The sequence below is a fragment of the Nelumbo lutea genome, chromosome 4 (genome assembly GCF_056320005.1).
Source record: "Nelumbo lutea isolate HS-2025 chromosome 4, American lotus-T2T, whole genome shotgun sequence".
NCBI lineage: Eukaryota > Viridiplantae > Streptophyta > Magnoliopsida > Proteales > Nelumbonaceae > Nelumbo > Nelumbo lutea.
This window is the reverse complement of record NC_142687.1, coordinates 12,384,089-12,490,914: the sequence shown is the minus strand read 5'-3', so window position 1 is coordinate 12,490,914 and position 106,826 is coordinate 12,384,089. Positions and strand designations below refer to the sequence as shown.

Here is a 106,826-nt window from a genome sequence, read left to right as displayed (position 1 = left end):
GCGATAAAATCTGCCAAAGCTTGGGCCTTAATAGCAGTTCTTGGTTTGTACTGGAGGTCGTACTCGCTGAGTTTGATGGCCCATTCCGTCAGTCGACCGGAAACCTCGGGTTTCAGTAAAACTTGTCTCAGAGGTTTGTTAGTCAGGACGATGACGGTGTGAGCCTGGAAGTATGGGCGGAGTTTCCGAGCTGCTGTCACTAGGGCGTATGCTAGTTTTTCTATCTGCAGGTACCTTGCCTCTGCTCCCTGCAAAATTTTTACTAACATAATAGATGGGTCGCTGGACCCGGTCTGTTTCTTTTATTAGTACCGAACTGACCACCTCGTCGCCTGCCGAGAGGTACAGTTCTAAGACCTCGCCCACCTCGGGCCGGGCTAAGGTTGGCACACTAGCGAGGTAACCTTTTAGCTCGTCGAACGCGAGCTGGCAGTCCTGGGTCCACTCGAACCCTTTGCCTTTGACTGCCTTGAAGAAGGGTAGGCAGTGGTCTGCTGATTTGGACATGAAGCGGCTTAGAGCGGCTATGCGGCCGTTTAGCCTCTGAACCTCTTTTACTTTCCGAAGTGGTCTCATATCTAGAATGGCTTTTATTTTGTCTAGGTTGGCCTCAATACCGCGCTGATTGACAATGTACCCTAGGAACTTGCCCGAGGTGAAAACTGAGTCTTGACGACCATGTCGTCTACATAGCATTCTATCTTCGTGCCCATCAGGGGCCGAAATAGCCTATTTACAAGTCTTTGGAAAGTCGCCCTGGCATTTTTTAGTTCGAAGGGCATGACCTTGTAGCAATACAGGCCGAACTCGGTTATGAAGCTGGTTTTTTCCTCATTGGATGGGTCCATCCTGACTTGGTTGTAGCCCGAGTAGGCGTCCAGGAAGCTTAGCAACTCGTTTCCTGAGGTCACGTCTACTAGGCGATCAATTCTGGGGAGGGGGAAGCAATCTTTCGGGCAAGCTCGGTTCAGGTCGGTGTAGTCGACGCACATGCGCCACTTGCCGTTTGCCTTTTTTACCAACACCGGGTTGGCCACCCAGCTCGGGTAATGGATTTCCCTTATGAAGTTTGTTGCGAGGAGTTTCTCAACCTCCTCGTCGAACGCCCTCCAGCGTTCCGGGGCTAAGTTGCGTTTCTTCTGTCTAACGGGTCTGACTACAGGGTCAGTATTAAGTTTGTGAGTTATCAGGCCGGGGCTAATGCCGGACATGTCGGCCGCGGACCAGGCAAAAATATCTAAATTTTGAAGTAGAAAACTCACCAGTTCGGTTCGTAGGGGATCCTCAATGGAAGCTCCGATCTGAAGTGTGCGAGTTGGGTCAGTAGCCGAAGTGGGGATTGCGACCGGTTCCTCCGTGGGCGAATCTCGTTCCTCACCTTGCTCCGTAGGCCGTTCCAGGTCGAGGTTGTCGGTCGCCTTGGTTTTTCCCTTCAAGGTGGCAACATAACACTTGCGGGACTCGAGCTGGTCGCCCCGCGCTACCCCTACACCGAAGTCCGTAGGGAACTTCATGGCCAAATAGTAGGTGGAGACCGCTGCCCGTAGGATATGCGTGATCGGCTGCCCTATTATGGCATTGTATGGGGAGGGGGTCGCGACTACCAGGAAATCATGGTTGAGTCTGACTGCACAAGGCCATGTGCCGACTTCCACAGGGACGGTTATTTTTCCGAGGGACCTGACTTCCTCTCCGCTGAAATCCACCAGGGGAGTGTTCACGGGCTTCTGCTCGCTCCTCTGTAACTGTAGATGGTCAAATGTTGATTTAAAGAGGATGTCCGCTGAGCTGCCCGAATCTACGAGTACGCTTCTGACCTTGAAGTCACCGATCCTTAGCTTAATGACAAGCGCGTCATCATGGGGGTAGTGGACCCCTCGCGCGTCGTCCTCCGTGAAGAAGATTGGTTCTTCGGTCTTTGGTCTCTTTTAGGGGTTCCGTTCTTCGAGAGCCGCTTCGCGAACTGAAGTACGGGCTGCTGCTGAGGTACACCCCGCTACCACCGAACCTCCCACGATTACATGGATGGTTCCCCGAACTGGCCTCTCTTCCGGAGGCTGCCGCTGCAACGGTTCGGCAGGTCTGTTGCTAGACTCGGGGGCATCCTTTTCGTGCTCCCCTTGCCGACCTGCCTTATTGTTATTATTGTTGTGCTGTACAAAGTTTCTCAAGTATCTGCGACGGATGAGCCCCTCTATCTCATCCCGGAGATTATGACACTACTCGGTACTATGACCATGGTCTCTATGGAAACTACAATACAAATTCTTATTTCTCTCGTTCGGATTTCCCTTTAGGCGAGGTGGCCACTTCACGTACGGGGCATCTTTGATCGTCATTAAGATCTCGGTCCGCCTCATGTTTAACGGTGTGTAGTCCGTCCGAACTGCTAGGGGAGCCCGGAACCATTGGTTCGGCTTCGGCTCCCGGGTCGGGTTTTTTCTGTCGACCGGGTTCGAGAGCTCGCCTTCTCTCTTTCTTTTCTCGTTCCCACCTTCGGTTTGTTGGTTGATTTCTTCCTCTGTCCTCATGAACTTATCCGCGAGTTTGAGGAATTCGGCCACGGTTGCGGGCTGGTTAGCCACCATGTGCCATTTGAATTCTTTGTGCGTCACCCCTCTTTTGGCCGCCGCGAGCTGCACTGTGGGGTCCAACCGCGGTATCTGCAAGCATGCTTCGTTGAATCGCTTGATGTAGCCCCAGATGGATTCTCCTTCTCTTTGGACTACTCCGAAGATGCTTTCCTCTGTTCTGGGGCACCGTTGGCTGGTGACAAAGTGTGCGGTGAAGACCTGCACAAACTGGGCCCAACACTTTATCGACCCGGGGGCCAGGTTCCTGTACCAAGTGCGGGCTACCCCCCTGAGGGTGGTGGTAAAGGCCACGCACATGCACGATTCGCTGGCCCTAGCGAGGTGCATTTGCGACTGAAAGGCGTCGACGTGGTCGTTGGGGTCGAAGGACCCGTCGTACTTGTCCAGAGGTGGGAGCTTGAAATCTCTGGGTAAGGGGACTGCCAGGAGTTCTGATGCGAGGGGGGAAGGAACCGAGAGAATCGGGGCAGCTCCTACCTCGTCCGAGCCCGTCTCTTTGCACTTGAGTTCTGACAAGGCACGAGTGGCGGTTCGACGTCTTCGCTGCTGAGCGGGCCTTGTACTGGCGCTGCTGGCCTCCGTGTTACCGAGCTCGATGGGCCCGGAATGGTGGTAGTCTGCCGCCAGGGTGCCGAATAGATTTTCGGTGAGTGGGAACTCGGGCTTGGAGCGCCGGGGTGCCGACCTCGCAGGCGAGGTTCCCGACCCGCCTGCGGGTTGCGAGGCGGGGATGACATTTTTCTCTCTTCGGCCTGGGGACGAGGCCTGGCTGTTAGGGAGGTTCTGGGGTCGGGAGGCCTTCGCTTGGTGGGGGCGTCCATCCTGCGGGGAGGCCTTAACCGGCCTCGGAGCAGGGTGGCGAGGTGGAAGTAGTGGTTGGTTCAGTGGCAGTTGGGGTAACTGCTGTTGATAGTGATACTGGGAGATGTTGTGTAGTACTTGGTGCTGGTGAAGCTGGTGCTACTGGAACTGTTGCATTTGGGCTTGCATTGCCCGCATGCACTGCACCAGGTCGTCCAAGCGGTTTTGGCTGGATGCCAGGGGGACGGCAGTCGGTTCAGTGAAGGTTGTCTCAATGGGGAGAGGAAAGGGGATGCTTGTGGTAGGAGGGTTTACGGGCGCCACTGCTTGTGGCGCGTTCAAGCTGGGGATCCCATCCACCGAAAGGGGGATGGTGAACTGTCCGCACACCACGGGGACTTGAAGTTGTTCCCCAGTGGCGTTTATCTCCGTGCCACGTCCGGTGTTGCTGGAGGAGGCCATGAGTGTTGGGTTTTTTGAAGAAAAGGGGTTATGGAAGTTTGGAGGGAGGCCTTTTGAAGCGTTTCCCACAGACGGCGCCAATTGATGGAGCGCGATCCGACCGGTCTTAGCTGTCCGCGGCCTTGCTTCTGAACGGAGTAGCAGGGAACCTGAAACGGAGGAGATGGGGAAGCTCCGGGGGGAACCCGGTGTAGAGGCTCCGAAGCTCAAGTTAGAATCCTTCAAAAGCAAGGTAATACCAGATAGCACAAAGTTTGCATACCTCGTTTATCGGGGGGCAGGGGGCTCTTATAATCACTTCGTGCACTCGCCCCGAGGCCCTTGTCAGGTCGGGCATGATTACCCTTGTGCTTGTCAATTCGACCATCGTCCTTTCTGCTGGGACAGAACCGTCACTGCCTAACCGTCTTTCTAACTGGAGATGGCGGTGGCAGGTGGCCGTTTAGGGTGCAGCCGCCAAACGTCAGATCCCAAGTTAGTCAGGCGCGGCGCCCTCGGGCACGGACTTCCTTAGTGTCAGGCATGGTACGACTTGTTTGGTTTTGGTGCTCAGAAGGTGATGCGAAGTGCTGAGCGAGGCGAAGTCTTGAGCTCGGAGGTATCTATAGGGCAGGTCAGTTCGGCGAGGTGTATCCTGAACTATTACAAGGTGGCCAGTTCGGCGAGGTATATCCCGAGCTATTACAGGGTGGGTCCGTCCGGTGAAGTGTATCCCGAACTGTTACAAGGTGGCCAGTTCGGCGAGGTATATCCCGAGCTGTTACAGGGTGGGTTAGTCCGGCGAAGTGTATCCCGAGCTGTTACAAAGTTGGCTAGTTCAGCGAGGTGTATTCCGAGCTGTTACAAAGTTGGCCAGTTCGGCGAAGTATATCCCGAGCTATTACAAAGGGTGAGTTCGGGCCCCCGTAGGGAGTTCGGTCCGCTAGTGTCCCCTTGTTCCCGCCTAGGCTTGGCCCCTTTTGCCGAGCTGTTTGTTTCTGCCACATGTCACGTAATAGTGAGGTCGGGCCAAATCTTCCTTCATCAGAACTCATCAAGCCAAACTATTTAATCTTGCATTTTGATAGGAGTATAAATTCTGAATTGAAATGCATGCATTTGATAAGAATATGATTTGAACTTTGTTTTACTAGTATATTTGCATTCAAAAATGGAAGCAAAATTTGTTTGTACAAAATGAAAATAAACTTTGCCCTCAAAAGTGGACAATGTATAAAAAAAAGTTAATTTTAATCTTAGAATTGATGTTTATACACGTGACAACCAGATACATTTCATGAATTCATAAAGAATACAGAATTTATCAAAATAAAATAGAAAAAATTTTATAATTTCATGAACCATATATATTTGCATGTGCAATAACACAATTACACAAACCACATTTTCATATCATAACCAATTTGCTTGGAGTCCGAATCTCCTATCCACGTTTATCGCAGTCATATATGGAGAACATCTCATCTTCTACATATTATTATGCAGGAGGAGATATTCCCAATTCACGGGGGTAGTGTATTGTGGGTAGGCTTGGGCAGAGTTTTGATGGGCGGGAGATCCAGAGTCATTTGTTAGAATACAGAACACCTCTTTCCAATTTCCCTTTCCGTTAGGCTATAAATGGTATTTGATTGTCCAAATTCAAGTTCAATCTATTTATAATTATAAATCTACCCCAATCCAATTACTCAATTTAAATACATGTACTCATATACTTAAAATTTATATTGTATCATCATAGGTTCAAGTTTCATGCAATTAAATTTTTTTTTCCTTCGCCCGTAGTACACACAATTTTCAATACATTTTTTTTTCTTGAAATACAATATCAAAGTCATGTTTTGTTCATTTTATTAATAATATATAATATTTTCACCATTTTTGTTTAATGAATTATATCATTCATTATCAGACTACAGTCCAAATTAAGATCTAATTCAAATTCTACTTATATCCAAATCGATTCAATCCGATTAGAGCCCTACTCCCCATTTGAATCCAAGATGAAAGCCAACTTATTTGTTATTGAATGAAGATAAAAAAAAATAAAAACATATAAAAAACTTATTTTTATTCAAACAAAAATATATATTATACTTGCACGGATATTGCTTATAATCGACATAACCTCTCTCTCGTATTCTACGTTCTACCCCAAGGACCCCAAAATCTAAAACCCCTTATTCTATTCTAGAGTAAGAAGTTGAGATTTCTAGTTATAATTGTTCATTAGATTTGTAAGGTCATGTGGATTTACAACAAAGGAAGATTTGAGCATTGGAATTTTCCTAAAGCAGGAAAAGATCCATTAAAATCGAATAGGAAAAGAAGTCCAAGAATTCAGTAAAACTTTTTTTTTTCTTTCGAGTTTTGATAAATTAGAATTTATTAAAACATTGGAGTTTCAACTTTCAAACAGATGGGAGACCTTAAAGAAAACCCTAATTCGCCTTGACTCGGAGTTTCATCAGTTTTAAAAGATTACTAGCAACCAGACGCTTCGTCCTATTTCTATAAATCAAATTGCATTTCTCAGCAATCGATGAACTGCTTTCGAAATCTAGCATAGAACATTTCATTGATCTGCTGGACTGCTCGATTAGTGATAGCACCTCATTGATCGGTTGGACGCATGACCAACATAGTGTAGAAGCAATGAATCAGCTTCCCCAAAACCAATATTTTGATGATGGAGAAGACAGCCCTTCAAAAACACAAAACCCATAACAAGGAACGAACAAAATTTTAATACTGAACTTTCCTAGCATTTAAACTAAACATAAACATTTCTTTCTTACAAAAGAAAAGTATAAACATTTCTAGTGGCTACAAGATCTCTAATACAGAAAAATTATTGTTTAAACATTTCACCAAGGAGTAACACAGGAACAGGCTAGGATAGACACACGGTAACAGTAAATATCTGATGGACGGAAGAACAGAAACTTATTTGTGTTGGAGGTTAGAGAGCAACATCTCCAAGAACATGGTGCTCCTCTGCATGAAAATCGCCAGCATCGTGAACATCCCAGAACACACTACCCGCGGCATCAGCTTTACCCATGTCCAGGGCAATCGCACCAAAGATGGCTCGGTAAGCACCACAAAGGACGGATGGCAGGGTAGAGTCTGTCTTCCTTGAAACCCTCACCACTTTGTCCAACCCTAACCGCAACGCGTCGGCAGCGCACGAAGATTGCATTTCTGAGACATCCGTTACCCGACGATTCAACTCTTTGGCCGACATCTCTATATCCCGTTGGAGGTAGCGGAGAGACGCTGAAGTTTGGATGACGTTCATACCCAAAATCGCTAAAGCTCTGTAGTTCTCTCCGGAGTAGGAGGGGTGGGTCACTGCCCGACGAAGAGGTTCTATGTTCTTGAACTTGTATCTGCAGCGGATAGAGAAAAGCAAAACAATTTAGAAGAGCCTCAACAAGAAAAAAAATAATAAAATAAAAGAGATGGAGCTATACAGAGTGGTGAAAGCATCAAAACTTACCCAATTTGCTTCTGCAGGGCTTCTAATGCATTGGAGAACCGAGACAAGTCTTCCAAGTTCTCAGCGCTTCCCTGCTCACACACAAAAGAAAAGAAAAAACAAAAAACAAAAGACATGAAAAACATATTTAAGGAGTTTGGTGTAGGGCTTCGATGATCGGGAGAAATTGGTTACGGATGAAGGAGGTTGCCAAACCTGAGGAAGGGTACAGGACGAGAAGGCGAAGACGATGAAGATGAAGATCATGGTGACCCGGGAATTCATCTTTTTCGGTGTTTACTTCGCTGCAAAGAAATAAGAGAGACTATTAAAAACTCAAAGGCTCTCTCCCTCCCTCTCTCTCTCGATCTCTTTCTCCAACTCCAACCTCCGAAGCTCTGTAGTTTTCGCTCCACTTTAGCCAACCATCGAGACTCTCAACCACGTTATTTAAAGTAAAGAGGGCACCTTTTTTATACCCTAAAATGCCCCTTAATCATTTATTATCTAGCCATAAAATAACGGAAAGAAATGCGGATTTATTTCTAATTTCGCATACTGCGTATATGTACATACGGCAAGCATTTATAAGGGAACAGTAGAAGCCTAGCTTGGCCAACAATTATTTAAGTTCCGCTTAAAAAAAATAATTATTTAAGTACAATATTTACGGAATTTCGTAGTGAATAATACAATTCAGAATTAACGCCAACTTCTTTTTCTTTTTTTCGCTTCATGGGGTTAGACAACGGGGGTAGCCCATCCCCTTTCCCTTAGCCCTTTGTGGCAGAGGGATTTGATCCCAGCTCTCTACTCCTGATGGTGAATCTAAATTAAAGTCAATTCCAAGCTGACACCTATCCCAACAGTGCTTTGGCTCTACAAATTCTAACTCAGGATTGAACCCTTATCCTCCCATTTATGTATATTAGAGAGAGAGATCCAAATTGCTGATGTAGAAAGTGCCTTGTGACACCATTATCGGGGTAATAGTATATAAGGACAACTTTTGGGGTTTAATATCTATAAAAATAATATATTTAAAAAATTTTTTAAATAGGTTAACTTTTTAAAAATAATATCAATAAAGGGCAAAACACTGTTCATCTCTCTTGTCATTTGTTCACCATCACCTCCACCCACCTCTGCCTCCACCTCCAGCAATGTCACCGCCGCCACCTTTGCCTCCAGTAACGTTGCCGGAGGTAGAGGCAACGGCAGGCGGCAACAGACAGTGGTGGCAATTGGTGGCGAGCAGTGGCAAACGGCGACTCTGGTGAACAAATGGCAAGAAGAAGAAAATGAACAGTATTTTTACTCTTTATTGATATTGTTTTTAAAAAATTAACCTATTTTTGATTTTTTTTAAATATATTACCTTTATTGATATTAAACCCCAAAAGTTAGTTAGAAACCCTAATCTTAATACCACACGATCCACACTCCACACCCCCACCCCCAAAAAAAAGAACGATTTGCGTATTTTCGATACATTATTTTTACATTACTAAAATGTAATTTTCTTTTGACACCTAGAAGGCAAAGAAGCTTGCATTCATCCCTGGTTCAAACTACAATCAGACAATAAAACATTACGAATAAAGTATGGTGGAGCAGACTTGGTTACGAATAAGTGTAATAATAATAAGAAAAAATAACGAATAAGCCACTTGATTACCCGAACCGCCAACGAACTGAACTGAGCAATGGGAGATTTGCTGAAGTAGATCCCAGAAATCTGCAATGACTGAGTGAATCCGCCAAAGGGACTGGGGAGGAAGGCCCCAACGTAGAGCATTTGAAATTTTGAAGGAGATGCTCTACTAAAATGTTATTGGGCATACTATTAATTAATTACTTTGATGAGGCATCGTTTTTATCTTTGAACACAAAATATACTAAGACTATAGGAGTTGTCGAGTTGGGATGAGATTCTTTGCTCCCAAAAATACCTCCTTACGAGGTTGTGATGAGATTTTTCTTTTTAGATTGAAAAAGAAAAAAAAATAAAGATGAAATGAAGAAAACGACCATCAATAATTATTTTCCTTTTTTTTTTTTCTTTATCAATTTCTGTTCGAGGTACAAGAATCACACTCTAGGTCCGATCATCTAATTGAGCCGCAAAGTTCAAACATCTGAACAGAACATGTAAAAACAGAACCTCATGTTCACAACATGACTGGCAAATGATGCTTCCTCTCACCCGGAAGAAGAATTAAGTTCTACAACTTTCTCTTACAAGAGCATGACATCATAATGTACATAAGCCACAAAAAAAAAATGCTCATAAGGCTATTGACGAAGACCAAAGCCAACCTCCATAGATGTGAGGCAGGTGCTAAAATTTACACACTGAAGAATTCAAATGGAAACCAGCATTGCACCCTCAGGCTTTGAACAGAGAAAACAGGTTCTCCAGCAGACATGAAAACAATCTTAAACTCTAACACCAGACTAACCTTAACGTTACAAACCAGCTGGAAAATTGTTGACTTGCCCTTGTTCCAGAACATCCTGGCCGTTCACTTTATAAGCTATCCTTATGCGCATGGCGAGAGGTTTCTGAGAAAAACAATACCTTTAAGAATTCACTGATTGAAAGTTTTAAACTAAGGACTATGATCTATGATTCAGCCAAATGAAATACCACTCTGCATGTTCCTAAGGGATATATGCATTTTTTTTTCAATCAATAATACCAAGACATATATACATTCAAGCATGCAGGTAAGAGGGATTTCAGCTATGTTACAGACAGCAAAGGCCTCAAATACAAATGCAATGGCATTTTTTATGTAAATAATATAACCAGCTTTCACCAACTGATATGGGGTGTTCTCCAGCATGGATTTTTCTTTTGTTTTAAGTTTCAAAAATAGAGGCCCCACACCAGGTTTGAAAAAACATTGATTCTTCAAACAGAACATTGAAAAGAAAAGTTATTGGTTGTGTATTGGATGTTTTGATTCCAAAACGGAAACCAGAAACCTATTCTTGAATTTCTGGTTTCAAAAGCATGTTTTCATTTGGTGATTTGATCTTTAGTCTTTGGTATATAATAACAATACTTGGTTTGGCTTCGCACTCAGACCACCATGCAATAAATCTAATCCATTCATTTAAATGGGAGATTTCTTGTGTACAACACACAAAATAGTAGCCTGTATCAGCCTTGTGCATGAATGTTCTATTTTCGTAAGGAGTTTCTTTTCTTTTTCAGAAACAAGGTTATTTTTTTTAATGAACCTGAAAATGTTTCATTTTATTTTGATAAAAACAGATTCAAGAATGTGTTTTTTTCTTTTTTGCTGAAGGCATGTTTAGAAAGAAGAAAAACAAAAACATTCATGCTGGACAACATCCCCAAAGATGATATTTAGACATTACAGCACCAAGCTTCATATTCTACAGAACATAAAATTTATTATCTTGTTTACAAGGATATTTCAAGACTAGCCATCAAGCTGCCTATACTTGAAACAATATGATACCTGTCAAAACTTATAAGCACTCAAGATATGGATTTGATCAAGTTGTGAGTCATTTAAAAAATTACAACATCAATATGATACCTGTCAAAACTTATAAGCACTCAAGACTAGCCATCAATAAATCAAGTTATAAGCACTCAAGATATGGATTGCCTTTTTTGGACAATCTAGGCTGGTTTGTAGTCAGATTGTGTCCAGATTGCAGTGTGTGCATGTGAGCTTCATCCTTGGTGTTTCTAGGACTGTTTGTTTGGTGATAGGAGGGATCATAAAGTGTGTGTAAGGTCTGAAAGGTGTTTGAATCATGTCCTCTGAGAATTCTGCAACTTTAGGAATTTCAGGAGATCAAAATGGAATGAGTAGGGGGATGGATATGACTTTCCCCATTGCTGTAATCCCCTTTGATGGACAGAACTATCTTGAATGGTTATTACTGCTAGAAGAAAAATTGGGTATATTAATGGTAAAATCAAGGAACCAAAGATTGGTAGTGCTAAACATGATAGATGAGACCAAGAAAATAGCATGATGATGTCATGGCTCTTGGTTTCCATGCTGCCACAAGTAAGGAAGACCTTTATGTGAGCTGAAACAGCTTGTGAAATATGGGAACAAGCAAAATCTACCTATTCAGAACAGAGACACTATGCAAAGATATATCAATTACAAACAGAATCCTCCACTTGCAAGCAAGTGGAGAAGAGTCTCTCGGTGTACTATTCAGACTTGACATCAATTTAGAAGGAACTAGATCATTATCAAAATGTGAATTGGAAGTGTGATGATGATGCAAAGGCCTACAAATCACTTGTTTCCCAACAACGGGTATTTGCCTTTCTTTTGGGGCTGAATCCTACATATGAATCCATGAGGGTACAAATCTTAGGAAGTAAGAACCTACCTTCAGTCCAAGAAGTTTATGCCCTAGTTCAGTCTGAAGAGAGCAAAAGAAGTGTGATGAATTGTACAGAAGGGGAACCGATTGCACTTGTTCAATGGGGTACAAGTTCAAATGTTGGAGGTTCTTTTAAAAAGGGAGATTGACAGAAGAGAGTGGATGACAATGACAATTTGGTGCACTCACTGTCAAAAGTCCAGGCACACTAGAGACACATGTTGGGATCTCCATGGCAAGCCAAATGGGCTTAGGAATTTAGTAAGAAGTCTGATCCGAGTAAGAAACCAACCCTACAAAGTCGGAAGAAATATAACTCAACAAATGTGGCATCTCAAGACACTAGTCCCATGGTACCCCAAGAGCGACACTCTGGTTCTGACCCCAAGAGATCATCAACTCCTTTCGTGACCACTTGTAATTATATGGTAGGACACTTCGCCAGATGGATTCTGGCCCTACTCCTTCTAACTCCTTTGCGTGTGCATCAGGTAACACTACCACTGCCTTCTATGTGTCATCTCATACATCTGATTCCCCTTGGATAATTGACTCTGGAACCTCAAACCACATGACTGGTAAGTCAAATTTATTTCAAGCATATAACCTCCTCTCTAGGAGAGATAAGGTGAGACTGACTAATGGGCTTATTCCACCATAGTCGGTCAAGGAACCATCTCCCTTCCTCTTGATCTTACCCTCTCTAATGTGTTGCATGTTCCTAAATTACCTATCAATTTACTTTCCATTAGCAGTACTACTCATTCCTTGAATTGTTTAGTGACCTTCTTTCCTTCTTCGTGTGTATTTCAGGATTTGACCTCGGGGAAGACGATTGGTAGAGGTAGCATGGTGGATGGCCTCTACGTGTTGGAGAATAAAGCTGGTCTTGTGGCTACAGAGTCTTTAAGTTCTTCTAGTGAGAGTCATGCCTACTTGTGGCATAATCGTCTTGGTCACCTTTCGTTCGAGTCGTTAAAACTTATGTTTCCTGAGTTGTTTAAGTCTTTGTTAGTTAGTAAATTGTAGTGTCATACATGCCAATTGAGCAAACATTGTAGAAATTCCTTTCCTTTAAGAAATAAAAGATCTGAATTTCGTTGTCATATCGTCTATTCTGATGTTTGGGGCCCTATTTCTCTACCTATTGAGACTAGATATAAATATTTCATTACTTTGATCGGTGACTACTCTAGATATACTTGGGTGTATCTTATGCGGTCTAGAGATGAAGTGCCAAAGATTGTGAAAAACTCTCAACGAATGGTTTTCACTCAATTTCAAACTGAAATTCACATTTTCCAGTTGAACAATGCAAAAGAGTACTTCCATAGTGATCTCACAGAGTTCTTTGCTTCGTATGGATCTCTTCATCGAAGCTCTTGTGCCAGGACACCTCAACAAAACGGTGTTCTATATATATATATATTAATATAAGTTGGCGCTGCCAAAACTATAGTTGCACTGTAGCAGACTCCAAATCTCTCTCTTCTCTTCTCTCCTCTCTTCCTCTTCTCTTCTCGTACCTCTCTTCTCCTCTGTTCGGTTATTAATAATTATCATTTTATCCAATACAACATTAGGTCCTAGTTAGGCAAGGGGGTATGCAGTTCTTGCAAAAAGAAATTCTATAAGCAATTCTTGATATGGACAGAGACAAAGCTCTAGGGCCAGATGGATTTACGATGAACTTTATAAAAGATGTTGGTCTTTTACAAAAAATGACATCCTGAAAGGATTTGAGGAGTTTTACAACAATGGGGCCGAGATGTGTAGTCACAACTCCACTTTTATTTCCTTAACTCCTAAGGGGGGCAATGGAGCTGAAAGACTTTTGGCTTGTAAGTCTTATTGGAAGTGTATAAGATTCTGTCAAAAAGTACTAGAAAAGAGGATGAAGAGGGGAGGGTGGAGTATACCATTTGTGATTCTCAGAGTGCATTTGTAGGAAATATACAAATCTTAGATGGGGTGCTAGTGGTCATGGACTCCAAAGTGAGAAGTGGTTCAAGGGGTATTATTTGCAAAGTGGAGATAGAAAAGGCCTAATGACAACATCATTTGGAGGTTCTTGAATTACATGGTGAGCAGGATAAATTCCGGCTCCAAATGGCATAGTTGGACTAAAATCTACATCACATCCCCTTTATTTTCTATGTTTATGAGGGTCTTATGGTTTTTCTTCAGCTCAAGAGACTTGAGGCAAAGGGATCAATCCCTTGTTCCCCTTTTTGTTTATTTGCATAACTTTAGTTCTGTCTCTAATGATGAATAGAGCTAATGGAAGCCATTCTATTGCGTGGCTTTTCAATTGAGGGAGTGCATAGGGAGGTGAATTTATTGCACTTTACCAATGATACTTTGTTTCTTTGTAATGATTCTAAAAAGCATGTTTGAAATGGTGTCAAGGATGAAGGTGAACTTGCAGGAATTGGCTGATACTCTTGGGTGCAAGTATGGTTCCTTACCTTCCAAATAGCTTTCAACTTCCCTTGGGTGCTAGGTGCATTTCTAGCTCTTTATGGGATCCCATTGTGGAGAGGATTGCTAGAAGATTAGCTTCTTGGAAAGCTAAATACTTCTCTCAAGAGGGCAAGGTTACTCTAATCAAGAGTGTGCTTCTTTTTTTTCTTTTTGACAATAACTGAAAATCATTAATGCATTATTAATTCATAAACAGAAGATACAAATAAGGAGGAGATAAACTCTCTTAGCTCCCTCAGAAAGAGGCAAGAAAATGGATTACAAAAGAAGGCCCATAACTAAGACACATAACTTTTAAATACTACTTAAAAGAAATAAAGAACACTAAGGCACTTTCGGCCCATTCGCACTACATCCAGAATTTAGTGTTTCTTCCCACCACTTGTTTAGTTAAAGCATCAGCCATGGAATTGGCATCCCTTTTCACCCAATTCAGCTTGATATTCATTCCTTGAGTCGAACGTCTAAATTTCCTGTTTTTTCATTGATGTAACCCCACCATCTCTACTCCTCTTTTTGAAGCCAACAAATAACCAACTCAGAGTTCCCTTCAACCAGTGTGCTTTCTTCATTGCCAACTTGCTTTTTGTCCCTGTTTCCAACCCCATCAAAGGTAGCTAGTATTGTCAAAAAAAAAAAAAGGGATGAGGGATTTTCTCTGGAGTGGATGGAGGGATGATTCTAAAATATATAGAGTAAGCTGGAAGAAGGTTTGTTCTTCTAGAAGTTCTGGTGGGGTAGAGTGAAAAAATGAAAGACGTGAACTTATCTTTGCTTGGTGGCTGTGGAAATTTGGCAGCCAGGAAGGGGGGACATGGAAGGAGGCAATTGGGGCTGAATATGGAAGAACAGAATTAGGTTGGGATACTAGAGAGGTGACTTCTTACAGTTGTGCTATGTGGAAAGGAATTGGTAAAGCTAAATCCGAATTTAATAAAGGAATTGAGTATAGCATTGTAGTGGACAGGTTGAAGGGCAAATAAGGCTACGGGTAGACCAAAATAGACATGGGTAGAAAGAGTAAGAAATTATTTAAGCACTAATAATTTAACAGTGGATATGGCATTAAACAAAACAGATGGGAAAAACAGGATTCATGTATCTGACCCCATATAGTTGGGGATAAGGCATGATGATGATTGGAGTGGACAACAGGATCAGATTTTGGTTATTTTCCCACTTTAGTGTGGTATTTTGTGCTCCCTCTAAGATATCAATCCTGATTTGAACAGACACTCTTGATAGGTGTCTGACTAAGGAAAACTTGATAAGGAGGGGACAGGGGGTTGCCAAGCAGTACTTGCAGCCTATGCAATAATGCTCCAGAATCTGCCAATCACTTGTTTATCCATTGCAAGGTTGCAGATGCTTTGTGGATTTGGGTAAAGAGAGTTTTTGAGTTGATAGGGTGCAATTTAGAATTGTTTATTGAACTTCTTTTGAGTTGGAAGCTTAAGGAATTAAGCAAAGAGAGGTTCATAATTTGGAGGACTTCTGTACATGTCGATGTGGTGATGTAGACTATATGGACTGAGAGGAATCTAAGAATTTGTTAAAAAAATTTGAATCTCAAGATGGGATGACGTCTATTTTGAAGGGCAGAACTTTGTTTTGGGTTAGTGTTCACAGGTTGTTTCAAAGTAAACCATACAACACATTTTTGATAGAGATACTTTTTTTGTAAATCAGGAAGCTTAAATTGTACATTCCAAGTGTACAGTTCCTTGGTGTACACGGAGCTTGTAATCTTTTTCTTTCATTAGTTTAACATCATACTTCACCCTTTCAAAAAAATGAAAAAGTTTAAACTGCAATCAATTCTTTTGAAGAATGGGCAAGGTCCCTAGTAAACTTGATTGTAGCAATTGGTCCAATTACTTCTTTTAGAGGATTTTTGGTTGTCAATTTTTTACGGAGAAGGTTATCAGATGCTGCAGAAGTTCAGCAACATACCTTGTAGATTTACTGTTAACATAATCATGTCTACAAAGAAATGGTATAAATCTACCCAAAAGGAGAAGTAATACCAGAGGTGCCTTATCAAAACAGAAGCTATCTAATTAAACTGAATTTTGATGGACTCCTCCAGATCACAAGCAAGGTGGACTCCTCTTCCAGAAGGAGTAATTAAACTGAATTTTGATGGCAGCAGTCAAGGTAACCCAGGGCCTTCAGGAATTGGTGGAATTTCGAGGGATAATAACAGCAACATTGTATCCTTGTTCTCGGGCCCAGTAGGAGTGGGTGACTCAACAAGAGCTGAATTATTAGCAGCTGTACAAGGCTTGCAGATAGCAAGCCAACTTGAAGTGGAAAATCTGGTAGTTGAACGAGATTCCAAGGTAATAGTTAGCTGGCTGCAGAATTCGGACACTGTCACTTGGGGCTACAGAGATCTTCTGAGAAAAGTAAAATGGATTACAAGAAGCATGACAGTAAATTTCCAATGGTCAGCAGATCAGCTAATGCTTTGTCAGGCTTTTTGGCTAAGCAAGGGTTTTCTCAGGCATCTTTGTAATGGGCTAATTTGTAATCTTATAGTGCTTGGGTCTGTACTCATTCCTTTGGGGAGGTAGCATCTTGTGCCTCCTCAAAGGCTGCTTGTACGTCCCTTTTTTATCTCCTTAATAAAATAGCCTAAACATTCATCAAAAAAAAAAAAAAAAAAAGAAGCCATCTAATGAATATTCCATTCACTTGAATATGTGCAACATATGGAGAGAAAAAGAAAATATACCAGAGAAAATGTAATTTCAATACCTGTCCATGTTGACTGTTGGTCACATGCAAGCTTTGTGTAACTGACCCACTACCACTTGCAGGTAGAGTATTACCACTAGCTGGATCTAAGTGCAGTTGGACAAACTGTGGATTGAACAAAGAGAAAGGATCACAATGGTATTTGCAGTGAACATGAAAGAATACTACCACTTGTAATTAGACATGCAATGGAATTAGATATTAAGCAACACATTTAGCTAAATGTGTGACTGTCCAAAATCACCACTCCATTCACCAAAGCACATTGCTTGGAGATATGCTCTAAGAGGAGGATAACAGGATTAGATCTAAATTTTCAAATTGCGAAGCACAAAAAGATAGTGATGTTAGAAGCAACTTACGTGGCAAGTTACTGTATCGATAACCAGTTAAAAGCATCATATCCTATTATAAAAGTTAAATTATTAAGCATATATTTCTGAGGACACAGAAATTGGGGGGGGGGGGGGGGTGTCAACTAATATACTTTTTTTTCGCGCACTCAACTGATATACTTTAGGGAAGTTATCCCATATGCCAAAGCAACTTGGGCAATCATTTTTCACATAACTCTTTCTTTTTCTTTTGATGGTAACCATGGTAACCATAACAGACATATAATTCCTTATTTTCTGGTTATTAACAAACACAAACCTCAACAAATTTTCCCCATAAAACCTACTTTACCTCTTAACTCCCTTCATTGACTTCATAGGATTGACACATCTATATCCATATCATATAGAAGAAAAAGGGAGGCCAAGAACAAGGTTTAAAATTTTGCAATGTATCAGGTTGTATTGGCCAATACACATTGTTCGAGTAGGGGATAATATGTGGAACACATAGAAACCCAATGTTGTGTTCCTCTTTCATATGTATCAGGCCAATACGTGCCTGTATCAGGCCATTTTGGGTGTGTATCAGCCAAAAAAATACGATTTGAACTCTGGTCAATGGTTTGTAATGACCATAAGTCCACCATTACGCCATACTCTATTTACTTGTCAAAATCACATGCATTAAAGTTTATATACTAATAAATATCAAGACAAATTATATTGATTTTCGGAAAATTAAGGTATTTACATACACATTTTAGTTCTTCCAACATTTAAGTAAACTTCTACTTGTCGTTATGAATATATTTTTTAAGGATTTATTTGAGTTTCCTAGTGTATCCATGTTTATCTGGATTTTTCATCCATATCCATGTGTATCCAATGTTTTAAAAGTGCAAGGCGCAAAAAAGGCGCAGGGGTCAATTTGTGCCTAAGGCACAAGGCAAGGCATACACCTTTTTGAAGCAAGGCGCAAAAATACAAAAACAAAAGGCTAAAAAATTAAAAAAAAAGTCAGAAATTTCAAAAAATGCCAAAATTTAAAAAAAATCAAAAAATATTAAGCATAATATTAATAAAAATATAAACTTAAATTTTAAAATAAATGTTTTAAAAAACCTATTATCTAAAATTAAAATACATAAACATAAGATGTAAAGCATATTCAAATGAGAATTTAAAAATAAAACCAAACATATAAAACACTTTCAAGCATGTAAAACCTCTAATCTATTTTTTCACTCAATTGCATTACTTCAAGTAGCTAATGTAATGTAAAACATATTACATTCATGATTCTACAAGCCGCCTTTGTGCCTCACCTGTGCGCCTAGGCGCACCTTTTAAATCACTATGCGTATCCTATACATCTCTTAAAGTTGCCTTTCCAATACACCTTGTATCTCCAATACTTTGAACCCTGGTCAAGAGTCCTTTCACCTCAATGCTTGCACTTTCCTCCTCCCCTTTCTCACACATGTGGCTTATTTATTTTTAAATTTAAAAAAATATAAAAATCATATAACCATCTCAAATCTTAATTATCTCAAATAAAATCCTTCTTAACTCTCCCTCTCCCTCCACTCTCTAATAAAACAGGGGTATAAATTGGATGGGTTACTAAAGGATCAAATCAAGTCCATCCTTAGACACATGGTTCAAAGTACCAGTACACTAGATATGCCCAAACATGCGTATCAAGCATTTCAAGTTACCAAGGGTCCAAAACTCTTATTTTTTCAGATTTTCAGCTTCATATTTTGATAGGGGTTATCTCACATCAATCTTTAATGTTTAAAACCATTTAAATCTTTCAACTCTTAAAATTTAGCATTCTGATGACCCTTTGGAACGATATGATATGTGCAATATGGGGTGTATTGTATCGATACTAAGAACCTTGCTTAGACATGGACATTGTGCCTAGCCATAGACCAAGGCCAAAGCCCAATTTTGCAATTCAAACCACACCTAAGCTAAACCCAAAACAACTTAGGATGGCTCAGGTGGGTACTGTATCGATACTAAGAACATTGCTTAGACATGTACATTGTGCCCAGCCATAGACCAAGGCCAAAGCCCAATTTTGCAATTCAAACCACACCTAAGCTAAACCCAAAACAACTTAGGATGACTCAGGTGGGTTCCACTAGGCTTGGACAGGTTGTTCAAATTTGAAAGTCTTCTCACTAGACGTGATAATTACTGGACAGGACGGCCTACATGTCATAATATAAAATGTTATACATTTTTAATATAATATATTTAAAGTTATAGGCCTGGAAGCCTAACCCAGTCTCATGTAGGATCAGCCTGGGCTTATATTTCCAACTCAAGTTGCAGACTAGAATTCTCAAACACTTCTTCATTAATTGGTATGCACAAAAATATTTATATAAAGACTATCAAATTTCTAATCAACCTCATGCATTGCATGGGTTTACTACAAGTTTCCATCAAAACTTTGAACCCCATAATTCATTAAAAAGCTTCAAATCTAACCTTTTAAACTTTCCTTGATTATCAAATCCTTATTCTTTATACCTAGTGTAAGAGCATGTGTTATGCATGCGTGCCAGTGTTTTAAAAGCGCAAGGGCCATTTTGCGCCTAAGGTGCGAAGTGCAAGGCGAGGCTCACACCTTTTTGAAGCAAGGCGAAAAATGGTAAAAAAAACTCAAAAAATAACCCAAAAATTCAAAAAATTTCAAAAAAAAATGCAAAACATTAAAAAATATTATACACAATATTAATTAAAATATGAACTTAAATTTTAAAATAAATGTTTTAAAAAACCTATTATCTCAAATTAAAATACATAAACATAACATGTAAAACATATTTAAAATGAAAATTTAAAAATAGAGTCAAGCATAACATATAAAACATATTCGAGCATGTATACTCTTTTTTTTATTAATAATCTCTTTATTTTTTTTCCACTTGTGTTACTTCAAATAGCTAATGTGATGTTAAACATTATGCATTCCTGATATACGGCTGCCTTTGTATCAAGCCCCTCAAGGCAAGCCCAAGCAAGTCCATATTAGGGTCTTAAATTCTTAATCCCTATAAAAAGGTTTTATAACTTTAAGTGTCTTTTTAAAAAAAATCTTTTATTAGGATGAATGAATGAGCAATACTAGCAAATATGGGGTTCTCTCCGCTCCAGTCATAAAATACAAAAAAAATGCACATTTTCAAAAGTCGTGCCTGGGCTGAAGCGCAAGGCACACCAAGCATGTGCCTTTTGAAAGTGCTAGCCATTTAGCCAAAACATCTAGAGTCCCCTAACCAACTCAAATCCCATAAACCCATTCCTAGCCAGAACACCTGCCCAGAGATTTGCAGATCTAGGAACCAAGCTGAACGAGCTGTTCAACTTAGATAACAAGGTATTTTATACTGTGAGATGATGACAAAGCGACTATGGGCCCTCACAGTTTCCAGAAGTTCTGCCCAATAACCACCCAGCAATCTCCTTCTACTAACAAATCCTGCCAGCCTGGTGAAGCTTACAGCATAGAAAGAAGCTCAGCTCTTAGAGAATTATCATCGTCAGCCAGTGTGCTCCCTTGATGGGCCTTCGTTCCCAAGGGAGCAGACATCAAAAAATTCACTTTTATCTTTCCAAAATCAGACACTTGCCCAGCCTAAAACAAATGTTATCTTTGTGGAGCAAAGCAATCAACCACATTCAAGTCCCTCAAAATAGAGTACTTAGCTATTTGTTTCAACTGTTCCTAGTTCAAAGGTATTCCTTTGTACAACAACTAAATAAGAAATGATAGGGACTTGAGCTCCTTGTTGTTGAAAATGGCAACAAGATTAAAGGGTCTAATATTAAAGGCCTATTACTTTCGCTGCACAATAGCATACTAAACAAAATTGTAGTTCATGTCATCCCATGAGAAGTGAACAAATAAGGCACAAAAGTTCGGTGAGTTAACCATGAAATAAGGCTCTTACAAATTTTGATTAAAAACATTTTACATGCATGGTTCTTCAAAATCCAAATGTATGATGCTTACAAACTTTGATTAACCATGAAATTTTCTTTCATGGAGAAAATAAAAAGAGGTAACCTATTATCAAATAAAAAATTTATTCTAAGGTAGTGATTTTTCTAAAGAAATTAACCTTTTCAGTTATAAATTGGCAAGGTAGAAAAGAAAATTCAAAACAAAGCCATAATATAGGTATGGAAGTCCAGTAGATCAGTGAAGAAGTGTTACCTTTGGAACTGCTGCCTGAAAAATAAAATCTGTATAGGCATTAGAAGACATATTTGTAAAAGTAGCCTGGATAGATGTTGTTTGTGGGTTTCCAGGCTGCTTTGAGAAGTTGAACATTATCTTCAAGGAGCTACTCTGAAATGCAACTACAGAGGGATAAACTGGACCATCGTCTCCTGTTTAAACAAAGAAAAAAGGTATCACTATTTTGAACATAAAATTTCAGAGATTAACAGAAGTTGTTTTTTATTTAAGATTCTCTCAGAAAGAGATCAAGTCCTTGGAGTTTTGTTACCTGGGGTTGACAAATTAGGGGTCAATCCATCCAATAAATCCATTACTGGGGAAGCTCCTGCAGAAGAAACTTGCGTGGGAAGTGGAGAAGAAAGTGATGATAGTCTCTCCAATGGCACAGCTGGTTTTTTGGTATCGGTACCAGAAGATAATATGTCAGCCGTTGATACGTTGTTCTGTACAGGAGGTGTTCCTATTGATAGAAGATCTAGCAGCATATCTGCGCCACTTGATGGAGCCTGGCTTGTGCCTTTACACAAAATGCTAAACAATGTCAAAATCAATGTATATATGCCTGGAAACTGACCTCATTGTAGGGAAAATTTGAAAAGAGAACTATGGAAATCTAGATAAAGCATAGAGAAATTGCCACTAATACTGCAAAAGGAATAAACTCAACCAACAATAACCAGTCCTTTCTGTAACAGATGAATACTCTGGAATTTATAGGTATCTGGGTATCATATCCAACACCAGTATGCTAGGCATTTATAGGTATCTGGGTATCATTGTTGAAAACCTGTTAAAAGAGCACAAACTTCCACTTTGTCAAGTCTGCAAATCCAATGGAATCATTAAATGCACAAAACACCACTTTTTACCAGCTTTTTATTTGCCTTCATTTGTTTGCATTAGGTTTAGATGAAACACAACTGGGAAATGGGCCCAAATCAATAACTGACCATTTCTCTGAAAATAAGTAAACTTTTCGTCCACATGAATTATTTTTAGTAAAATAGTGGTTCCGGGAGTAACATGTTACTGCCTAATCTAAATAAAATGGTGTTCAACTAATAACTGGAAAGCCAAACTGAATTTAAAAATTTACTTGACTCCCATTTTACACAAACTGAGCCACAAGAAAAATATGGCATTTTGATAGTCCAAAACCATTTAACCAAATACAATGCATTGGAAGGATAACAATTGGTGAGTTGTGGACATAATTTCTAAGTGATGCATCAAATATAAAACATCCAGAATGGAGTTTAACTAAAAGGAAAAGAAAATACAGAACTTATAACCATGTCTATTTCCTTTATTGGTAGTCTGTGCAGGGAAGCAATACGAGAAATGTTGTTTCCACTATTCTTACAGAAAATGGCATAAAATAATGTAGAAAATTACCTGATAATGATGGAAGTGCCAAATCTACACCAAGCAGGTCTTGAAGAAAATCACCACCAGAAGAGCTAGGTGCAGGGGTATCATCTGAACTTAGGTCAAGTAAATCGACAAGAGGAGCTGCAGCAGGTTTGGCAACTCCATTTGGAAGGTTAAGTGAAGCTCCCTTGGAGGTTGAAACAGTTGTCGGCAATGAACCAGCTCTCCTTCCACTATAAGTTGCTTCATCCAGAACCGGCATTCGTTCAACCAAAGAAGACCTGCACATATTCATTCAGCAGCTTCACTAGGCATTGAATTACAGCATCTCTCTTCTCAAGAAAAACAGAATTCATCAAATACTTGCCTGATATTCTGATGCTTCTCAATAATAGAATTAAATTCAATAGATCTTTGCTGCAATTCTAGTACAAGGTTTCCTTTATGCTGATTGATTATTTCCTTAATCCTCCTGCATACATTAAAGATTCATCATATGTGCAATGTAATTAAGGTGTATGGTAAAGACTGTACCAAGAGGAGGACATGGAAGGAATAATGATCAGTCGACTGATATTACAGCTGATAACACCCAATAATAAAGAGAACAAAGATCACATCTGGGAAAGAAAATAAAGATACAGACCCCACCAACACTAAAGAAATGCATAAGATAAGAGTATGAAAATGCAAATTGTTTGGATGAACAATTTTAAACGTATACAGTGTAGGCAACTAATCTGGACACATATCACCTCATTCAGAGTATATTTTCAGTTCCCAGGCTTAAGGTTTGAAGGGACCAGGTTGTTTATGATTGCCTTGTTGACTTAAACCTTTTGTGTAGCTGAACATACCCCCTTATAACCAGTTAGCGTAAATTTTGTACAGTTTTCAGCTCATTTCTCTTAATATCAATACAACCAAGCTTTAGTGGACAGAGGCTCTTATTGGAGCCTAAATGGAAACTTCATGACAGGATACTCGCAATATGGCATAGATGCATATACATGAATATAATACATCTTTTTGCTTAAATGTTGTACATGTACAAGCATGTAACACCTGGAGTAGATTTACTCTGTCAACAAACAGCCATTATTTTACTTTCAGATATACTATAAACAAGTTATTTCATAGTACAGGTATACGAGGTGGTGGAAGAGGAATACAGTTTCAAAGAGTTCCACTTGCAATTATTCACAAAATAAAAAATGCTGGAAAGAAAACACATCCCTTTTCTGATGAATAAGAAGGAATACAAATATTATTTATCCTAATTCTGAAAGTCATACAATGATTTCTCAAGAAAATTTAAATTACTAGTTTGAACAAAGACTTTATAAGGGCATGTTCAGAACTATTGACTGCAGTATCTGGGTACTGATAGACTGATCATCTAGGGTAACTCGAGAACTGTTGTGAACTGGCTGAAGAAGGGAGAGAAGGGGTGACATGGCATCTGAGGAACGAATTCAGGCGATTTAAATGGCTCTCAAAGACACGACAATCTGGGTTAAATGGTTGAGGAGAACTGCAAACAGCCTGGCAGATGGTCTAGCTAAGCAAGGGGTACTTTGGTAGACGAGTGAATAGATGCCAGTTACAATGGGTGGTTATTTTCCAGGAGAGTTGAATGCTACATGTAATCTGGTAGTAAGACTAGCCTATGGGGGGTGTGGCACAAATTTATTTCATTGTCTATAATTCCTTCTACACATGTAAGATAATTTATATTTGCATGGGAATGACTGGTAACTAATAGATGCAGTGTGCAACTGGGCATTGAGTGCGAAGAAAAACATGAAGGTCAGCGGGGGAAGCCTGGAAAGAGGGAGGGAAGGTCAGTTCCTGTGAGCAAAAAGATGGAAGAAAGTGTTGAAGGTGGAAGCGAAGACTTTCATCTTGGAAGAAATCTGGACTAGAAATGGACTCTCTCTAAAGATTGTAGAATTGAGGAAAGCTTCTTTGCTTCTCGAAGGAAGGGCGGTACCATGGTTCCAAGGAGTTCTCGATAGAGCTAAAATAACAGAAAAATCAAGGGAGTGGAGGTGCTGTCTATTGGAACAGAACAGGAGGTACGTGGCTGAAAGAAAAGAGAACAAGTACGGGAGGTTTTTGGGAGTGCAGGAACAGTTTGGTGCGGGGCTGAAGCAGTTTACCTGTTTCCCTGAAGGAAGGGAGGCCTCGGGATGGGACCAGTTAGCAGAAACAATTCAGGAGTTTATGGCGGTAACTAATGAAAGGGAAAGTGCCCTAAAAGATGGTCAAAAAATTAAGGAACAATCTGAAGGGCAGTCAGGGAAAGTTTTCAGGGAGATCCCAGGAGAGGAAGAGATGGGGACGGAAAGTAAATTGCAGATTGATGCTGGACTAGGTTTGGTGAAATTGTAGGTGAACAAACCTAAAGAGGATTGGCAGCTTAAACTTGTCCTCTCAGTAAACAAGAAGGTAAAAGATTGGGAGAGACTAGGTGAAGAAGTCCGACAGATATTGAAGACTACAGAGGTGTTGCAGATTTCTCCCTTTGACGACCACAAGGCTGTAGTGTATTTTCAGGGGATTCCTCTGGATTTTGCTACTGTTTCGGCTGTAACAGAGCAAGGTGTGGTGGTGTTGGAGAAATGTACAGTTGGTAGAACCCAAGGTCTTTGGAAGATGGAGGTATTCAGGAAAGTTGCGAAGCTATGTGGAGGCGAGATGGCTTCCTTTGATGCTTCCAACCTGAGTGCCGTGCAGATTAATGTAGCTGGAGCAAAGCCAGAGATTATCCCAAGGTCTTTGGATTTAACTTCAGATAATGTAGAACTCAGGGTTTGGATTGCAACTTCTACAGAAGCTAGATGGTGGAGATTGGGGAGGAGTGGGGAAGACGAAGATGACGTGGCCTCCAAGGTTCGAGTTCACACAGGGAAGGAAACTGTAAAAGCAAGGGATGGAAAAGCAGTACCCCAGTCTTCCACTTTAACTGGCAAATCAGAGGAACGGACTGGGACTTTTGCTCAGGTAGTAACGTCCAAAGGTGGAGAAAGTCTGTCAGAAGACTTTTTGAATTTGAACAAGTGTCCAAAGGTGGAGGACAGGTGGAGGTAGATTGGAACAGAAACCAGGTGGATTGTCATTTGATATGGCCCAGGCCTGCAGTCAGGGAACCAATACTAAACTTTTAAAAAGACTGGGTTAGGTTCAAAATTATTAGGATGGGCCAACGGTAGAAGTGAGGGGTACTGGTGGGCCCAGTCTTAAACTTAAAGTGGATGGGCCTGGAAATAAGACTCCAACAGCAAGTAAGCCCATAGATAAATCAGGTGACCACTTAAATAGGCACGTGAGGTGGAACAAGGTTCAAATTCGCTGTGGTATATCTTCGTCCTCTTCAGATTGGTCTGCAACTGGCTCGAAAGAAAAACGTTTGTCTGGTCCGACTTTAGCGTGGCAGCCAAGACTGGTCTCTTACTCCACTAGCCTAGATAAACCTAATCTGAGATATAATCGCACGAGGTTAGAAGAGGAGGATTCTGCTTCAGACTGGGTAAGTGTAGATGATGAGTCTCTGAAAGAGGAGTTGCATGTTGAAGAGTCCAGCTATGGTAGTATACAGAGTAAATGTCGTTCAAGGTTTGGGGAGGAAGATGACCCAGGATTAAAGTTACTGTTCGATGAAGAGGCTTGTACACTTCCAGGAGAGTTGGTTCGGCCTAGAAAGGAATTGGAAAGAAAGAAAACAGGCTCGGATGAGGAGAAAACCGAAACAGGGAGAAAAGGGGATTCAATCCTTTGTAAAGACCAGGGAATGAGTGCTTGTACGGTGTGTTGGCAATCTGGTTCCTCCAAGCAGAGCTATAAGCTGCCCGCTTCCCACTGCAATCAATCCAGATCTTGATTTCGAGGGTCCTATTCCCAGCGAAAGTCAAACAAAAGGGGTTCAGGCTATTCCAGCAACTGATATTGCGCCTTCTTCCTCACAAGGTTTGGATTGTTTTCAGGTTCAGTTTTTGGTTACTAACTCTGTTTCCCCAAGTCCTGTGTGTGTCTGGCCTACAGGTGATTCCAGCCCAGCTTTAAAGTCTGCCAATTCGTTTGAGTCGGGACAAGTGACAGAGGTAGTGGGGGAGATAAATTCAGAAGCAGAAGAAGAAGAAGGGGTCAGGTAAGAAACTAGAAAGAATTGAGAAGGTGGAAGAGTCTAGTAAGAAGGTAGGAGAGCTTTCTAAGAAGAGGAAGAAAAAGCTGGGTGAGGTGGAGAGGTTGAAGAGTGGGGTGGTTTATGATAAAGCGAGTGGGGTAAGGAAGGATTGAAAAAAGGAGTAAAGAGGGTGGTTTGGTTGGGGCTACCTGAATTGTTTGTCCATGAAGTTAATAAGCTGGAATGTAAGGCGAGTGATCAAAGACTTCTTGAGAAGAGAAAAGCCAGATGTGGTCTTAATACAAGAATCAAAATTGTCTGAGGTGGACGAGAAATGGGTGAGGAGCATTTGGTCAACAAGAAATTTGAGTTGGGCCTTTGCACAATCGTGGGGAGCTTCAGGGGAAATTATTACTTTATGGAGAAATGAAGACAGGGAGTGTGAAGAAGAATTAATTGGGAACTTCTCGGTGTCAATAAAATTGAAGAGAAAGGAAGATGGGTGGGCTTGGGTGCTAACTAATGTCTATGGTCCCACATCTTACTTGGTGTTTGGGTGGGGATTTCAACGTAATAAGATTCTTAAACGAATCCAATAACCCCAGTCATAGGATTACGTCTAGCATGAGGAAGTTTAATCTCTTTGTGGAGAATTTTGCATTGCGGGACCTCCCTCTTCAGCAAGCAAATTTTACCTGGTCAAACTTCCAAGAAAACCCTACCTGTTGTCGATTGGATAGGTTCCTCTTTACAGTGGATTAGGAAGCTGAATGGGGGATTTTAGGTGTTACAGCATTGCCGAGACCTATTTCAGATCATTGCCCAATCAGGTTGTCTCAAGAAAGACTAGATGGAGGCCCGTGCCCTTTTAGGTTTGAAAATATGTGGTTACTTCATCCAGAGTTTCTAGCTAAGGTAAAAGAATGGTGGAAAGTGGACCAAGTGGAATTTCGATGGAAGGGGTATAGGTTTTACAAGAAACTACAACTCCTGAAAGCTAGACTCAAGATTTGGAATAAAGAGGTTTTTGGTAGATTAGAGCAAAGGAAAGTGGAAATCGGTCAGAGAGTGTAGGAGCTAGATGGACTAGAAGCTGAAAGAAGGTTGGGGGAAGAGGGTAGGGTGGAAAGATGGAATTTGAAACAGGAACTGAAAGATCTTCTTAGGAAGGAGGAGATAAGTTGGAGGCAAGAATCCAGGTGCAAATGGCTAAAGGAAGGGGACATCAATACAAGGTTTTTTCATTCGTTGGCAAATGGGAGGAGAATGAAGAATTCTGTTTCAAAATTGGAGTGGGATGGGCAATTGCTGACAAGGGAAGATGATATAGCTCAAGCTTTGGTTAATCACTTCAAATTAGTGTATGACAACCCAGGGAGACCGAGTGAGAGCTTAGAGGACTTGGAGTGGAGGGTGGAAGATAGTGTCTTATTGGAATCTTTGGAAAGAAGATTTGGGGCCCAAGAAGTGAGAAATGCGATCTTCTCCATGGGTCGAGCTAAAGCTCCTGAGCCTGATGGTTTTTCGATGGCCTTCTATCAAGATTGTTGGGAGATAATTAGAGAGGATTTGTTGGAGGTTTTTGAAGAGTTCTATGAGAGAGGCAAATTTAACTCGGGAGCAAATGCAACTTTTATTGCCTTGGTTCCTAAGAAGGACGCTCTCCAACCAAAGGATTTCAGACCTATAAGCCTGGTGGGAAGCATGTATAAGATCATCTCTAAGGTCCTAGCGCTAAGATTAAAAAAGATCCTCCCGTCTCTAATCTCACCATATCAAGGGGCCTTTGTAGAAGGAAGACAAACTGTGGATCAAATACTTATTGCCAATGAATGTGTTGAGGTGAAGAGGAGGAGAAAGGAAAAGGGGTTGGTTTGCAAATTGGATCTTGAAAAGGCATATGACGTGGTGGACTGGGACTTTTTACTAGAGAGACTACAAGGGAGTCTTTTTTGGGCAATGCTGTAATGTTTGATGTTTATTGGATCAACCTTTTCTAATAAGGGTTGAATTCTGTATTTCAGGTTAATTTATCTCTAATGAAAGTTATCGTTTCTGATAAAAAAAAAAAAGTATAACATCAGGAATAAAGAAGTAAAGAACAACAAAGGAATGGAGAAAGGCAACTAAAAATTGCATGCACATCAAATCAAAGGAGCAACATCAACTAGAAACATTTATAGAAAGAATAGCATATTTCTGTATCTCTAAACGAAGCACATAGATTCACACAAAAGGTTTTGAAGTTCTGTAAATATGTAATACTTCAAAAGGAAAACAGATAAAAAAGATGAAAGAGAAAGAAAAGCTCATTATATATATTCATTTAACAAAACTTACGCTGAGCAAGATGGAAAACGAGATGAGAGTTTTAAAAGAGCAACCAGACACATGGCACGAGTGGTGATATCTGATGTATGGCGCTTTATGGCAATCTCTACAACATCCACCGCATCAGATTCTGTTACCTGATATGGAAAACTCAAGTTGGTCCTACTCATTTTCAGAGAAATGCATACATTAAGGGACAAGTAGAAAAAGGACATAAAAATAGCCCACTGGAACAACATGCTCATGCAAGAAACTAGCACTCCTATGTTGCAAATGATTGGATAAATTTTGCGATTCACAAATTAAACATTAAATAAATTCTAATATGATCAACCACATCAATTACAAGATGCACTCTACCATATGCTGTGCATAAAGGTGACAGGTTGAAAAATAGAAACCCAAATTATTACATGTGTATATGTCATATTCACATGAACTTGAAACCAGTTGCTTAAACCATCATCCAATCTCTATTTTTGAGAGATTTTTACAAACAGAAATAATCTCATGATTTAAATTATAATTCACAATTTGATTAACCTTCTCTGTGATTTAAAATATGACTGCAATCAGAATATTTTCTCTACCTAACTTTGGTGAATTGATTGGTAATCTGGGCCAAGAAACGATGACATCATTGCCTTGGATAAATGCTACATGTGGAGTTTTTCTCATTTTTAGCTTGACACCATTGATGTAAAGGATTTTTAAGTGTCAAACAGTAAAGGACATGTGGAGCTTTCTTTGTCTTCATTTTGAAAATGAGTTGTCAACTTCTAGGGTTCCAACTCATTGCAATTCAAGAACGGCCAAATGTAGGCAGTGAGGAGAAGGTCACTACACTGGAGAACCATTGATGTTTTGTTTCTTTAGGGGAATAAGGGAAAAAAGTAAAATATGAGTTTTTTAGGGGGAAACAGTAAAGTCTCCAAGCATATTCAGAGGCATTTGCAATACAATTATAGGGTGGGCTTTGATTTAGAAAGAGTTTAAGGACATAAAGAGAATTGATATCAAGAATCAGTGGAATAAGATTGTGAAGCATCGACAATATACTTGACTGTATTTGTTGTAGATTCTTTGCTCCTAGGAAGTCATCTTGCTTGTATGAAGGATCTGTTTTCCAGTCTATTTAAAGATCTTTACTCATGCATATTAGTAAAGTTGCCTTTCTTTCCAATCAATAACAGAACTTTATTAGCAAATTAAAAAGAAACATATACAAGAAGAAATGGGAGAGGAAAACTCTCTTAACCCTCCCTCGAAAGAAACAAACAACCTTCTTCATTAGCAACTTTCAATAATCCATTCTCCTCCTTTTACAACCAGCTTTGAGTCACCTTCAACCATCAGCTTTCTTATATTAAGTTCCTTAGCCCTTTTTATACCTTCCATTACTGTCATCACCTCAGCTCTAAGTGAATCACCTTCACCAATAGAGCCTGAGAAAAAAAGCAATAACTTTCCCTTCCTCAATCCTGAAAACTCCAATGCCTGACGGACCTGGGTTGCCTTCATTGCTTCCATTGAAATTCAGCTTAATGTAAACCACAAACTAGTAGAGACCAAAAGTGGTTAAGAACAGTTTAGAGGGGGGCTGAATTCGGCACCATTAAAATGGCATCTGGGTTTCTACCTTCATAGGAAATGAGAAACACCAGTCCTACCAAGTTATTTCTTGAAGGCCCAAGTTTGCCCTAGGAGGGAGGGGGTTGGTCCACTACAAAGCTCATAAACAATAAAATTAGGGAGAAGTATGCACTTACAGTAATTGGATCCTCTTTGTCAAGCATCCCAATACCATTGACCAGCATTTCCCCATATTCCCCAATGCACCAAACCGCCACTCGAACAAGAATTTCCTGAGAAGAGAATTAAAATAAACCTCTCAAAGCAAATGTAAACGGAAAGAACGCCCTCTTGATCAGTAAAATGCTAAAATATCAATGAGAACATTATTGCTCATAAAAAAAAAAAAAAAGATAGATAGACCAAACTCTTAGAGTCTGAGAGCCCGTTTGGCGCATCTTTTTGAGAAGATCTTGTAGCTCTGACAGTCAAAAGACGCATTGAGCTTTTGACATAAGATCTGGGCAGCCCGAAGACAGTTTGGCAGATATACATCTTTCCGTACGTCTGCCCGCGTCTTTCCGCGCAAGATTAAAACGCGAAAGACGCGGGAAGCTTCATTTGAAGCTTCCCAAAATCAGCCTGAAATGGGCTTCTCGCGTCTTTTGGCAGCTAGATCTTCCGCGAGCCAAACGGGAATAGACCGAAAATCGGTCTTCCCGGATTGTAAACAGCCAAAAGACAGCGCGAAAAGACGCGCCAAACAGGCCCTTAGTATATAAGCATTGCATGCATTTTAAATTTAAGTACCTGTTCACTTGATATTTGGAATGCCCTGTAAAGGGACCTTGCAGTATATCCATGGAGGTCAGATGCATTGCTTATCACAACTATAAGGCCATGCCATACTTCATCCTTCACAAAGTTTCCAGCCTAGAATCACAACAAGAATGAGTACAATTGCAACTGAATAACATACATCAGAATTAAAAGGAAAATAACTAAAAGAGAAAACATTGGAGGCCGCTTGAAACAGTTATCAGATAAAGATAAATAAAATGATTATAGTGGTTGCTTCTTCAGGAAACGGTATCTTTCTTTTGAAATTAAAAATAGAAGCAGTGATTGTAAAACTAATCTTATTATTATAGACAAAAACAATAATACAAACACACTACTATTATAAAGCATGACTTTGTACAGAAACCATATTTTCTGGTACATTAACTCAAGAGTAAAACAAAACAATAACTGAACTGAAAGTGTAACTGAAAATAATAAGAAGTCAAAAGGCTTATCCATAACCAAATGAAATGGTGTCTCACCAATCAACTGCAATGACTCAAGCTAATTGTCCATGTTTTGGCATTAATTTACATGATATAAAAATACAATAATGACACAAGTAACTTAAATGATACAATGATACCAGTAACTTAATATAAAGAAACAGTAAGGACAGTAAAAGATTTTTGGGTTAGTATTTATCTTATGCCAGCAATTTTTTAGATAAAATCAAGACATTGTGCATAAGCTTTAACAAGCATATGAGATAAAAACAGATCTGCAGTTTCTTCTTTAGCATAGGGAGAAGTAAAAAATGGCCAATATTCTGTAGCAGCAAAGTGAAGTTGTGGCCAATATGTACGTGTTCATCATAAAAGGTCAACGGGGCAGCTCAAGATGACAAGATTTTTGTAACCCATGTTTAGGAAACCAAGCAAGATTGTCCAGTAGGACCAGATTAAAATAGAACCAGAAGTAAAACTGGTAAACCAGGGCTTGGCCCCTTTCTGCTTCAATGCCCAATCTGGTTTCCAAAACGTTGGTTGTAGCAATTCAGTAGTTATTTTATTGGAAGAGAAAACTATCAAATAATGGAAAACGGAATTGAATAGGCATGGACCAACTTTGTAACCTTATTGATGTGTATTAATTATTAAAGAATAGAAGTAATGTACATGAGAAATGTGCCAAACACCCCCATAAACATTAGGCTAGCTCATGCTACCTAACCCCATAATATATTCAAAATGTTACAATCATTTAACCATGATCCCCAAAACCAGTTGCCCCCTAGTATAGTTGATTTCTGATTGCTCCCTACTTCACCGAGGCATCTGCCCAGGTATATAGACCAATAAATACATTAGAGTAGGTCACCCCTTCAGATGAGTTTGAAGACCCCCTAACCCACCCAACAAAAGAAATACAAATTTAGACCGAAAGCATGTCTGCAGAAGCATTTGGTAATTTGATTGATGCTAGGACTGTCCTAAGGCATCTATTTGGCCAGTCACTAGCTTCTAAACCATCTAAGAGGACCAATGCATGCCTTAAGCTTATTGCACCAGAAAATACAAATTGGTAAACACTTCTTAATGGCTTAGATGTTAGGGACCAGCTAAAAAGAAGGGTTGTGAAGGCAGGGTTAGCATATCCCAGAGAGAAAAAACAAAGCCATATATACAAGTATTCTTTATACATATTCCACTCACAACAAAATAAACACAATAGCCTGTCTGACACAGGAATATAAAGCTACCTAACAAGCTTCCAACATGCAGCCGAATTCACCTGATATAGTTCATTGCTTACCTCAATAAGGACCTTGAGCATCTGATCAATGTACCATACTTTCTCTGGGGAAAACCTGTGAAAACAAGGAAGAATTTCAAATAAGACCATATTATATTAAAAAAAAAAAACTATAAAAAACATTAACAGGAAAACATTGATATCATCACATGCAATGGCAACATAATTCCTTAGGTCACTGGACCTCCATGAACAGATCAAGCCGTATCCACTGTGCTAAGGAAATCTAGTACTTCTGACTTGTGAATATAGTAAGAAATGCTATGCTAGACCAATTACATTATTTTGTACACTGAACATACATAAATTCTTAGAAATTATGACAACCACATATTCAAGAATAATAAAGCCAACAATCTATCAGCATCCATATTGTTTCCAGAATAAATATTGGTTGCCTCACATCCATACTAGTAGCTAAACTGGATATCTAATTCAAATGGACACCCAAGTCAATACTTAGTGGTAGATAACCTGGAAAATAGAAGAGGAAATATCTTCACAGTGATATAATTTGTTTTTGTATCAGTTCTATGTGGCGGGCACCTCTTTCTAGTTTAATGCTTTCATCTTTTCTAGTGAACACATTGTCTCATTATTGACCGCGGAAAAAAGATAGTGCCCTTAGCATGTCCAACTATTTGAATACCATGGATTACTAGCTATATTGGTTCTCGTTAATTTTAAGGTCTAGAGGAGAAGTGGTGACAACCAGGGCCAGGTTCCATTCTTGTTAGAATGGTCTAGTCATGATAAATAAATAACTCATATAAATTATAAAGCATTATTATTACAACAAGAACAAAACTAACAAGCCATCTTAAGTTTTCCAAGTCAATAGCAAAACTGAAACATATAGAACTACAAATATCTTCAACTTACTTTTCAACAATGGAGCAAATTTTGGCAGTAAGGTCGCCCTTGAATTCCTGATCACTTACTTCCAGATAATCAATGAGTTCTTTTGTCAAGGGCTTCACATTGCTGTCATTCACTAAAAGAAAAACTAGCTCAAGAGCCCTCTTCTTAATGGAAGCATCTGAATCCTGTACAACCAAATAAACAAAGCCATAAGACTTTCTAGTTGTATATTGAATGTTTCAGTTTAAATAAACTCTGATGAAACATGGAATATCAGATTGGCATGGAACCATGGCAAATTCATATTCCTTTTGCAACATAAATCAATGATACAATGGTATGCAAGATAAATTATTTCCTTGTTTTAGATGCATAATGATTTAGGAAAACATTAGAACATGAGATAGACATAAAAGATAAAGCCATATTTACAATACTTGCAACCAAGTATTGAATTTCTGAGGCAGTGTCTCTTTATGAATTAGGGTTTGGAAGATCATAAGTTGTACAATATGTTTTGGGTGCTAATCTAGGTAATTATTTTTTGATAAACATGTAATATCCTCTGTGAAAAACAAAAGAAAAAAAGAAAAAAAGACTTTGATACCACCAATTGAAGGTTTTGTTAAACTGAATTTTGATGGGAATAGCCAAGGTAATCCAAGCCCTTCTGGAATTGGAGGGGTGGTGAGAGATGGAGAAGGTAAACTCATAGCACCTTTTCTGGCCCTGCAGGTATGGAGGACTCTCTCAAAGCCGAACTGCTTGCTGCAATTCAAGGGGTGCAGATAGTTAGTTAGCTAAACTTCACAAATGTGGTGATTGAAGGGTACTTGAAAGTGGTGGTAGAATGGCTAAGGAATCCTGAGTCTATAATTTGGTGCTACAGGAGTGGAATGAAAAAATTTACTTGGCTAACCAGGAATATGAATTTAAGAATGCAATGAGATGGCAGATGCTTTGGCTAAACAAGGGGTAAACAGGTCTATTTCATTCAGGGAACAGTTGTAATGTGTTTTTCTTTTGTGTGAGAGGTAGCAGCCTGTGCCTCTCTAAGGGATGATTGTAAAGATTTTACAAAAAGTTCTTTAATAAAACTCAATTTATTCATCAAAAAAAAGAAAAAGAAAAAAGACTTGTCATAATATTAAAGGAAGTGAACATACTAGAGTACTTCTTATAAAGTTGTCGGGTCTGGATTGTTATTTCGGTGGATTTACCCTTTCATTGTATTAACCAGCTTCGTAATTTAATATATTTCTGAATTTCTTGCTGATAAAAAAAAATACTACAGTACTTCTCTTCTTTTTTAGATAAGAATATTTTTGGCTATTAATTAGGAGTGCCTTTCCGGTCATTAGGTGACGGATCCAAATCACCACATATAGAATTTTATGATAACCAAACAGTTCATAGCTGGAATAACATATATTTTCCATTTACAATTCGCTCCCATGCCCAGCCACTCCCCAAACAAGACTCTGCATCTCTGCCTCATCACCCCAGTTTTTGCGAGACTGTTAGCCATGCCATTAGAAATCCTACGGATCCACCTGAACGAGCAGTTCAGGCTACTGCCTATTGCCTTTGCTTTTCTAACAGGAAACTGGTTCAAGGAGTCTCTCCTCTTCTGTACACAGCTAATAGATTTTTGCAGTATATTGATGGTGTGTTCATCAAGGATTTGGGAAGATTTTTTGGTCCCTCTTTAACATGTCTTCCATTTTGAATGAGTTTAGAGATAGCGATCATGATCTTTTAGTAAGGAATTACAGGTGCAGCAATGGAGTCATATGTACTTTGACGTTAAAACCAGAGGGATTGAAGCAACGTCGACACACAAGGCCACTATACAACTTCAAACAACGCTGAAAGAGTTCCAATGTTACCCATTTGAGTATGATGTTTATAACATATATACCGACGGTTCTTTCATGAGTAACCAAACTGCTACGACAGATTTCATTATTGTATCTTCTACTAATAAATTTGTGTCAGCAATTGGACAAAAGATGTTTGGCTAGACAGGCAGCTCATGCAGAACGATAGGTGATTATTTTTGCTCTGGAACATGCTCAAGTTTCTTAGGAGTAAATTTGTTGTATGCAAGGTTCAAAGTTCCGATACGTATCGGCTGATACGTGTCGTATCGGGGGCTTCCCAATACGCCCCTACAGTGGGTGTTTTGGGTCAGACCATGGTTCAGGGGGTAGACAGGCCTTAAAGCAACCCCTCTGAACCAGATTGAAAAAAAAAAACTAAAAAATAGGAGAAATGAGCCTCGACAAAGACCAATATGCCCCTACCGGTGTATCGGTCGTATCAATATTTTGAATCTTGGTTGCATGTACACTTTTGTATATACCAAGGAACATAAATAGTATAACCCATAAGATAGCTAGCAGATCTAGAAATATAGATGATCATAAGCTCGAGTTCACTAGTGACCCTCTGCATTGGTTAAGAAATCTACTTTGTACTTTTCCAGATGAGATTTGTAATGCTTCTCTGAGTTGTTAGGTCTTTTGCCATTAAAAAAAAATGAACTTTTAGTAAGGAGTGATGCTTCTGCTGTGGGGATGTGGATAAAATTGTAGGTTGTAATTTTACTGCAATGTGCTCTTCCAATTCCATGTAAGCTTTTCCATGACATTAGCACAGTCATCTTTTTCATTTCTCAACCATAATGAAAAAGAAAACAAGTCAGATAAAACCTCAGAGAATAAATTCTAGCCATACAACACTGCTACAGTTTTGAGTAATGATTTAGTAAGGAACAAAGCATTAAGATATGCAGTACCTTTACACACTCCAAAATCGTTGCCCGATGCCTCTGAACTGCTTGAGCATCTACTAGAACAGCTTTCATCAGCATGTTCAATGCAACATACCTGACAATGGATATTTGCACAATACATAATTGATTAATTTGAGACCAATTTTTTAAGAGATCTATACAACATTTAGAGAATATAACTGGCAAATTAGGCCATAGGCTTATTAACAGAGTTCTACAACAAAAGAAGGTAACCCATGATTACACCAGCAACAAGGGGGAAAACTTAAAATACAATAAATAGAAAGTACCACCTAAATCCTCTGGCGACTATCCAATTAATTCAGAAACAAAATAAGTGCATAATTTAATGCTCAATTTCAATAGAAAAGAATGGTGAGTTCAACAAAGTGAAACAAGAAATGTTGTTTTTTTTATCAGCAAAGTAGTTAAGCGAACAAGCTATAGAAATACAGAATTACATAAAGCATCAAGAGAGAGTCATTGCCCTACAGAATATTACAATAAAGCCCAAAATAACTGCTGCCTGTAGACCCCCTGTTTGGCTAATCAGTCAGCCATCCCATTTGCAGTCCTCCCAAACCATGTAAAGGAAGCATTGAGCTCCCTTGCTAGGCTTTCAATCTCCCTTATGGCATGCCTGTAAATCCAAGGAAGAAGGAACATTATCCCTGCTGGTACTCCAAGAAATCGCCAGTCTAGAATCCCCTTCAATCTCCATGTTTTTTAAATCAGCTTGCTTAGCAAGTTTTAGCCCCTGTAGTAGTGCTAACAGCTCAGCCTTTAGAGAATCACCCACCCCTGATGGTCCTTGTGAAACAAGAAATGTTGTTCTCAACACAAACTACCTTATTTTGGTCACATGGAAGATGCAGTTCCCACCACAAGCCTCTTGGGATCCATGTCCCAACAAATGTTTATGGTTTCAACTGTTGCATTGTGAAATGCTTAACAAGAGACAAGCTGTTGAGAAAAGGTGATGTAGGATAGGGCAGGGGGCCTACAAAGTACAAATCTAGTGGTGAGCTTTGTGGGATGAAGGGACTTTGGTGACAGTAATGATAAAGAACGGGGATGGAGAAGTGAGTAGACAGCTTGTTGTCCACCAAAGAATCAGATAGCAAGAGATTAGAAACAAGGATAACTCTTGCTGTTCGAGTAAACAACAAAGAGACAGATCAATTAGAAGAACCAAAAATCACCAAACCAAACTTTATTTCATTAAAGCAACCCTTCTAAATTGCAATGAAAACGGCTCTATTTATAGGCTCATCATAAGAACTCAGATGCCCCTTCACAGACTCCAATTTGGACTAGGAAACTGATTCAAAAGTCAAAACAACTTCCACCACTTCAAAGCTAAGACAACCCCATAGGTAGCCCATGGAAGCACTTAAATAAGGAGTCTAATATTAAACTTTTTTTTTATCATCAAAGGAGACTTTTATTTGAAATTGGATTTAAAAGTTTTACAACTTTGCGTATGGGACTAGAAGTCCCACACTATAACATATTTCTGTCCCTTTTACAATGCAGCCCAAAACAATTGTTGCCTCAAAGCCCCTTGTTTAGCAAGATAATCAGCTAGCCCATTTGCACTCCTTCTAACCCATTTGACTCTAATATTAAACTTTACTAATCTCATTAAAACTATCTTAATGTAAAGAAACCAGAAATCACTAAAAGTAGTAAGTTGTGATTTTACTATAAATAGTAGGTATAAAAGTTGCCATGAATAGTAATTTTGAGATAACAGATTAACAGTAAATTGCTAGAAAAATTAAAACCCTATTCTTAAGACACCTACAACTAGAAAATAAATTCATAAGTCAAAAAAAAAATGTTAATATACCTATCACCCAAAAATTCTGAAATACCAATCAAGAAAATTGAAATTTATGCAGGAATTAGAGAAGTGATTTATTTCTCCAAGGATTCTTTCCTTGCTCTCGTACCTGCATCAAGAGGGATGGAGATTCAACCCTCTAGCTTTGTATTTTGGTTGTCTACAAGTAAAAACCATGGAGAACATTTGTCTGTATTTTCCATTTGGTCATGCTTTGTGGAAACAATTATTTTATCTCTTTCACTGAAGTTGCTGCTGTTTGAGATCACTAATGGTTCGTTTGGTTGCTGAGAAAGGATGAGATGAGATGGGATGGGATGAGAAAGGATGGGATGAAAAGGGAATTTTTTTTTCTCAACCCTGTCACCTGTGTTTGGTTGCTGAGACCAATTTGTTCAAGGGAGAAGAAATGAAAGTTATTGGAAGCCGTTTTCTGGAAGAGGCAGGCGCTGGTGGAAGAACGATGGTGGAAGAACGGCGGTGGAAGAACAACACCAGATCTGGAAGAGGCAGATGCCGGAAGCCATTTTCTAGCAATGATAACCGTTGGACGCAGGAAGCTGGAAGCCGTTTTCTGGAAGAGGTAGATGCCAGAAGAGGCAAACGCCGGTGGAAGAACGATGCCAGATCTGGAAGAGGTAGACGCCGGAAGCCGTTTTCTGGCAATGAAAACCGTTAGACGCCAGAACCTGGAAGCCGTTTTCTGGAAGATGCAGACACCAGAAGCTGTTTTCTGATAATGAAAACCGGAGATGGCACCGATGAGTAAACCGTTGGATGGCGTCTGGGAAGAAGACTATGCTCAGTTGCCTCCCTCGATGAAATTTTCTCACTCAGCTTCCTTTCTCAGTGGGGTCGCACCTATTTCGTGAGACCCCACATCCCAGAAATTGAGACGTGTATTCTCGTCATGTCTCACCCTTTCGCCCAAAACAAGCCTGGGAAAATAGGAATCTGTGAAGAATATTCCTATTTTCCCATCCCAGTAGCATAAACCAAACAGACTGTAAAGGAGTCTTTGAGCAATGGGAAATCAAGAACCTTAGAAAAAGGGGTAAAAGTAAAACAGTGTGGAGCATCATTCACAATGCTTTTATTCAGCCCATATGGCAGGAAAGGAATGCTACAGTTTTTGAGAACAAGGCCATCTCAGAATCTGAGTTCCAAAGGAAGGTTATGGCAACTTTGCATATCTGGTTGTCAGTCCATTAAAGCCTTAGTAGTGTTCGATGTTGTCAGTCCATTACCATACATCTTCAAAGAATTTGTGGTAATAAAAAATTTGTAATAAAAGGTGATATACAAAAGGGACATCAGAGTACCAGACAAGAAGTGTAGCCATCAAAAAGATGCATATGCAATAAAAAAAAAAATCCCAAAATGGCAACATGTACCCACTATGAAATTGGCACAGTTCAGAAACAAATCAGATTCAGAGAAGCTTAAAAGAAAAAATAAATAAAGCCAAAAAAACAGGAAGAAGAACAATTCTTCACTGAATAATTAAGAGAAAATCAACAGAACCTCCTTTTCTCCTTTTGTAGACTTCTTTTGCACCCTTATGCCTCCTAGGCTCCTACAAGAAAGTTTCCTAATCTAATCGAACACTCCTTATCAGAAGTCTACCAAACCTCTTCAAAAAGAAAGTCCTAATTGAAGACAAATTCGGAAATTCCATTATTATGCTAATTTGGTAATTGCAAATCAAGATAGATACAGAAATCTTACGATGAAGCTATCTTGGTAAATACAAACTGAGATGGATCATTGAAAGCCAACCTAATAGTAGAAGATCAAGACTGTAATCAGTCTTGAATCCTAATAGGTTTTAGGTTTACAAAACAGAAGAAAAGTGAGAGAAAGGAGAGAGAATAGAAGAGAGCCAGGAGAACACAAGTGGTTGAAAGGAGGGACAGATTCTAACAGATCTGCCGCCGCCACTTTCTTATTATTTATAGGTTATGTTTAGTACATAATGGAAAGGACACATCTGCCCTTAGTACTTACATAATAAATAAAGTAAATAAAAGCTGAAATAAATAACAACTGAATTAACAAACTGACTCAAACTAACACTACTATAACTGAAACAAATAACTACACATGCTGTACTACAAACACAGTGGGGACCACTGCAATGGGGCCCACATCAGTGTTCTCTACACTCCCCCTCAAGTTGGGAGTAGATATCTATCATTCCCAACTTGGATAGGTCTGTCTCTAACTTCTTCCTTGGTACAGCCTTGGTGAGGATATCCGCGAGCTACATATTAGATGTGATGTACAGAAGACACACTTCTTGTGATGTAACCCTTTCTTGCACAAAATGTTGATCAACTTCGATATGCTTAATTCTGTCATGCTGCACTGGGTTGTGGGCTATATTAATAGCTGCCTGATTATCACAATACAGCATTAAGGGCTTTTCATAGTCAATACCAAACTCTTCAAGTGGTGACCTCAGCCATAAGATTTCAGCCACTCCATTAGCCATTGACCTGTATTCCGCTTCAGCACTGGAGCGGGAAACAACACTCTGCTTCTTACTCCTCCAAGAGACAAGGTTACCTCCCACAAGGGCACAATATCCAGAGGTAGACCTTCCGTCATCAACACTCCCAGCCCAATCGGCATCTGTATAGACTTCCACCCTCATGTGATTATTGTTCTTGAGCAGTATACCTCTACCCGGGCATCTCTTCAAGTATGATAATATTCTCTCTGCCGCAAGAAGATGAGAAGTTCTAGGGGAGTGCATGTACTAGCTAACAACACTAACTGCATAACTAATATCCGGCTGAGTGAGGCAGAGATAATAGGAGCTTTCCAACCAACCGTTGGAACATAACTTTGTCTTCAAGAGGCTCCCGCCCTCTGCAATAATCTTGTGATTTTGTTCGATGGGTGTATCAGCCGGCTTAACACCCAACTTTCTAGTTTCTGCCAACAGATCTAGAACATATTTTCTCTGAGAGATAAAAATCCCCTGCTTGGATCTAGCAACCTCAATACCCAAAAAGTATCGTAGTGCACCAAGATCTTTCACCTCAAACTCTTGATGAAGGAGTTGTTTGAGGGACTCAATCTCATGACTGTCATTTCTTGTCACCACAATATCATCAACATATACTGCAAGTAGTGTCAGAGAAGACTCCGCCCTCTTGATGAATAGTGTATGATCTGACTAGGCCTGTACATAACCAAACTTTCCAAGGGATAATCTAAACCTATCAAACCAGGCTCTAGGTGACTGCTTCAAACCATACAATGCCTTGTTCAGTCGGCAAACCATCTTACCTGTCTCTATATCATAGAATCTATGAGGCAACTGCATGTAAACCTCTTCCTGTAAGTCTCCATTTAGAAAGGCATTTTTAACATCCATCTGAAACATGGCCAAGAATGATTTGCTGCAAGGGATAACAGAACTCGGATGGTGGTCATCTTGGCTATTGGGGCAAAGGTCTCCAAGTAGTTTATGCCATAAGTCTAAGTGAACCCCTTTGCAACCAGTCGGGCTTTGTACCTTTCAATAGAGCCATCAGCATTATGCTTCACAGTGAACACCCATCTGCATCCCACCGGTTTCTTTCCTTTTGGTGGGTCAACCAGTGCCCAAGTATTATTCTTCAACAGGGCACCCATTTCGACTTGCATTGCATCTTTCCATTCTGGAACTGACAAGGTTTCTTGCACTGTTCTTGGAATAGGGACATCGGCAATGGAAGTGAGATAGGACCGGTAAGATGGAGACAGACGATCATAGGATAAGAACTGTGAGATGCTATGAGCTGTAGAAGTGGTGCAATGTCGTTTCCCTTTGCAAATGGCAATAGGGAGATCAAGGTCATCCACAAGAGAGGAAGTGGCAACAGTGAGAGATATCTTAGTAGGCTCTGGATCTGGAGCCGCAGAAGGAACTGGAGTTGACCGGGACTGCCGATGACTAGGATCAATCTGCCTGCATCGCCTGTGAGAGACTCTCAACTCCGGCTCCCTCTAACCATCCTCACCACTACAGCCTTCATTATCCAGTGGAATAGGTAAAGGAACAGCCCCACTTCCACTCTCACTGCTCTTCCCCTGAGGAAAGAAACTCAAAGCAGCCCCACTCTCACTGCTCTCCCCCTGAGGAGAAACCCTAGGATAATAGGGTGTCTCCTCAAAGAAGGTGACATCCATGGAGACAAACCGTTTCCCTAAAACCGGATCATAGCAGCAATAACCCTTTTGAGTTTGTGCATAACCAAGGAAAATGCATTTGGAGGCCTTAGGTTCAAACTTGGAATGATGAGGTCCAAGAAGCTGAATGAAATAGGTACAACCAAAGGTTTTAAGGGGAACAATGAACAACTCCTCGTCTGGGTATAGAATGGAAAAGGGGGTTCTCATATCAAGAACCCGGGAAGGAACTCGATTAATGAGATAAACTGCCGTGAGGATAGCATCACCCCAGAAGCGAATAGGTACATTAGAGGTAAACATAATGCTTCTAGTCACCTCCAAGATATGCCTATTCTTCCTTTCGGCAATGCCGTTCTGCTGTGGTGTATAAGGGCAAGTGCTCTGGTGAATAACTCCATGGCTAAGAAGGTAGGAGGTCAATGGCTGAGCAAAGTATGCCTTTGCATTATCAGATCTAAGGACTTTGATTTTGGTCCCAAACTAAGTGAGAACCATCTGATGGAAGTTTTGGGTCAGAGCAGGAACCTCATCCCGAGAACGCATAAGATAGACCCAAGAAAAACGGGTATGGTCATCAACAAACTGTAGAAAATATCTGTACCCACCCATAGAAGAGATATGATATGGCCCCAAAACATCAGTATGCACAATATCAAAAGAGGAATTACTCCTTTTATTACTTAAAGAATTAGAGGTTCTACAATGTTTGGCAAACTCACAACTCTCACACCTCAACTTTGATAACTCAACAGACTCAAATAAAGCAGGAAACAGACTCTTCAAAGACTTAAAAGACAAATGACCTAATCGGTTATGCTTTGGCATAACCGAACTCACAGACTGGAAAACAAAAGAATTCTTATCCACTGACTCCTCCCGACGAGAACTCTCTCCAAGCAGATAGATCCCATTCGTCTCATGGCCAGTCCCAATCACCATCCTCGTCTCCAAATCCTGAAAAACACATCGATTAGGGAAAAAGATTACTGAACAGAAGATACTCTTCCTCGTCTCCAAATCAAGCTTAGGAACATGCAAGACAGAAGATAAAGAGATAGTATCCGATAGCTTGATGACCCCCTTGCCCGAAATGGGAACAAGAGAGCCATCAGCAATGGATACTCTATCTCGGGCAGAGGACAAGTGATAAGAAGTGAACAAGGATGGCAAGCTAGTCATATGGTTAGATGCACCTGAATCTATTACCCAGCAGTGGTCAGTATTACCTGGAGCCGAAGCATGGTAAACTGAGGCTCGAGTACCTGAATGTGCAAATGCAGATGTGGCCGGAGCTGATGGTGACTGAGATGGCTGAGCTGAACTCCCAACTTCCTTTTCCAACTGTATGAGGGCAGCCCGAACAGCAGCTAAAGTCTCTAGGGATGTGCCTGATGAGGATGTTAAATCAATGTTCACGGCCACATGAGCATTACCCTTCTTATTTCTTAGTTTTGCTGGGACCAAGTGAGGATGTAGCTTCCAACAAGTATCTTTTGTAAGCTTGGGTTTCTTGCGATGTTCACATACCAGATCCCGTTTATCTTCCTTCTTCCGGTCCCTTTTTGAGTCACCCCCTAGCTTAGGTTTAATAGCTGTCAAGGCTGAGAAAGAAGGCTGAGGCTGCATCATGACTTTCCTCATGGTCTCTTCACTATGCACCAGGGAGTATGCTTGAGAAAGGGTCACACTATCTCTTGTCAATATCTGTTGTCGCACAATGTCATATTCTGAATTCAAACCAACCAAAAACTCAAATACCCTATTCGTCTCGACTTGCTTTCTATGAGTCCGTGCATCTTTGGGACTCTCCCACTCAAGGGTCTCTACATGGTCAATCTCATGCCACAAGGATTTCAAGGTAGAGAAGTAGACAGAAACTGGCTTCTCTTCTTGTTTAAGGTTGTTCACCTCACACTTCAATTCATAGGCTTTGGCAACATTAAGGGGTTGGGAATAGGTTTCTTTCACAACATCCCATATCTCTTTGGCTGTCTTTGCCCACAAGTAATTTCGACTGATATGTGGCTGCATAGAATTACACAGCCATGCCATAACCAAATAGTTCTCTTGAACCCACTTGGTGTATGTTGAGTCCTCCTTGGAAGGTTCTTTCACGTCTCCCAAGAGGTAACCCAGTTTTCCCCTTCCTCCAATAGCCATCATGGCTGATTGAGCCCACTCCAAATAATTTGACCCATCAAATCTCATAGTTGTAATTTGAAACCCGGTTTTAGATACACTACCATTACTGTAGTTTCCAAAACTACTTTCTCCCTGACCCTTAAACTCCATCTTTGATCAAGGTTCAGTGGCTACAAACTGTTAGAGCCACTATACCAAAAAACAGAGTCAAACAAGCAGGTCTGAAATCTGATCCGAAACCAACACAAATCTGATCTGATTTGAAATCTGATCTGATCCGAAATATGATCTGAAACCAACCCAAATCTGATTTGAAATCAATCGCCTATCACAGTATATGCAAGGAATCAACTCAAATCTGATCTGAAATCAATCGACATGCACAGTACCAGGCAACCTGTCAATCTGAGATGCTATTTTCTGAAATCACTATTGTGGGGCTCACTGATGCGAGAGCAAAATTAGGGTTTCAACTATAGGTCTGAAATAAGTGCTCAGCTGCACTCTTCAAGCAATCCACACAAGTGGGACTTGTCGTAGGGCAATATGAAACCCTAAAAACTAATCACCTCTGAGAGGGGGGGGGGTTCGGCCCAACAGTCAAACCCTAGAAACAAACTTAAACACAGTTCGACAAGTCAAACCCTAGAAACAAACTTGAACACAGTTCGGCCCCTTCTTCTAGATAGGTCCAACCTATCTCGACTAATTGCAGTCTCTGAAACTCAATAAAAAAAACTTACTTATGTACTTCGGTTTACTATCTTCTAGGGTTACCTGAACCCTAACCTTCGCTGCTTCTTCCTGATTACCAACTCTCTGCAAGTCGCGGCAAGTCTTCAACTGCTGCGAACCTCTTCCGGTAATCTCCAAGATTCAACCACCGAATACTTCTTCAAAGCTTCCAGCCCTAGCTAGTCCTCATGTGGTCGGCTGGACTAGACACACATGAGAAGCCCTAGATAGGCTCTGATACCAAGTAGAAGATCAAGACTGTAATCAGTCTTGAATCCTAATAGGTTTTAGGTTTACGAAACAGAAGAAAAGTGAGAGAAAGGAGAGAGAATAGAAGAGAAACAGGAGAACACAAGTGGTTGAAAGGAGGGACAGATTCTAACAGATCTGTTGCCGCCACTTTCTTATTATTTATAGGTTATGTTTAGTACATAATGGAAAGGACACATCTGCCCTTAGTACTTACATAATAAATAAAGTAAATAAAAGCTGAAATAAATAACAACTGAATTAACAAACTGACTCAAACTGACACTACTATAACTGAAACAAATAACTACACATGCTGTCCTACGAACACAGTGGGGACCACTGCAGTGGGGCCCACATCAGTGTTCTCTACACTAATAAATGTTTACTCAGTTGGCCTGAATCCCATACTGCATCAACAATTCCATCCTAAATGATTCCACATCTATCTATAACATCTGAAGTGCATTCTAATCCCTAAGAATTCAACTCAAGACAGAAGAACCAGAACCAAAGAGAAGCCCAACTTTCAGCATATGTGATCCTCTCCACAGGCCTCTTCCAAAACCCTTTTCTTAACGGCATTAGAGGATCCTACTTCAATCAAGAGCAAAGATGGCCTTAAGGTCACAATAAGCCTAAAAAGAATACCATTTCTACGTGAGATAAAGTCACCAATTCCTCAGATCTGCCTATGTTTCTACCATCATTCAGCCTTCACTTGTCATAATAAATGCAATGCCAATTTTTGGCCAGAACTGAAACAAACCACTGCTTATATAGCAAGCTTAAATTCTACCATCAAACAGGACTGACACCTGGATTTAGGAGCCTCACAAGTCACACCACATTTATACCTGATCTCAAAAAACTCAAAGCCGCACTCAAAATTTACACAGGTACTGAACAAGTGCAGGTTGGAAATGGTACAGGTTTTGAAAAATCTTAATCACAGGCTGGTCACATTAACAGATTCACTAGACCGATTTTGAAAGGTAGTTCACATGTTCCACACATTGATAAAAATTTATTGTTAGTTCGGCAATTTACTATTGATGATGGGTTGTTTTTTGAATTTTAGACATCTGAAGGATCATATCATGAAGAAAGTTCTGCTCAAGGGGATGAGTGACAAGTTTATACAAGCTGCAACCAGTTCAAGCTGATAAGAAAAAAAAACCAGTTCCTTGTACATTTGTTGGAGTTCATTCATCCTTGGAATGTGGACTGTGGGGGTGTAAGGGAGAGTAGTATCCTGATCTTTGACATGAAAAGTGCATCTGTTGAGTCTCTAATTGGGAGAATAGAGAGAAAGAAAAATAGACGGAATCTCATGCTCAAGGATTTTCAGGGTTGCTCTTTTAATATGAGACTCCAATTTAGACCCTAAACTCCTCAACACAGAGAACTACCTCATTTGTGGACAAAGCCAAGATTGAAGAATTATCAGAATACCAGCAAGTACAGACATATCTTTTCATACAGTTCAGAAGGTTATACTGCAAACTGGATAAGAAGAATACATTGTAGAGAGTCTGATAATGGCATATTCATATAAATCTATTATTACTTTTTCACAAACAAAACAATGAAGAGATGTCTTTGAAAAGATACTGCAACAAAAAGTCATTATTGTATAAAATATTGAAGACAATATTGTAACTTTTATTTGTCAATGAAGGAAAGTTAAAGGACATGAGCACAAAAATATATAGGATGAGCAGTAGCAAAAGATAACTAACCTTATGTTATTGTCACGGTTTGACAGGAATCTTCCCAAAATATTAATGGCAAGTACGCGTAAGCCACTATTTTCTTCAATGCTCATTATAGTTTCAACACATTCATAAAGAATTGCATTCCCTGCATTTTTGTTTGACTCGGTTTTTGTTGCAACCTATAAAAAGAACACATTACAAAACAATGCAATTTAGAAAGTAAAAAGCATCTATTAATGCAAAGCACTTTCTGTTTATGTTTTGAACATTAACAAGTACTGTTACTCATGAATGAAAAGAGAATAAACAATAAACAGCCACTTTAGAATAACCTTAAGAGTTGCACATTGAGTGAAGACACTAAAACTTTTCTCAGGATTTTGCAGTGGAGGATTTTTTTCAGGAACTGGGGGCAATATCTGGCTCTTTCCTCTAGGAAACAAAAAAATCCTTGAGATTTGGTTACCCCCAAGTGGTGGTTGGATGAAATTTAACTTTGATGGCAGCAGCATGGAGAATGTATCCCTCAGGGTCAGTCTTGAGTCCCAACCATTAGGGTGAGAACATGAATCTACTTTTGATTACAAAGTGACACAACTTGTGTAAGTTGATGGGGTACCTCCAAAGCCACTTTTTTAGAAAGGGTAACAGAGATTTCCTTAATAAAGAAGACTACATGAGAAGATGTAAAAAAAGGAAAACAGAAGCAAACACAGATAATAAAGGAAGATTGTTATTGCTGTACAAACGATCCCTACAAATTTAGATAAACCATCAGCTAAAGCATTCAGCTCCCCAGGAACCCAAACCAGACTTGCAAACATGTTACCCCATAATGATGTGTTTCTAATTCTCAAAGTCAATCTCCCCAATCCAAGACTACCTTCATCCTTTTTTTTTTCACATTATATCCCAACTGATTAAGTGATCTCTCTTTGATTCACTAATTCTCATAAGAAGTTATTCATAGTTCTGTCAAGATCTTGACCACAACAATTCTCACCAATAACAAGATGAATTAAGGAGTCTGTTTTTTTCAATCCATAAAATTTACATTTTATTGTTTTTTCTTTTTTTGAAAAAAAAAGTAAGGTAATTGTATTAATTGTGTTGAGTGGGGCCACCAATTTGTGTTGTTGAATGGGCCGATTTGTGTTTAGTTTATTTTCTTTTAAATTAAGAAGTCGTTGGGCCTTGGGCCCGTTAGTTTTTATTTTTAAAAGGGTTGTAACTATTTAGTTTGAGTTGCCGCCCTACTAAGGGCATATTTGTAATATCTCATATTTAAGTTAAATATAAATAGAATGAGGGGCTGGCGGCTAGGGTATTAGAGCAGGTTGAAGGTTATGGAAGTGATTCTCTCATGCAGCCCTAGATCGGCCGACTGCATGGAGATTTAAGAGGCTGATCGAAGCTCTCAAGTAAGCCCAGTTTTTGGATTTTCTTGATGTATCTGTATGCCCTGTAGCTGGTCTAGGGTTTCTCATCAGAATCAGGAAAAACTGGAGAAAGGGGAAGAGTCATGTTTTTGTTGGACTTTCAATTTTGACCTAGGTAGTAGTGCCCTAATTTTTTAGGGTTCCTTGGAGTTTTTTATAAGGGGCGATTCAAGTTCCACGTGGTTTGGCGGTTGCTTTTTCTCTCTCTTCTCTCATCCCACAGAAAAGGAATCTTTCGTGAGAAGAAAGTCCAGGACACCAAAGGAGTGTCATTGGTTCTAGAAGGTGTTTTGTTTGTTCTTGCTGCATTTTTTATTTGTTTCTATACCCTTTTGAGAAGCATGGAGGGACACAAAGTTGAATATAAGCCCGGGAATGAAATGGGACCTGTGGGAGGAGGTGTTGGAGACCCCTTCGAAGCTGGAACCATTACTACAGTTAGGTTGGATGGTACAAACTACTTGGAATGGTCCCAATCTGCAAAGATGGCCATTGGGGCTCGTGGAAAATTGGGGTCTATTACTGGTGAAGAGGTGAAACCTGAAACTAGCAACTCCCGGTGGGTTCAGGAAAATTATATGGTAATGACATGGTTGTGTAATTCCATGTTGTCACATATAAGTAAAATTTTTTTATGGGCAAATACTGCTAAGGAGATATGGGATGGGGTTGCAGAAACCTATTCACAAAGGGAGAATGTTGCTAGGGCTTATCAACTGAGAAATCAGATTATTGCTACAAGGCAGGGAGATAGATCTGTTGCAGCTTATTTTTCAGTCCTTAAGACCCCGTGGCTGGAGATCGACCATCTAGAGACTTTTGCTTGGGAAACCACCAAGGATGCAGCTACCTATCAAGCATATGCCTTTGTGTCAGGAGAGGAGTGCAGGAGGGATGTAATGATGAAGAATCTCATTTCTGATCAGTCTGCTATGGTAAGTGTTGTGAAATCTAAACAAAATGGCAATGAAAACAAGAAGGAAGACAAAAGGGACTTGGTCTGTGACAATTGTAAAAAGCCTAAGCATACAAGAGATACTTGTTGGAAGCTTCACCCACATCTTGTGCCGACCAGATTGAAGAATAAGAAAGGAAATGCGCACATGGCAGTTACTGGTGACACTCTAGCCCCCCTACTACAGCTGCTTTGGAGCCTATTGCAGCTGCTGCGATAAGGGTCGAGCTTGAGAGGTTTGGGTTACTCCTGAATCAGAGGGATACAGCTAGTTCCAGTTCAGCCGCAAGCGGACAACAAGGTACAAGTAGCACAGGTGGAGCTCACTCTACCTCCTTTGCCCACACAGGTAGTTCACATGTCACTACAAACTATGTTTCTGCTTCAGGTAAGGAGAGATCTCCTTGGAATATAGACTCTGGAACCTTAGAGCACATGACCCATTGCTCCACTATTTTCTCCTCTTACCAGCTCTGTTCTGGCAGAGATAGGGTCTCCACAGCTGATGGATCCCATGTTCCTATTGCTGGGAAGGGATCTGTCAAGATTAATGATTCCATTTGTTTACCCTATGTCCTCCATGTTCCTAGATTGAGCACCAATTTATTATCTATTAGTAATTTGACTAAGAATCTGAACTGCTCAGTAATTTTTTCTCCTGGACGCTGTATTTTGCAGGATCTGGATTCAAAGATGACAATTGGGAGTGGTCGTGAAGTGAATGGAATCTACCTCCTGGATGCTCTTCCTCTTCACCAAAGTAATCAAGTTTGCAGGGACAGTGAGTCAAAAACTGTGGATCAGATTATGCTTTGGCATAATCGTCTGGGTCATTTGTCTTTTTCTTCTTTGAGTTCTTTGTTTCCAAAACTGTTTGAGTCAGTGAGTCTGTCAAGTTTGAAGTGTGAAGGTTGTGAACTTGGAAAGCATTGTAGACACTCTTTTAAACCTAGTAATAAAAGATGTTCTTCTCCTTTTGATGTTATTCATTTGGATGTGTGGGGCCCTTATCATGTTCCCTCTATGGGCGGCTATCACCATTTTCTCCTGTTTGTGGATGATTTCTCTCGATATTCCTGGATTTACCTAATGAAATCCCGCGATGAAGTACCATCCTTGGTGAGGCAATTCCACCAGATGGTACTAACACAGTTTGGAACGAGAATAAAGATATTAAGATCTGACAATGCTAGGGAATATTTTGAGAGACATCTTGCCTCATATCTGTTGGAGTATGATGTTGTCCATTAGAGTAGTTGCTCATACAGTCCACAGCAGAATGGTGTTGCAGAGAAGAAGAACAGACACGTTGTTGAGACGGCAAGAAGCATGATGATCACAGCTATAGTTCCAGTTCATTTTTGGGGTGATGCAGTTCTCACGGCAGTATATCTGATTAACAGGGTGCCTTCTCGTATACTTGGATTCAGCACTCCATTCAGCCTTCTTTTTCCTCAAGGGGAGATGTTTCATATTCCTCTAAGGGTGTTTGGGTGTGTCTGCTTTGCGCATATCCTTGGTCCTTATTGTTCGAAGTTTGATCCCAAGGCAAAGAAATGTGTCTTCCTTGGATATGTAAAGAATCAGAAAGGGTACCGATGCTATGATCCAGTCTCTGGGAACCGGTATGTTACTATGGACATTACCTTTTTTGAATCTACGTACTTCTTCTCAAGGAATCCTTCTCAGGGGGAGTGTTTTGGGGAAGTAAGTCAGCATTTTATCCCTCTCCCAGTTCTAGTCCCTATGTCTACTCCTGTGCTTGACCACCACCCGATGTCACCTACCTTGCCACCTCCTTTGCGTTCCGTCTCACAACATTACTCACGGCAGAGACTTCATAAGGCGGTTGATTCCACTACAGCAGATCTCACACCACTTCCTGTCGATCCCTTGGAGACTCCAAATTCAGCTGATACAGATTCAGGTATTCCTCTTGATCCCACTACTATTTCAGTTCCCATTGGTCCTACTAACACTGTTACAGATAACCTTGATCTCCCTATTGCTCTTAAAAAAGGAAAGAGAAAGTGCAATGCTCATTGTATTTCACAGTACTTATCCTACAATGGACTTTCTCCCTTTTCTCTCTTCTCTTGATTCAATGTCTATACCTGAGTGGAAGACAGCTATGCAGGAAGAGATGGAGACTTTGATTAAGAATCAGACATGGGAGATTGTGGACCTACCAGAAGGCAAGGAGACAGTTGAATACAGATGGGTTTACACAGTAAAGTATAAGGCAAATGGAAGTATAGAGAGGTACAAGGCAAGCCTTGTTGCGAAAGGGTACACATAGACCTATGGCATTGATTATCTAGAGACATTTGCGCCAGTTGCAAAGATGACCTCTATTCGGATACTCCTTTCTCTTGCTGCCTCATACTCTTGGCCCTTGTTTCAACTGAATGTGAAGAATGCTTTCCTAAATGGGGATCTGCAAGAAGAGGTGTATATGGATCTTCCAGCTGGTTTTTATGATTATGCTGAAAAGGGAAAGGTATGCAAGCTGAAGAAGTCACTATATGGCTTGAAACAATCTCCCAGAGCATGGTTTGACAAATTTAGAAAGGCCATGATTGTTTTTGGCTACACTCAAACTCAATCTGATCACACCTTGTTTGTGAAGCGCAGGGGATCTTTGGTGTCAATCCTAATTGTTTATGTGGATGATATTGTTGTCACTAGGAATGATCTGAGTGAGATTGATAGTCTGAAGAGGAACCTGCATAAGGAATTTGAGATTAAGGATCTTGGAGAACTGAGATACTTCTTAGGCATCGAACTTGCAAGATCAAAACATGGAATTTTTATCTCTCAAAGGAAGTATGTCTTGGACCTTCTCCAAGAGACAGGGAAGCTTGGAACGAAGGCAGCTAGCACCCCCATTGACCATAACCATAAAATCAGTGCATCAGAAGGTGAACCAGTAAAGGACCTTGGGAGATACCAAAGACTTGTGGGTCGGCTACTATACTTGTGTATGACAAGACCGAACATCTCCTATGCAATAAGTGTAGTGAGTCAATACATGCATGCTCCACGAGACCAGCACTGGAAGGCAGTTGACAGGATCCTTGCTTATTTGAAGGGACATCCAGGCAAAGGCATACTGTTTACTAATCATGGGCAGTTGAAGCTAGAGGCATATACAGATGCAGATTGGGCAGGATGCCTTGATGACAGAAGATCAACTTCAGGAGTGTGCACCCTAGTTGGGGGTAACCTAGTCTCATGGAAGAGTAAAAAACAAACAATTGTGGCAAAATCAAGTGCAGAAGCCGAATATAGGGCCATGGCACATGAAGTTTCAGAACTTCTCTGGATCCATTCTCTGTTAGAAGAAATCGGTGTACAGGCAGAAGAACCTATGATGATGCTATACCGCGATAACCAGGCAGCAATTAATATTGCCCATAATCCAGTCCAGCATGACCGAACTAAGCACATTGAAGTAGATAGACATTTTATCAGAGAAAGGGTAACTTCTGGAGAAGTTTGTCTTCCATACATTTCTTCTGATCTGCAGCTTGCTGATGTTCTCACAAAAGGTGTTGCAAAGAATAAGCTGGAGCATGATCTACGCAAGTTGGGAATGTGTGACATCTACTCCCAACTTGAGGGGGAGTGTTGAGTGGGGCCATCGATTTGTGTTGTTGAATGGGCCGATTTGTGTTTAGTTTATTTTCTTTTAAATTAAGAAGTTGTTGGGCCTTGGGCCCATTAGTTTTTATTTTTAAAAGGGTTGTAACTATTTAGTTTGAGTTGCTGCCCAACTAAGGGCATCTTTGTAATATCTCATATTTAAGTTAAATATAAATAGAATGAGGGGCTGGCGGCTAGGGTTATGATACACAATCCTAGTTGACCTTCTTCTCCTTTCTTCCCTTTTCTCTTCCTGTTGTCGAAATCTACAACTTTCTCCTCTTCCTTTCACAAGAAGCTTGACCGAATCAGCAGATAATGGTTTCTACTAATTGGAACAGAAGATTACAGAGGGGCCCCACTCAGGGAGCAATAGATCGGGTCCAAAGACCCAACACTGAATTACAACTCAAATAAACTTCTATACCCCAGTTGGGTTCCAAGCACCCTGCTTTGAAGACCTTTTGCAGTTGTTGTCCAGGAGATTAGCTTGCCAAAAGAAATAGGAACAATTCTGGAAAATTCTTCTATTCCTTTCCATAGTTGTCAAGGCGATGCCTAGGTGGGCGCCTAGGCAACAAGGCACCCTTGGAGGCTCACCTCGCCCAGTCGCTAAGCAGTTTTGTGCACTGGGTTTTAAAAGACTTATATTTTTAATTTTTTTACATTATAATTATAAAATAGACATTATTAAACTAGAATATTCATTTTATGTGTTTATATACTAACTTCTTTTTATTATTTTCTTATTTTGTTAGGGTTTAACCAACGCAAACATTGCTAACTGCTGTATTGAACCCATGGTTCAAAGTATCGATACACCTCTGTGTATTGGTAGAGGTGTATCGGTACTTATAACCATGGTTTAAAGTATCGACACGATACGCCTGATACACCCCCGAAACACCTGTTACAGGTGTTTCAAGAACCCCACCTTTTTTTAATAAAAAAACTATTTTTAGCTTCCCAAAAACCAACATTTGAAAAAAAAACTAAAAAAAAAAGTGTTCCGTGTGTTTCTAAGTACCGATACGATACTGTCAATACGCAGTAGCGTATCGATACTCTGAACCTTGCTTATAACGATGCCCCCCTATTTTTTTTATTTCTTTGGTTTTCAATTTCATTTGTGTGTGTGTATATATATTATTTAAAAACATGGGTCCCCGAAAACACCTGTAAACAGGTATCGGGACCCCAAAGATACAATACAATACAGCCGATACGGGGCGTATTGTATCAAAATTTTGATCCTTGAATGAACCCTCAAAATCTTCAAAACCTAAAACAATAATCAAGGGAAGAACTTAAAATTTTGTCTAATCAACACTTTTCTTCTTCCACATCTTCTTCTTCTTCTTCCACCTTTTTCTTTTCTTCCTTCTTATAACAAAAGTAGGGGTTCAGCCCCTATATTTTTTAATTCTTTCCTCTATTCTTTTTATGTTGATTTTCTAGACTTAAACATGAAATTTATACTTCTCTTATGAAAATTATGAATAATTATTAAGGAAAGATGGTTATGGAACCTAGGGAACTACCCTAGGATATATGGTTTTACTTATCAAAAAATCCATCGCCTAGGCGACAAGACGCCCCCCCCCCACCACAGTTGCCTAGCCTCGCCTTGGCGCCTTGAAAACTATGTTACTTTCCACCCAGATGGTGCTTATTACTGCTGCGGGAACCGTCTTCCAAACACTTTTTGCCATCCTTGACAGGCCTTGGAGCTCCAAACACTATAGCAGATCCTTCACAGTCTTTGGCATAGTCCAAGATAAGCCCACAAAGGAGAGGTAACGCCCCCAGATTTCTGCAGAAACAGAGCAATGGATGAACAAGTGGCTGTTGTCCTCTTCTTCTTGGCCACACATCACACACAGCAGGTCTTGAATCTGAATCCCTTGTCTGACCAGGTTCTTTTTGGAGAGGCTTTTATCCAACGCTATAGCCCAAACCAAAGCATTTACTTTTGAAAGGGGCACCGGATTCCAGATTTTGTCAGCAGGAACCTCAGCTCTGTCTCCAACTGTTAAGCTTCTACCAAAAGAGTTAACTGAGAACAGCCCATCTGCAGTCCAGTTCCAAGTCCAAGTATCTTCTTCCATCTGGTTTAAAGACTGGTTGGACAACAACTGAAACAGCTCTACCACTTGGTCTATTTCCCAATCTTGAAATTGTCCTCTGAAGTAAGGGTTGAAATGTTGTTGTCTCTCAATTCATAGCATTCAGCCACCATTGCATCCTGATTTTCTGCAAGCTGGTATAACTGGGGGAAGGACTCAGCTAAAGGCCTGCTATTACACCAACTATCCTTCCAGAATTTCAGTTTGTGACCAGAACCCAACTTTGAGGAAAAGTCCTCTATTTAGAAGTGGAGCAACTTCCATAATTTTCTTCAAAAGGGAGCAACCCAAAGAGGAGAGATTTGAAATGGTTACCCAGTCACCACTTTCTGTACCATACTTTGCTGCTAATAATTTCCTCCACCAGCTTTCCCTTTCTTTCCCAAATCTCCACACCCATTTCCCTAATAGGGCCTGATTGAAAGTCTTCAAGTTTCTGATCCCCAGAACTCCTTTTTCTTTTGGTGAACACACATGGTCCCAATTTACTAAGTGGATTTTCTTTTCCTCCTCCCAACCTTTCCATAAGAAGTTCCTCTGAAGTTTTTCTATTTTTTTTGCCACTTTCGATGTAACTGGGAAAAGAGAAGTATGAGGGTAAATTTGACAGGGAGCTCTTTAAGAGAGTGATTCTGCCTCCCAAGGATAAGTAAGCTTTCCAAGATGCCAGTTTCTTTTCTAACCAATCCACCGCTGGATCCCACACTAGAGAAGAAGTGCACTTTGCTCCCAAAGGGGATCCAAGATACATTACAGGTAGGAAACCAACCTGACAAGCCAGCAACTCAGCAAGATTTTCTAAATTCTCTACACCTTCCAATTGTTCCACCTCAGCATCAATGAAGCAGAGTGTGTCGTCTACAAATTGGAGTAGTTGAACCCCCCCCCAGTTGACTCAAAACATCTCCACAACCGTTCTTCCCCCACTTGACTAGTAAAAATAGCAAGAATTTCCATTACACAGATGAAAAGGAGGAGGGATAAGGGGTCTCCTTGCATTAGACCTCTAGAACTCTTAAAGAAACCAACTGATTGGCCATTCACTAGAATTGAAAATTTTGGAGAGGTGATACAAACCTTGATCCAATTCCTCCATTTCTGACCAAAATTCATCCTTTCCCATACAAAATCCAGACAATTCCAATTTACATGATCATATGCCTTTTCCAGGTCCAGCTTACATAACAGCCTTGTCATCCCCTCCCTTTTCCTTGAATCAATCAGTTCATTTTCCACTAGAACACTAGCATTTGTTTTCCAGGCACAAAAGCAAACTGATTCTTTGCTATTATTGTATTTAGAACCAAGGTTCAAAGTATCGACACGTATCAGCCCGTATCGGCCGATACATATCATTCCGGCACCCCACCGATACGCCCCTACAGTTGGTGTATCGGTGGTCTGACCGGTTCAGGGTGTGGCGAAGACCTAAACCAGCTCCCCTGAACCAGCTGGCGAAAAAAATAAAAAAAAAAAACCACCAAAATGAGTAACGATTCGCTCGATACGCCCATACCAGCATATCGGGCGTATCGATATTTTGAACCTTGTTTAGAACCTTCTTTAATCTCTCTGCTAGGACCTTAGCCAAGATTCTATAGAAACTATTTAGCAAACTAATCGGTCTAAAGTCCTTAACATTTGTTGCACCTTCCACCTTTGGAATTAAGGAAATGAAAGTAGCATTCAGGCTTCTTTCCAAGGCTGCATTTTGGTGGAAATCCTGAAACACCTTCAGTATGTCCACTTTTACCACCTCCCAACACTGTTTATAGAACAGATTGGTAAGACCATCCGGACCTGGTGACTTATCCACTTCCAAATTTTTTACCACATGCCAGATTTCCTCCTCTGAAAAGGGGGCTTCCAATTCCCTTTGCTGAAACTCTGAGTCTCCTAAAGTTGTCAACCGGGAGAGGTCCTCTTTTCCAACTTTCCTTGAATAGGTTTGAAAAATAAGTAGTGACAATGCTTTTCATTTCCTCCCAATTTTCTCCTACCTGGTCATCTGATTCCAGCCTCTCCAGATGGTTTAGCCTTTTCCTAGCATTTGCCATCTTATGGAAAAAAACTAGAATTTGTATCCCCTGCTTTAAGACACTTAACTTTGGCTCTTTGCCTCCATTTCACTTTGTCTCTGACAGCTAGTTTGTCTAGGGACAGCTTATCTGTTAACCTTCTTTTCCCCTCTCCTCTTCTGTCGTTGGGCCAATTTCTTCAGCCAAGTCCACTTCCATGATATCCTCTAAACATTTCTTTTTTTCTAATTTTGAACTCCCTTGAAACTCCAGCCTCCAACCTTTCAGGAGCTCCTTAATTTGATTGATCTTTTTTGCCAAAATAAAAGAGTTGGTTCCTTCAAACTGAAAAACTTACCATTTTGAGGATACAAGGGAACCAGCCCTTCCTCTTCAAACCAGGTGTTTTCCATTTTAAATGGACATTTTCTGGTCCTCTGAGTTCCACAAACTAACTGTAGGGGGGGTGTGATCCGAGACAGGGTGCGGGAGAGCCATCTGTTTTGTATTCTGAAAGCTGTCATCCCAACCTAGAGAAATCAAGAACCTATCTAACTTAACCAAATCGGGGATTCCTGATTGTTTGTCCAGGTGAACTGAGCCCCAATCAGGGGTAGATCCATCAACTCAAGCTGATTCACAAATTCCCTAAATCTTCTCATTTCTCTGGTTCTCCATGCTCCTCCCTTTCTTTCTTCCATATACCTCACCACATTGAAATCAAGAATCTATCTAACTTAACCAAATCGGGGATTCCTGATTGTTTGTCCAGGTGAACTGAGCCCCAATCAGGGGTAGATCCATCAACTCAAGCTGATTCACAAATTCCCTAAATCTTCTCATTTCTCTGGTTCTCCATGCTCCTCCCTTTCTTTCTTCCATATACCTCACCACATTGAAATCTCCCTTATCACCCATTGGATGGAATACGCACCTCTAGCATCTGCAAGATCCGCCCAGAGTCTCTCTCTCTCTCTCTCTCTCTCTCTCTCTCTCTCTGAGTATTCAGTTAGACCATACACATTAGTGAACTGGCCTTGGAAATCCCCCTCTAGTTCCAGAATAACCAACACTGAAAAATTCCCAACATGCGAAGAAATCAGTTTGCATTTTAACTTATCCCACATGATTAACAGGCCCCCTGCACTGCCTCTAGCTAGTTTGCCCGCCCACCTTACTTAGCCTTGGCCCCAAATACTCCTTACTACTCTGGCATCTACTGTATCCAGCTTAGTTTCTTGGAAAAAAAACCACATCCGACTTCCACCTCTTCAGTAAATCATAAACGACCATCCTCCTCCTACCTAACCCCACGTTCCATGAAAAAATTTTTAACTCCATAAGACTAAGAAGAGCAAACCCAACAACCCCCTGAAACTACACCTTGACCTTCCTCGCCCCCCCCTCGAAGGACCTTCCCCTTTCCCGGCCTTCTCATTTAGACCCCATGACAGCCTCATTATCTCCTACTTTTCTTCGCCCCATTTCCCCCCTTTTTTACATTTAGTTTTCCTTTTTCTTCTAGCCACCTTTTTTCAATGTTCTGTAAGTAATGACTCGTTTATTCCTCCAGACCAGCAATGGAGACCCCCAAGAATTTACATAGTCCCAAAAGTTATGAATTTACCCACGCCAAAGTGGCTTCTACCCCCTTCCCCTTAACTCCCTCCCTCCCCTACCTTCCCTCCCTTCTCCATTTCCCTCTGACATCGCCACCCCATTACCTTCTCCCTCTTCCCTCCCCATAACCAAAGTACATACCTGGCTTTTGTCTTCTCCTGAGTTCTGAGTCAAACTTGCAACAAAGGCTTCCGGAGCTTCTGGCATTGCCAGAGGAGTTGCCTCTGCCAACTCCAAAACTGGACTAGTGAAGGTTGTAAGCGCCAGAGACCCACTTTTACCTTTCTCTTGCATCACTGAAGATGGTTTTTCCGGCTAGGGATTCCTTGGCTGCTGCAGAGATGCTTGAAGACTTTCCTGCTCTGGAGTCTTACGAAATTCTTCAAGACGAACTGGACCCCTCCTATTTTCTGTGCATGTCTAGGAAGGGGCTGCAAGCCAGTTTGGACCTTCTAAAGCTAAAAGCCCACTCTCTACCCAGCTCTTTTGAGCCGGGTCCGGGTTCGAATTTAACCAGTTACCACTAGGTTGGCCCCAACCGGTTGAACTAGGTTCTTTGCTCCTCAGCAAACTGGGCTCTTCCACACCTGCCCCTCCCCTGCTTCCCATAAGCTCCACTGCCTCCAACCTTGACTTTTCAATTCTTTCGAGAGGCTAGCTGGCAACAGATTCAGTTCCTGTAAACACTCTGCTAGTGCTGCTTTAAGCCACGATTTTGAACAACCAGCCCAAATTTGACTACTATTTGAATTTTGAACCTCTATCTTTTTACCGCCCAACTCCCAAAGCTCCATCGGATGGCCCTCAGGAGAGGGATCAGGAATCGATTCCCTCCACGAAAGTGGAGAGGGGTCAATGGAACCTGTATGCAGCACTTATTGATTCTTCGCCTCATCTCCCCCTTTGTCTTCCCTGTCTCCTGAGATCTCCCCTCCCCACAGCTTTCTTCCTCTTCATCTACCAGAACTAGCACCCTGCTCACCATTGACTCCTTCTCTCCCTCTTTCTCTAGGTCCCTCTCCTCCCCTAATCCCAACCCTCATCATCGTCTCTTCCCACCAGTCCAGCGCCAATCTGTTCTGACTGAGACTCCAAGGTCCATTTGATAGAACCCAATTCACCCCATCCTTGGAAGGAGAGATGAATAGGTACAACTCTTCAATCAGCTTCTTCACCCCCACCCCTCCCACCTGCCCCCAGCATCCTGCTACTCAGTATTCCGCTTCCTCTACCATAACTCTTCTGTCAAAGCAGCCCACCAGACATCTCTGCAGGAAGGAAATTCTCGCACAAACTCCCTCTTCCAAGGTTCTAAAACTAGTCTCTCTCCAACTTTCCTGGGTTCTGTTAGCCCAAAACTTGGCCAGACTCCCACCATCTCCACTTTCTTGAACGAGTGGTTCCTCCTTAACCTAGCTTTTGATCGGCCTGGGTTATACCACATCTCCACTCCCCATCTCCTTCCTCCTCCTCTCCATTTCTGATTCTTTTCCATCTATTAACAAGATTAAACCCTTCCTTTCCTTCTACCTTCTCCTTCCGATGGGCCTCTTTCAGGTCGCATCAGTCCCCACCTTCGCGTCAGTCCCCAACAGAAAGAAATAAGTAGGACTAAAACTTGTCTATAAGAAGAGAAGCTTGTAAAGGAGTCTGTGTTCTATGCATTGTCTTCAAAAATTCTATCATTCCACTTCTTTCTGAAAAGGAAACTAGTATTTCACTCAACCCATATACTCCACAAGATGACTGATCTAGTGCATTGCCACATTATATTTTTCCTTATCAATGTGACAAAAAACAGGTTGTGTACAAAACAGGTCATTAATATCTAAGAGAAGTGATCATGATACCCCAACAACAAGGATAATGTGGTTCAATACTCAAAAACAAGCAGCTAGTCCTCCGCCTTCATGGTAATATCTCACACATATAAATGATCTGAAGGACAATCTCACAAAGCCTTAACTCTGGGTGGACAAGAACCATTCCAAATAATTTTAATAGGGAAAGGGTGTGGAAAAGGGTTTTCCAAATAAAGGGATGTGAAGATGATGCAAAGAATAGACACCACTTGGAAAACGGGAACAAATTCTCTTATCAGAACCAGGAGAAGAAAACCCATTTAAGGCCAAAATTAAGTTCATAATTTGTGGAGTCTCAAAATCTCTCAACCACCTCTAAGACAGATCCCAAGAAAGACCCCCATTTGAGAGAGAACCCAGAGAAGCCATGGTAGAAATGGATTTATAATTATTGTTGGCAGACAAGGCATAAATTCTAGCAAAAGGCCTGAGATGGTGGTGTCTCCACAACAGATCTCCCCAAAATTTCACCCTTGACCCCATTCACCCATTGTGGTGTCATACTTGAAGTGCCATGAAAATGTCAGGAAAAATAGCCATTATGGCTTTCCAAGAGCATCTCAAAGCAGTGCTTACAGTTATGTCCTCAAGAAAAGGGGTAAAAGAATGAACACTATTCCAATTGCATTTAGAAATTTTATTGCATGCATGAACAAAAAAACAGCAAAAAGTGTTTATTGCTGCCTCTAAATGTAGCAAAGAAAAGACTAAAAGCAGGAGAAGTTGACTGCAGAAAGAAACAAACCTGGGCAAGAATGTCATTCATACAATCACTAGCATCTGCATCTCCTTGGCCCAATACACGCAATAGTTTAAGCAAACGGATATGGAGGAAAGGATCTGTAATCCCAGCAATGTCATATTCTGGTGCATATGGACTATTGACAGCATCCCTTAAAACTTTAACCAAACTCTCCGTGCAACGCTGTGATGAATGAAAGAAAACCTTATATTAGTAAACTTAAAGGAAAGAAAAATAAAAAAGCAACTTGTATGGATCAATAAGATGCAATATACATTGAAATGTCAAAGACTGCATAAACCAAAGAACTTAAGGAACAAAAAAAAAATTGATGGAAGGTTTTCCAAATAGAATAAAGTCCAACACTTGTTAACAATAACAATAAAGTGACAATATGCCTGTTCTTAAAAGTGCAACTAATTAAAACCCTGGTAGGAAGCGACGGACCAATGAGATGAATCAAGTCAAATTATTGGCTTCAGGGATTAATTCCAACATGAGAAGGAAACTTTTAAATACTCAAAAACATAACCAGATCTGCTTTCAACAAACATATTTCACCAAGTTCCAAATGAAGATTATAAGAAAAAAAAAGGATTTGCCATTTACTACACAAGGCTATCAGCAGCTCCACCAAACTAATTGATATTGTTATTATCTAGAATCCTTTCAAGTAGTGCAAAGCATTCAAAACACTACCAATTATCAGCATTTTGAAGAAGCCCATGCATTTATATACACCATAGAAAATATATGACTGGATCAAATTTTCACTTTTTTATTGTTGATCAAAAATTAAGGGGCAGGGCATGCTGTGTTTATTACAAAATATTTATGACTTGGCCAATGAAACACTAACAAATTTTCAATACTGCTCAGAATAGACTGCAACACTTGAATTTTTACACCGAAATTCAGAACTGTGCCTAAAGTGAAAGTCATCAATGCCCTGCCACATAAAAGTATCACATCGAGCTGCATCATTTGAAGGTTTTGAGATATAAGACCAAATTTACCACATTGAACCAGTTCTAAAACCTTACTCATAAGAGCATGCCAGCATAGAATTAAATTCTCCTGAAACTTTCCAAAAATTCACATTTTAAAGGGACCTCAAATATTTACCAAGGCATTTTCAAAAATGATACATTGTTAGCACTTAGCAATATATTGAAATATTACTTAGAGAACACTATAAAGGTTCAGCCGTTCAAGTTATCTCTTGTTAGGCATTTCATATAGCTTCTCCAAAACCATAATATAGACATTTTAGGTACTAGGGGTTCAATGCCACCATTGATGGGAATTAGCCATAACTTGATAAGAACTGCTTGAAGGAAGACTTCAGCATGAAGTTTTCTTGACTCTAGGCAGTTTTCCCCATCAAGAATGGTTCATTTATGGATTGAGTGGCAGAACTAGGACCTAACAAGAGGTAAATTGATAAGAAGAGGTTTAGAAAACCATACAGACAGTTGTGTTCTGTGCCCAGATGCCTGTGGGCCTTGGAAACTGACGGATCATCTCTTTATTAACAGCCCTTGGAGTTCCTTAATATGGATCTATTTCTTATAGCTTCTTAATCTAAGCTCATGTATTCTAGAAGAGGCAGAGGCACTCTCAGGTCGGTATATAAAAGGCCTAAGCAAGAAAAGTAAGACAGTATGGAGCTCCATACTTAGCAGCCAAATGGGCAATATTGGCAGAACATGGTGCATACGTTTTCAGGATCAAATTAGCCTGAGATAATTTAGTATCAAGGAGATACACAATATTTTATTTCCTAATCTCATGTCCCTTTGCTTCTAGTATTTAGGAGTTTCTTCTCCCTCTTTTTGATTGCAGGTGAGTGCCCCCTATGGAGTTGGTAACATTTTTATAACATCCTTTTCCCCCTTCTAAGAAGAGAGGGAAGATACTATGGAAATGTATAAGAGAAATTATTATATGGTCATTTGGGTAGAGAGAATGCAAGAACATTTGAAGAGAAAAGACTCACCAAAGAAGTAGTGATTGTAAACATTTGCATCAATATTACCTATTGGGTAAAAACAACAGAAATCTTTGCCCACTTTTCCTTTAGGTTCAGTTTGGGAAGAGTGCAAATACAAGGTTTAGAAATAACATATACAAAGTTTTGCACTGAACATATTTGTGTCTGTACTCTTCCCAAACCAAGACTTAATGGCATAATTAGAGGATGGCAAATTATTGCAACATCAGGTCTGGTAAAGTATGTACCTAACCATTGGACCCTACCTTCCAATTTTCTCAAGCTGAACTTTGATGTGTATAGCATGGGAGATGTAGGAGTGTTTAAATATTGTATAGGGCATATTTTGACCATTTTCTCTAGACTTCTGAAAATCATAATTGTATCATAAATCATAGAGAAAGATAAATCGAATCAAATCAAATACTGAAACATATTGTAAATCATAAGATTTTTTCTGTTGTTTATAAACTTGTTAAAAAATAAAATAAATACACATAGACATGGGCAACATAAGTACTTTCTACTAGTTAAACTAAATTCACAAATCAATGCATAACACCTCAGATGTGGGCTTCAAAATTTTCAGAGAGGAATTCAGAAATTGCATCTTAATATCCAAGATATTCCTTTTTGTTAACTATCCCTGTGATTTTGCCAAACTAGAAATCATGCCTTCAAGTGGTTCAATTTGGCCAATGCATGGGGCCTGTGGAGTACTTCAGAAGCTTAAACAAAATTCAAAACACTCTATAGAATAGTTGTTGCATAAGAATGAATTATAGGTAGCATGTAGTGTGGCCTATAGCGCCCAAATACCTTTCTAAAGTACTCAAGGGCCTCCGTGCTGATTTTACATAAATCTGTACAAAGCTGAACTCCAGTAATTAGAACTCCATGATGCTTTTCTTTAAGCAAGGCAGCAGCTGGACTTATAAAATTCTCTGCCAGGTCGGGAACTTTCTTTATAATCCTTATAGAACACAATGCCGCCTAAACAGAAGAGCAAGGAACCATCAACCACAACCATGAAAGAAACAAAGCAAGGTAGGAGAAAAGAACAAATAAACAAATAAACTCGTCCCATAATTATTAATGATATAAAATGAAAATAACTGTGTGAAAGCAAGGAAAAAGAAAACTAGTTTGAGAATGTTAGATCCACAAACCATTAATTTGAGAAAGGAAGAAAATCACAAAAGGTCAATATTTTTAGTCTTTGTAAAGTTTCTCTTGCAAGCAAGAAAAGAAAAATACTTATAAGTATGGTTTGAAACTTTGGGCTTGGTTGGTCACAGATCATTTTTCTGCATCTTTTCCAAATAATTATGGTCCATCCTCTCTCAAATTAATGTAACTGACCATAAAAATTAATCAAAATTTTGACCAAAAAAAGGACATGTTTCACTAAAGCAAGAATTACTTTTTTCCGAATGTTGGGATCTCGAAATTGAAGCAATCTTTCCACTTCAGGTGCAAGATCACGAGCCATTTCTGCTGAACAAATATTACCTAGAGCACAAAGAGCAAGCCCCACGATATACTGGTTTGAATGATTTAGGTCTCTGTGCAGATGTTAAGGATTCTCTTCAAAGTAAAGCATATTCCTTTTTTTCCTTTGGTTTCCTTCATACGTAAGAGAAAGAATCTTTGATTCATCCAAAAAGAACAAAAACGAATATATTTAGCTCATTGTGAAGTGGTTAATTACCATAAAGGAAATTATGCAATTAGTCAATTAGTTAAGCACATTACTAGCAATCAGTTAAAATCATAGGATACTGTTTCAGAGAGTTTGTAACCAGCATAAGAACTTCTTGTCTTTCATCAAGAAGCAACATGAGACCAAGATATCCTATCCTCTTTTCTGGAAACCCAGAAGATGCTATCAACTTTAAGCACTCCATTTGACCAAAATGTGTGGGATAACCAAGCATGTGAATGAACATGAGCTTTGCCAGGTTTCGGTGACGATAATCTTGGTCATTCTCACTAACTGCAGCACGAATGGCAGCACATTCCTTTCTCACAACTGCACGTTCTTCTGCAGCAGTTTTGCAAGCACGTATTGCTCGAATCATATCCCTGCATTGAAACAGAAAGTCTATATCAGATGAATGTGATATGAACAAGGTCAAGCAAAGCAATCAGGTCTATTAGCTGATAAAACAAAAGATAATTCACAAAAGCTATGATAGTTTGGTTATTTTCTTCAGCACCAACACCAATGGCAGTAAACAAATAAATGGAGACCAGCTCAATTAAATGTTTATTGGTACTTCAAAAATGGAAATGTGATTCATGGAAGTGTTTTCAGACACTTGGATTGGACTGGACAGTGATAATAGGACCTTTCAGGTCAGGAACAAGCAGCCAAAACAGATTTCGTGATGCCTGGTTCTTACAAATGTTGGATTGATCAGAGTTCCCCCAAATACATATGTTAATAGGTGCTATAACCTATATTATTTATTATTTAAGCTTATTTTCATGTAAAATAGCTTAAAAGATAATGTGAATCCGTTTAGAATTTTCATAGTTTTTATTTTTTCACAATTTTTATTTAAGTTGAGCTGTCAAATTATTCAACACGTGACCCTGTAATCAAAATGGTTCTGTCCAGTAACAATGACAATTGGGAATTTTTGGAGCACTTGATGAGAATGAACCTTCACCAGAAATGGAGGAATTAGATGAAGGTGTGCATCTCTACTCCAAGATTCTCCAAAGGACATCTGACTAATGCTCAAAACATCCAGGTAGGCCAAACCCTCCCAACAAATCCAAAACCTCAAAATCCAAACCCCATACAAAGCGAAAAGAACCAACATGTGAACAGCAAATAACCCAAAAACAAAAGCACGTACAATACCCAAAGCAAACAACCCCCTCCCACCCAAGACCCATTGTGAAAAACCAAACCCCCAATGAATTCCAAATAAAAAAAACTACTTGCTAATTTTTTGTATTGCAAACTTCCTGTTGTCTTCTGGCTGCGCTTTTGTGTTTCCTTACTTTCTTGTTAAGGTCCAAGACCAAACAAACCTCCTTTTATCCTTGTGAAAACCTACTTGAAAGTCTAGGTTCCTATACAAAAGGGGTAAAATAACTTTATTTAAAAGAATCCTTGAAATCTTACCTGCCTACTATATGTCTATTCTCCCTATTCCCGGGCCTGTGGCCAATAGGTTGGGGAATGCAATGAGAGACTTTCTTTGGTCAAGTTGGAACAATCGATCAAAAGCCCACTTCATTAAGTGGGATTGAGTTGCAGTCGCAAACCTGTCAAGTGTTGTGGCTTGGGAATAAGAAAGGTGAGGAATTTCAATTTATCTCTACTGTGCTGCTGGTTGTGGAGATTTTCTAATGGTTCAAATGGCCTCTGGAGAAAGATTATTGTGGACAAGTGTGGTCTTCAAAGCAGTGGGTGAGATGCCAATGTTCCTGAGTCCCCCCATATGAATGCAGCCTATGGAGGGGCATTTGTAAGGTGTTTCCTCATTTCATCAATGGCATTAAGTACAAAATTGGATCTGGTAACAGAGTTAGATTCTGGAAGGATTCGTGGTGCAACGACTCCCCTTTGAAAGCCTTATTCCCTGACAGACTTGTACCAGATTGCAGGAAAATAGTGGGTTTGCTTGTGATTTACTTCATCTGTGGTGTATTGCTTGTAATTCAATTCATTCTACTTTATTCTACCCAAATAGATCTTTGTTATTACTGGGTACAATTTTTTTCTAATCCCAGTTTGAAGTTTTTTTTTTATAATTGAAAGTTGATTTCATTAATCAAATAGAATAAGACTTTACAAGCATCCCCTGAAGAGGCACGAGGTGCAGCCTCTCCTAATCATTACAAGAGATCAGAAATAAAGATTACCAAGCTGCCTAAAATAACCCACCCCTAGAGGACCCTTGTTTAGCAAGAGAGTCAACCAGAGCATTTGCCGACCTACCCACCCATTGGACTCTAAATATTATGTTTCTTGTTAAGAATTTGACTTTTTTTATGAGATCCCTATAACTCCAAATGACTGAATCTGGATTCGAGAACCAGGCCAAAATCACCTCAGAGTCCCCTTCAATTAATAATTTCTCCACTCCAAGTTGGTTGGCAATCTGGATCCCTTGTACTGCAGCCAATAACTCAGCCGTTGTAGAATACCCTATTCCCACCGGGCCTAAGAACAGCCAGTTTGAAGGTTGAAGATTGATATAATCTTCTTTATCTTTCTTTCATCTAATTCCATATAAAAAATAAATAAATAATTTTAAAAAAAATGTGCATTCTCTTCAACGGTTCAACCTCTATATCGACCACCATTTTTTCTATCAATAACAGAATTTTATTATATTAATATATAAAAACAACAGTACAGCAATCAGAGAGAGTTAAAAAAGGCTTAACACTCCCAAGAAAGCAACAACAAGCTCACAAATACAGCCCAGTACAAATGAACCCTTCCCACACCCTGCTTTGCCAAAGCATCTGCAAAGGCATTTGCTGTTCTTTTCACCCACTGAAAATTGTATTTCCATCTCCCTAGTTAATCATTTGATTTCCTTTCTTTCATTAGTGAACTTCCAAAGGCCACTCCCCCTCTGCATCCAGATCAACACCAATTTTGAGTCCCCTTCAATAATTAATTTTTGTATATTCAGTTCCTTGCTCTTTCTAATACCTTTCAATGAAGCATAGATCTCAGCTCTCAAAGAATCCCCAATCCCAATGGAGCCTGAATACAATGCCAACACTTTCCCCTCCTCATCTCTGAAGACACCTCCTACACCTGAAGGGCCTGGGTTACCTTCACTACTTCCATCAAAATTTAGCTTTATCGACCACCATCTTGATCTCTATTTTTTATTGCCTTGCACTTCTTCATCCAATTGAATGCCACCAGCCCCTCCTTGAATCCAATTCTAAAACGTTTGATCTGATAAGGGTGATCCTCAGCCATGTTCCCACAATTCTTCTCATCACTAGGAGCTTTATCTTCTACCTTGTCTCACACTGGATGCCTAAATCCTACCCAATGTCTATTTTGACCATTACCTCCCTGAAAGATCCCATTCAATCAAACTCAGCCAATGAATTATCAAGCAGTGACAATTCCTCATATTGGCATTTTCTACATCCCTGACCTTTGATCCTCTTCCTCTCATAAACTCTGTTGAACTTCTAACATGGGCATGCACCACACAAGCAACTCTTCAACCTTGAGAACTTTTTAGTTACATGCACCAAGATTGTTGGTGCCTTTAAAATGATTCCCAGTACTTCTAAGGTTCTCCTTGGCAAGAAACCTTTGCTGCTAACCTTACCTCATGAACATCACCGTTTTTTGCATTCTGCACTCTTCCACTAACCCAACCCAAATCCACCCCTAACTTACCAATTAGAACCTCAAAGCACTCACCTTGCCTATGAGAATGTGACGTTGTCCACAAATCAGGACAGTATTTTCTGTGAACTCATATCTTGATAAATGGTGAAGAGAAACCAAACTCACCTATTGTGAGAATGCAGGTTTCAGTCTGAGAGTAGCCACTTAATGCTAATATATTCCAAAGGTTAGGTCTGTATCTAGCCAACCCTCAAAAGAGCCCAGGTTGCCGAGACAAACACTGGGTAATGGCCCTTTATTTTAATGCTTTAGAACAAACACTCCTGAAAGGGCAAGACTATTATAGGCCCTGTAATTTTTCCAGGAAATAAGTTATCTTCTTTTAGAGCAATCACTCATGAATTGTAATGGCCCTTTAATTGAAGCAAACACTCCTACAGCAACAAGACTATTATAGGTCCCATAATTTTTTCCAGAAAAAAAAAAAAATGTCTTCGTTCAACTTGATCTAGTCAATTGCCTCCATGAGTAAGTGAGCAACTTGCTTGCCTTCTAATCCCAATGCTAAACCTAACGAAGAATTCAAAGCAGTGCCCACGTGCTTCTTTAATCCCCGTGTTCTCCCCAGGCCATAAACTCACCAATAGACAATCAATAAGAAAAGAGACCATGTCAACCATAGAGAAGGAAAGTTAAGTTGGTGACTGTTTGTTCCTAGAACTATAGATAGGGGACCCGCTTGGATCAGGGAGTAAAAAGGGAGCCCGTTTATAGGAACAATTTGACAGCAAGCCTTATGTATTTTTTCTCTTGTTCGTTCCTAGAACTATGAATATGGAATAAGAACGAAATAAAATCACCCGAATCTTAGCACCATTTAACATCACGTTCTTCTTCTTACCAAGACAGGTTCCGTCCCCCTTGCTCTAGGAGCAATAAAAATAATAATCTCCCATAGGTGTGCCATAATGCAAAAGGTTGAGGTCATCTGCACCCTACCTAATGGAAGACGTCCAGGAAATATCCTAACGCAGAAGATTGCATTTGAGAGTATACGGCGTGAATCGAGCATTTTCACCTGCATCTCGTTTTGCAGTGGACAAATCTAGTTTCAATTTCTAATTTAGCTCTAACCAGACTCCAGTGACAATTCCAGATTAAGCAAAAAAAACATAAAACAGGAGGAAAAAAATGCACTTTTTTCCACAAATTTGGTTTCATTTCCCCACAGAAACTTATCCGTTGGTAAGAATTCTAATGCCATTGATTATCAATCCCATTGCTATCATAGAGAAGCCAATTGAAATCCGCGGTAGTTCAACCACTCTAAGCTCACATCTCGCAATCAATAAGGGTCAAACACAAAATCAACATTTTCCGCATACTCGATCTAACAAAGAGGAAACAGTGCTTCGCCACTTACCGCAATCGCGTTCCTGAAGAGAAAGGATTCATGATTTGGTCCCTTGTGAATATCCGGGGGAGCTCGATCCGATCCAAATAAGAACAGAAGCGGGGAAATCTCAATCACGAAAGAAGCCGAAGATCGAAAGTTAAAAGGGATGGGAGAAGACAAAGGTCAAGATCCGAGGTGACAATTTGAGGGAACGCAGTGGGATGTAAGAGAATGAGAGAGATTCAGAGGAGGGATTTGGATCGGGGAAAGATATGGTGCTACTGAGAGAGTTATTTGTTTCCGCGATGATTCTTTTCTTTTTCTTTTATGATTTCTCTCCCGTCTGTCCTGTAAACGGAAGGAAGGGAGAGAACAGATCTTCGAATTCAAGCCTTTAATTCCATAAATTTAATCAAAATTATTTATTTTTATGAAACGCATGTACCATTGTGAATTAATCCCAACACAACGTCCTCACGATAAGTCGAACTCCGGACCCAGTTGAATGGGCCTTGAATGGGTTTTGGGCCGTAAATTTTGTTTACAGTTCAGTAGATCTGTAGACATGGCCCACCTGCGGTTCCATCGAAGGTTCGAAATCGCTGGAAAACAATGACGACTCCACGGACCACACCAACACGTATCGACGGAGAAAAATGTTCCTAACCAAGGTTGCGTTTGGGTCATGAATGCATTTTAAGATTCATTTGGTTCTAGAAATATGCCACAAGTGGAATTATTTTTTGATATTAGAGGTGTAAATCAGGTCGTGCCAGTCTTTGGCAGGCTGTGTTGGGCCATGCTTGCCTCTTGGATACTTCAGAGGTCAGGCCCGGCACAGCCCAGAACACGAGCTCATGAGGGTTCAGGTCGGCTGGGTCGTAGGCTAAGCTAGGCCTGGAGAGGCATATTTAAAAAAAAAAAAAACAAACAAAAATAATGAAAATTTTAAAATAAATTAACAAAATAGACAAAAAATGAAAAAAAAAACCTTGAGATTTTATTTTATATGAAATTTGATGTTTACAATTGTTTATATATGAGATAATAAAATGAAATTAAAAAATATATATAATACAATAGGTAACCCAGCCCATGTCGTGTGCTACAGTGCTGGTCGCGCTGACCCAGCCCATGTCGTATAGGCCATGAGAAGCATTGCCTGATTTACAGCTCTATTTGATGCCAATTTAGTGATGGCTAAGCTGGTATGTTAACTGGTTCGCTCCAAGCCTCCAGCATAAACACGGGCTCAATTCCCACAACTACCAATTTTGGAGAGGGGAACTGGGGGTTAATACTTAATGGCTGTGCATATCTCTAAAATACCAAAAAAAAAAAGGTGGAATTGTTGTTTGATAAATTGTTGATATTAGGGTGTCAAATTGTCAATGGGGTTTTGGATTTCACCTTGTCCAAATCAAAACCAATTTAGACAAATAGGACAAACCAATAGACATGTTAAATTGGACCCGTCCAGGCTTAATGGTTCAAAGTATTTATTGGATTGGATTGGACCTAATCCATCCATAATAGATTTATATTAGATTGGATCAATCAAACCAATATCTGATCTATTGATAGAAAATAAAAATATATGTGTCAATAAACCAAGTTTGCATTGAAATCAATCTAAATTAAAATCAATTTGAACATATTAGAGGGTTTAGGCATTAAACTGAACCGATCTAAAATAATCAAAAGTATCCATCGATTTGGATCGGATCTAATCCATTTATAATGGTCTTCTATTGGACTGGATCGCATTGGACCAAATCAGGTCCGATTGACACCTCTAGCTGATACTTCCAGTAATCCATGGTTTCATAATCAGGAGGAAAATGGGCATTTGTTAACACGTGATTTACGGCATTCCCACCCATGCAATATATGGTAAAAAAAATGGGGTTTTTTGGCATGTTAAAATAATATACATAAGACAAGTGATTGGTATAATATTCCACATTAGAATCGTACTGCATAGCGCTGAGATCTCTATCCAAAATGACATTCGATCGATATTAGCCGTATGATCAAAGGCCTGTGGTGAGAGATAAAATTTTTACAAAGAAAAATGTTACGACGTGTTTGATCAAACACAAAAACAAAAAACAATCAACAAAACAACATATACAATACTGTATAGTCCAAACATAACCAGTTAACCACTACCTCACTAATAGAATGCCTTACATGTCTGAAAATGGGATCTCGGTCTATTTTATAGGAAAAATAAATAAATTGATTCATTTATTGAACCATAATATTTTTTAGAACCATCAACCAAACACCGCCTAGATAACAGCCTCCATGTACTACACCTTTTTATTAAATTTCCATATATTACACTTACAGATTCGAGGAGCACTTGCAATGGCTTCATGTCGAGAGCATAGGATTGAAATCAGAATTATTTTATTAATATCATACAATGTTAGTGTTTATATATGATAGTGCCTCCAACATTTTAAATTTTAAATCTAATCTATGAGTTAGGGCATTTAAGGAAAATTATATTTTAAAAATCTAAATATTCTTCTAACTTTTTGCCTTTTTATTTTTACTTGAACACGTGCAAGGCATATATTATTCCGCTAGTTTTAGAGAAAATGGTTAAAATTTAGGAAATACCTTTGGGACAACAAAAATATGAGGGGAATAACTAGTAAATATTTTTTCACCATATTTCTTTATATGTCTTTAACTCGTTGATTGGGTTTAAATATTAAAATATTTCGACAAGCACTAGTTGCAAACATTGACATCATACGATGGCCATTAAAATATTTACAGTTTAGCTTTTATGGTCTAGATATCAAGGCAACACAAGCATCAGCATTATCCAATAAAGACATGACAAATCCAGAATCTATCGTGTGCATGTATTTAAGTATTATTTGCTTTTTCAATAAGTTATTTATCTACGTAAATCTTTCCTGGAAAATATTTATCTGGTTAAGTGTATTTATTCATGTTCTTTTATTTTATAGGTAAATATGGTAATGACCATTTTAACCATTTTACCATTTTAAAAGAAATATTTTTATCCACATTCAAGTATTAGTGACTTTCCCCCGGGTGGAAACATTATTTACCCACTTAGGATATGGATATCACTTACCTGGGTAAGCGATACCCAGTTTCTTGGTCCCTACATAAATCTGAAAAAAGAACATAAGTTTCTTAATCAATGGGAATCAAAATCCCATTGACCAACTTTCCCCCTCTAAAAATCCAAAAAAAAAAAAAAAAGAATGCTCCCTTAAAGGGTTATACACGCATCAATATTTTGGCTTTAATAACCCCTGAATTTTACAAAAAGGTCAATTTCAACCATTAGTGCGGTTATGTGGCAATGTTAAAGTTTGAAAAATATCACTTTTGACCCTAAAGTTTGAAAATTGGCCAATTTAATAAAGTTAATTAAGTAAGTTACTTCAATGTCTAATTAAATGACCCTAACATATTTAATTTATTTAGTTAAATTAAATAAATTATACTTGTTAAGATAATTAAGTAAATTAAGCAACTGAATCAATAAATTAAATTAAATAAATGAAGGTAATCAACTAAAAATGACCATAAAGCATGGCATTTAGCGGTTCCTTTTGTTTGGTTCAAATGGATCAATCCATGATGCTTTGAAAAAAAATGACCTAAAAAACCATTTATCGGATTGAATAGTGTAGCACTTCAACCATTTTGGGTCAGTTGTTTGTTGAAATTCCAAGCGATCAAACTGTTCAACCAAAGAAATAATCAATTGTCTAGTTCCATTTTATACCTAGGTGGTAGAACCATTCAACCCAAGAACTGGTCAATTGTCTGGTCCAGAAACTTTCCAAAAAAAACATTTATTTGGTTAACAAACCATTGTCCCATACGATTCAAGTGCTAAATTATTCAATATAGTAAATGGTTTTTAAATTATGATTTATTTTAATTATATTTTATTTTTTAATGTCATGGGTTGATCCATTTCAATTATATATTTTTGTTAATTATTTAGTATTTATTTTAATTATTTTTTATTTTAATTAATCTAATTAATTAACTTGTCTCTTAATTAATTTAAGAGAAAATTATCGATAGGTACCTTGTACTTTAGGCCGAGTACCAACTTAGTACCCAAACTTTAAAATGCGATAATCTAGTACCTACCGTTAATGAACTATCAATTATGTATATTAGGTAACATCATATATGATTTAAGACTTTTAAAAATGTTAAAATTACCCTTGAAAATAAAATATACCATTAGCTTTCTAAGAAAATGAAACAGAATCCACAAGCGGGAGGATAAAAAGTTTAAGACCATCCGTCTAATGGACAACACGCGCGTGTTGTTCTCGTGATCTTCATCGTCAGTCGCTCTTGCTTTCCTCGTCTCTATTGCTCTCTTGTTCTTTGTCACTCACCTGTTTACTTCAACACTCTTATTGTCACTCACCTGTTTACTTCAACACTCTTACATTCATCGATTTTCCCCTTTGAGATTTGCCTTTCTTAATTCTGTTTCTCGATCTTCTTCTTTCAAGATTCGGAGGTGAGTTATAGTTCTTTATTCATGTTCTTTTCATTCGTCGCTATCATCTTTTTAACTAATTGTGCCTAGTTGCTTAATGGTGCTAATCAAGGTTTCGTGGTCGTCCTTTCGTTGTTTGAGTTATGCTCTTGCTTATTTTCTGGTCAGTGCTTTTTTATTTTGAGAAAGCGGTGCCGTGGAGTTCTTTGTTCGATTTTATTCCCGTTTTCCTGCTTTGGTTATGTTGTACGATTGTCTTGTTTCATCTGTTATGATTTGGGTTGAATCGATAATTGTGTTCCGCCCAATGTTGATTATATGATATTTTCTTCTAGTTTATTTGTTTTGTTTCCATTTTGTTATTAACACTCATTCTGCTTTCTTGATTGAATCCTTTGTTTACAAAGCTTGCCTTTTCCTTTGTCTTTTCTTCTTTTCTTTGTGTGTTTGAGAAATGCTGATTTTTTCCCTTATTGTTTTTCTTATTTTCTCTTCATCTCATTAGTTTTTTTTTTTTTTTCATTTGGATTCAACGGTTCATGTAAAGTTTATTATTCTACTATTGCTCACTAAAGTCCATCTGAATTATAGGCTAATGGATCAGTACCAGAACTACGAGCTCGAATACATGGTTGATGATTACTATGACTTGATTGATTTCGAGGATGATCCTTTTGAAGAAGCATAGCAAAATAGAAATTGAGAAGATTCGGATTTTGAAGACGACTTCGACATGGTGTGTTTAGAGGATTGTAATTGGCTCTTTACTAAATTTATTTGACCTTAGAGCCGAAGTAATTGATTTGATTTGGGCTTTGGCTTTGTTTTTTATCTTGTTTCAGAATAAGGCAAAGCCTGATACTTCGGCTCTTGAGGCTCAAAATGGAAAGATATTCAGGGAATTCCATGGGAGAGGATGAACTTTACGAGGGATAAGTACCAAGAGATGAGATTGAAGCAGTACAAAAATTTCGAGAGCCTCTCCCACCCTCGCGGAGAGATTGCAAAGGCAAGCTTATATTCCCCTATTTAAGACAATCATCAATAATTAATTAGTTGTCTTTGAAGATAGTCTAGTGCTCCCCGGTGTTGATGCAAGCCTTTTTGTTTCTTTTCATAGAAAACAAAGCTATGGGTTGATTTTGCATTAGACTGACGATGAAGATCACGATTTTAAGACCGTCCGTCTAATGAACAGCACGCGCTGGCCACCACTTACTGCGTTTAAGCCCTTCCGATGGCTGCTTGCTTCATCAGCTCGATCTGTGGTTGGTCTTTGGTGCACCATTTTCAATAGGTTGAATTAAAATGCATCTGGGTTATGTCATAACCTGAACTCAGACCATGTGGCAAGAGATGATTCTATTCGCTCTGTTTTGATTTTTTGTCTTTAGGTAATGGCTTTGGATGTGTTTGAGGAGTCAACGATGATGGGGAGACAGATGAAGCATCTTGTATGAAGATTTACCCCCAAAAAATGATCAGGAGCCACTAGAATGTGGCTAAAAAAGTAGTTGGATTTCACCACTGCGAGCTGATTGAGTGTTAACCGCCGCCGCCGCCGCTGTGTTGAATCGAAGAAGGTGATCAGTGAATTCGGGTTCGAATTAGCAAATTAAAATGGAGTTTTTGATTCTTGCTCGATGGAAGAAAGCAGGAAAATGATGAGGGATGAAGGGATCAAAGGAGTATTGTGGGAGAAGAGAAGGAGTGCCGCCGCTATTCAAGGAGACGATGAACAGTAAACAATCGAGATTAGAAGAACCCTGAAACCCCAAACCCCATCACAAACTGCCTGTATCTAAAACCCTCTAACGCCTCCGAAACCCTGGACAAAGACAACGTCCTTTGACGCATCCGCCACCACAAGCACGTAAACATGGTCCAAAAACGCTTTCCGTGCGCTCCTGAGTTCGCCTTTCTCAGGAGGGGCAGATAACGCCCCCATCCGCGAGCAGAGGTGGCTGGACGACGCTTTCTCTGCTCCGTAGTATTTGGTCAGTGGAGTTTGGGTATTAGATTGTAGCATTTTTTAATTCGGATATTAAATTGTCATTCGATTTAAGTACAGGATAATTACGGGGATTTTTCCCTTAATTTAATTGTTTAATTTACTTAATTATCTTAAATAGTATAATTTAATTAGATAAATTAAATATTTTATGGTCATTTAATTAGACCTTAAAGTAATTTACTTAAGCACATTTTCAAACTTTAGGATCAAAAGTGACATTTTTCGAACTTTAGTAGTGCTACGTTGTCTGACAAATCTATCAACATCGTTTCAAATGCTATTTATTTTTTTTAGAGTTGTCATTCTTCTCCAAACTCTAACATTGAAAATGGTCATTTTAAATTCTTTAGGATTGAAATTGGCCCTTTCACAAAGCTCAAGGGTTGTTGGAACCAAAATGGGTATAAAATGGATTGAAGTATAACTGGATGTGTATGGTATATATGTATGCCTATTTATATAAAAAGGTTAACTCTCTTAAACAAAAGTAAGTGTCAAACAAAATTTATCAAAATACATGAAAAAAATCTGAATATTGAATATTGGCTCCATACTTGGTATGGGGGGGTCATTCTATAGTACCTATTTATATAAAAGGCTAAATCCCTTAAGCTACCACAAGTTTTAGGAAACATACTAAAACTTTCCATACTATTTGCAAAATCCCTTTAAGTACTCATAAATTTTATGTCAATTAACATCGTCATTAAACATTGAAGGAAATATTCAAATGTTGAATTTGCCTTCTTTCTCTTAGAGTTTTCAAAATAATACCCAATGGATCCAAATTTTCAATAATGTTAAGATTAAGTAGAAAATACAAAAATAAAATATTTTATTCACAAACAAACACATTTTTTCTAACCATAAACATCAAATTTAGAAAAAATAACCCAAATTCAAATCTAGTAACAACCCTTTTAAATACATCCGCAAGAGAAACATGAGGAGCAAACATAGCTATCTTTGAAGTTTTATGCATGATTTAAAAAACTGACCTGGAAACTGAACCTCTTTGATCACTGGTTTCCAGGTCTATGGTTCAACCATATCAAATAGTTTAAGCGGTTTGACCTTTGGAATATTAAGGTGCTATCTCTCTTCTTTTATGAGAAGAGAGCTAGAGCTATGTGGTTATTGGCTAAGAAAACAAAAAGGAAATGAAAGGAAGGAAAAAACGGAAAGGAAGGGAAGTAAATAAAGGAATGAAGGAAAGAAAGGAAGAAAGACGGAAATAAAGAAAGAAAGAAGAAGGCAACGTTCTCTGGCAACAACAATGGAGACCATGATCTCTTTCTCTTGTCCCATATTAGAGATCTCATATTTCGTTTTTCTCTTTCTCTAATCTTTAATCTCAGCTTGCATCTCTTTCTCTCCAACCTCTTTTTCTCTCTCTGATTTCATCGATATCTCAGATATGAGATTGTGTCTCAGACTCTCAGTCCCTCCCCCATTTCTTAATCTCATTTATTTTATCTGTTAATAATCTTTAAAAAAAAATATTAAATCATTGCCTGGGTCAAACAGTTTAGTGGTTCAACCATTTGGGTTAACGGTTCTTTCAACAATTCAACTTAAAAAAAAAAGAGCAGTCCAATCTAAAAATGGACCTAAAAACTGACTAGTTCCTGGGTCAAACGGTTCAACCGTTCAGTCTGGTCCAAAATTTAAAACAGTGGTTATAGGCTTACTGCTATTGAAGAGCTTTGAGGTTATTAGCTTAGACTTACTACTGATTCAGGGCACTATTTCTTAACTATGGATCAAGGGGTTCATGTAAAGTGTTTGATTAGTACCCTGTACTTTAGGTATAGTGTCACTTTGGTCCTCGAACTTTAAAATGCGACAAGTAAGTACCCAAACACTTACAAAAAAATTAATAGTCCCAAATTCTTGACTCTTATATTCAATAAAGGTATGGTCACTAGAATGTCCACTCAAATGCAATGCGAGGATTTGGGATTGTTAATTTTTTGTCAATGCTTAGATAGTTGATAAAGAAAATTAAATGATACTCGGAGGGCATTTATGTGCTTTTCAAATGTCACTTAATGACAGGTTAACTGCTAATTAATGGAAGGTACTGGATTGTCAGTTTTAAATGTTTGAATACTAAATTATTGCATTTTAAAGTTTAGAGACCAAAGTGGCATTAGACACAAATTACAGAGGATATTAATCGAGAATTTTCCCTTTATTATATTGCTATTTTGGAGAATAAACATCTAATTTTTTAGGCTTGTTTCTCAAAACATTCATAGTAGTCAATTCTCAAGACGTGAGGAGAAGATGCAAATGTGCAATACATTTTTTCTTCCTGAGTTCCTGTGATTTACAAGGGGAGATTTACCTGGTATGGATTGGGCAATGGACACAAGAAACCCATATTTTGAATCTATTCTTCTAATGCTTTCTTGAAAGAATAAAATCTTATTTATTTTGTTCTTATTCTGGTTGAGAAGTGAGTGATCAGTGCAACTGCCATCATATTTGAAGTCAATCCCCTTATTCCCATCGACTTCTCTTCTTCATTTTCTTTTTTTTTTCGAATATTAAATTAAATGGAAGCTGGTTTAGGACGCTATGGTGGAGACATCAAATCTAAGCTTAAAAAGAGATTTTATTCCATTGTATCTTGGTGTGGCTGGGTACTCTTAAATGGAGGAAGACTCGTAGAGGGGCCAATGACAGCAACACTAAGTCCTCGTTTGGGTTATAGGAATAGGGGTTTGGGATTATTCCGATTCCAACTGTTTGGTTGGATGGAATTGGAATCCCACTTTCATTCTTGTTGGCATTTTTTCATTTGAGAGAGTGGTCATTTCCTTTCCCTCCTTTGGGAATGAAATTTTATTTCTGTTGATTTCAAGTTCATTCCCATTCCTGTTTGAAGTCTGAACCAAACAGATTATGAGTATAGATCATTCCAATTCCAATTCCAAAAGATTTCAACTTCGATTCTAACTGCAAACTAAATGGACCCTAAACCTTTGGGTCATCATCACACTTTACAATAGTTGCATTGCAATGCTTACTAGTGTGTGTTGGGGCCTCATAGTAGTTTCTGTCCGTGCGCTGGAATCTCATAGAACGCTGGATTTCTTCACGGTTAGGTTCATCATCTTCACAACTATTCTTCCATTCTTTGCATTGCAGTGCTGTGAAACCTGGCATTAGTAATCCTGAACTGCATCGTACCTCTTATAAACTAAAATTGGCTCAGTTTGGAAAGAGTAAAAATGCAAATATGTACAACATAAATACATACAAAATATAAGGTTTGCGCTCTACATATATGCATTTGTACTCCTTCCAAACTCACCCAAAGGGAACTTGGTCAAAGTGACCTTATTGAATCATTCAATCAAATTTTAGCCAAACTTTTATGAACGAATGGAAATGAAATTTTGATGCATGCCATTACAAAAAACCAAAGGCAAAACTTAAAGCCTTTATTATTTCTATTAGTAGTTATTATTGGTACATGCCATTACATAAAAAAATTAAGTTTAATGAAACATTTGTTATCTCTCTTAATACTTCTTTGAATCGATCTAGAGAAACCCAAAAACATGAAACCATGAAACCACTCCGAACATGGTCCCCATGCCCTTTAACTCTATATAAGGTTCAAAATATCGATACAGGCCGATACACCACCACTAGGGTGTATCAGCCTGTATTGGTACTTTTTAAAGTTTTATTTATTTTTTCAAAACTGATTTAGAGGGGTTGGTTTAAGGCCCGATTACCCTCTAAACCATTGTCTGACCTGATACAATCCCTGGAAGGGCGTATTAGAAAGTCATTGACATGATATGTATCGACCGATACGGGCTAATACGTGTCGATACATTGAACTTTGACTCCACATCCATCAACATGACCCATTTGGAATCGAAACCCTTGCAACACTACCATGGCTACTATGTCAAGGAAGGTGTTAGAACTTTCGATGAGAGCTTAGTCTAAGTTCGTTCTGATTCAGTCATGAATCATGGATTCACCTATTGAAACTTTGTGCAAGTTTTCCATTAGAGATATAGAACATGCTCTTTTTCATGACTGATGAAAAATAAAATAGGAAAAAAGGTTGCCTATAATTCCAAGGCGTCAATGTTAAAAGGCATTGTGGACCAAAAAAGATAAAGTTAAGTTTAAAAGAATTCATACATGTAAGCATATTGTAATGGTATAGTAAGGACTACTTTAGTCAATTAATTGTGAGATACTTTAAGACCCCATTTGCTTTTCCATAATTTATTTATTTGGATCAATGCATTTATTTTATGTTTTTTTTTTTTATTTCTCAAGTAAATAAGATAATGATTGTTTTAACACTAATAATCCATTATTAAAAGGGACACTTTTGTTCCATTCAAGTGTTGACAAGTTTCCCACATGTGGGAAAGTTATTCACCCACCTAAGAAATGGGTACTACTTATCCAGAAATACCTAAGAATATATGAATTCCACATAAATATGAAAAAAGAACATTAATATCTTGGTAGGTGTTTGGCATTGATGCTATTGTTTCAGAGCTATTTTTTGAAAAAACAATGATGTATGGATGAGGGTTTTGTTGCACTGTTTTTCTCAGAAAAACTATTCTTTTTTTTTTGTTTGGCATTGATGCTACCACATAATATGTTTTATGGGGAAACAACATTGTTTTTCTTTGGCACCAATGCTGTATAAACGTTTTCAGCATTGGTTTACATTATCCATTGCTTCAGATGATGCCACATTGGTGCCATGTCATTGTTGTTAAGTTGAAACCTTAGAAAATGTTGAATTTGGCGTTTCCTTAGACCACACCTTCCCGACAAGGTTCTAAATATTGATACACCTAATACGCCAGTAGGGGGCATATCGGTAGGGGCGGAGCCAGGAAATTGTTATAATGGGGGCCAACCATTGAAATGGAGAGTGAGGAGAGGAGAAAATTTATAGGAAAAACTGTTTTTCAGTGGGGAGTTTCTGAACCATAGGGGGGACATGGCTCCCCTGGGTCCCCTGGGTCCACCCCTATGTATTGATACTTTTTTTTTTCAAATCCGGTTTAGGGGGCGGTTCAAGGTTCCTCCATCCCCTGAATCGGTCAAAACCCCGATACATCCTTTGTAGGAGCATATCGGGGTGCTCTCGATACAATACGTATCGACCATAATGATACTTTGAACCTTGCTTCCTGATTTCCAAGGCGTGGTTTGGGGCAACGTTTTTCTGACATAGCACCAATGCGGCACCATTTTTTGGGGCAATGACGTCGGCACCAAACATTGCCCAATGATCAATGGGAACCAAAATCCTATAAACCAATTTTTCCACCTCCCAAAATCCAAAAAAAAAAAACACCCCTAAGGCTGTGTTTGATTGTAGTGCTATTTTGTTTGTCTTAATACAAGTGGCTAAGAGTGCAAATAAAAAAAATGCAAATTCTGATTTAATTTTGTTTTGGATTTTACTTTATTGTGCGTCAGGTCTTATTTTACTTCATTTTGTACGACAATCAAACAAAATGTTATAAATTTTGAAACAAATAAATCATAATTTGCACCGAAATCATTTGTACTACCATGCTTTTGCATAAGTGAAAAATAAATTTGAATTGCAAGTTTGCAACCAAACACAGCCTAAGGGGTTTTACGATCTCATAAAAAGATGCTGGAAATGTGGAGATCCGGAGTACTTACGCAGGGTGTCGCGTACTGTGAACGGATCATTCACTCACGCACACCCCGCACCGGCCGGTGGATGGGACGGGCGCATGATATTTTGCTCAGGCCATGACTGTCGAACGAGCCGTGGGCGAGCACTTACACTCGTAGTAATAATGCAGCCGCAGAACGAGAATCAATCACTAATAATTAACCAGGCCTCCAAAGTAATTCACAAATTTCACCAAATTTTGTTTCATTCACCTTTTTACACAGAGGTCACCCGAGTGTCACCTTTTTCTTTATAAAGTCCGCAGTCGCACTGTCATCTTTTTGCTTAGGCAGCAAGCAGAAGCACCCCCGAACTTGGAACTTCATGGCGATGTTACTCCATCTCCTTCTCCTAGTTATCCTCTGTTTAGCTTCGAATCGAGGTGATGACAAACATCACGCTTTCTCTGAATTAATGGGCTTAACTTCTTCCTCTTCTTCTTCTCTTTCTTATTTGGCTTCTTATACAAAGCAACAATGGTCATAGTTTTCCTTGTTCTTACAGTGACATCTGAACTCGTATTGGAGGAGGGATATACGGTTTCGACCATACTCGACGGTAACAAACTACGTGTTAACCCTTCATCCGTCCTCCCCCGACCCGGAACTCATGACCTTATCATCCTCGACTCCTCTGGCAATGCCTTCTACACTGTTTCGTCCCCTTTCTCTCAAGGTATGTAACACCTTAAACCCAGAAGCTTAAAACAACACAGGGAGACGAATGTAGTTGATTTTTTTTTAGGGTTTCTCTGTTTACCTTTCGCAGATTGTGAGGTCAGGCAGTTAGCGGGAAATGGTTCTCGCGGATTTTCTGATGGAGATCCCGCTTCTGCAATGTTCAGTCATCCACGGAGCTTTGCTGTTGATCTCAAGGGAAATATTTACGTCGCTGATAGGTCCAACCATGCTATACGGAAGATTAGCAAGTCAGGTATTCCGACTTCTTCGTTTTATTTTCCGGGGTTTCATCTGTTGTCATTGCACAGTAGAAACTTTGTTATCTTTACTTCTTTTAGATACTACATTTCCATCGCTATTTACACTTTTTTTTGATAGGTAATCATCACTACCCTCCTCTGGATTGAGATTTACGAAGAACATATATTTCCTAAATCCTTTTTTTTGGTATGTTAATTGGGTGAAAATTCTTTTTATTGGGTAGTCTTTTTTGGTTTTATCTCCATTTATCTCTTCTATTGGTTGATTTTATGTCATCAAGAATAAAAAAATCGACCTAGCCAATTTTACCAGTTAACCTCCACTATTGTTCACATTTCATGCACATTGAATTTGGGCATCCAGAGGGTCTGGCCATCCATAAGCCATAATATTGGCTGTAGACAAGAAGATTGTAACTGCCCTTTCAGAATAAAATGAAGATTCCAACTGCACAAGATCGAGTAGTCCTACTCGGCTACTCCTAGCAATAAAGTGAAAAAAAAATTGCAATACCCATGGAATTGAAGTTGAGCATGAATTCACGAAATAGTAGTTTTTGTCAACTTTGATGTGATTCTGAGACTCATCAATTGGTTTCCCCACCAGTTGAACAAAGTGAATGATAATTAATTTCACATCTAACAATAAAATGAAGATTCCAACTGCCCAAGATCGAATAGTCCTACTCGGCTACTCCTAGCAATCAAGTGAAAAAAAAAATTGCAATACCCATGGAATTGATGTTGAGCATGAATTCACGAAATAGTAGTTTTCGTCAACTTTGATTTGATTCTGAGACTCATCAATAGGTTTCCCACCAGTTGAACAAAGTGAATGATAATTAATTTCACATCTAACCACCTTCTTTGACGTAGTTTTGCCTGTATTCATTTTTAGTTCTTTGTGGCTCTATTATTTTTTCATTGGATTATCCAGATAACTGGGCATATTTCTGACGGGATGGTGGTTGTGAAGTAAACATTTACAAGAGGGAAGGGGAGTGGTAGAACAATTTAGCAGTCCACATGGAGAGGACCTTTCCCTTCATATTGCACTAATGCTGTTTTGAAACTTTACAGGTGCTACTGATTATGAGGCTAAATCGCTGTTTCCAGACATAGAATTCCAAATTACAATTATGGAGTTCAAAAACAATGTCATATGTGTTTTCCCATTCATCTTAATAGCTCCTAAGAATCTACACAGATAGAACAATGCTGGCCAGCCTACTGAACCCTAGATGCCGCCTATTGGTTGGGGTTTTCCAACTGATGACATCAAATGGATTGACATTAGGATGTGCCATTGACTTGGTGATTTTTTTTTTGTTTTTATTTGTACAAAATTACTTGGAAATGTTAAAAGGTCAATGTTTTGTTTGGGTATTATATTATTTGTTTTTGTTATATTTTCCTTTTTCCTTTTCTTTAAAATTTAAAGCTTAGATGGTTATGCACCTACCACATTCCTTACAACATAACTTCAACTTCTTTGACGGATTTAGAGTTTTAGACTCTATATCTTCGCAGTTCACTTGCAACTCTAGGAGGCAAGTAGGTCCCTTCTTTCAGAGCCAACACAGATACCAAATTTCTACTTGGAGATTTGGAAATCTGGAAGTTAATGTGCTTAGGGTTTAGGTGGTCCATATATAATTTCTATTTTCTCTTCCTACTAATATTTATCATAGATTTATCATGAAATGTGAAAAGTGCCATTACCTGATGTTGGTCCCAAATTTCTATTTTCTCTATGCCTACAATTAAAATAACAATAATACCATGTGGTAATATTTGTGATTTACTTTGTCTTCGGTGTGTTTCTTGTTATCCAATTCATTCTACTTTTTTTTTTTTTTCTACCTGAATAAATCTCTGTTATTATTATTATTATTATTATTATTATTTTTGTAATTATGAGTGAGTTTTTGGACTGTTGATGATGTTTTCAGGTGTTACTACTATTGCTGGAGGCTACTCAAAGGCTCCAGGGAAAATGGATGGACCTGCACAGAGTGCATCTTTCTCAGAAGATTTTGAGCTTATCTTCATATCTGAAAGATGCTCCTTATTGATTTCTGATCGTGGAAATAGGTTGGTCCGAGAAATGATTCTGAAGCATGAGGATTGTGCGCATTCTCAATTAAGTAAGCTTCCAGCAAATTTTACATGGACTGGTTCACAGTTATTTGACTGATTTAGTACAGGTATTGTGAAGCCCATTTGTCATCAAGATTGTAGGTACACATGCCATGGCAACCATGGAGGGTGCTTCTTTATGGTCCCTAGCAGCTAATTTACGATTGAGGTCATATATAATATAACTAAAGGTTTAAAATTTAGTGTTGTTTAAGGACTAAAGGGACAGTCTTGAAACCAAAAGTTGCATAGCTCTGCAGCTGACACACTACACGGTAATACAAAGTTAGATCGCAATGACCTGGCTGGATGGCTAAGAGAATTCTTTTACCAGCACATTCTGGGAACTCTAACCGGTTTTTATACCTCTAGTATTCTGGTGCCTTTTTTTGTATTTCATGCTTTTGGTTTTCAATTGTATACTTGTTCTTGGGAACACAACATCTGCCGAGTATACTGTTTTAGTGTCATTCTCATACCCTGGGAACAATATAAGAACTTTATTTGCCATGTGAATGAAGATTTTCTTTTCTCATATGTGAATAAGTACTGTTTTCTTCCAGAGCTGGGATCAACCTGGGTCTGGGCGCTTGGACTGGGAATTGCATGTTTACTAAGCCTGGCAATGTGGCTTGCAGCTCATCGGTTTTTCGCTCGTGTGAGTTTTTCTTCTTTCATACCCGTATTGCATGAAGAGTATTGAATACTTGTACCTTGACATGTCAATGTGTAGACAGGACGTCTTCAGCAAGACATGGAAGCATTGCCAAATCATTCCGGGGACTCAAGTAGTGATAATCTTCTCCGACATCAGAAGCGCAGTTGCTAGCTCAACTCTTTGGGCATTTTTTCTTAGGCTTGCTGGGCTGATTCAGTCTCATGTTTGTCTTATATTTAAGATTCATAAAGTAGAAAATCAGAAGATTTGTAGGGAGCCTGTTTCCTTGCTTGATTTGGATGTTTCATGTCACCATCAGTTGTCAAAAGAACAAATCTTAGCTGACCAATTGAAGGATATGATTAGTTTTGATGGTGAGCCGGATACATCCACGGTTCTGAAGGAAGACCTCCATAAAGGAGATGAGGAACATGAAAACGGTGATGTCTCAACTTACGATGGTGGAATATTAGATGGAATGATACAAGCTGCCATTATGGATTTCACTCGCCGGGAAAGCCCATCAGAGCGGTCTCTGTCTGGTGGTTGGATAGTTAAGAGGAGATAAAGATAAGCTGAGGATGGCTTTCTTCAATGAAACTTTATGCACTCAGACTTTTGTTTGTAAGTACAAGTTGGATAGTTATGTGAATATATGTCAATTTCTAGTTTCTAGTTTCTATCCCAATGGTCTTCTTGATTCTGAACTTTGAAGAATGAAGTCCCAGAAAGTGCTTCACTTTCTGCTCCCTTCTCTCTTACTAATTTAGAAATGGAGTTTGGAAGCCATAGTGACCCCTTTGCTCCATGATTTTAATTTTGAAACAATGCAGTTTATCCAGTCGAATGGATTCAGTCTGTGTGCTGGATCGGCATCCCCCACCGCCACACCAGAGTTCAACCACACCTATCTCGGATCTGCTGCCCCTCCCTCAAAGATAACCTTGTTCTTGCTTTCATAGATCATATCCACCAAAGGTACGAGTCGCTTCCTCTTGGCAAAATCTCTCTCCTCATCGCATTGATCTGTTGTCACAGGCTACAGCCAAGCAATTCCAACAAACTGGCCATCCAATTTCACTAGACAACTCACCACAGATTCCAACTACGCTGCTCTGGCAAAAGGACAAAGTCAGAACAAGTGATCCACATCCTCCACCCAGTCACACATGGTTTTGGAGCGGAAAACAAAATATTGCAATTTCTTTAATCTTGTGGACCAGTCCACACCGCATTAATTGGATGATTGCTGAAATATTTTATTTAAAATTTGGGTTCGACTATGATACCCGGAAAAACTTTTAACCAATGAAACCGCTGAAATAAAGTTTGGAACCAATCGGGTTCTATTTATTACAACTCATGGGGAGGGGAGAGGGATTTGATTGGCCAAAGCTCTTTGTCAGCATAGATTTTTCCTTTAAAATTTTCTAACAATGCATCCACGCGGACCACGCCACAGTTCAAATCACCTTATCAAGTTTGGTATGGTTTCTTCAACCACATCATTAGTGGGGCTCAGTAGATTCAACTAGTATGGTTCAGTTTGGAAAGATTACAAATACAAATATTACATGCAAAGTAATACAATATTTAAGGTTTTGTATTCTACATATTCGTATTTAAGGTTTTGCCTATCAACCAGGTAGTTATCCCATTAAACTTGTAAAACTGCCAAAACCATCATTTAATCAGGACCCGGAAAAGGCCCCCATTTTGTGGTCTTACAACGTTGGAATGGTCCTTTGTGATACCACACTTGGACACTCGATAATGTAGGGGAGGGGCTGTTTAATTCTATTTAATTCTATTGCCATTTGTTTAGAAAAATGTTTTGTATGACATATCTTGAAAGGCAACAAAAATTGTTGAAAAATGTATTTTTTTAACGCATTTTGACAATATTAGGTGCCGCATAAGTTCAGAAGCGAAAGCCGACATTAGGGTGAAAGAGATCAGATTCAATGCTTACAAGACCGTCCTTATAGCCTTTTACAGTCATGCATTGGGACTATCATGGGGAGATAGTCGCAATGCAAAGGCTGTAAGGGACTGTGAATGGTGCGAGCACAATATTGTGAGGATGAAATCCGATGGGGAAAATATCCCCGACATATAATTCACGCAATCCCCCAAAAAATATCTATTCGGTAAACAGTTTGACCAAGCAACATTTCTTGTTTAATGGAAAAAATGACTGAGAGAAACAATAATAGAAATTGGTGAGCAATAATTTGGCATGTCCAATGATATGACGACATGTGGAGTGACGGAATGATATAATGACACCTCAGTGATTCCAATCACCTTGGGACATCTCAGGTCACCTAGCTAGATTGAGCCCAAGTAGTTCAATTACATGCACCAACCTACCAAGGTGCCATGTAGTCAGTCTTCTTTTAGAAGCAATCCAGCTGTCTTCGATTTTATTAGAATCACAATATATGTCAATGGATCTTATCTATTCCCCACCCGATTTGGATGGACTTGGATAAGCATTATCAATTTACTCGTAGTCCATCTTTGGGTGCAAAACTAACTCCGGACTAGACGGACCCATGATCTTAGACAAGCATTGTGAGGCCCATAGTAGCTTGCCTATATGAACTTATAAATGCCTCATATCTAGCCTCACAAGGTACATGTGATTTAACTTTCAAATTTCCTTGCAATTAAGTTCTCAGCTCTCTCCAATCTCCACATCGCTAACTTAAGCATCGAAGTGCTCACACCCATGCACTTTGATTGCCTTGTTTTGTAACTTGATCAAGGGACATCACTAGCCCGATGTCCAAACTGTCCTCCAAGCATGGAGTTACCCAATGTTTTTAAAAACAAATCGGAAACAGAACTGATCAGGGGATTGGTTTCCAGTTAAGCAATTCAATCGTCCAGGTCGAACGATTTGGCCCGTAATGTCATAAATAAATTAAAAAATAAATATATTTTCAATTTTGAGAACCACCCGACCTTCAGTCCTTCGGCCCTGAAGGTATAAAATTCAAAAAAAAAAAAAAAAAGCAAAACTTTTGGGTTCCCAACTGAGTGTCAGCCTGTCAAGCTCGAAATTGGTGGGAAACCAAGTTTTACATTTTTTTTCTGAATTTTATACCTTCAAGCTCGAAGGACTGAAGGTTGGGTGGTTCATAGAAGTTGCAGATAGAAGAATGAACTTACTCTTGCAAGCATGGGAGAATAGTGGGTAGGAATCATCGTCACTATAGGTAAGGTTGCAAAATCGTCCATTGCCAGACCTACTACTGCCGCAACCCACAACTGTTACGACTGGATCTGCTGCAAAATCAACGCTCACTACCATCGGTCGCTATGTGTCGTCATCAAATGCCATAGGTTGTGGCCGCCGCAGGTGATCGGTTGGGTGTGGCGGCTGAGAGGAGGGAAGGGTTAGAATGAAAATGGGGCCGTTCTAACCCTAAACGTAAGAGACGGGATTGGGGATATAGGGGTCATTTTATTTGTTATTTTTTATTTTATTTAAATTCATAAAAATAAAAATGACAACCTGCGAATGGGTCGAATGGTTTAATGATTCGATCGCCTGAGTCAGTGGTTTTTTGACTTTTTCAATGGGTTTTAAAGGTTTACTGGTTTTTAGTACAACCGGACCCGAGGGGCTGAACGGTTACCGGTTTTTCCGGTCCAACTGTCCGATAACGTCCGGTTTAAAAAACCATGGAGTTACCAAATCGCGCTAAACAAACACCATCCTCATAGATTTACAGCATCAATTCCAACGAGATGCTCTGGCTGTCATTTAAAAGGGCCAAGACGTTTGCATCCTCCCATAAGGCCATAATATATGTATTCTCATTGACAAATAAAAATTCATTTTTATCATCTAATCCTATTTTATATTTACCTACCAAAAGAGTTCTACAGAACTTTCAGTTCAGGTGTGGCTTGTTGCGTATGATCTTTTGTTTGCCAGTGTCGGTATGCAAGCGTTACGTCTTGTGCTTAAGCAATAGCCAATAAGCACTAAGAATGCCCGATCGATCCACTATCGACTCTAAAATGTAAAATCTTTTAGTTGACTCATCTGTCCATTTCACATTCTACTGATTATTTTAAAAGCCTGATTGAAGTTAATGCGTTTTGCAATTCAATTCCATATACTCATACCTTATCCACATAGGGATAGAGATGAAAAAGAAGATATCCGTTCATTCACCGGCTAAACTATAGAGAACCAACCTTCCTCAAAAACCATAACTGGAGCTTACTCCATTACAATAATTCTTATGCTGATTCTCTCTCTCTTTCTCTCTCTCTCTATCCATAAACTTTGAAAGACAAATGACAAGATATTAAGAGGGAAAACACCCAAAACATTTTATATTCTATATGTATTAAAAAGTCAATAACCATGGCTGTAACCCATATAGTTCAGTCGAGAGCGAATATTGTGATGATCATAAATCGGGTCTCCATAATCCACGGCCTTAATTACCATAGCTTCCCGGCGACCGTCCTGTTCCTGAACTGCCCCAAACACAATCTCATTGGTCGTCTCGCAGCTCTGCTCGTAGTATGTCTGCGAACCTGAAGAATAGTGCCTTTGATGATGTTGTTGCTGATGCTGATGTTGTTGCGGCTGCTGCTGCTGCTGCTGTTGCTGCTGTTGAAAGTCACCATCCCAACTACTATAGAAAGCCCTACTTTGTCGCAATTGATGAGTCTTTTCTGGGTCCTTGGTCATAAAAGCATATGTCTTCCGTGGAGTTGGGGTCCTGGTTTCTATAGAGGGTGGCTCATCTTCATCTGGTATTACATAGCTTTCCTGCAGTGGCCAAACATTTTGACGCTTGCTCTGTTGCTGGTACTGGTATTGATGGTTCACTGGCTTCTTTCTGAAACCTGAGAATAATCCTCCAAAGATTTCTGTCACAGATGCTCCAGTGTTAATGAAAAGTCTCCCCAGTGAACCAAAGAAGCCGTCTTCTTGCCTCTCTAGTTCATCATCAGTTGGAATTAAAGGGGGCCTGACTGATGATTTAGGCGGCTTCTGGTATGGACCGGATGTAAAGCTTGCCTTCTGAAGAACTCTTGGGTCCTATAAGAGCAAAAAGAGAGGAAACCCAATGTTTCATGTTCTTAGCATTTGGAGATGATAGAATGTTTAATCCACAAGTTGAGATGCCAATGATGGAGGATGATAACTTAAAAAGAAAAAGAAACAAAAGGGACAAAAACTGAGAACTCACATTTTGGGAAGACACCATTGAGCCCACTCTACGTTGAAGTAATGCCAGCATGTAACCAAAGAAACCAGCAGCAACAAGCACCACGATCCCTTGAATGAAAGAACAAAGTATTTATCTCTAGTATCAAAAAGAAAGAAAACAAAAAGAAAGTTGGAAATATATCAGATACTTTGATCTACCTAGAGGGAAACCACTTCCGTATTGATAGGCACAATCATCAAAATGAAGCTGTATCTCTCGGATTGCCTGGTTTCCTCTGTCTATGACCAGAAGTGAGCAGCTGCTTCCAACATAAACAACATCAAAATCATTTGAGAACTTGGCATCTTCACTTGGGCCATCAACATGCCCCATTCCTCGGCCCCACTTTCCTCCTGCAATTGTTGTAACCCCTACAGAGAGAAAATTCAACCACTGTTAAAATATTGGAAATCCCCTATAGTATAATATAAATCCCATATATTTTTTTTAATGTTAGAGCTAGAAAACACACCCATGAAAATTAATGAAACCTGTCATTTTCTCTAAGATGCAAAACCAGACTGGTCAAGATCATGCAGTCACATTAGATGAAGGTGTGATGTAATAATTAAAATTAATTAGAAATTTGAACAAGGAGATGAAGCATATAAGGGTATAAGTTTAATTAATTTATTATCAATAACCATGAAATTTCATTAAATAGAGAGAAACAAAAAGCGAAAACATATAATAAATACAACCATAGAGAGGTAAACCTTCTTATCTCTCCCCATATTACGCTTCTTATTTTTGCAATTGTGTCCAAAATAATTGATCTCTTCCCACCCCTTGTTTAGTTAAAGCATCAGCTAAAGAATTCTACATCTTTTAACCCATTGCAACCTCACTTCCATGTCTCACATCAACCATTTGAACTTCTTTTTGTTATATAGTAAAACTTAGGTTTACCTGCATCACCGATTTTCCTGATTGCCATATTCATAGTGTCTGCAATGTAAATATTTCCCCTGTCATCCACTGCAAGGCCCTTTGGATGGTTCATCCTTGCTTCTCTTGGCTTCCCATCCACATGTCCTGAGTACCCTTCAGGTGAACCTGCAACCAATTTTGGCCTGCTATCTGCAATTATCCATCCATTTTAATGAAAATTAATTTGGTTCCCAAAAAGGAATTAAAGATAACTCAGAAAAAAAAAAGATTCAATGAAAAATTCGAAAGGAGAACAAATTAAGAGCTTAAAAACTGAAAGCATATATTTGAGATAAATGGAAAATGACTGTCAGGAAGAAGCTTGAATAGAAAGATTTTGATTTTCACATACTGTTTAGGTTTCTGCAAGAGTTCAAATGACACAAAAACAATAAAAATAGATGGGTTAGTTATTAATTCAAGTAAAAAATGAGCTCAGGCTTCTATCTGGAGCTTTATGGGAGTCACAAATTTAAGAGAAACTGAGGATATTATTATGCATTGTAAGTACTAGAAAGAAGCAAAGGAGGTTCAAGATAAAAAAAATGTAGTCGGTTCCTGCAGAAATATAGCACCAAAAAGAAAAGAGATCGCAAGTTTCAAAAAAGATGGAATTGGGTCTTGGATAATAAACTAAAATGACCAATGCACTTTAAAAAGTGAAGCTCTTCTGCTAAAGAAAAGCAAATCAGTGCTGCCATTTTTTAAATGATGCTAAGATGCCATAGAAGCTTCAGAAAAAAAAGGTAATCAAGACAATATATTAGAAATACAGAGCTAGATTTCTCCACCAATCTAACTCACCCGCCCCCCCCCCCCCCCAAAAAAAAAAAGGGAATTTGATGAAAAAAAGAGACTTAGCAGAAGCAGATCGTAACAGTCGAAGTTCAAAGCAATGAATACCGATGGCAATAAGAGTTTAGCATAATGCAAACAGGGTTTCGGCGGAAACAGGATCCAATCAGGCAAAATTCCATGCCATTACAGTAAAATCCACTTACAGCGAGACAAAGGGGCGGAGATCTTATAAATGTTACTATTAGCAGAGTCCAACACCAAAAGCTCCCCGCTCGGCGACACTTCAACCGAGTACGGCTCCATTCCAAGCTTACTACCATCAAAAACCGTCTCGACAGTGTATCCACTTTCAAACTTCATCATCGGACGGCCAGAAATCGCTGAAATACCAGAACCCATCAATTCCCATCATTGTAGAGAACAATTTCCAGCTGGAAAACAAAAGGGTGGAACCAAAAACCCCAACACATTCTGAATAAATCAAAGACAATGCGGGTTATGTATAAGATCTTTACCTGTTTTGGTGTTAGTCTGTAGTGACCACAACCATTTCAGAAGAGCAGAGACTGCATTGGAGAAAAACCCAGTAACAATTCCTGCAAAATAAGAAAGAGATACATGTCTATTTTATAGGAAACACTAAATCTGAAAAAAAAAAAATCGAAGAGCTAGTAAGCTTATACTCACTAGCAGGATCGGTAGCTGCTGAAGCTGAGGAGAAACCACTCAATAAGACCATAAAAATGAGAAGGAAAGAAAACCCATGTTTCCCCATTGCTCTTATGCTGGAGAGATCTAAAGATTAAAAAGAAGCTGCTCAAATAAGAAGATTCGAGCTCTGCATTCTCTCGGAAACCCTACGAGCTCAAGTGGATGAGAATGAGAAAAAACAGAAGGTAATAACTGTGCTCCCTTGGCTTTTGTAATGCCTGAGACCTTTACCAGTAGAAAGTTAGGAGAAGAGATGAAAGAGACAAAGAGGGTTTTGTGTATTATAATGGAGGCATTAATAGTTTACAGAGAGGTCCCCTCTGTTTAAACAGGGTTTAAGAAAAAGCAAGAAAAAGAAGAAAAGGGAGATGGGTCAGGGCGTGCGCGAATGTGAGGACACGCAGTGTAAGGGAATCATATGCTCTGCTTATGTCTCAACACAGTTTAGTTTATTTTAGCTTTTAATTAATAAACCACTCGCTAGTCGCTAATAGCCTACATTCGGGGGCCAGTGAGTCTCCCTCTCCATTCTTCACTCTTCAGATTTATCTCTCCGAGAAGCAAATCTGGTGATGTCACAAATGTCCATGAGTAGTAGTTTCGTTACTTTGGAGCCTTCTTTCCAAGTGGATCCAAAATAACTTTCTTTATTTGTTTTTAAACCTTTTTTTTTCCGTGAGCCTATCTCAATTTTCCTGTCTTCTGCTTCTGTTCTCTGTCAGCAATGTTTTTTGTTCGCACCATCTTGGTTCTGGGTCTAGACATTATTGTATTATGAATCCCAGAACGGTCTGGGACTTGGAAGTCTTAGTGGCCACGTGCCTTAAGAAGATCTGGACCTAGCCTTCAACCATCTCATCTAAGCCGTTTAATTGGACCAGAAATCTGTTTGGACTTTGGTAGATACCTGTACTCTCATTTGGATGGTGAAAAAAAAAATAGTTTTCTGAATCTATCTATAATCTCTCTCTTCTTTACCCAAAAAAATGTCTATCTATCAAAACTTAGAGCTCTCAATATGATATAGAAATTAGATGGCTAAGACTTGTATAATTATATTTTGCTGTTGTTTTAGATAAGTAATCTCATAGGTGGGTCCATCCTCAGATTGGTTATGATTCTCTCAATTTGGACATCTAGCAAGGCCGAGTGGTGTATTATGGGGCCCCACATGTCCAAAGGCCCATTTGTTTTTCATAAATCCAATATGGAATTTGGTAGGTATATATACATTTAGGTAATTGAAGTATATCCATTGGAGTTTGGACTCTGGAGTGGAGATAAAATAATCTAAGGAAAGGCCACAATCCCAGAATGGGGGATTCAAATCTAGCCCAGCTGAAATAAAAAGGAGTGACTAACTCGATTCAGAGGAATTTCCTTTTGGTACTTTGGCCTATTTATCTTTTGACCATCTAAATGAGTGCCACCATAGTGTAATTCTTACGACAACCCATCAATCTTCAATTTATATATATTTTTTCATCCTTTTGTTGGATGGGTTGGAGGCACCGGAAAGAGTCCCCAGTGAAGGGATAGAATTCAATCTTATTTTATCAGTCTTCTCTAGATTTTGATTTTACTACCGATATGTAAGAGACCATCTGTAGTTCAGAATTTTTTATTGAGAGGATGGGTATTGATTAGTGACTTTGTGGTCTCCCAAAAAAAGAAAAGAAGAGAACATTCTCTCCTTTGGGAATGTTGAACTTCTTCCTCAAGCACAAGTTAGTCTCAGCTTTGCTTATTAAAAAAACAAACAAAGTTAAACCTCAGCTTTGGAATGAAAGAAACCATATTTAGAATAAGGTCTGATTCATGCAAATCTGGTCAGCTGGTCTCCGGTTGGTCGGTTCATGGAAAAAAGAACCAGCCAAATCTGATCCATAAAATGAGTTGAACCCAGCGTCTTTGGTAGCCAAGGTTCCTAGTTTTCGAGTTTTTCGGCTCTACTTTACAGGCTGTTCTGCTTTTCATTCATAAATCATAAATTCATAACTATGAACCTGAAATACAAACAAAATTGGTGTGGCTTCAGGTTTAGCTCTCACAAATCACAAATGTTGAGATTCTATTTGCAACGTTCTAAACAATAAGAAATGTTCTCAGAGATAAGCCCGATTTTGTTCGGACGTTGTAGAGATTTCCTTATCACAGACACAGATAACTTAATTTCTTACCTTATGGATGGATTAATGAACGTAGTTCAGGCAATATCTAAATGAAATATGTGATGTGATACCCAATTGCCCATAGCTTCTCTTGGTTCAAAATGTATACAATTTGTCTTTATTCCTTTACAGCTTTCATAGCTAATGGATGCAATTTCTGGCCCAACACAACCCTTATAATTCATCAAAACCCTACCTATCTTACTAAGGCGGATTGTACGTGGGTTTACAATTAATTTGGACTGATTTTCTTTTTCTTTTTCTTTTTTAATAATAAGTGAAATTAGGCTTGAATTTGGTATCCATTCTATCACTTTGCAACTTAGAATTGGGCTCCTTGTAGATCAGAACTGCTTTGTGTTTTTCACTCAGCTCATTAGTCATTAACAGCAGAAGACAAACTATCCGTCCAGCCTCCAGCACATCAACTCATCAGTTAACGTAACATCCTTTCTTTTATACAGCTCCCCATGTAACGCCTCTTTAGTTGGTAACCAGTAATTAAGCAAAGGTAAAATTTCCTATCACTATCCTGTAATTTGGTTTGAGTGATAATTTGGTCCCTAAACTTTAAAATACAATAATTCAGTACTCGAATTTTCAAAATATGACAATCCATTACCTGTCGTTAATCTGTCCGTTAATCAGCCATTAAGTGACATTTGAAAAGTAAAAAATGACCTAAGAATGCAATCTAATTCTCTTTATCAAGCATCCAAACATTGACAATAAAATAAACAGTCCCAAATTTTAAATTCTTCTAAATAGTCACAACTTTTTTGAATAGAAGAGGTTAGGATTTGGGACTGTTCAGTATTTTTGTCAATGCTTGGATGCTCATAAAGAGAATTAGATGCCATTCCAAGGGTATTTTTCACTTTTCAAATATCACTTAACGGCTGATTAACGGACTAGTTAACGACAGGTATTAGATTGTCACATTTTAAAATTTTGGGTACTAGATTGTCACATTTTGAAAGTCTGTGTATTGGATTGTTGCGTTTTAAAGTTTGGGGACCAAATTATCACTCAAGCCAAAGTACAAGGTACTGATCGGGAATTTTCCCTTAACCAAATCCCCTCTTTTGTTCTTCTATCCATATCTATCTATCTATTAATTGGACCTTTACAAGACTAGATAGAATAAAGAAAGCAGGAAGGCAAATATGTTGAGGATCAAAGTAGGTGATGTATGTGCTATTGTGGTGGAAATCCGGTCATGGGTTCCGTGAGATCTCGTTTGAGATTCAAATCTATATGCCATTGCACTGGCCGAAATGTCTGTCTTTGCTTTGGGCAGACCACGGAGGACCGGTAACATTCTGGCAGTGTTCTCACGGTTTGATCCTTGCATCTAGCTAGCAACTGTTTTTGTGTTCACTTGTGCAGTCCAAGCACCCAGGAAGTTGTGGAGGACCTTCCTCACACCAGTCAAATTAGAAGAAAGAGATCTTATGATCTGTTTGGTTCGTAGTTGGAATCGGATTGGTCCACTCCCATGGTTCGTATGGTTCAGACTGGAATGGGAATGAAAATGAGAATCAGAAGGAATGAGATTTCATTCCCAAGGGAGGGGGGCGGGGCGGTGCAGGAAATGGTTATTCCCTCAAATGGGGGAATGCCATTCCTGCAGGAATGGGAATGGTATTCTGATTCCACCCAACCAAACAGTTGGAATCGAAATAACCCATTTCGATTTCATTTCCAAACCCCTATTCCCACGAACCAAACAAAACCTTAAAGATGGTATTCTTTGTACATCAAGAGAAGTTCCCAAAACAGGGAGCTATTACGCGTGCATGAGTGTAGGATTTACACAAAAGAGATAAACACCATTTACAAGTCAAGGATATATAAATCCATTGCACTTCTCATTTCTTTACAAGACTCTCTACACTACTCAAGTTAATGTGAATCCCAACAATCTTGAAATCGATGTGTTGTTGAACATTTGTGCTTACCACCTTCTCATGCCTGTCATGGAAGATTTTGGACAAAATGTGAGTGAGGTCTTTAATCTACCATTGATGTCAAGCAATTCAAGTTCCACTTCCAATACCATCAATTCTTCTTTCTATCTTTTTGTTCTAGATATTCATGGAGAACAATCAAAGAAATACCACTAATAGTGCGCGATCTGACGCTCTCTGATGGCAATTAGTTTAGACGCTGAACTGAGTAGGTCACCTAATTAAGCTACAAAGAAAGAGATCAAAGTGTTTGAGTTGCTTTACCCGGGATGGGCACTCCAATGCTTAAATTAGCGAATAGTTTTGAGAGAGCTAGAGAGTTGTGAACGCTAAATAGTGCATACTTTTCTGTGAATGGGGATGCCTTTATATAGACTAGTTGCCATGAGGCTCACGAAGCACATTCGAGATCTCCGACTCATTTGGTTCAAAGGTGGTTTCATGCCGATAGATGGACTCCGTGTAATCGGGTAGTGTCTATCCAGTCGCGCCTGAAGTTGGTGGGCTGATAACCGGCACTTCCAATGTGATGTCGTGATCCTGAGGAAGTCGAAGATGCTAACCCGCTAAATGAGGAGGTTAGCGGGTTGTGAATGCTAAATAGTGCATACCTTTTCTGTGAATGGGGATGCCTTTATATAGACTAGTTGCCATGAGGCTCACGAAGCACATTCGAGATCTCTGACTCATTTGGTTCAAAGGTGGTTTCATGCCGACAGATGGACTCCGTGTAATCAGGTAGTGTCTATCCAGTCGCGTCCGAAGCTGGTGGGGTGATAACCAGCTCTTCCAATGTGATGTCGTGATCCCGAGGAAGTCAAAGATGCTAACCCGCTAAATGAGGAGGTTGCCCGACACATTAGGCAGGTCGCTAGATGAACTCGAGCCAGGTCACCTCTTACACCGACCTGAAGTCTTGTTGGGCCGTTCGCAATTCGGTCTATCGAGGTGGCATTGAGATCATCAAGGCGGGTGCGAGGTGTTCGAGGCACTCCCGAGGTCTTCTTACGTGGTGCTGAGATGTCGTATGACTATTTTGAGGTGCCACGCGTCATCACATCACTGGAGGGCCAAATTGCCCTTCATCAATTGCCCCCACTCCCGAAACGAGGTCAGTTCGGTGAAGGGAGTGGCTCACTGTGGGTACTTGACCCGGAATGACTAGTTCGATCAGTTCGTAGGTATCATTCTGTTTGATCAGTTTGTAAGTATCAGTCTAGTTTGCTCCCCTAGTTGGATGAGTCTAAGGGTTGAATGCAACATTACGCAGGACTTCACCATCTTGATTATCGAAGCATAGGAGCAAACTCATATGTTCGAAGAGAGGCGGAGTAGGCACTCCGAGGACATCTATCGTACTAGGGATGTAACCGTCAAGGAGTTCTACAATTCGGCCAAACACCTTAGGAGTGAGTTTGTCATGCCATCCTCAAAAGGGGCTTCAAACTACACGACTACCTCCTCAGGTCACTCCACTTTTGTAGACTTCAACGCAATATTCCTCATGTCGTTCCTCGAAGGAGTAGCCAACAAGGTGGATGCGGAGCCTGAAATTGAGGTGGAGGACAACTGTGAAGAAGTCGGCCAAGTTTGCATGTCTACTAAGGTGTTGAAAGCAAGCTGGTCTTCGTTTGAACTGAAGTACACTTAGATCGTGGTGCTAAAAAGCGAACTAGCCAATTAGGGTAGCGACAAAGTCAAAACGCTACCGAGCTAGTTAAATGGGGACCGACCTGCATAGATCGATTGGTGTCTCTCAAGGTTTGCTTGAGGGGGCCTTAAAGCTAAAAGCGGTTTAGCTTCTCCTTTTTAATTTTTCTAGCTAAGGTACTTATAACGTAGATTGGCTTTATCCTAGTCGCCGAAGTAGGTGGTCGAGGTTTATGTTTTACACAGGCTGGGGCTGCACTTGATCTTTAGACGTAGTATCTTCGTAGATTGTTGATGTTCCATGCACGGGGTACCTGCCTCCCTCTAAGGTTTCAAGCTTGTACGTGCTTTCGTTGATAACCCTTAAGACTCTATAGGGGCCTTCCTAGTTCAGACCCAACTTTCCTACGTTGGGCTCAGATACCATAATTTTCCTGAGTATCAGGTCACCAACTTGAAATTGGCATCTCTTAACTTGGGTGTTATAGTATCAAGTTACCCGCTGTTGGTACGATGTGGTTCAATGTAGGCCAAGTCATGAACTTCCTCCACAAGGTTGAGGTTAGTCCGCAACTCGTTCTTGTTGGCCTCTTTGTCGTAGTCTCAAACCGTAAGGTCAGCACTTCGATCATGGTCGGGATGACGACCTTCGTCCCATACGTCAAGTTGAAGGGAGTCTCACTGGTTACTGTTTTGATCATAGTTTGGTAAGCCCATAGAACACTGGGCAGTTCATCCACCCATAAACCCTTAGCTTGAGAGAGTCGATCTTTGAGGCCTCACAAGATGATGGCTATATTGGTCACTTTGGCTTGCCTGTTGGCTTGAGGGTGAGATACCGATGTGAAATTTTGTTGAATCCCCATCTCAGCGCACCAATCTAGAACTTGATGTCATTGAACTTCTTTTCATTGTCTGAGATCAGCACACATGGTAGTTCGAAGCGTCATAGATGTTTCTCTAGAAGAAGTTTTGCATGTTTCGAGCTATGATAGAGACTAGCAGCTCGAACTCTACTTACTTGGTAAAGTAGTCTACCGCAACAACGAAGAACCTTCTCTACCCGATTGTTGATGGAAAGAGACTGGGTATTTCAATCCCCCACTACACAAATGGCCACGGGTTGGTTAGGTACCTCAAGTCAGCAACGGGATATTGGGGTATGTTGGCATGTCGCTAACACCTATCACATTTCTGCATGAGCTACGTGGCATCTTCCTTCATTGTTGGCCAATAATATCATTGTCTAAACACTTTTTGGGCTAGTTCTCTGCCCCCTAGTTGTCTTCTATAGAGACATTCGTGGATCTTGCGTTGCACTTGGCTCACTTTGGTTGGGCGCAAGCAAGGCAGGTAGGGGGGCGTGAATGACCTATGATACAGTTGCTCGCCTATGACTACATAGCAAGCTGAGTTCCACTCTATGCTTTGAGTTGCATTACAATCTTCAAGGAGGGTATCGTGACATAGATAGTCGACCGGATCTATCCAGCTTGGCTTTATGGCCATGACGGGAGTGACCAGACCTCTTCTGCCACTCTTTCGATGCTTGGTCATGGCAGGTCTTCGATGTAGATAGTTTTCTTCATTATGTCTGTAACACCGAATGATTTCGAGAGCGCATCAGCCTCAGTGTTCTCGAACCTTGGGATCTGCTGGATATACCAAAAGTAGAAGTTGGGCAGGAGCTCTCGAACCTTGGTTAATGACCAGTTGCGAGTCGCTGCAAACGATGATGTGTTTAGCGTCGACCTCATTTGCTAGGGATAGCTCAACTATAAGCGCATCACACTCAGCTTCATTGTTCGAGGATCAGAATGCAATTCAGAGAGCATATTCTAATTTCATTTCACTAGGTCTGTAGAGGATTAGTCCAGCTTCGCTTCTGCCTTGGTGAGATGAGCCGTCCACGTGGAAGATCCAGGGCTCCTCATCCCAAGCCAGGTCAGGTGTTGCAGTAATTGATGTCTACAAGGTTGTTACAGGCTCGACAACTTTAGAAGTCGGCATACTGAACATGCACTCAACGACGAAGTCAGCCCAAACTTACGCCTTGATTGTTGGGCATGACTCAAATCAGATGCCATACTCATTGATCTCAATTGCCCATTTCGTCAGCCTTCTCGAAACCTCGGGCTTCTGAAGAACTTGCCTAAGAGATTGATCGGTTAGGACTACCACAGTATGGGCCTGAAAGTAAGGGCACAACTTTCGGGTTGCCAATACTAAGGCGATGGCTAGCTTTACTATGTTGGGATATTTGGTCTCGACGGCATGCAAGACTTTACTTACATAGTAAATAGATCATTGCATTCTATCCACCTCATGAATTAGGATTGAGCTGATTACCTCATCACTTGTGGAGAGGTAGAGTTTTAGCTCGTCTCTAGGTTCCGACCTGGTTAGCAAGGGTGGCGAATTGAGGTATCGCTTGAGCTCGTCAAATGTGAACTGACACTCTTCAGTCCACTCAAAGTCTTGGTTCTTTTTTATGGCCTTGAAAAACAAAAAACATCACCCAGCTGACTTAAACATAAACCGCTTTAGGGCGGCTATCCGACCTGTTAGCCTTTGTACCTAGGAGTGAGCATTATACGGTTAAAATCGAAAAACCAAACCAAAAATTTTGGTTTCAATTTTTTCAGTTCAATTTTTTTGGTTTTTGGTTATTTCGGTTTTGTAAAGTTTTGGTTTCGGTTTCGGATTTTAGGTTTAGAAATTTGATTAACGGAAAAAATCTAATTAGCCAAACTTCATTATCTATAATATATATCAACATATAATACATGTATAATATGTATAAAATATATTATATTATATTATATTATATACTAAAATATATAATTTATTATGTACATTGTATAATATATATATATATATATATATATATATATATATATGTGTGTTGAAATTTGATTTTAACCAAAATAATAAAAAATGAATCGAAAATTTAGGTTTTGGTTATTTCAATTTTGGTTAGATTTTTCTTTTAAAATTTTGATTTATTCGGTTCAATTTTTAACCAATAAATCGTTTGCTCACTCCTATTTGTACCTTTTTTATTGTTCTAGGAGGTCACATATCTAGGATGGCATGAATTTTGTCTAGATTGGCCTCGGTGCCTCATTAGTTTACTATGTACTAGAGGAACGCCCCTGACATGACACCAAAGACACACTTATTCGGATCGAGCTTTCAATTAAATTTTCTAAGTACGTTGAAGACATCAGTCAGGTTGGCAATTAGAGTTTCATGAGATTTTTCTTTGCGACCATGTCGTTTATATACACCTCTACTTTGTCGCCAATTAAAGGGGCAAATTTTTTTTCACAAGGCGCTGATAGGTCGCCCCAATGTTCTTTAAGCTGAAGGGCATAAATGTTGGTCTCAGTCATGAAGTCCATTTTCTCTTAGTTTGTATGATCCATCTAGATCTGGTTATAACCAGAGTATGCGTCCATGAAGCTTAATAACTTAAACCTCGAGGTTGCATTTACTAGGCGGTCTATCCTAGGGAGTGGGAAGTTATCCTTTGGGAAAGCTCTGTTGAGGTCGGTATAGTTGATGCACATGCGCCACGCCCTCATGAAGTCCGAAGCGAGGAGCTTCCTAGCCTCCTTGTCTATTATTCTCCACCTCTCCTGGGCGAAGTTCATTTTCCTTAGTTTTACTAGTCTGACTAAGGGTTTACATTCAGTCTATGGGTTCTCAAAGAGGGGTCTATGCTAGGCATGTTGGTGGTTGACCAGGCAAAAACATCTAGATTATTAAATAAAAAGCTTACTAGTTCAAAGCGTAGTGGTTACTTGAGGCACATGCACCAGGACAATGTCTTCCATTGGGCGAGCTCCTTCCTTGTTGTTCTCTAGGGCCAGCTCCACGTCAACATCAACCTGTTTCTCTTTATCTTCAATGTAGCAATGTAGCACTTCCGCGATTCAAGCCGGTCACCGCGCATTACTCCTATCCCGTGGTCAGTGGGGAGATTCATGGCGAGGTGGTATGTCAACAATACCGCTCTGAGGGCATGCAGTACTGGTCGGCCTAGAATGGCATTGTATGGTGACGTTGTTGCCAACACTAGAAAGTCATGCCAGAATCTCATCCTATTCGGCGCGGTTCTTGCTATCTTGGACAAATTGATTCATCTAAGAGCTTGGATTACTCCACCATCAAAACTGACCAGGGGGACATTGGCTCGAGTCAGGTCTTTCCTCTGTAGTCCCATTTGATCAAAAGCTCCAAGGAATAGGATGTTTGTTGAGTTGCTAGGTTCGATGAGTATCCTTTTTACCTTGTAATCGTGGATCATGAGCTTGACTACGAGGGCATCATTATGAGGGTAACAGATCCTGCACGTATCATCTTTGTTGAAGTAGATCATCTCTTCTACTCTTTGTCATTTTGGTAGTCCCCCCCCCCAGTCCAGCTCGCGAGCTAAGGCTCGACTAACGGGGGCGACAGAACCACTACCTTCAACTATCCAATGATCATGTTAATCATGTCACGAGTTGGTGGGTTACCATTTTACTGCATTTGCAGGTTGGTGTCGTGGTTGTATTGCATTAGCTCTCGGAGACATTGGCCATCTACCCCTATGAGAGCCATAGGGACTCAATCTGTGGGGGCAACTCCACTATCTATACGTCGTCAACTCACACAAGAGCCTTGAAGGGCTCGACCCGCAAAGGTGACTCCACAGTCCATTGATTGCCGGCTACAATGGGAGTCACGGTAGAAGTGTCGATTGGATTGGATTTGGTCCAGTCCGATCCAGTCCAATGTGAGTCGATTACAAATAGGCCAGGTCTAATCCAATCTAATGAATAATTTGAACCATTTTGGACCAGCCCAATTCATTGTTCAAACCATCCAATTTGTTTAAATTCATTTTAATTTAGATTGGTTTCAACCCAAACCCAGTCCATTGACACCTATATTCTTATCTTATATCAATGGATCGGATATCGGCTTAATCCAATCAAATCCAATAAATTTATTAGGGATGGACCAGGTCCAGTCCAATCTAATAAATATTTTTTACTAGACTAGTCTAATTCATTGTCTTTTTGGTCCGTCCAATCCATCCAAATTGATTTTGGATTGGATGGGGTCTAGTCCAAAACCAATCCGTTGACACCCTTAAGCCATGGAGGGCTCGACTTGTAGAGGTGACCACACGATCAGGTTGATGAGGCACGCCCGAGCTAGATTGCTGGAACTTGTTTGGGCTAATCATTTTGATTCTGCTCCCTACGGGGGTTATTTCGATCCAGGCATAGTTGGTGTTGCTTGAGGATGCCATTACTTGAGGTTTAGAGAATAGATACGAACTTAGCTTTTGTGTAGCATGCTCCCACAAACGACGCCAATTGATGGTGCGTGATCTGACGCTCCCTACTAGTAGACAGCTTGGATGTTGAACTGAGTAGGTCGCCTAGTTGAGCTGCAAAGAAAGAGATCAGTGTCCAGGTTGCTTTACTCGGGGTGGGCACTCCTATGCTTAAGTTAGTGAAGAGTTTTAAGAGAGCTAAAAAGCGAGAGAGTTGTGGATGCTAAAACACGCATACCTTTTTTATGAATGGGGATGCCTTTATATAGGCTAACTGTCGTGAGGTTCATGAAGTGCATCCGAGATCTTCGACTCGTCTGGTTCGGAGGTGGTTTAACGCCCAGAGATGGACTCCACGTAAGCGAGTAGTGTCTATCCAGTCTCATCCGAAGCGGGTGGGGTGATAACTGGCTCTTCTGACGTGGCGTTGTGATCCCGAGGAAGTTAGAGATGATAACTCGCTGAATGAAGATGTCACCTAGCATGTTAGGCAGGTAGCTAGCTGAACTCGGACCAGGTTAGCAGAAGCAGTTCACCTCCTACATCGACCTGAAATCTTGCCAGGCTGTTTGCAATTCGGTCTGCCGAGGTCATCAGGATAGATGCAAGATATCTGAGGCACTCTTGAGGTCTGGTTACATGGTACTGAGATGTCATCTAAGTTGTTTGGTACGGGCCGAATCGCCCTTCATCAGCCACCATATCGGATCATGGGATTTTCGGTTGAAATCAATGGAGCCAAACATTGGCTTAACAAACGTTATATAGGGAACCCGACG

General features: G+C 39.6%; 4 protein-coding genes and 2 long non-coding RNA genes across 10 annotated transcripts; 2 read left to right on the top strand and 4 right to left on the bottom strand.

Annotated features, from left to right (window-relative positions):
- Window positions 1-6,600: 6,600 nt before the first annotated feature.
- On the bottom strand, window positions 6,601-7,900 carry NFD2 (Ribonuclease III family protein). The gene is made up of 3 exons (XM_088983280.1): window positions 7,555-7,900; window positions 7,360-7,430; window positions 6,601-7,249 (listed from the first exon to the last, which is right to left on the bottom strand). Exons 1-3 carry the CDS (start codon window positions 7,621-7,623, stop codon window positions 6,820-6,822), a joined length of 570 nt encoding a protein of 189 aa, XP_088839406.1. The 5' UTR covers window positions 7,624-7,900; the 3' UTR covers window positions 6,601-6,819.
- Window positions 7,901-9,371: 1,471 nt separating this feature from the next.
- On the bottom strand, window positions 9,372-71,682 carry LOC148853967 (AP-1 complex subunit gamma-2-like). Its single transcript, XM_088984630.1, has 18 exons — window positions 71,278-71,682; window positions 66,287-66,589; window positions 65,928-66,069; window positions 65,324-65,497; window positions 62,515-62,694; window positions 48,129-48,283; window positions 37,233-37,323; window positions 34,454-34,617; window positions 33,572-33,626; window positions 31,784-31,906; window positions 31,171-31,266; window positions 29,411-29,538; window positions 23,312-23,416; window positions 22,969-23,225; window positions 21,842-22,090; window positions 21,547-21,722; window positions 16,972-17,076; window positions 9,372-9,903 (listed from the first exon to the last, which is right to left on the bottom strand). Exons 1-18 carry the CDS (start codon window positions 71,307-71,309, stop codon window positions 9,808-9,810), a joined length of 2,631 nt encoding a protein of 876 aa, XP_088840756.1. The 5' UTR covers window positions 71,310-71,682; the 3' UTR covers window positions 9,372-9,807.
- A 3,896-nt stretch (window positions 71,683-75,578) lies between these two features.
- Window positions 75,579-77,926, top strand: LOC148853966 (uncharacterized). 2 transcript variants are annotated; one of them, XR_016094846.1, is made up of 5 exons: window positions 75,579-75,796; window positions 76,367-76,511; window positions 76,618-76,784; window positions 76,896-77,072; window positions 77,170-77,926. It is a non-coding gene; the product is annotated as an uncharacterized LOC148853966 (long non-coding RNA). The 2 variants fall into 2 exon arrangements; XR_016094845.1 differs by having other exon boundaries at window positions 75,659-75,796; window positions 76,896-77,043.
- A 5,562-nt stretch (window positions 77,927-83,488) lies between these two features.
- On the top strand, window positions 83,489-88,598 carry LOC148853965 (NHL domain-containing protein). Of its 4 annotated transcripts, none has more exons than XR_016112202.1 (7): window positions 83,489-83,884; window positions 84,007-84,177; window positions 84,271-84,435; window positions 86,395-86,589; window positions 87,145-87,239; window positions 87,319-87,863; window positions 88,073-88,598. XR_016112202.1 is itself a non-coding variant. In XM_088981976.1 (6 exons), the coding sequence occupies exons 1-6, from the start codon at window positions 83,827-83,829 to the stop codon at window positions 87,805-87,807; spliced, it is 1,173 nt and encodes a 390-aa protein (XP_088838102.1). In that variant the 5' UTR covers window positions 83,489-83,826; the 3' UTR covers window positions 87,808-87,927. The 4 variants fall into 4 exon arrangements, 2 of the variants coding, with proteins under 2 accessions (XP_088838102.1, XP_088838103.1); XR_016112203.1 differs by having other exon boundaries at window positions 87,315-87,863; XM_088981976.1 differs by lacking the exon at window positions 88,073-88,598 and having other exon boundaries at window positions 87,319-87,927.
- On the bottom strand, window positions 88,073-90,677 carry LOC148853964 (uncharacterized). The gene is made up of 2 exons (XR_016112204.1): window positions 90,417-90,677; window positions 88,073-88,349 (listed from the first exon to the last, which is right to left on the bottom strand). It is a non-coding gene; the product is annotated as an uncharacterized LOC148853964 (long non-coding RNA).
- Window positions 90,678-91,339: 662 nt separating this feature from the next.
- LOC148853963 (uncharacterized) lies at window positions 91,340-95,503 on the bottom strand. The gene is made up of 7 exons (XM_088983462.1): window positions 94,901-95,503; window positions 94,729-94,809; window positions 94,417-94,593; window positions 93,395-93,565; window positions 92,644-92,856; window positions 92,465-92,553; window positions 91,340-92,313 (listed from the first exon to the last, which is right to left on the bottom strand). The coding sequence occupies exons 1-7, from the start codon at window positions 94,986-94,988 to the stop codon at window positions 91,618-91,620; spliced, it is 1,515 nt and encodes a 504-aa protein (XP_088839588.1). The 5' UTR covers window positions 94,989-95,503; the 3' UTR covers window positions 91,340-91,617.
- Window positions 95,504-106,826: the final 11,323 nt, after the last annotated feature.

Coding starts and splice junctions, on each gene's coding strand:
- NFD2 (XM_088983280.1), bottom strand. CDS start 7,623: ATGAATTCCCGGGTCACCATGATCTTCATCTTCATCGTCTTCGCCTTC. Junction 7,431..7,554: donor CGTCCTGTACCCTTCCTCAG/GTTTGGCAACCT, acceptor GTGTGTGAGCAG/GGAAGCGCTGAGAACTTGGA. Junction 7,250..7,359: donor GCCCTGCAGAAGCAAATTGG/GTAAGTTTTGAT, acceptor TATCCGCTGCAG/ATACAAGTTCAAGAACATAG.
- LOC148853967 (XM_088984630.1), bottom strand. CDS start 71,309: ATGAATCCTTTCTCTTCAGGAACGCGATTGCG. Junction 37,324..48,128: donor AACCGTGACAATAACATAAG/GTTAGTTATCTT, acceptor ATCCATTGTCAG/GTATGTTGCATTGAACATGC. Junction 22,091..22,968: donor GGCACTTCCATCATTATCAG/GTAATTTTCTAC, acceptor TTTTGTGTAAAG/GCACAAGCCAGGCTCCATCA.
- LOC148853965 (XM_088981976.1), top strand. CDS start 83,827: ATGGCGATGTTACTCCATCTCCTTCTCCTAGTTATCCTCTGTTTAGCT. Junction 83,885..84,006: donor CTGTTTAGCTTCGAATCGAG/GTGATGACAAAC, acceptor TTGTTCTTACAG/TGACATCTGAACTCGTATTG. Junction 87,240..87,318: donor CTCATCGGTTTTTCGCTCGT/GTGAGTTTTTCT, acceptor ATGTGTAGACAG/GACGTCTTCAGCAAGACATG.
- LOC148853963 (XM_088983462.1), bottom strand. CDS start 94,988: ATGGGGAAACATGGGTTTTCTTTCCTTCTCATTTTTATGGTCTTATTG. Junction 94,810..94,900: donor AGCAGCTACCGATCCTGCTA/GTGAGTATAAGC, acceptor CTTATTTTGCAG/GAATTGTTACTGGGTTTTTC. Junction 92,857..93,394: donor CAGGAAAATCGGTGATGCAG/GTAAACCTAAGT, acceptor TTCTCTCTGTAG/GGGTTACAACAATTGCAGGA.